We start from the raw sequence: 144,179 nt of genomic DNA, 5'->3' as shown, positions 1-144,179 counted from the left end.
AAATTGACCCCAGCCCAAAATCAGGAATTACCCAAATATGGGGTCAATTTGTAATTTCAGAAAAAATGATTGGAGTAAGTTGCAATTTGCTAGAACTTTATCAACCTAATTTTGCCCATCTAGCAAATCAACCGCCGTCATACAGCCAACTCCACCGCCGGAAACACGCAACCCACAATTATCAACGCCGTCGGAATCCACCGTCGGCGCTCCGGCTTCCCTTTAGGCGAATCACGCCACTCGACATCAGTAATAATATGAGCACACGCAATCCGCCCATTTCACCTAATGGATGCCGGAAAAGAAGCGAAGGGGTTGGTGGTTGGTGGTCGACGACGGCCGATGAAATTGGCGGTAGTGAAAAAAAAACGGTGCAGCAGGCTCGACCTGATGGCCGCCGCCCCAAATTTCAGATTTGGAATTCTCAGATGTATACCTTAAACCTTACCTTTAATCCAAATAGATTAGACAGATAAACTAATCCGAATTTTCAACCATAAAGGTTGGACCAAAGAAATCGTAAACAACAAAACTAATATCTGTCATATTCACAACTAGTCATAAGCGGAACAATTGAATAAATCCACGTAATTGAATTAAACTTCAGAATTCAGATTTTAATGAAACCCTAATTTCAAAACAAAACTAATGCGATAAAGCAGATTTCATAACATTCACATAAGAAATTCAATTACAAATTGGCAATTCGAAATTAAAAAACTAATTTCAGAACATACTGTATATCACATAAATATCTGGCCGAAACTTTGAAAATTAAATCCATGAAAACATAGATTTTTCATGGTAACAACTTGACGAGAACTTTAACACATAAAATTATCGATGATTCAAAACATGGTGGCTCTGATACCACTTGTTAGAAATTTATCGTACATACATACGAATTCCCAAGAACCAACATGCTTGAATCAACGAGAATTAAACATAAACATAAACACGGAAGCGTACCTTACATCATGGAATCAAATCTTCGAATCTCCACTGGATTTGGGACAAATCTTCGAATCTCCACTGGATTTGGGACATGTCTTCCAAAGAATCCGCAGTTCCTTATTTTTTCTCTCTAACGATGGATTTTAGAAGAGACGGAATGATTGCGTTTCTTTGGGGACCACGACCCTTTATATAACTGTAGAGTCCAGTTATTTTATAATTGTGATTCAGCCCCATCAATAAATCACAACTAAGCCCTAATTGTCTCTACACATTAGGCCCATAATTATAGTTTAATACCCATAAGTCCAACCCAATAACCTTTATTAGATCACAATTAATTTGGACTTTATTTAAGATAGCCATACACATTTACGTCACATATGTGAGCCCACATAATTATTGAAATAATTCCAACACCCGAACCTTCCCACTCGTATCGTACGAATCTATTTCGGGTTTCCTATTTATAGTTTCAAACATTTTGAAGGCCGCAGCTTGACCGGCCGAAAATGCTGTCATGCAAGGAGATGCCTGTCCAAGAGACCTACAAAACATGAAATATATTAACAATAATGAACTTTTTTTTTTCTTTTTTTTTACTAATTGTTTAATTATCAATATTAATAAGGGCATATTACAAATAACCCATCAATGGGTACTTATTCATAAAGAGATTCAGATAAAAATCTCCTTTATCAATAAGTCCACACATGCTCCAAATTTTTGTAAAGGACTAAAATAACCTCTCATACTTTAATATGCTCCAATTTCATCATAAACTTAATTTAACTTCAATTTGACCCCAAATTTTACAAATTATTCAATTTTAAACTAAAACTTTTTGGTGAAAGAGATATGTCCCCTAAACCTATTGGTGAAAGAGATATGTCCCCTAAACCTAGAATAATAAACATGCTTGGTTGGGACTTTTGCATAAAAACCCCTATTAATAATAAAAAAAATAAAAAAATAAAAAAATAAAAAAAAAATAAAAAGAAAAAGATAAGTACTCACATGGAACCAGTTAGGACTGCAAAAATAACACTGAGCACATCACCACCTGTATAATCCTTCTCCAAGATCATCTTTGCACCAAACCAAATAGCCAAACCGTAACTGCTGAATATAATGAACATAACGCAACCCATTCCTAAACCGCTTGCCCACCCTTCACTAACACCCGACTTGTATGCTTTCACAAGGGACTTATCGTAATCCGCCACAGCTTTTTTTTCCCCAGTAAACGACGCAACCTGAAAAACAAACCAACAAACTATACAATTAATATTTTGTTAGATTAGAAAAAAAAAAGAAAAGAATGTATGAGAGAGAAAGTACGTACGGTTCGAATGGAGCCAATTGTCTGTTCGACGATATTAGCAGCCTTAGCATAAGCCTCTTGACCACTAGTAGCCATCTTCGATAAGGCAACAGCCATCAGAGAACCAGATATACCAAGCAAAGGAATAGATGTTAACATGACGAGCGTAAGTAGCCACCCTTTCGTAAATGCAATTACAAACCCTCCCAGAAATGTCGACACCAGCTGTAAACACTTCCCAACCTATAACCACCACAACAACAACGTGAAATTAATTAATTACACTTTATATATTTGATGGTAATAATTAAGGATTAATAATGAAGGAATACCTTCTCGCCCATGGCATCTTGAATTAGTACAGTATCCCCGGACATCCTCCCGACAACTTCTCCCGTATTAGTTTCCTTGTCGAAAAAAGCAACATCTTGTCTTAAAATTGTTTTCAAATAAAGACTCCTAATTCGAGAAGCCTGCCTTTCCCCGGTGATCATCCAGCAAGACACCTCTACAAAAGTGTTAATCAACAAACCAATTAATTCAAATTCAAATTTTTTATTTTTATTTTTTTCCTCACTAAATATTTTTTTTAATATAATTTCAATTGATGGATAGGTTAGGCGTACTTACGGAGAAATGCGGCAACACCACACCCGAGAGCCAAGTACACAAACTTAAGTGCTACCTACAATTGCAGTAGCCATAATAGATTTAGAGAAAATATATACAAGAATTAATGAGTTAGGTATATATATATATATATATATATATATATATATATATATATATATATATATATATATATATATATATTTTTTTAATTTTTACCTCTGAAACAACAGAAACAATATGTTTGATTTGGGTAGGGTCTTGATTTTGGCCAAAGGAATCGATGAGTTCACCGAAAAGGATAGCCATAAGAGGCATGCACAAACCATTGCCAAGGGCACCAATTGAACCAATAATCATCAAAAGTTTGTCTACAGAATCAGCAAATGAGAACAGTTTGTAAAACGGCACCGTTTTGCCGCCATTTTCATTTTTGCTTTTGCTGCTGCTTTTGCTTTCATCAGCAACCTTCACCACCTCTGTTCGATCCGAACCACTTTCTCTCTCCATTTTTACTTCAAACTCTGCCAGATAGATGTACGCTTCTGCTAACTGTTTTGGACAATACAAATTTTTTTACATGCATCTATTTCTCAAGTCAGCGTTTCATTTATTCATTCTAATAAATAAAAAAGAAAAAAGAAAAAAAACAGAGTAGTTGTTGAATAATTGATAGAGAAACACAACACTCAACACATATACTTGATCCAATGCAAAAGTAAATACGAAATAAACAAAAGCCAGACAGAGTTAGTGAAAATGAGAAGATTAATACTAATACACTATCTGGTTTAGTTTTAATTTGCAATTACAAGTAGATAAAGAAAAAAAAAAAAAAAAAAAAGCGGGAACATAACATAATATAATATAAAGAAGGGTAAATTACACCCACATCCATGAGGTATGCTTAAATAACTGTAAGGTCCCTCTGGTATCGATAATTACACTCACCCCCCTGAAACGTAGTTAGAAGCTCTAACGGGATAATGCATTGGATACATTATTCCGATAGAGTTCTAATGGACTATTACTTTTAGCTAGTGGTGGAGATAACATAAAGTTATGGGGAGTTATGGGATGACATGGCTCCCCCAATATTTCTTAAATCACCCATAACTCTTTGTTGTCTCTACCACTTCCTGAAACCAATAGTCCATTAGAACTCTATCGTAATAACGTATCAAATGCATTGTCTCATTAGAGTTTATAACTACGTTTCAAGGGGTAAGTGTAATTATCGATACCACATGGACCTTACAATTATTTAAGCATACCTCAGGGTTGTGGGTGTAATTTACCCTATAAAGAAAGATAAAAAAATCAGATACAAATGGATATAGCAGGTGATTATTTGATGGTAATGTTATGTTGATAGTGAGATTTGAAAAAAAAGGAGAAAATAACAAAAAAATAAGTAAGTTTGGGAAAGAAACAAAACCTGGTCCTTAGTTTGGACTTAGTTTAATGGATCTCTCCCGAGATCTTTTCGAAAGGGTAAGCAAATATATACTGAGCAGAATTAATGAATTACTGAGCAAATGCATATATATATATATATATATGAAAAATCTTTTCTTAATGAGCAAGTAACAGTGATTAAAATAGCATTTATTAATCTGTTTTTTCAAAATATTTGATCTGGAGTCAAAGCTAGATTTTCCAAAACTCTGTTATGCCATTTTTCACTTCTCTACTCAACTTATTTAAATCTTTTAATATTACCCTCTCATCTTATCTTATTGGTTGAAGTAAATTAGTAGGTACAATAGAACAGTGAAATGATTAATTAAGTAGACGTACTACTTTTCTCTTCTTTTTTTTTTTTCTAATGCCTCTTTTTTCCTTTCTAATCTTTATCTCTCTCTGTCCAAATACATGGGGGGTAAAATGCATATTATACTTGTATCGCATAAGTTGTTGTAAGAGTTATTGTAAGAGTTACACAAGTTGACTGTTACGTCTTATTTGTACAATAACTAAATTTTGAAAATATTTGGATAATAAAACTTATAAATTGTGTTTATTATTAAATATAAAAAGGTGGAGTATAGATCTTTAAAAAATAATCTTATAAACCTCTCATTTTGTTTTTAAGATCATTTTGAAAAAAATGACCAAACACTTTGAAAGAGTTTATAAACTCTTAAACATCTTATAAGCTGGTGTTTGCAAAAGCTTTTACAAATAGATTAAGAGCTTTTTTTTTTACCCTCATAATCTATTGTTTAGTGTTTGCAAAATGAACTTTTGTTTTTATTTCTCTTAAAATAAACAACTTCAAACTATAATTTGTTATGCACTCATGGCCGACCCTGTTTTTTTCCTATTTAAGTTTATATTCCAGTAAGTTTGCAAATACCTCCAACTTTTAAAAGAATCAGCTTAACTCACAATTGATAACTTCTGTTTTTAAATAAGCTTTTACGAACACCACCTAAAATTGTTCTTAACAACTTATAAGTTTAGTCAAACACCACTAAAAGGCTAATGGTAGAATATGCAAAGAGTTGGTTCAATTAAATACTATAAAATTTGATAACATATGAAAGTTCAATTTACTTGTTTAAAAACTCGAAGTTTTTTCTTTCTAAAACTGTAATTCTCCCGTTTTATGAAAATAAATAATTGAGACTTTTATCTTTTTATGCAAGAAAATGAACCTATGGAAGTTTCAACGTTGTTGCAAAGTTCTCTTTTAACACAATGAAAATTCAATGTTTAGAGAGAGAGAGAGATGTTCATAATAATGGTCGTGAAATTCATAAAAGTTAAAATACAATACAGGATTTTGAATGTTATGCAAGTAATAGTTTTATATTCATAGAGATACACTTATGGTCAGCTGTGTGTTTGAATTATTCCAGGTTTTCATATATAAATAAAGAGAAAAAGGAAGCGAATTCGAATATTGTTGGGAAAAATTGGTTAAAAATTGAGTCATGAACAATTTTTTATCAATGTTATTGTATGGTCTAATTGATTATATTAATCAATTTTGGATTAGATTAATATAAAACCAATTTTGTGGTGAATGAAAAATTACTAGTCCAAAGTATAAGGAAAGTGAGATTTTGAGTTATCCCACATTGGAAAAGTAGAGAAGTACTGAGCTGTATATATATCTAAATGTTGGGACAAAGGGTCACGCCCTTTGGGCATTCAACTTTGTTTGGTAGAAAGGCCTACATGTTATGTGTTTCAAATCGTGCCCACACGCACGCGGGCGCACCGCCGGCTCGCTCGTTCGTACGTACGAACTAATTGGATTTGGGCTTGGGCCCAAATCACGACATAAATTTTTTGGGCCAAAAACATTAGGTCATGGGCCGTCAACCCATCTTACTCGAAGCCCATCTCGAATGATCTGACTGGTTTGAATTGGTGTAAATAGACCCTGTATTTCCCAGAATTCCTCACTTCAATCCAAAATCAGCCTACTGCATATTAAACCTACCCTTCACAGATTATCTCGAAAAGTTCTACACAAAGTACAGTTCGTCGTACTTGGGATTTGGAGTGCTCCTATTCCAAGCCTTGCCAGTCAACTCGCCTCGGCAAATTTTCGTTCATAGCAGATTATCTCCAACAATCTTAAGACGAAATATTTACAATCTGCAAAATGGCCGAAGGAGACAACAACAACAACAACAACAACCTGCCGGAAAACCAAGATGTTCATCCACCAAGCCAAGGAGTGCAGCCACCAAATGTTCCTGTTCCTCCCCCAAACGCTGCTGTTCCACCTCCGGTTCTTCCTCCACTAACGTTTCGTCCAGCCCCATACCCTCCTGTCGTCGCTCATGGAGAAAAACCGGAGAAGTTCAAAGGTATCGACTTCAAACGTTGGCAACAGAAACTGCTCTTTTACCTCACTACTATCAACTTGGCTGTTTTCGTTACGGAAACACCTCCTGCTGTGCCTAATGCCAACGCTACCTTGGAAACGAGAGTTGCGTGGGATGCTTGGTTTCATTCCGACTTCTTGTGTCGGAACCACATCTTGAATGCTCTAGATGATTCACTATACAATGTGTATAGTGCTATCAAAACCGCTAAGGAACTGTGGGAGTCCTTAGAAAAGAAGTACAAAACCGAAGATGCCGGGTTGAAGAAATTCATCGTCGGGAAGTTTTTGGACTTCAAAATGGTGGACACCAAGACTCTTATGAGCCAAGTCCAAGAATTGCAACTCATCATGCATGATATTCATGCCGAATGAATGAGGTTGAGTGAATCCTTTCAAGTTGCTGCAATGATCGAGAAGCTACCACCGCTTTGGAAGGATTTCAAGAATTATCTCAAGCACAAACGCAAGGAAATGGGACTTGAAGATCTTATCGTGAGGCTAAGGATTGAAGAAGATAATCGAAAGACCGAGTCCAAAACCGGCAATCAGCAAATGGAGGCTAAAGCACACCTTATGGAACCAAACATGCAGGTTAGCAAGAAAAGGAAGGCTCAAGGAAGTGCTAGTGGCGGTGGAAATGGATGCAACAACGGCAAAGGAAAATGGAAGCCAAAGAAGTTCAAGTTCAATGGAACGTGTCACAATTGCGGCAAGCCAAATCACATGGCAAATGATTGTCGTCAACCCAAGAGGCAAGCTAACATGGTCGAAGACAAAAGTGTTCCTATCGACATGTCTGATCTCAACTTGTGTGCCGTAGTCTTTGAAGCTAACTTGGTCGACAATCCCAAGGAATGGTGGCTCGATACGGGTGCAACTCGCCACATATGCTCCAACAAGGAGTCGTTCTCCTCGTACACTCCAATCAATGGTCAAAAGGTGTTCATGGGAAACTCTGCAACCTCGGACATTGTAGGCATAGGAAAGGTTGTTTCGAAGCTCACCTCCGGGAAGGAGCTCACTTTGACTAATGTACTGCACGTTCCGGATATCCGTAAAAATTTAATTTCCGGAACGCTGCTCACTAAGGCTGGTTTTAAGTTAGTTCTTGAGGCTGAGAAATTAATTCTCACCAAGAATGGTTGTTTTATAGGGAAAGGCTATGTTGATAACGGCCTTGTTAAGATGAATATAATGACGCTTGTTCACAAGTTTGATGATAATAAAATTACTAATTCTATGTACTTGATAGAGTGTTCTAAATTATGGCATGTTAGATTAGGACATGTGAATTTTAAAACACTTAAAAAGTTAGTAGACTTAGAACTACTACCTCATCTTAAATTCGATTCTCAAAAGAAATGTGAAACTTGTGTAGAAGCAAAAATGACCAAATTGTCATTTAATTATGTTGAAAGAATAACGGAACCTCTGGATTTAATTCACAGTGATATTTGTGATTTAAAATTTGTGCAAACTAGAGGAGGAAAGAAATATTTTATTACATTTATTGACGATTGCACTAAATATTGTTATGTGTTTTTGCTAAGGAGCAAAGACGAGGCCTTGGAAGCTTTTAAAAGCTATAAAGTTGAAGTGGAAAATCAACTTGGAAGAAAAATCAAAATGATTCGAAGTGATAGAGGTGGAGAGTATGGTGCTCCGTTTGATGAATTTTGTTCTCAAACCGGCATTATTCATCAAACTACGACACCTTACTCACCCCTATCAAATGGTGTTGCTGAACGCAAAAATCGGACTTTTAAAGAAATGATGAATGCAATGTTAATAAACTCGGGTTTACCTCAGAATTTGTGGGGGGAAGCACTTCTCTCAGCCAATCACATTCTTAATAAGATTCCGCACCGAGAAAAGAAAGAAACCCCTTATGAATTATGGAAAGGTCACAAGCCGTCCTATATATATTTAAAAGTGTGGGGGTGTTTGGTTAAGGTACAAGTACCTAAACCAAAACAAATAAAAATTGGGCCTAAAACTGTTGATTGCATCTTTATTGGCTACGCAAACAACAGTAGTGCATATCGATGTTTAATACACAAGTCTGATGTTTTTGATATGAATGAAGGCACAATCATTGAATCAAGAAATGTTGCATTTTTTAGGATAGATTTCCCTATAAAGAAAAATTAGCAACGAGTTCTAACAAAAGAACATATGAAACTGCTAATGGTGGGTTTCAAAGTGATGAAGAACCTAGACGAAGTACTAGGGCAAAAATTGCTAAGTCCTTTGGACCGGAATTCCTAACATATACTATGGAAAATGATCCAAGGACCATAAAAGAAGCTTTATACACTCCCGAAGCGCCGCTTTGGAAAGAAGCAATCAATAGTGAAATTGATTCGATTACGCAAAATCATACGTGGGTATTGGTTGATCTACCTCCGGGAAATAAACCATTGGGCTGTAAATGGATTCTCAAAAGAAAGTACAAAGCCGATGGCTCGATTGATAAATACAAGGCAAGATTAGTAGTCAAAGGATTTAGACAAAAGGAAGGTCTATATTTCTTTGATACTTATTCGCCTGTAACGAGAATCACATCAATTAGAGTACTTCTAGCAATTGCTGCCTTGCACAATCTAGAAGTTCACCAAATGGACGTTAAGACAGGCTTTTTAAATGGTGAATTAGAAGAAGAAATATACATGGAACAACCCGAAGGGTTTGTTGCTCATGGACAAGAGTCCAAAGTATGTAAACTTGTGAAGTCACTTTATGGACTAAAACAAGCTCCCAAGCAATGGCATGAAAATTTTGATAGAACAATACTAGCAAATGGGTTTAAAATAAATGAATGTGATAAATGTGTATACATTAAAAACACACCAAATGAATTTGTGCTTATATGTCTCTATGTGGATGACATGTTAATTATGGGCAGTAATCACGAGGTAATCGTGAAAACTAAGAAAATGTTATCGACATTAACTCCACTACGGAAGGTTCAAAGCTATATGCTACCTATCTCGATGCAATACTATTCGTGGGAACTCTAGAGAGAATCGACGCCCTCGTTTTCATTCATGTGGGGGATTGTTGGGAAAAATTGGTTAAAAATTGAGTCATGAACAATTTTTTATCAATGTTATTGTATGGTCTAATTGATTATATTAATCAATTTTGGATTAGATTAATATAAAACCAATTTTGTGGTGAATGAAAAATTACTAGTCCAAAATATAAGGAAAGTGGGATTTTGAGTTATCCCACATTGGAAAAATAGAGAAGTATTGAGCTGTATATATATCTAAATGTTGGGACAAAGGGTTACGCCCTTTGGGCATTCAACTTTGTTTGAGAGAAAAGGCCTACATGTTATGTGTTTCAAATCGTGCCCACACGCGCGCGCCGCCAGCTCGGCTCGGCTCGTACGTAATGACAAATAGTGTTATTTAAAATTGCCTTTCCTTGAGAGTATTCACGTTGAGGCGTTGAGTGTTTATCTTTATTAAACTAAGCCCAAAGTCGGGCTGGATGACAACATCGCAAATTGTATTTGCGAAGCCCAAAGTTGGGCTGGATGACAAAGCCAATTTTAAATTTCATATTTGAGATAATCCCTCCTGAATTGCAGAATACATAAATTATCACAATTTGTAGTTACGAAAAATCAATTTTAAAATAGGGTTTAATACATTTTGCACCCTTGATGTATAGTCTACGTAACACTCACCCCCTAAAATATCATTTGTAATATTTACCTCCTTCAATATCAAATATTTTATATTTTAAAATTAAAACATAATAAACAATAACAATCTAATAATTATTGGATTATAAAATTTGAAAAGTAACGAAAATTAAATTATAAAAAAAAAATAGTTCTTATTGTATAGTAATTAATGAAAATATATTTTAAGAAATTAATGAACTAAAATAAATTTAAATACTTAAGATTACTATTACTTATGTGTTGATTTCTTAAAATTTATCGATATGAATATTTTTGATTAATTTGTCCAATAACAATTAGATGTTATTTATTAAATATGTAACAAACTTTACAAGATAATATTTTTAAATGTTAAAACATTGCATTTTTCAACCGATATTTTTAGTTGTATAGTTTAATTATTCTTTTAGTTATTATTTTAAATAAAAAAAAATAAAATTTTAAGGTATTAGGATTTAAAATACAAATTGAATTGAGCTTAAGGGGGTAAGTGTTACAGAGGGTATACATTAGGGGTGTAAACTGTATTTAACCCTTTAAAATATGTAACTATGCATATCCCGCTAATTTAGATTGGGGCAATTTGCTATATGTCCTTCTATAAGAGATTATACGTATATAAATCCATCTAATAATTTCCATTTTCCAGCTAATTAATTATTTATAATGTGTCAAAAACACCCCTAATAATATATGGAAACAAAAATTCCCAATTAATATTCCACTTTGTGGAACTTTTAATCCCATATTTTTATCTCCCAAAAAATATGAAATTAATGGCCTAACTCCCAAATCTGACGTATCCCCAACTCTGAAATTTTCCCATCCGAAAAACCTATTTCAGCAATACCAAACCCTAGAAAAAAGTCATCACGTTTGTCACTGGTAGAGGAGTCCTTCAATCATTTCCAGTTTTCAAATTTCCGTTTGTTGTTTGGTTCGTGAAACCATATTGATTGTTTTTTTTTTCTATTTCGAGATTGTTTTTTGTTTGAAGACATCTTTTGTTGTTTGCGTTTTCTACAATGGCTGAAATACGTATTAGTTTCGGTAAGCAACACTCGTATTAAACTACAGGAACATATTAATATTGATATTGTGTTAGTTTGATTATTCGGATTTTTAACCATTTTTTTAGAGGATGATGACTTTGAATCCCCAAAATCAGGTATAAATTTCTGAATTTGCATTTTGCTATTTATGAGTCTGCATTTTGCTATTTCGATTTTGAATTTTCGTCTCTTTGAAGTCTCCAGATTTTGGATATTTTATGTAGTCTATTGAATTTAGGTAACCTAAGGAATGAAATATTTTATTTTATATTTAGTTGAAGTCTAAAACTTTTAGTTCTAAAGACTAAAGTCTATTTTTTTGTATTTTCTTTTGTAGCATGAAGATTGCATTTATGTGTTTTTTTTCACTTGCAAAAAGGATGTGGATTCCAAAAAAAAAAAAAAAAAAAAAAAAACCATTTATTGAAAATTCTAGTTTGCATTTAATTGTGGTTTACATTTAGGTATGGATTAAAGGATGTGCATTTACTGAAAAATAATAGGGCCAAACAAAAAAAAAATTATATTTTGAAAAATTTGGTTTGTAGAACCTATAATCTCAAAATATTAGGCAACCATAGTTTTAAAAAAAATAAGATTTAGTGTGCATAACCTTTAATCCCAATATTCAGGTTTGCATTTAGTTTTTTATTGTTCTTTTGAGAATGCTGATTTTTTTTATGTTCATTAACTTTCAAAATGCAGCAATTCGAATGGAAAATAAATTAAAATACAAGTTGCAGAAAATGAAAATAGCAAACTGGTAAAATAACAAACTAATAATAATAACAAACTATATTTTAAAACTTGCACATTGAATTTCTTTAGATTAAAGGTTTGATTATTGCTAGTTTGAGTTTGCATTTTGTTATTCTAAGTTTGCATTTTGCTATATTGAGTTTGCAGCCAACCATGGTTTAAAAAAATGGTATGCATAACCTTTTACCCCAAAATTTTCGTTTGCATTTATTTTTTTATTGTTTCTTTTGAGAATGCTGGAATGTTTTTCATATTTATTAATTTTCAAAATACCGCCTTTTGAATGAAAATAAAATGTAAGTTGAACAAAAATTGCAAATAACAAACTGGTAAAAACAAGAACAAATATTCATCAAAAAAAAAAAAAAAAAAAAACAAGAACAAATATAACAAATTGTATTTTGAATGTGCACTATGAATTTCTTGAGATTAAAGGTTTGATTGTTGCTAGTTTGAGTTTGCATTTTGTTATTCTGAGTTTACATTTTGCTATTCGAGTTTGCAGTTCTTAGTTTACATTAGTTGTTCGTAACTTAAAATCATTATTTTTTTTCCCTTTTTTATTGAACGTTGAACAAGTAAAAAAACAGAAAGAGTCATTATCCAAGAACGGAAAAATAAGGGGAAGACAATAACAACTGAACCTGCAATCGGAGCACTAACGGGATAAGAAATAGAACAAACAGTTCCAAATTGTAGATTGTAACTTACTGTTGCAAATTGTAGATTATTATTGCTGATTGTAACTTGTTGTTGTAAATTGTATTTAACATTTTGTTGTTGTCGCATGCAATTTGCATTTTTGATGTTACAACTTGGAAACAAAATTATTTGGTGGATAAAATATTTGAGCATTCAAAAATAATATCAAACAAATATGCAAATAAATGTCTCTGATGAAATCATACTAAAAATATAACAAGTAAATACCATATTACAATAATTTTGTGACATTAAATATGCGTTTCCAAATTTTTTTTTTTGTTTGACGTTTACTGTTTGTTAAACCAAATCAATTAGAAAAATGTAGAAAGAAATTAAAAGTACAATAAAAAATAAAAAAGGAAAGAGTAGGGGAGAGAGAGATACATGTGTACGTGTGTGTGAGAGAGAGATAGAGAGAAATATGCGTAGAGTGAAAGATAGATAGAAAGATATGCGTAGAGAAGAGAGACAAGTAAAAGTGGACAAGATTGGGACATATGACAATCGATCCTTGTGATGCATTGACTAACGTACTACCACTAGCGCAGTTCAAGTTCTGTCAAGAGAAAGTACAAGTATGTCATGCAGAAAGGAGGCATTTCTTGGCATCTACGTTAGAGACAGGTGAATAAGCTTCAGGAGTGGGACCTGAGATCAGGGCCGACTCTCGGTTATTGGGGGCCCTAGGCGAAATAACAAAACGGGGACCTTTATTTTTCAAAAGAGATTTATTTAAAATTTATTTTTCGTGTTTTAATAGATGAAAATGTATTGATTTTTCTACAACTCTTTGAGATTCACTATCTTATTCTATTTTTTTTTGTTTTTAGATCCAAACAAATATTTTATCCACTCGACATAATATATGAAAAAATTATGAGCAATGACCAAAAATGGTAGAACATGGTAAATAGCAAGTTGAAAGTCAACGTAATAGAAACTTTATTCACCCAATAATCACCTGCAATAAACAGAAAGAAAAAAAAAATCATTTTAGCAATTTATTTGATATATAGCTTCGAATTAATATTTTCAAATAATAGAAAATATAGAAACTAAAAAAACTCATAGAACAAGAAGGCTAGCACAAGAGAAAATCAGAAAATTTCGAGATTTGATTTTTAAGGCTTCATATTTAAATTTACAGTCATTAATTTAGCGAGATAATGTGAAAAAGGCTATGTTTCATCAATTATTCCTTTTTTTTCTTACGTGGGATAAGTCCAATGTGGACTTTGAAATACTAAATGGAGTGAGGCCCCATTTTCTTTTATCACAATTCACAACCCCTTTCAATTTATTATATATATATATATATATATATATATATATATATATATATATATATATATATATATATATATATATATATATATATATATATAACATAAATAATAATAATATATAATAAACAATTACTTGGTGGGGCCCCTAGGCAAAGGCCCAACCTGCCTATATGCATGAGCCAGCCCTGCCTGAGATGGTGTTTGGTGTTTGGTGTGAGAGACAATAATTTATCCAACTATAATGATATTATATTCTATTACCAGACAACATGACCCAAATAAAGACTCTCTCTTTCACAGACAAGAAACAAAATCATATATATACGTTAATTATAGTAATATTCAATAAACGTTGTATAGATATTAGACATACATGAAGGGTATCTCACCTGGGGTTACGAGCGAAAAAAAGTCAATAACGCAAAAGCGGAAGAAAACAATTTGAAGTTGAAAAATGGCTTGGCGCGGCCGCGCGAGATTTAGCCTATTTTTGGCGCGGCCGTGCCAACTGTAGAATTTGGGCATAAAGTTTCGGCGATTCTCGCGCGGCCGTGTGAGAATTGTATTGATTCTCGCGCGGCCGTGTGAAAACACGCTGGGAGAAATTTTGGACTTTTAATCACACCAAGGAAACTAACACACTAATCCGGTGAAAACTAGTCGAAGGTTCTTCTATTCCTTTACTTTCGTAGGTACTATGCACGAAAATTGTGTGTTTCTGGCATTATGCAATAATTTCATGGAAAAAAATACGAAATTAATGCTTGTATTTCGTGAACAAAAACACGAAATATAAGGCATTAATTTCGTATTTTTTCCCCACGAAATTATTGCAAAATTTCAGTTTTTTATTTTATTTTAAGATTTGTTTTATTTATTATTATTTAGATTGGCGTTAATAGTGTCTTATTTAACAGATGGCAGACAAAGGCAAATGAAAGGCAATTATGCGAGCAGTTTGTGATGAGGCCGAGCATCAAGAGCGCGAGTGCGAGCGCGAGCGCATGACTATGTCTACATGACGTAGGTGAGAGGCTGAGAGAGCTGGTAAAGCCAGATCATCGGTTGCACATCCCGATGTCGAGTCTTCCCATGCTATGGAGGAGGAGGAGGATGCGGCGGATCTCATTCACTAGACAGAGGTTGTAGCTCGTGGAAGTCGTGGAGGCCGAACAGGGGGTCGTGAAGCTCGTGGTGGTCGAAGTCATACTAGAGTCAATCCGTATGTGCTAGATGATCCATTTCCCGGTGGCCCGCGGGATCCGTCTTTGATACCGAGTTTCAAGTCGCACGTAGCGGCATATATTTGGAGGGCAGAAGTAAGTTAATTACTTGTTTTAATTTTAATATTATAATTTTTGTATCTTATATTAAAATGTTTTTATAGTTGATTAACTAATACGTTTTCTAAATAAATGATTGCAGGAACATCCGGTTGGATGAGTGGAGTCCCGTATCAACTCCCTGAACCATTTCAACTACGAGAAGATAGGAGATGCCCTGGACTAGTTAGATATAGATGTCACTGCAGACAAGCATATACTGCGGATGACCGGTTTGTATCCCTTAGCCCGTTGTTTCCTACCGCGCATAGATGGTCCGCTGTTGTTTGCATTCGTGGAGCGGTGGTAGCCGGAGACGAACAGCTTCCATATGCCATGGGGAGAGATGACTATCACTCTCCACGATGTCCGGATGATTCTAGGTGCCAATGTGGAGGGACGGGTGGTCGCGCCTAGGTACCACGAGACCATCGAGCGGACAAACTGCGTGTATTTACTGTCCGAGATATTAAACCTCGATTTTGAGGAGATTGACGAGTCATGGAAGCATGGGGACCCCACATGGAGGATGATACATGGACAGTTGTTGATGCCCGACACGCCCATGAGACGCCGAGTTCAGATATATCTGGTGTTTCTCTTCCCCGACAAGACATGTGACCGGGTGAAGGCGTGGTATATGCACGTGCTCGAGGATTCAGTACTTGATCAGGTCGGCACATATTCGTGGGGTTCGGCCTGTTTGGCCAACCTATACATGGAGCTGGGTATATGCAGTCGAGCACAGTCGAGGAGCTTGGCGGGTTGCACCACCCTTCTTCAGGTAAATTTTAATATATTTTTTGTATTTATTTTTTTCATAATGTTTTTAAATTTATATATTCTCTATTGTTTATTTCACTAAATATCTTTAAATAAAATATTGCAGTGCTGGATATACGAGTATTTCCCGAGATTCCAGTCGCCGGAGGAGAGCGAGCGGTACCGTGAGTTTCAGCCTAGATGCAAGAGGTGGAACGCGCCGCCAAAAGCGGGCACGCTCGAGCATATTTGAGGTTTACTCGACAATATGACAATGGATGATATAAGTTTTTTATATTTATTTATTTATATTTTTTTTAAATATAAATTTTTCGATTTATGTGTTTATATTTTTTTTAAATATGGAATTTTTCGATTTTATGTAATTGTAGTTTTTTTAAATATGCATTTTGCGATTTTATGTCATTTTAGTTTGTTTAAATATGAATTTTTTGATTTATGTATTTATATTTTTTTCTGTTTAGGTCGAGTGGCTACCGTATGGTCGGGATATACACGAGAGTATCCCTCGTACGTTGTATCATGGTACGATCTAGTACATGTGGGTCGTAGAGCTGTATATGCCTGATCGGTGCGTCCGACAGTTCGGATGGGTTCAGGATATTCCACGCGGCTTGATTCCATCGATGGAGTCATGTTTACGCGGTCCCAAATGAGGTGCAATGTACAAAGTCAACTACCCATTTCCGGGTGGTATGTGGGACATGGTCCAGGCTCATTCCATTTGTGCCAACGTATACAAGACGGCATAATGGTACACCTATCGGACTCATCTGAAGATCACCAACCCCGACGTAGGCCCGGCTCAACTGCATCGAGAGAATGTGAGGCCACCACATCAGCCGGCCTATAACCACATAGTACCTGCATTGTACTCGATCACCAGGAGCACTGGACAGGACTGGATGTAGCAGTTTGCCGATCTACGTGCCGACCTTGGAGATATTATGCAGCCCGTCGCCCGATATATTGGCATCGACGACGACGACGACGATCATGAGGTGCAGCCCGCGAGGAGAGCGAGGCGGTAGTTTATAGATTTTTTTGCCAGTTATGTATTTTTATGAACTGTTTAATTTTAAAGTTTTTTTTATTATTATTAGGACTATGCAATTTGTTTGATATTTTTATTATTGTTAGGAACTATTTAATTTAATATTTTTTTTATTATTATTAGGAACTAATTATTTTACTAATTTTTTTTATTATTATTACGAACTATTTAATTTACTAGTTTTTTGTATTTTAATTTACTAGTTTTATGATTTGAATTTAGAAACTACGTACAAATGAAGCAATTAAAGTACATATTTAAACATTCCAAAACAACCTTACAAATTTAATCATAGGTTAAACATAAAAATGCAAAACACAACATTACAAATTTAAATATTCCAAAACATAAATTAAACATTAAAATGCAAAACTAAAAAAAAATACAAATGTAAACATAAGTTAAACTTTCAAATACACGGCAGATGGTTATGATTACCATTACTCACACTCAATCGCCATAATCCATCATCCGTTGATTTTTTGCCAATTAACCTGAGCGGACAAGAACGTTTCTTCAATAGTACGTGTCGTCTAAATTGATATCTTGCACACGTTAAACATGATATTTTTATGTTTTACAATGATTAATCAGTCGATGATTATAACTAATTGCTGTCTCTTTTGCCCACATAATTAACGCTTCTCTACTATCACACACAATACCACGTTCAAAGAAGTGACTATGATCGTGAGATTGTTCTCTTAGTTCCTGCATAAATATTTGAAATTAAAAGACAATATTTAAGGGATTTCGTATGAAACAACACGAAATGTAAGCTACAATTTCGTGTAAAAACATACGAAATAAGAACTTTAATTTCGTAGGTAATTACTACGAAATTGTCATAAAACGTAATTAAATGTAAAATTCGTACCAAAACCTACGAAACAAACAACAAAACGATTTTAAGACATATTTCGTATAGTATTACACGAAATGAAAGAATAGATTTCGTGTGAAATAACACGAAATGTCTAAAAATGTTGGAAATGAACAAAAAACGTGTATTTTCACCTCAAAATCGAAGCCGTTTTCATTCGTGTTGATAATACTTGTGCTCAAACTGATATTTGTCGAAAAATTATTGGATTTGAAGAATTTCAAAAATTAAAGGTTGAGAGTGTTTGAGAGGAGGTTTGGATAAGATTTGGAAAAGAAAAAAAAAGAATTATTTTGCACTGCGAGTGGTAAAAACCGCACTGATAATAGCAAGCCCCATCCTTTATTAGTGAGAGACACATCCTTTTTTTATTCTTAAATTTACCCTCCCACTATTCACTACACATTATCCACTGGACTGGTTTGATGTATTTTTTAATTTTTTATCTTTTAATTTTAATTTTCGTTTATTTATTTATTTCTTCTTTAAAAAATAATAATTTAAAAAAAAATTAATTTTTTTCTGTAAATATTCTTTTTGTATATTTTTTTAGTTTTCAGTTAAAACAACTATATGCCAATAAAACAACTATTATTAAAAATAACTATTGTTAAAACAATTGGTATTAAAACAATGATACATTAGTTTCACAAATTTATTAAATTAATTATATATTATATTATTTCCATTGTAAAATTAACTAATTATTTAATCAAAACATCTCCAACTACTATTTTTTAAATCAACTATTTATTCAAACCAACTAAAAAGTAATGAAAACAACAATATTGTTGTGCGAAAACAACTATATTGAATCAACTAAGAATTATTGAAATCAACAAAAACAAAAGCAAAAAAAACACACCAAAACTCCAACAAAACGACTATTATTGAAACCAACTATAACCGTAATGAAAACAACTATATCTTTTTGAGTAACACGAACACAATTTCAACAAACGAGCCTCCCAAACAATACCTCCTCGAGGTCAATCTATTCCATTATACCGGTGGTGGAGGCGGTCTTCCGACGAGGATTGCAGGAATGCTTCCAAAAATTGAAGAACAAAAAAAAAGAAAAAAAATACCAGCAGGTCTGCTCATCCCTCGGAAAGGAAGAGGGGAGACCGGAAAGGCCGCTGTCCGTCCTAGATTTGGCGGTGTCGCCTTGTCGTTGTCGAGTTATGGTGCCGGCTTCGTCCTCTACTTGCCCCCCGCCTCCGCCGCCGTCGAATTCCCAATTCGAGAAAGAAGATAAGGGGGTCTTCCTCGTCGTTGTTGAGATGTAGTGCCGCCTTCGTCACCTTCACCGCCGCCGCCGTCGCAACCGATACTACTGAATTTCAGGTCCAGAGAAGAAAAGAAAAGGTGATGGGGATTAGAGAACGGCGGTTTGTTGCAGACAATGTGGCTAGGGTTTGTAAATATAAGATTTGGTAATTAAGGATAATATAGGTAAAACACTTAATTGTATTAATATTAATTTAATTAAATAATTAAGGGTGCTATCACTAATAATGAAAATGAGATTATATATGCCTTAATATAAGTAAATGAATTGGGGGTTTTCAGTTCACTAATCATCCCAACAAAAAAGGAACGCAAAGAAAAGAGCAACCGGAAGGGAAACAAAAATATGCCAAATTTTGAGTTGACAAATTTGCCCCAGGTTTAGGTTTAGGTTATAAGCTATAGGTTAAAATATCTTCATTTTTTATATAAGATTTATATCGATAGTTTTGTTTTACTTTTGTTAACAAAAAAAGTTGAAATAAAAACCAAATAAATATAATCGATTTGGAAAGTTTTAACAAATTCCTATATTCCATATTTAAATAGCCCTAAAACAAAGAATACAATTAAATTATAAATAGACTAACTCATCACCATGACACCGAATTCTTTTGAAAGTCAAGAACATAGTGAAATGGATTTTATGTATGACATATCGGAATTTAGGTAAATTTTTGGTAGTATCAAATATCAATAGTAACAAAATATTTTATTTGATTTATAATGTTAACTTGCATGGAAATTAAATGACACGGTAATTCAACAAAAATAGATTCCTAAAACCTCCATAATTAATTAATATTTCCTTCTAATAGTGCACAAAACGAATTATTAGTACAAAAGACCCACCAACTCCAATTAAAACAAATCTCTATGAAGTAATATCAAATATGTGGATAAAATGAATTGATGACATTTTGTTTATGAATTATTTTAATCAATGAAATGTCTACATAGAACGAAATTGAGGACATATCACATAATGAAATTGCCAAATGTCAATCAATTGAGGTTGAAATTTAACTTTTATATATTATACATATATAAGATTAATATTTATTTTTTCATAACATAAATTTTAATCAATTAACTTATTAAACCATATCTAAATAATTACTAGCGTTCCTTCTCTTTTTTTACTTAACAGGAGAAATAGCGTTCCTTAATAATCAAACACCTAAAGAAAGTTGCATTGTAGGCATGAACCGAAATTAAATAAACCGATCATTAAATAAGATTATGTAGTATTTCTTGAAGGACTAGAATAAAACCATAACAAAACAAACTAAAGAAACTAGTCTAAATCGTACTACTGCATTATTCAAATACTCGAAAGAAACCCTAAAAATATTAGGGACTGTGGAAAATTTCATGTTGGATCCAAGAGGTCATTATTGACTTGTTAGCTGCAACATTACTGGACGGCAATATCGATTTCGTGCTTCTATCTTCCAAATCAAAGATATGGAGTTCCCTGTCGAGATTCTTGTCGAGATTCCTATCATCTTCGTTTGTATAGTAAATGGAATTTGGTTTTGTTCCTATAGAAGGACAACAATATCCAGCACCATTTAGACTAACAAAAATTGTCCGATTGCCAATGTTTTGTAACTCAATGCACTTCATTGGATTTGTATCAATCCGAAAAACAGCAAAGTTCATTCCCTCGTAAGAATCATTTACGAAAGGGTATATTTTTTGAACCATCAAGAGCTCACCTCCACAAGATTGTGTTGACTCAATCAACCATATTTCATATAAACGTGACGAATGAGGAATAATCCAAGGCTCTATCATTGGTAGCTCGATAAACTTCATAGTGTTACCCACAAAGTGGATAGTAACAAATTTATCCGGATCCATGTAGCCGTAAGTAGTACCTTGAAAAGATACAATCGCTTCTAGATTATCAAAACCAACACGACCATTATCTTGTTCTTGTTCCTCTTGTTGTTCTAGTGTCCGTGTCACATATTCTTCGTCTCCAATCTTGCAAAAAGATTGCTCCAAACCATTGAACAAAATGTGACAATCAGGTTCCGTGGGCGGTTTGGTCAAGATACATTGGTTATTGGATTGAAAAGACAACAATCACCATAATCATTATCATCAACGAGTTCCACTAAAATCAACCATCCATAAGAAGAACCGAGTACCTTCTTGCCGTCCAAGACCGGAAAACTACCTAACGTGCAACTCCGTTTCTCCGAAGGATTGTAGATTAAATGTTTTTCCACCGACTTCCCATGAGTTATCATAAGCAAAGGAGTTTCGCTCGCCCCGTTTATGCCCTTGGTTTCCATAGTAAATGAATTGGCTGCTATTATAAAGATTCATGAGTTTTTAAATAGACAAGGTAAAAGTAGAAGGAGAACAACAAATCCCGAATTCAATTAATAATACATCTTCTTTTCTCTTCAAACTATTAATAACATGCAAATCTAGATAAATTAATAAATTGCCAAGGTAGAGAGGTTTATAGTAAAGTATTCAGAATTTGTTTGATGAATCAATACATACACGTACGTCTATTTAAGTATCCACATCGTCAAACAAAAATTTAACAAATAAACAAAAAAAAAAAGAATAAAAAAATTGAGGGGCTTACAGAATTCCTTCGAAACAGCAGTGCAACGAAAAAGAGAGAGAGATTTGAGGATAAATTTGAATGACAATAGAAAGATGCGAATGTGCATATATATATATATATATATATATATATATATTAAGTATATATATATAGGGATAAGCCCTTTTTCTTTACTGCCTTTTCTTTTCCACTTTTTTTTGGCCATTTAATGATAAAACTGCGTCGTTTCAATCTGTCGGTCCAATCACGTGTTACAATTCTTTTCTTTTTCCTTTATTTCTCAAGCTGCTCGACCACGACCTGCGTGCTTGAATTTATTTTTCTTTCACCTTTTCTTATATTCTGCTTCTTGCGGAACGACGACGTTTAGAAGCATGACCTCAAATCTGGCCAACCATTGTTGACCACCGCCGTTGCCTCCGCCGTAACCGCCGCCGCCGTCGCCGCCTTGGTGGGTCCCAATCCTTGATTTCTTTTCTTTTATTTTATGCTTTCGTTTTCCTTTGTCTTTGGGCCGCCTACAATTATTGACGGCGAGGGAATCTCCATGGCTACAATCATCACATTATTCCTTTATCCTTTGCTTCTATCCTCCAACAAGTTCCGAGGTTCCCCCATCGTCTGCTGCGTGTACTTCTTATCTCCTGAATTGCTGCTTTTGAGATGACAGCACCACATGTGGATATGGCTTGCACAAATTTTACCTCTTTACCAAATCCCTCTTCCTCTCCATTTCTCGCTGCAATTCCTCTCTATTTGAATCTCGTTCTTTTTCCCCTTTCTCTTCTCCTCCTTCTGCCGCCGCACCGCCACCGCTGCTGACCGCCGCTTTCATTGATTTCGACGGCCCTCTTCCAACCATACATATGAGGCTGCAACTTTCTTTTCCCCTGCCCCTGCCCCTGCCCCATCTCTCTTCGGAGATCGCTCACCCTTTACCCCTTTGTTGAGGTACCAATCCATGAATTTATAAACATATGATTGATGATAAACATGAATGTTATTTAAGTTTGTTTACTTATATATGTTATATTTGATTTGTTTACAGAAATTTGTGGTTGATCATGAATCTGCATCTATAGACTATATGTCTGTTTGTTAGAATTTCAGAATTTTAATATGTGGAGCTTTGTTGGACGTGGTTGGTAAACGCGCTCAGACTGAAATCGAAGACCTTCAGATTTCCGTTCTCATCCAGGAGAAGATTCTCCGGCTTCAAATCGCGGTGGGAGATGCCGCGGAGGTGGCAGTAGCTGACGGCGGAGATCAGCTGCTGGAAGTACTTGGAGATCAGCTGCTGGAAGTACTTCCGACTGAGATCCACGCTGAACCGGCCCTTGACCACCTTCGCGAACAGCTCGCCGCCCTTGACGAATTCCAGAACGAAATAAATCTTCGTCCTGGTTGCGAGAACCTCGAACAATTTGACGATGTAAGGGTGGCGCAGCCGGCTCATGGTCGAAATCTCGCGTTTGATGTGCACCATTAGATTAACATTGTTGTTGAGCTTGCTCTTGCTCACCACTTTCACGTCGACGCTCCGGCCGTTGGAAATATCCCTATAGCGTGGTACGCTTTCGCGAACGCGCCGCAGCCTAGAAGCTTCCCGATCTCGTACTTTCTGAACAACGCATTCTCCGCCGATAAAGCCATGTTTGCGGCAGAAGACGGCGGCGACGAGGGACCGGAAACCGAAAACTCGTCGTTTCCCGGCATCAGTGCGCAATAATTCAGAGACCGGAAAAAACAAATTTCGATTTTTTTTTTGTGGTGAAGATTAGGTTTTAGAAAAGGGATTGGTTGTAAGGTTCTATTCTACAGCTAATAATAGTTGGGCGGGGGATGAATTGTGTGCGACATTGCAGTAAGTGGGGGAGAAAGAGTATGAATGGATATCGGACCACTATTTAGTCTTGCTTGAGAAAATATCGGGTAACAAGTTTCAAACTTCTGCCTACTTTTATCAATAACAATATTTTTGTTCGTTGTTTTTCATTCATATCTTGCCTTCATTGAACAAAGAAGTAAATTTTCTTTATTGTTAACGGTTTTGACTCTTATTGAATTGTTCAAATGTATAAAGGCGTATGTTGATCAGCATATATAAATTGAATTTCTTTTCGTAGGACATTTCAGCATATTTTTTTGTCTTTAGCTCTCCTCGTCCAGATATTTAATTGGTAAATATGCTTGCTTAGTTACCTCTTATTGTTAATCGATGCAGAAATTATTGAATTTGCTCGACCGGCTGTTACTGGCAATTGCTTACCTACACGGCTACACTCCAACTTTATTCAAACCAAATTTGGTGTGAGGGAGGACTGCTTGGCAAGTTTTCATCTACTTTCGTCTTTTCGAATGTAAAATTAAAGTAATCATACTGACGGTTGTTTATTCGCTCTCCGTAGTGGCAGATGGTAGATCATCAATGCAGAATTTTGGGTTGTTCTTTCTTTAAGGCTGTTTATAGCCTGTGTTTGCATTTTTCGTGATGCGCAGAAGGTGGTGAAGGATTCGTCGAGAGATTCTAATGGAGTTCGCCGGAATGCTTTGGTGCTATCCGGAAGCAAAAGACCGTCGTCGGAGTCTTTTCGGAGCAGTGATGATCGTCGATTTTGCAATGCCAAAGGGTGATTGTTGCTTTCACCTTTCTACTGGTATTTGATTTCAATTTACTTTCTAGCTTGTGCATTTGTATAAGTGGAAATTAGCAAATTTTTTTTTTATGATTTGTTGATTCAGAATGACAGTGGGTGTGAGTGCACGGAGCTACGGGTACAACAGCCGTTTAGATGGTAATAGTTAATTTCGTAAAATAGATGCTCTCTCGTGTTAGCTTTTTTCGTCTCTTTTTAATCAATAAATTTCATGGTGTATTTAAACTTTATTGCTGTAGATTGAAGATATCTTCGCCTGAAACTAATACGCAAGAGAATGTCAAAGCATATAGAGCTCGAAAACGAGAGGCGTAAAAAGATGGAACTACACGACAACGCATCAAGAGCTACACCACCTTCTAGAAGGGCTGCTGAAACACAACCGATAGGTTCAACGATTAAAAATTCTTATGCTTCTTGGAATTCAAATGCAGCGAAAACGAGATCCCCCGAAAGACTTCAGAAATATTCTGGTGGATTTTCTGACAACCCCATGAATTCTATTGGTCAACTGCCTCATGTACCATCAATTAGACCGATAGATGCTTCAAGAGAAGAGCATTTGTCGATGAGGGATGCCTTGGAATCTTCTAGGCCAGATTTACCTATATTCACCACTTCGAGAGGTTTTCTGGATAATGGCAAGATGGTCACCGATCTTCCTCCAACAACAGGTGGCATGTGCAGACCTATTTACCAGGTAAAAATCTATTTTATCTCATATTTCGTTTACCTCGACTCCTCTGTTTTTGTTTACCTCTGTTTTGGTGATTTTTTCCTTATTTTAAGATCATGCATTGTTGAGGCAGGGGAAAGCGATGAGGCAACTACAACTTAGAAAATTGAGGCGTGTGCCAAACAAGCAAATGTGCAGCAAACCTCTGTAGCTGAATTTATGGTTTGTGTTTCGTTTGTAAAAAAAAAAAATACTATAGTGTTCTTGATAATTAATTGCATTTACTATTGTCCCATTCTGATTTCTGATTTTGGGTTCTTGAAGTTTGCCCACTCTGTCATAAGCTGAGGTAGCAAGAAAACTGTATACCTCTTTGAGTAAAACAGTGTGCAAGATTGATTTGTGTGCTCTGTAAATGTTTTACTGGTGTTGCATATAATTTTTTTACAGAGTGATGCAATTAGGAACACCCTTTATCAATGCGAATATTAATATAGATATTTGATGACTCATTTTGCATGATTGCTCGTTAGTGTTGCTCTAAGGAAAATATACAAATTAAACCTTGAAGGTATTCACAGCTTTATGTATGTCGACACTTGTAATCCGATCTTTCTCGTATTTCATACCTCTTGGTAAAATTGAAACCAATAATTTGATTGTATGTCGCATAATTTTTTGAATCGTCTATCATGTTCGTGGCGTACGTTTAAGTTCTGTTTTTAGGTTTGTACTGTTTCCGAGTAACATTGTTTTTAGGTTTGTACTGTTTCCGAGTAACAGTTTGAAAAATTACAGATTTGATCCTTAAACAAGAAATGCACACCAAATGGGGGTCAATTTGTAATTTCTGGTAATCCACTGAAACAGTTTTGAAAATTGCAGAATTGCCGCAATACTTACTCCATCTTCCCATCCATTCCACCCAAATAGCAAATTTAACACCAAAGTAGATCTCTCTTGTAATATTCGAAATATCAACCACCAACGCATATGCTTCGACTCAACTATAATTGCGCATGACTCATTTACGAAAATTCGCAACACCGAGTTTAAAATCTTATGATTTACGATTCAAATCTTACGATTCAATTATTCATACCTAAGTCAATTCAAATGTTAAAATAAATCTTAAATATCGACAAAACGATCAAATTTTACGATTTACGATTTAAGAAAACAATAATTTATTATATTATTTATAATTAATGTGTTATAATTACTACTAATGGTCCCTATATTATATACCATTTTTAGTTTTAGTCCTAAAACCGGAAATGCCCCCAAGTGGAGATCAATTTGTAATTTCCGAAAATCCACCTCCCTAGCTGAAGCAGTTCTGAAAAATGCATAATCACCCCTATAGTTACTCAATCTTCCTGACCGCTCCACCCAAATTGCAAATTTGACCTCAAAGTAGATCTCTCTTTCAATATCCAAAATATCCGCCACATTTATGAAATTCGCAACATCGAGCATAAAATCGTATGGTTTACGATTCAAATCTTACGATTCAATTCATTCATATCTATGTTGATTCAAATGTTAAAATAAATCTTAAATATCAACAAATCGATTAAATTCTACAATTTTTGGTCCCCATATTATTATATTTTTTTTTTAATTCTGGTCCTTAAACTATAAATGCACCCCAAGTGGGGGTCGATTTGTAATTTTTGGAATTCCACCTCCCTGATTGTAACACCTCTATATTTACTTCATCTTATCAGCCGCTCCAGCCCGATTGCAAATTTATCCCCAAAGCTGATCTCTCTTGCAATATCCGAAATATCTGCCACCAACGCAGTATGCTTCTACTCCTCCGCTATAATCGCGTGTGACTCATTTATGCAAATTCGCAATACCGTGTTTAAAATCTTATGATTTACAATCCAAATCTTATGATTCAATTTGTCCATACCTAAGTCGATTCAAATGTTAAAATAAATTTTAAATATCAACAAAACGATCAAAGTTTACGATTTACGATTTAAGAAAACTTTAATTTATTATATTATTTTTATGATAATTACAGTTTTGGTCCCTATATTATATACATTTTTTTAATTTTTGTCCTTAAACCAGAAATGCCCCCAAGTGGAGGTTAATTTGTAATTTCCGAAAATCCACCTCCCTGGCTTAAATAGTTGTGAAGACTGCAGAATCACCCTATACTTACTCCATCTTCCGCTCCACCTAAATTACAAATTTGGACCCAAAGTGGATCTTTCTTTCACTATCCAAAATATGCGCCACATTTACGAAAATTTGCAACAACGAGCATAAAATCCTATGATTTACGATTCAAATCTTACGATTCAATTCAATCATATCTATGTCGATTAAAATGTTAAAATAAATCTTAAATATCAACAAATCGATCAAATTTTACGATTTTTGGTCCCTATATTATTAAACATTTTTTTTAAAATTTGGTCCGTAAAAAAGAAATGCACCCCAAGTGGGGGTCAATTTGTAATTTTTGGAAATCCACCTTCCTGGCTGAAACAATTTTGAAAATTGCAGAATCACCCATATACTTACTCCATCTTCGCAGCCGCTCCACCTAAATTGCAAATTTAACCCCTAAGTAGAACTCTCTTGCAATATCCGAAATATCCGCCACCAAGGCAGTATGTTTCTACTCCTCCTCAGCTATAATCGCTTGTGACTCATTTACGAAATTTCGCAATACTGAGTTTAAAATATTATGATTTACGATTCAAATCTTACGATTCAATCCCTTCATACCCAAGTCGATTCAAAAGTTAAAATAAATCTTAAATATCAACAAAACGATCAAATTACGATTTAAGATATAAGAAAACTTTAATTTATTATATTAATTTTAATAAACTTGTGATGATTACAGTTTTGATCCCTATATTATATACTATTTATAATTTTGGTCCTTAAACCGGAAATGCTCCCCAAGTGGAGGTTAACTTGTAATTTCCGAAAATCCACCTCCCTTGCTGAAATAGTTGTGAAGATTGCAGAATCAACCCTATACTTACTCCATCTTCCTAACCGCTACACCCAAATTGCATATTTGACTCCAAAGAGTGGATCTCTCTTTCACTATCCAAAATATCCGTCACATTTACTAAAATTCGCAATAACGAGCATACAATCTTATGATTTACGATTCAATTCATTCATATCTATGTCGATTCAAATGTTCAAATAAATCTTAACTATCAACAAATTGATCAAATTTTACGATTTTTGGTCCCTATATTATTAAAACTTTTTTTTTTTAATTTTGATCCTTAAACCAAAAATGAACCCCAAGTGGGGGTCAATTTGTAATTTTTGGAAGTCCACCTCCCTCGCTGAAACAATTTAGAAAATTGCGGAATCACTTATATACTTACTCCATCTTCCCAGCCGCACTACCCAAATTGCAAATTTGACCCCAAATTGGATCTCTCTTGCAATATCCGCCACCAACGAAGTATGCTTCGACTCCTCCTCAGTTATAATCGTGTGTGACTCATTTACAAAAATCCGCAATACCGAGTTTAAAATCTTATGATTTACGATTCAAATCTTACGATTCAGTCTGTTCATACTTAAGTCGATTCAAAAGTTAAAATAAATTTTAAATATCAACAAAATGATCAGATTTTACGAATTACAATTTAAGAAAATTTTAATATATTATATCATTTATAATAAACTTGCGATAATTACATATTTGATCCCTATATTATATTCCATTTATAATTTTGGTCCTTAAACCGGAAATGCCCCCAAGTGGAGGTTAATTTGTAATTTCCGAAAATCCACCTCCCTGGCTGAAATAGTTGTGAAGATTGCAGAATCAACCCTATACTTACTCCATCTTCCTAACCCCTACACCCAAATTGCATATTTGACTCCAAAGAGTGGATCTCTCTTTCACTATCCAAAATATCCGTCACATCTACTAAAATTCGCAATAACGAGCATACAATCTTATGATTTACGATTCAAATCTTAAGATTCAATTCATTCATATCTATGTCGATTCAAATGTTCAAATAAATCTTAACAATCAACAAATTGATCAAATTTTACTATTTTTGGTCCATATATTACATACAATTTTTTTTTTAAATTTGTGTCCTTAAACAAGAAATGCACCCCAAGTGGGGGTCAATTTGTAATTTCTGGAAATCTACTTCCTTGACTGAAACAGTTTTGGAAATTGCAGAATCACCGCTATACTTATTCCATTTTCCCAGTCGTTTCACCCAAATAGCAAATTTAACACCAAAGTGGATCTCTCTTGCAATATCCGAAATATCTGCCACCAACGCAATATGCTTCGACTCCTCAACTATAATCGCGGGTGACTCATTTACGCAAATTCGCAATACCGAGTTTAAAATCTTGTGATTTACGATTCAAATCTTACGATTCAATTATTCATACTTAAGTCGATTCAAATGTTAAAATAAATCTTAAATATCGACAAAATGATCAAATTTTACGATTTCCGATTTAAGAAAACAATAATTTATTATATTATATATAATTAACGTGTTATAATTACTACTTTGGTCCCTATATTATATCCCATTTTTAGTTTTGTTCCTAAAACCGAAAATGCCCCCAAGTGGAGGTTAATTGGTAATTTCCGAAAATCCACCTCCCTAGCTGAAGCAGTTATGAAAATCGCATAATCACCCCTATACTTACTCAATCTTCCTAACCGCTCCAACCAAATTGGAAATTTGACCCCAAAGTGGATCGCTCTTTCAATATCCAAAATATCCGCCACATTTATGAAAATTCGCAATACCGAGCATAAAATCGTATGATTTACGATTCAAATCTTACGATTCAATTCATTCATATCTATGTTGATTCAAATGTTAAAATACATCTTTAATATCAACAAATCGATCAAATTTTACGATTTTTGGTCCCTATATTATTATACCTATTTTTAATTTTGGTCCTCAAACCAGAGTCAATTTGTAATTTTTGGAAATCCACCTCCCTGGCCGAAACATTTTTTAAAATTACAGAATCACCGCTATACTTACTCCATCCTCCCAGCCTCTCCACCCAAATTGCATATTTAACCCCAACGTGGATCTCTCTTGCAATATCTTAAATATCCGCCACCAACGCAATATGTTTCAAGTCCTCCTCAGCTATAATCGTGTGTGACTCATTTACGAAAATTCGCATTCCCGAGTTTAGAATCTTATGATTTACGATTCAAATCTTACGATTCAATTTATTCATACCTAAGTCGATTCAAATATTAAATAAATCTTAAATATCGACAAAACGATCAAATTGTACAATTTACAATTGAAGAAAACTTTAATTTATTATATTATATATAATAAACATGTTATAATTACAGATTTGGTCCATATATTATATACCATTTTTAATATCGGTCTTTCAACCGGAAATGCCCCTAAGTGGAGGTCAATTTGTAATTTCCGAAAATCCACCTCCCTTGATGAAACAGTTGTGAAGATTGCACAATCAACCCTATACTTACTCCATCTCCCTAGCTGCTCCACCCAAATTGCAAATTTGACCCCAAAGAGTGGATCTCTCTTTCAATATCCAAAATATCCGCCACATTTACGAAAATTCGCAATAACGAGCATACAATCTTATGATTTATGATTCAATTCATGCTTATCTATGCCGATTCAAATGTTAAAATAAATCTTAAATATCAACTAATCGATCAAATTTTACGATTTTTGGTCCCTATGTATTACATACATTTTTTTTTAATTTGGTCCTTAAACAAGAAATCCACCCCAAGTTGGGGTCAATTTGTAATTTCTGTAAATCCACCTCCCTGGCCGAAACAGTTTTGAAAATTGCAGAATCACCCATATACTTACTCCATATTCCCAGCCGCTCCGCCCAAATTGCAAATTTAACCCCAAAGTGGATCTCTCTTGCAATATCCGAAATATCCGCCACCAACGCAGTTTGCTTCTAATCCTCCTAGCTATACTCGTGCGTGACTCATTTACGAAAATTCGCAATACCGAGCATAAAATCTTATGGTTTACGATTCAAGTCGTACGATTCAATTCATTCATATCTATGTCGCTTCAAATGTTAAAATAAATCTTAAATATAAACTAATCGATTAAATTTTCTGATTTTTAGCCCCTATATTACATACATTTTTTTTGGTCTTTAAACAAGAAATGCACCACAGGTGGGGGTCAATTAGTAATTTCTGGAAATCCACTTCACTGTCTGAAACAATTTTAAAAATTGCAGAATCACCTCTATACTTACTCCATCTTCCAAGCCGTTCCACCCAAATTGCAAATTTAACACCAAAGTGGATCTCTCTTGCAATATCCGAAATATCTGCCACCAACACAGTATGCTTCGACTCCTCGACTATAATCGCGTGTGACTCATTTATGAAAATTCGCAATACCGAGTTTAAAATCTTTTGATTTACAATTAAAATCTTACGATTCAATTATTCATACCTAAGTCGATTCATATGTTAAAATAAATCTTAAATATCGACAAAACGATCGAATTTTACGATTTACGATTTAAGAAAACAATAATTTATTATATTATTTATAACAAACATGTTATAATTACTATTTTGGTCCCTATATTATATACCATTTTAAAGTCTTTAAACCGGAAATGCACCCCAAGTGGAAATCAAGTTGTAATTTCCGAAAATCCACATCCCTGGCTGAAACAGTTGGGAAGATTGAAGAATCACCCCTATGCTTACTCCATATTCCTAGCCGCTCCACCCTAATTACAAATTTGACCCCAAAGTGGATCTCTCTTTCAATATCCAAAATATTCGCCACATTTATTATCACAAGTTTATCATAAATAATATAATACCTTTAAAGTTTTCATAAATCGTAAATCGTAAAATTTGATCGATTTGTTGATATTTAAGGCAACAAATCCACCTCCCGTCCGACACAGTTTTGAAAATTGCAGAATCACCCCTATACTTACTCCATCTTCCCTGCCGCTCCACCCAAATTTTACCTAATCGTAAAAAAAAGATAAAAAAAAAGGCAGCCTAAAAATCGATTTATGAAAGTATATCGAAAATACATAATACGATAAGTTTTTGTATTCACCCGAGGCACCCGGCACCGCGCATTGCGCGGTGCTCTACACTAGTATAAATATATATATGTTGGACTTATTATACGGTCAATATATATAATAAAAAAAAAAGGAAGGAAACGTAATTAGATGCAAACTCTAATTAGTAATTACGAAACACGGAAACCCAATCTTAATAAAAATAAGAAAAAGACTCATACATAAATCGGAAAATTTTAAGGAAACCTCCCAAAAATAATTAGATAAAATCCCCTTAGCTAATATTCCACCCATGTGATAATTTCATAATTCTAAAACTATCCATAATTGTCTATTGTACTCTTTCAACACCATAATCATATTTTTAATTTTTCATTCCGCCTCTTTCACGTTTCCAGCTTTTCTCTCTTCTCTGTTTTCTCTCCTTTGTTTTCTTCTCTTTTTTTTTCTCGGTTTTCTCTGGCAATCTTCTCCCCGCCGCTGCCGGAAGATGGAGAAAGAAAGAACAGGAAGCACTCGTCGTCAGCGTGTGGAGGAGAAACACTCTTCTTTCTCAACAGCCTGTTCCACCCCGTCGGCGTGTGGAGGAAGAAAAAGAGAAACATGCTGTTGAGAAAGAAGACGAAGCACTCATCGTCGGAGAAGAATCAACGGAAATTGTTGATGAAGGTATTTGTTTGTGTGGACATTGAAATGTTAATTTGTGATTTTTTGTATGAATTATTTATTTTATTATTGTTAAGGATTGGTTGAATTGAGTGGTGCGACGGTGTGGTGACGATGGGGAGGCAGATTTAGGTTTTTTGGTTCATCGGGCGGAGGACAACGCGTGTAGAGAAATTCGCGCAGACTGGACCTCTTAATCGACTATGTACATGTTCAATAGTTTAATACTCGACTATGCTCTGGTAGTCGATTAAGGTGGATCTTCTCCAATTTTTTTGTATTTTTTTTTTTTTTTTTTTTTAATTTTTTTTTGTATTTTTAGTTCATTGATTCCAATTGTATAAATCATTTATAATGTTTGTATATTTTTTGTTTTTGTAATATATAGTTCATTTTGCATATTTTCGCGGTTGTGATTTGTATTTTTAGTAGCAAAATTTTAATCGACTATGTTTCACATCATAGTCGATTAATATGCTTCCTTGACTCCAATTTTTTTTTTTTTTTTTTGGATTTTTTGTTTATTAGTTTTCAATTGTATAAATTGATGCTACTCCAAAATGTTGGGTCAGCCCAATGATCTTGAAGCCCACAAGTCTCCTAAGTCCGGCAATCTTCAAGCCCAATATCGGGAATGCCGAGAGTCCTTGCCACGTGTCCGAGGTAGTCGAAGGGATCGCTCCACTCGTTAACCTACAAAACAGTTAAAAACACTAGGTGACACGCCGGGGGTGGCCCGACGATAGTCCTCCGACGCTCAAGTGAGAAAACTATCACAATATAAACAATTAATGTTATTTAATTGCCTAAATAGTGCGTAACCAATGTGGGACAAAAACATTAGATTTCTTCCCATAGTTTCTTTTGAAGTTCTTAATTAAGTGCCTTTGTGTTGGGCTTTTCCTTTGAATGAGTCTCATGGGCTTTTTGGGTTAAAACCCAATTAGGCACATCATAAATCAATTATAATATTTGTATATTATTTGTTTTTGTAAAATATGATTGAATTTGCATTTTTGTAGACGTGATTTGTTATTTTTAGTAGTCGGTTCCTTAATCGACTATAATTCATCATAGTCGATTTAATATGCTTCATAGTCGATTAATATACCTGATAGAGAAAAATAGTTAAAAAAACGAAAAAAATGAATTTAAAAAAAAATAATAAAAATAAATAATAATAATAATAATAATAATAATAATAATAAATAATAATAATAATAATAATAATAATAATAATAATAATAAATAATAATAATAATAATAATAATAATAATAATAATAATAATAATAATAATAATAATAATAATAATAATAATAATAATAATAATAATAATAATAATAATAATAATAATTCGGTTTTTCTGAGAGAATATTTTGTATTTCCTACCTGTTGCCTTATCGGCTATAATATAAGGGGAAATGAGGGATACCCCCTAGTTTTGAAAATATATTGGGATATGTTCTATGAATTTTTCTTTTCTAATCGAAAAACCTAAATTCTAACCTTAATTTGACAGACCCACTGGACAAATTGAAATACATGTTTTACCCTCTAGTGTGGTCCTTTAGTGTGTGTACTGTGTGCTAATATAAATACATACAAGGAAGCCCTACTCTCTCTCTCTCTCTCTCTCTCTCTCTCTCTCTCTCTCTTATATATATATATATATATATATATATATATATATATATATATATATATATATATATATATATATATATATATATATATATATATATATATATATATATATATATATATGCTTCGTAGTTTGAGTTGAACTAGGGGTGTAAATGAGTCGAGTCGGCTCGCGAGCTTCCGGAGCTTGCTCAAAAAAAGCTCGTACTTGAGCTCGAAAAATCGAGCTTGAGCTAACGAGCCCGAGCTTTTCGACGAGCCGAGTTCGAGCTTCATTTCAGTTGTGCGTTAGCTCGCAAGCCGGCTCGCGAGCTGTACCTTTTTTTATATTTTTTAATACATATTAATTATATATAATAATGGATATTATTAATAATAAATAAAAAAGAATAATATTACTGTTCTAATTGAATGAAAATTTGGTTGTGAGCTCGGCTCGTTTGGTATACGAGCTCGAGCTCGAGCTCAAAATTATAGGCTCGTCGAGCTCGAGCTCGAGCTTGAGCCTTGTATAGTTGTAATCTAACTCGCATGTTCCATTTTGCTCTTTAACTTGTATTCTTTTCGCGTGCTCGACGTCAATCGCCACCTTGAATCACCGGTCCAAATCAAATAGACTCGATGATGCCAAAAACATGATGGATGAAGGTTTGATTGTTTTAAATTCGTTTTAAATCTCTTTCTACTTCCGTTTGATGAATTTTTTTCTACGTTATTGTTCTAGTTTCTTCGCTTTCTTTGGTTGAGGGAGGCTCAAATCAGATCTACTATTTTGTTATATAAAAAAAAATCAGATCTACTATGTTTTTTAAGATCTGTGAACAATTAATATTAAAATCTTTTTGTTTGGATTAATTTGATTTTTTATTTTGTTTGATTCTTATGTTCATTTTTTTTTATAAATCATGTCTTTTATTTTTTGTATTTATTTGAAGATGATCCGAAATGCCTCAAGTGTGAGAGCTCTGTTTGTCTGTAGTAGAAACTTAATCAGTAATGGTTACTTAGATGGGCGATTTGGGTCAGGTGAATATACAATTATATGTAGTCATATACAGTCATATATGTAGTCATGTATAGTCATGGATACATATAACTATACATGACTATAGAACTTGTAGTATACTATAGTCATTTGTAGTCGATTACAGTACAATAAATTTATCAAAAAAAAAAAAAAAAAAAAAAATCATGTTTTTTTGTATTTTTCATGTAATCTAACTCGCATGTTCCATTTTGCTAGCTCTTTAACTTGATTTTTTTTGTCACCGGTTTTGCTTTGTATAACATTATGAGATGCAAATAATAAGGCGCAGAGAAGTGCCACGTGAAGTTGCATTCATGCTACAGTACTCCAGACTTAATTATGCCACTTATATAACTATAGATAATTGTAGATAACTATAGTCACGTGTAGTAACATATAGTTATATGTATGCTATGTGTTTTTTAATGTATAGTAATGCGTGTTCATGTGTTGAAGATTATATGCACGTGATTGTATTTGTTTTTTTGGGTTAGTTGATTTATAATATCAAGATTAAAATTCTGAATTTTGTTGTTGGTGTAGATTAATTTTGGGGTAAAAAGACATTACATGATTACAGATAAATATACATGACTGTGGTATACTATAGTTAGGTGTAGTATACTATAGTGATGTATAGTCAATTTCAGTAAAGTAAATTTATCAAAAAAAAATTAAAAAATAAAGAAAAGTAAAAATAAATAAAAATTAAAGAAAATTAAAAAAATTAAAAAATTAAAAAAATTAAAAAAAATCAAAAAAAAATTAAAAAAATTAAAAAATTAAAAAAATTAAAAAATACAAAAGAGGGTATGTATTAAAAATAATAATAAAATAAATTATTTTTTTATTTAAAATATCTATAAAAACAATAAAAGCAGGCCCAAAACTGCTAAATGTTGTTGGGCAATATGTTGAATGCAGGGGCGAAAATACTGAATGCAGTTGGGCGCAAATTGCACTTAAGGGCAAAATAGTATTTTTGCCTCTCTATGGGCTATCATAAAGGAAAAAATTTAAAGGTGGACCTATTCCTATATATTTTTCATACAAGGGTGTATGTCCAAATTGGCTCATAATATAATATCATTTTTCTCTTACGGTTGCCATTCATGTGTGTTTTTCATATAAGCTAATGACGGTGATAGATTTTTGTTTTTTTCTTAATGAATTATATATTTTGACGTTTGTAAATTTTAACTTTTCAATTGTTATATAACTCTTGAAAAAACATGGAAGCTAATAAAATAACTTTTTATGTCTGTTTTTCCTTTTATTTTCCCTTTTAAATGTTGAATATAAGTTTATTTATTTATTTATTTATTCAACCCTTGATACGTTTTAGTTCCTCCAGCATAATGATTCTAACATATCCAATTAGTGTTCTATTATTTATTACTTTCTTTTTTTGTTATTCAAAGCATACATAAGATTTTCATTTTTATTAATGGTGTATTAACAATGGTTTCTTGTGATAGATTATAAGCAATGGATTGGAATGATATTCCTGAAGAGCTTCTAGATTTGATACTATCAAACGTACTGGGTAAAAACAGGTATAATTTCAGCCTAGTATGTCAATCTTGGAACATAGTTGTAAAAGTTTGTTGTACGTTTCTCCAATGATGGATGGTTGCTTATGATGTCCTCGGATGCTCAAACCCTTTTTCTCTTCGATCCTTTCAACAATCAAACGATTGAACTACCCCCCATCCCGAGTCATTGCACATACAATACAATATGTTATTTCCACCCGCCAACTTCCCCAGATTGTCTAATTATTGGAATTATGTGTAAGACTCCTCATCGTGAGGGGATACTAGCAGTTCTTAAGTCTTAACTATGGAGAGGATAGATGGAAGAGTAAACTTTACAAGGCAAAAATCATAATTTTAAGATATCCTTTTTTTTGTCCTCCAGTTTTGCATGATGGGAGAATATACTTTTTAGGTGTTGAAGGAAATGTGGCATGGTTTGACATGAGCGATGGTATATGGTCCTTTGATACCATCACGAGATGTTTCAAAAACCCTCGGCTTCGTAGGAATATTAAAGAACACTTCTTGATTAAACCTAAGAATGAGGAAACAATTTTTGGTGTATTTATTGTGCATGGTGAAAGAAAGGTCAGGGTGTTTGAGCTCACTGATAAGCTTCGGTGGAAATTAGTGAACGATTTACGTGACATGGTGTTTTATGTTAGCAAAACGTCGTATTTTGGATACAAAACTGACGACAAAAACAATGCGAACAAGATTTTCTTTCCCAAGCTCCATGGTGATAAGATTGTCTTCTACTCAATGAATACACAAAAGTATCACTCTTTTGAGGGTGATTATTCGAGCAACGATTCCTTTGACTTTAGAAGATTTAGACTTAGCAACTTGGATTATACCAACACTCTGTCCACAACTTTCAAGAGGATTGACTTCAAGAGAGTTGACTTGGTGTCCAAAATTGGATAAAACAACAACTTAGTTTCATGTTCATTTTTAACTTAGTAAATTTTATGTTTTTTTTGTCAAATTTTCTGCTTTATGTAGGCACGTTCATTTCCACTTCACTCAAGATCGCTAGCTCTCTAATTGGTTGAAATTTGGAATGTGATCTTTTTGGCTATGTTTGGTAAGCTTTTGGGCTTCCATTTCCATTTTATTCTGGAGAAAGATGTTTTGGGGGAAGAATTTGAAAATAAAATAAAGTTTGTTTGTATTTTGAGGAGAAAATTTGTACTGTAGCAAGTCAAATCATGTCTAGAAGGTGTTGGAAAAAAGTATTTTGAAAGAAGAATTTGAAGGATAAAGTGATTTTAGTTTGTATTTTAGTGAAAACAATTTTCACTGTAGCAGTCAAATCATGTCTGTTGGATTGAGAAAATTTGAATTCTTTTTGGGGAAATTTTTTGAAAATATTTTAGAAAGATAATTTTATTTTGGGGAAAGAACGAAAAGAATTTGAAAACGTAAATGAGTTCTCTCATTTCTAAGATACATTACATATGTTTTGGGTGAGAGTTGGACAAAAATGAGAGAATCAAACATTGACATCCAAGGTAAATGCGATCTCTCATTTCTAAGATAGTGTTATAGTGTTATATTTGTGCTGCTTCTTAATTATGTGACGATAAAGATCAGTCTGTTCCATAATGTAATCCAATTTTTTTTTTATGTACATTAGACTATTATTGTCACTTTTTATTTAGTTATGTAATTTGCTTATCATGATACAATAGTCATGTTACCGTGAACTGACTGAACTCGTAGGAATTCACATGTCACAAATCATTAACTTAATAAGTAGATGTACATCATATGCTATATCAACATAAGTAAAAAAAAAAAATCAAACAAACGATAATGTACCCAAAAAGAAATAAATAGACAAATTAAATAGCTATGTACACGGGGAATTTTTTTTGGGATGTCAATCTGAACTTGAATGCGAAGGGATTTCCGCCATTTTTTGGGATGAAAAGTTGTCGTCGGTTTTGAGGAAAGTTCCAATAAGGTTTCCAATGGTGGTAGCGTTGGCAAGGTTGGTGTAGTTGACAGGGAGGTGAGAAATCTTGACCCAGAAAGCATCGCAGGTTTTGTCTTTGTTAGCAATAAGTTGGAGGGTTGGATGTACTGGTAAAAGAGATTTTGGGGTAAGGTTTTGCAAATAATTAAGTTCACTCCAATAGGGATGTTTTGCGGTTAACCTTTATCTGAACTTGTTGAGGTGGGTACGATGATCAATATGTTGAGTTTATTGTAAATAGTACCCCTATTGGAAATCTCAAACGGCTAGTTCGTGTGGCTCACTCGCAGTTTGTACGAGGATGATGAAATTTTAAATCCCAATCCCGTTCAATACTATTAAATCCCGGTATATCGGTATCCCTAAATATTTTGAGAATTCAGAATTGAGATCGGGAAATCCCATATTTTGCCAAAAAAGGTATGAAATATTGCATTTTTTTCCCCTATTATTATTTTATACACTAAACCAACTTGAATATATTATATACATACTATTGTTCTTGCACTGTTTATTTTTAGAACCAAACTCAAACAAATAAAATTTAAAAAATTTAAAAATAAGTTGAAACGATATATTATATTGTATTCCTCATCTCCTTGACACTATATATAAAGTATAGATGGCAATCTCCGGCGTTGACTTTTCGAAATTTTTTTTCTTTCTTTCTTTCGGATTTTTTCGCCGGGTTCCGGCGGTCTCCGGCGTTGACTTTTTTTAGTATTTTTTTTAAAGGTTTTTTTTTTTTACTTTTTTTTTTCTTTTTCTTTTTTTGTTTTTTTTTTTTTTTTTTTTTATGTCCGCCGCTAAACGTTGACCGTAATTGTGCTGTCACTGACAGTAAATTAACGTAATTATACTGTCAATGACAGTTAATTAACGTAATTGTACTGCCGTTGACAATACATTTATGTAATTATTCTGCCGTTGACAGTAAATTAACGTAATATTATTGTTTTTTTTATTTTTGTTATTTTTTTCTTATTTTTTTTGATTTGTTGACAAGTCAACGTAATTATATTACTGTCGTTGACAGTAAAATAACTGTAAACACAATAATATTACTGTCAACAACATCAATATTATTATTTGTTTGGGTTTTTTGTTTTGTTTGAGTTATTCATGGAGTAACGTAATAATATTACTGTCTATTATTGTAATATTACTGTAAACAATTTAATATTACTGTGGTTGACGGTAATATTACTGATGTTATAGTAATAATTGTTGTCAACCACATCAATATTATTATTTTGTTTGTATTTTTTTGTTTGTTTGAGTTATTCACAAAGTAACGTAATAATATTACTGTCTAGTAGATTTTAGCAAGTAGCTAGGATAATTAGCTAGGATCCCCAAATTGAACTCAATTTATTTGTTTAGAATTGCAGTGTGATATTATTGGGTTTTTTTTTTTTTTTTTGAGAAAGATATTATTGGGTAAAATGTACGGTTTCATCATTGAACAACAATTGGTGATAAAATCTAATGGGATTTTTGTGCATAAGTCCCCAACCAAACATCTTTATTATTGTAGGTTTAGGGGTTGTATCTCTTTCACCAATAAGTCCATCCCTTTAATATTTAGGGCAAATGGCAAATAGGCCTATGAGGCCATGACAAGGACACTTAATTAAAAGAGGGACATCCAACTTTTTTGTCTTTCAAATAAATCAAGCTCATTCAAACTTATTTGCAGATAAGGAAAATCCTTTTATTATATATACCAAAAGTACCCCCAATTCAACTCCAATTTCATGATTTACACCTCAATTTAGCCAAATTTCATCAATTAACCATTTTTAACCCTAATTTCAATTTTGACCCCAATTTTGACCCGCCACACCGGAGACCGACGGTAAGCCTCCTTTGACCGCGGGTCTCCGGCGTTGACTTTTTTTGTTTTTTTTTAAATTTGTTTTTTCTTAAAAAAAATATTTTAATTAATATTACTGTCTTGACTACTAAATTAGTGTCTCCAACAGTTATTTTGGGTGGAATTTTAGTGGATCAAGTGTATGATAAACAAGATTGATTACGCAGTTAACTGATTTTACTTGCTAGAGGAATACTCCCTCCGTTCCTAAATAACTGTCTTTTTTCACTTTTCACAAAGATTAAGAAATTCAATTAATGTAGCTTGATTTTAGAAAAATCACATAAAAATGACTAAAACAACCTTTATCATTTAATGATTTATAAGAGAGAATTAATGTTTAGAGATGCATTAATAAGGTTAAAACAGTAAAAATGTATTTAATGCAGTATTGGAAATCTAAAGTGACAGATAATATGGAACAAAAATATTTTTAAAAAGAGACAGTTATTTTGGAACAAATTGAGTAATATTTTCAAGTTTTATGTCTTTTAGTGGTGGTCCATCCCACGAATATATTTCTTTAAATATCAAATCTATTTCATCGTATGTATCAATTATACTCACAAAACTTGCAACATTTTCCTTAAACATTCAATCAAATCCTATTGGTTAATCATGTAATCTTGTATTTGCTCTATGTATAGATAAAATATTTTCAAACATTTCCAAAATAAAATCATATTTGTTAAATTCCGCAAAAGCTTCTCCAGAACATGATCTAATTCAAACATGATTTAGTAAATATATCTCTTTACAATACAAACAAATATCATTTCATCCTTCAAAATACAATTTTCAAACACCTTTGGACGCGTTTAATGTATATTATCTATTTTCAAAATACAAACAAGCATTATTTTTTTCAAACTTCTTTCCCAAAATAAAATTGAAATATAAACTAAAAGGCTTAACAAAATTTCCGGAAGATTTTCATGATCTTCCAAGAAACAAATTTCAACAAAAAGTAAACATATGTCTTTGCATACAACATATGTAGACACGGCTATGGCCGGTTCGGGCCGGTTCACTCCGGTTCACGGTTCATTTTTTCCGGAACCGGAACTGGCCCGTACTACACCCGGTTCGGCGGGCCGGGTCGGCCCGCTGGTTCACTCCGGTTCCGGGCCTATCCGGGTCGGCCCAAAAATTTATATATATATATATATATTTTTTTTTGAAAATACTTGATGGATAAATAAATTAAAAGAATTACTTTAAAATATGAAAAAGACAAAAGAAAATAAATAAAATGACTTGAACTTAATTTTATAGGGAAAAATGGGGTGTGAGGGTATTCATCGAAAAAATGGGGGGGGGGGGGGGGGGGGGGGGAGATAATTCAAAAAAAAGCAAATAACGGCCGGTTCACTGGGCCGGTTCAAGTTTTTAAAGATTTTTCAGCTTTTTTTTAGTTTTTCTTTTTTTTTTAATTTCGGGTGAACCGCCGGGCCAGGCCGGCGGTTCACGGCTCACCTATTTGAAGAACCGGGCCCGGCCCGAGGGGCACGGGCCGGTTCACGATTCCGGGACCGGTTCACCGGTCAACTGGCCGGTTCGGTTCGTCAACGGGCCAGTTCCGGGACATAAAGAATCCAATTTAGCGGAAAACAAGTCACTTAACTCGGTAGAAAAAATATAAAGCCATGGAATTAAAAGTCAGGTCATAATATTCAAGATTTCTCGAAATTACTATATATCATCACTCCACAACGTTAGAAACACCGCTTGGACAATTTGGTACGCACCCTTGTCTGACCCAATCGGTCTATTATCTGCGATCCTTAAATGCCCTTTGTCACCCAAGGTTTCGCTAAAGGCGCATCTTACCTTCCAATACTGTATTCCGTAGCACGTCCTACCAGTAAACCTGCATGATTACAGAAGTGGCTCCCTGTCGAAAAATTTCCATCCAGAATTTCCTGCCATTTATAGTTATTTATTAGAAAATATAACTAATTAATTAAAGAAAGAAATGAAGTAAAGCAAAACTCACCCCTCCATAATCAATCATTCGATCATCACAATTTATGATCCCACACTAATAGGCTGAACAGCGAGTCTCTTGCACATCTCAGTATTGGTGAGCTTCTTCATTACTTCATACGATTCAATTCTCATATGAGGCTTATGCATATGAAATATACAAATATATACATTTTTAATTTAGATATTGGTATAAAAGAAACAGTAAAGAAAAAAAAAATACCTTTGGTCATCTACAACGACAGTAGAGTTTCCCAGTATATGGGTAATTATTCTGGTACGATATCCCCTTTGGTAGTATGAACTTATAAGCTTCCACTAAGCAAGGACCTCCCGGTATGGACTTCTGGGCCGAATAGTTCGTCTTATTACAATCCAACATTTCTTGGACTGAGAGAAGGTTGCATTCACCCGTTTTGAACAATAGAAGAAATTATAATATTTCTATGACCGCATGGGCCACGCAATATACCAAACAAAATAAATAATAATAATAATAATAATAATTTAAAAATAATGGGCAATTCTGCAATTTATTGTATTAAATAAAAAACTAAAAAATAAAAAATATTATACCCACTATAAGGTCCCTGCTGTCTTATCGGTGGTACACCCTCGTTCTCACGGAATTCAAAAAAGAGAAAATAACGGCCGGTTCACTGGGCCAGTTCAAGTTTTTAAACCTTTTTCAGCTTTTTTTTTTTTTTCTTATTTTTTTAAATTTCGGGTGAACCGCCGGGCCGGCCCGGCGGTTCACGGCTCATCTATTTGAAGAACCGGGCCCGCCCCGAGGGGCACGGGCCGATTCACGATTCCGGGACCGGTTCACCAGTCAACGGGCCGATTCAGTTCGCAACGGGCCAGTTCCGGGACATAAAGCATCTAATTTAGCGGAAAACAAGTCATTTAACTAGGCAGCAAAAATATAAAGCCATGGAATTAAAAGTCAGGTCATAATATTCAAGATTTCTTGAAATTACTATATATCATCACTCCACAACGTTGGAAAGACCGCTTGGACAATTTGGTACGCACCCTTGTCTGACCCAATCGGTCTATTATCTGCGATCCTTAAATGCCCTTTGTCACCCAAGGTTTCGCCAAAGGCGCATCTTACCTTCCAATACTGTATTCCGTAGCACGTCCTACCAGTAAACCTATATGATTACAGAAGTGGCTCCCTGTCAAAAAATTTCCATCAAGAATTTCCTACCATTTATAGTTATTTATTAGAAAATATAACTAATTAATTAAAGAAAGAAATGAAGTAAAGCAAAACTCACCCCTCCATAATCTATCATTCGATCATCACAATTTATGATCCCCACACTAATAGGCTGAACAACGAGTCTCTTGCACATCTCAGTATTGGTGAGCTTCTTCATTACTTCATACGATTTAATTCTCATATGAGGCGTATGCATATGAAATATACAAATATATAAATTTTTAATTTAGATATTGGTATAAAAGAAACAGTAAAGAAAAAAAAATACCTTTGGTCGTCTACAACGACAGTAGAGTTTCCTAGTATATGGGTAATCATTCTGGTACGATATCCTCTTTCGTAGTATGTACTTATAAGCTTCCACTAAGCAAGGACCTCCCGGTATGGACTTCTGGGCCGAATAGTTCGCCTTATTACAATCCAACATTTCTTGGACTGAGAGAAGGTTGCATTCACCTGTTTTGAACAATAGAAGAAATTATAATGCTTCTATGACCGCATGGGCCACGCAATCTACCAAACAAAATAAAAAATAATAATAATAATAATTTATATATATTGGGCAATTCTGCAATTTATTGTATTAAATAAAAAACTAAAAAATAAAAAATATTATACCCACTATAAGGTCCCTGCTGTCTTATCGGTGGTACAACCTCGTTCTCACTCCAATCAATATAAAAATTGTTGTAATCTAAAGTTTGTTCAGATCTAGAACCCCTGCATATGTGGTGTTTATTTTGTTAAGAATACGAGTTTATTGCAACTAAAACCCCCATGTTATATCAAATCGGTAAAACAAATTGTTAAGGTAATAATTGATTTACCCGTCTAGTATACGCTGAGGAGTTTTCGACTCAATATTCTGAATTTTGGCATCAATCCCCTTGTACATATTGTTGACCTCAGCATGGTTGAAGTTTAGCGTTAAAGGTATTTTAGTCAATTTATATATTTCGATAATCCATAAATATCTATTGGTCTAATTTGACAAAAATGAACATAAAACTCAAATTGAATTAACATAAGACTGTATACTCTTATTTTGGAAACTACACAATGAATCTTTTATTTCCTCTTTTATCTTGTTTTTCTTTTTACCTCTTTCCTCATTAGGCTTATGAATTCTTCCCTTTCCCGGTTCTCTGACTGCATAATTAAAAAAAAAAAAAAAAAAAAAAGAGGATTTAGAGAATAATTGTTAACTCATAAAAAAACTCATAGCTAGAAATACGCTTCTTACCGAAGTAGAAGCTAAGATATCTAATGCTTCACTAAGTTCCCGAAGTTTTGCTTGTTTAGTGAGGGCTTTTGCTTTGGCTCGTTTTGTTTTTCTTAAACTGGGAACAAGAATTTCCAGCCCATCAAATTCATCACCAGTGGGGTCAGTGGATTCTTGTTCTTGTTTCACCGCCAATTCGTCTTCCTCCGATCCTTTTCCAATTTCAGAAGAAGAATAAATATCATCAAATAGTTAGTACAGTTAAAACATCATGAAATTGTTGGAATAAATTGAATAAATGTGAATTCAATATTGGAATTAGTGGCAATTCAATATTGGAAGAAGTGGGCATTCATGTTGGAATAAGTGGGGGGATTGAATGTTGGAATAAATGGATATTTGAAGCACCATTGTCTAGATGTATAGACAATTGTCTTTTGATTTTAAGTATTAAATTAGAATTAAAAGAGTTGTTAGTCTATGAGTTATTTTGTAATTTATTAGTAGATTAATGTACTCCTCACTATAAATATGGAGTGCTAGAGATCATTGTAAGCAAGACAAGAAAAACAAAAAGAGAAGTAATTTTTCCATCCACAAAACACTTGTATTTTACTTTCTCTACTCAAAAATATTATTTTTTCAAGTCTTCACAAAATCTAAAATCCAAATTCGGGATTAATCATTTTTATCCTATCCTGGTGCCTATAAATTGGCATCAGAGCCATCTTAAAAATGTCCACCAACCTTGCTTCTCTAATACCTCGTTTCAATGGAGAAAAAATCGATTATTGGAGTAATCTTATGAAGCTTTGTCTTGAATCTCAAGACATTTGGAGCGTTGTTGAAGACGGTGTTCAGACTCCCGAAAATGAGGATCAATTGACGAATGCACAAAGGCAATCTTTGAGAACCGAAAGGCAAAAAGATCGAAAAGCTCTTTTCCAAATATATCAAGCCATCGAAGTTCCCGTCTATGAAAGACTAACCAAGGCGAGTAGTTCCATGGAGGCATGGGAAATTCTACAAACAACATATGCCGGGAAAAATGAAGTAAAGAAGGTTCGTTTGCAATCTTTGAGGGCTGAATTCGAAAAATTGGAGATGAAAGAAAACGAAAAAATTGTTGAATATTTTACAAGAATCACCTCTCTTGTAAATCAAATGGCGACAAATGGCGAAGTCATGGAAACCCAAAGGGTTGTCGAAAAAATTATGCGAAGCTAATTTTTCCCACTAAGATTGGGATCTCCAGTCAGCATGGTTGGGTTACCACTAAGATTGTCCTTAATTGATGGGTTTTAATCCCATTCCCCTAGATATGCATTGTAGTTGATCTCTTGGTAAACCTTTAGTCAACGGATCCGCTAAGTTGTCTTTAGACTTTACATAGTCTATAGAAATTATTCCATTTGAGATCAATTGCCTTATGGTATTATGTCGGCGACGAATGTGTCTAGACTTACCATTATACATGCTGCTTTGTGCCCTTCCAATTGCTGATTGACTATCGCAATGAATCAATATTGCCGGCACTGGTTTATTCCAACACGGAATATCTTCTAGGAAATTACGAAGCCATTCTGCTTCTTCTCCAGTTTTATCTAAAGCTATGAACTCCGATTCCATTGTGGATCGAGCTATACATGTTTGCTTTGTAGATTTCCATGACACAGCAGCTCCACCTATAGTGAAAACATAACCACTTGTGGATTTAGAATCTTTAGTATCGGATATCCAATTCGCATCACTGTAGCCTTCTAGTACAGATGGATATCTTGTATAATGCAAACCAAAATCTAGAGTATATTTCAAGTATCTAAGTACTCTAGTTAATGCATTCCAATGGTCATTTCCAGGATTGCTTGTAAATCTACTTAATTTACTAACCGAATGAGCAATATCCGGACGAGTGCAGTTCATGACGTACATTAGACTGCCTATGATTTGAGAATATTTCAATTGATCCACTGGTTCTCCACGATTCTTGGCTAAGTGAATTTTCAAATCGATTGGGGTCGTAGCAGGTGGACTATCAAACATTTTAAATTTTCGTAGTATTTTCTCAATATAATGAGATTGAGTAAGAACTAGTCCATTGTCATTTTTGATAATTTTTACTCCCAAAATTACATCGGCTAGACCCATATCTTTCATGTCAAAATGTGTCGATAACATTTTCTTAGTTTTCACGATTACCTCGTGATTACTGCCCATAATTAACATGTCATCCACATAGAGTCATATAAGCACAAATTCATTTGGTGTGTTTTTAATGTATACACATTTATCACACTCATTTATTTTAAACCCATTTGCTAGTATTGTTCTATCAAATTTTTCATGCCATTGCTTGGGAGCTTGTTTTAGTCCATAAAGTGACTTCACAAGTTTACATACTTTGGACTCTTGTCCATGAGCAACAAACCCTTCGGGTTGTTCCATGTATATTTCTTCTTCTAATTCACCATTTAAAGAGGCTGTCTTAACATCCATTTGGTGAACTTCTAGATTGTGCAAGGCAGCAATTGCTAGAAGTACTCTAACTGATGTGATTCTCGTTACGGGTGAATAAGTATCAAAGAAATCTAGACCTTCCTTTTGTCTAAATCCTTTGACTACTAATCTTGCATTGTATTTATCAATCGAGCCATCGGCTTTATACTTTCTTTTGAGAATCCATTTACAGCCCAATGGTTTATTTCCCGAAGGTAGATCAACCAATACCCACGTATGATTTTGCATAATCGAATCAATTTCACTATTGATTGCTTCTTTCCAAAGCGGCGCTTCGGGAGTGGATAAAGCTTCTTTTATGGTCCTTGGATCATTTTCCATAGTATATTTTAGGAATTTCGGTCCAAAGGACTTAGCAATTTTTGCCCTAGTACTTCGTCTAGGTTCTTCATCACTTTGAAACCCACCATTAGCAGTTTCATATGTTCTTTTGTTAGAACTCGTTGCTATTTTTCTTTATAGGGAAATCTATCTTAAAAAAATGCAACATTTCTTGATTCAATGATTGTGCCTTCATTCATATCAAGAACATCAGACTTGTGTATTAAACATCGATATGCACTACTGTTGTTTGCGTAGCCAATAAAGATGCAATCAACAGTTTTAGGCCCAATTTTTATTTGTTTTGGTTTAGGTACTTGTACCTTAACCAAACACCCCCACACTTTTAGATATTTATAGGATGGCTTATGACCTTTCCATAATTCATAAGGGGTTTCTTTCTTTTCTCGGTGCGGAATCTTATTAAGAATGTGATTGGCTGAGAGAAGTGCTTCCCCCCACAACTTCTGAGGTAAACCCGAGTTTATTAACATTGCATTCATCATTTCTTTAAGAGTCCGATTTTTGCGTTCAGCAACACCATTTGATTGAGGTGAGTAAGGTGCCGTAGTTTGATGAATAATGCCGGTTTGAGAACAAAATTCATCAAACGGAGCACCATACTCTCCACCTCTATCACTTCGAATCATTTTGATTTTTCTTCCAAGTTGATTTTCCACTTCAACTTTATAGCTTTTAAAAGCTTCCAAGGCCTCGTCTTTGCTCCTTAGCAAAAACACATAACAATATTTAGTGCAATCGTCAATAAATGTAATAAAATATTTCTTTCCTCCTCTAGTTTGCACAATTTTTAAATCACAAATATCACTGTGAATTAAATCCAGAGGTTCCGTTATTCTTTCAACAGAATTAAATGACAATTTGGTCATTTTTGCTTCTACACAAGTTTCACATTTCTTTTGAGAATCGAATTTAAGATGAGGTAGTAGTTCTAAGTCTACTAACTTTTTAAGTGTTTTAAAATTCACATGTCCTAATCTAACATGCCATAATTTAGAACACTCTATCAAGTACATAGAATTAGTAATTTTATTATTATCAAGCTTGTGAACAAGCGTCATTACATTCATCTTAACAAGGCCGTTATCAACATAGTCTTTCCCTATAAAACAACCATTCTTTTGTGAGAATTAATTTCTCAGCCTCAAGAACTAACTTAAAACCAGCCTTAGTGAGCAACGTTCTGGAAATTATTTTTTTACGGATGTCCGGAACGTGCAGTACATTAATCAAAGTGAGCTCCTTCCCGGAGGTGAGCTTCAAAACAACCTTTCCTATGCCTACAATGTCCGAGGTTGCAGAGTTTCCCATGAACACCTTTTGACCATTGATTGGAGTGTAGGAGGAGAACGACTCCTTGTTGGAGCATATGTGGCGAGTTGCACCCGTATCGAGCCACCATTCCTTGGGATTGTCGACCAAGTTAGCTTCAAAGACTACGGCACACAAGTTGAGATCGGACATGTCGATAGGAACACTTTTGTCTTCGACCATGTTAGCTTGCCTCTTGGGTTGACGACAATCCTTTGCCATGTGATTTGGCTTGCCGTAATTTTGATACGTTCCATTGAACTTGAACTTCTTTGGCTTCCATTTTCCTTTGCAGTTGTTGCTTCCATTTCCACCGCCACTAGCACTTCCTTGAGCCTTCCTTTTCTTGCTAACCTACATGTTTGGTTCCATAAGGTGTGCTTTAGCCTCCATTTGCTGCTTGCCGGTTTTGAACTCGGTCTTTCGATTATCTTCTTCAATCCTTAGCCTCACGATAAGATCTTCAAGCCCCATTTCCTTGCGTTTGTGCTTGAGGTAATTCTTGAAATCCTTCCAAAGCGGTGGTAGCTTCTCTATCATTGCAGCAACTTGAAAGGATTCACTCAACCTCATTCCTTCGGCATGAATATCATGCATGATGAGTTGCAATTCTTGGACTTGGCTTATAAGAGTCTTGGTGTCCACCATTTTGAAGTCCAAAAACTTCCCGACGATGAATTTCTTCAACCCGGCATCTTCGGTTTTGTACTTCTTTTCTAAGGACTCCCACAGTTCCTTAGCGGTTTTGATAGCACTATACACATTGTATAGTGAATCATCTAGAGCATTCAAAATGTGGTTCCGACACAAGAAGTCGGAATGAAACCAAGCATCCCACGCAACTCTCGTTTCCAAGGTAGCGTTGGCATTAGGCACAGCAGGAGGTGTTTCCGTAACGAAAACAGCCAAGTTGATAGTAGTGAGCTAAAAGAGCAGTTTCTGTTGCCAACGTTTGAAGTCGATACCTTTGAACTTCTCCGGTTTTTCTCCATGAGCGACGACAGGAGGGTATGGGGCTGGACGAAACTTGGTTTTCCGGCAGGTTGTTGTTGTTGTCTCCTTCGGCCATTTTGCAGATTGTAAATATTTCGTCTTAAGATTGTTGGAGATAATCTGCTATGAACGAAAATTTTCCGAGGCGAGTTGACTCTGTCCTTAAGACGAAATTTCCCCGCAACGGTGCTAACGGATTAAATGGAAATCGTCTCCCAAGATACAACGGCAAGGCTTGGAATAGGAGCACTCCAAATCCCAAGTACGACAAACTGTACTTTGTGTAGAACTTTTCGAGAGAATCTGTGAATGGTAGGCTTAATATGCAGTAGGCTGATTTTGGATTGAAGTGAGGAATTCTGGAAAATACAGGGTCTGTTTATAAGGTTCGAAGTGGTTGCACCATTTCGAGTTGAGCCGAATGGTTTGCTAATATTTTTGGCCCAAAAAGTTAATGTGTTGATTTGGGCCCCGGCCCAATTCCCAATCCCATTTGTTCGTTCGAACGAGCGAGCAGACGGCGGCGGCGCGCGTGTGGGCACGATTTGAAACACATAACATGTAGGCCTTTTTCCCAAACAAAGTTGAATGCCCAAAGGGCGTGACCCTTTGTCTCAACATTTAGATATATATACAGCTCAGTACTTCTCTACTTTTCCAATGTGGGATAACTCAAAATCTCACTTTCCTTATATTTTGGACTAGTAATTTTTCATTCACCACAAAATTGGTTTTATATTAATCTAATCCAAAATTGATTAATATAATCAATTAGACCATACAATAACATTGATAAAAAATTGTTCATGACTCAATTTTTAACCAATTTTTCTCAACAATATTCGAATTCGCTTCCTTTTTCTCTTTATTTATATATGAAAACCTGGAATAATTCAAACACACAGCTGACCACAAGTGTATCTCTATGAATATAAAACTATTACTTGCATAACATTCAAAATCCTGTATTGTATTTTAACTTTTATGAATTTCACGACCATTATTATGAACATCTCTCTCTCTCTCTCTAAACATTGAATTCTCATTGTGTTGAAAGACAACTTTGCAACAACGTTGAAACTTCCATAGGTTCATTTTCTTGCATAAAAAGATAAAAGTCTCAATTATTTATTTTCATAAAACGGGAGAATTACAGTTTTAGAAAAAAAAAAAACTTCGAATTTTTAAACAAGTAAATTGAACTTTCATATGTTATCAAATTTTATAGTATTTAATTGAACCAACTCTTTGCATATCCTACCATTAGCCTTTTAGTGGTGTTTGACTAAACTTATAAGTTGTTAAGAACAATTTTAGGTGGTGTTCGTAAAAGCTTATTTAAAAACAGAAGTTATCAATTGTGAGTTAAGCTGATTCTTTTAAAAGTTGGAGGTATTTGCAAACTTACTGGAATATAAACTTAAATAGGAAAAAAACAGGGTCGGCCATGAGTGCATAACAAATTATAGTTTGAAGTTGTTTATTTTAAGAGAAATAAAAACAAAATGATCTTAAAAACAAAATGAGAGGTTTATAAGATTATTTTTTAAAGATCTATACTCCACCTTTTTATATTTAATAATAAACACAATTTTTAAGTTTTATTATCCAAATATTTTCAAAATTTAGTTATTGTACAAATAAGACGTAACAACTTGTGTAACTCTTACAATAACTCTTACAACAACTTATGCGATACAAGTATAATATGCATTTTACCCCCCATGTATTTGGACAGAGAGAGATAAAGATTAGAAAGGAAAAAAGAGGCATTAGAAAAAAAAAAAGAAGAGAAAAGTAGTACGTCTACTTAATTAATCATTTCACTGTTCTATTGTACCTACTAATTTACTTCAACCAATAAGATAAGATGAGAGGGTAATATTAAAAGATTTAAATAAGTTGAGTAGAGAAGTGAAAAATGGCATAACAGAGTTTTGGAAAATCTAGCTTTGACTCCAGATCAAATATTTTGAAAAAACAGATTAATAAATGCTATTTTAATCACTGTTACTTGCTCATTAAGAAAAGATTTTTCATATATATATATATATGCATTTATATAAAACTAAACCAGATAGTGTATTAGTATTAATCTTCTCATTTTCACTAACTCTGTCTGGCTTTTGTTTATTTCGTATTTACTTTTGCATTGGATCAAGTATATGTGTTGAGTGTTGTGTTTCTCTATCAATTATTCAACAACTACTCTGTTTTTTTTCTTTTTTCTTTTTTATTTATTAGAATGAATAAATGAAACGCTGACTTGAGAAATAGATGCATGTAAAAAAATTTGTATTGTCCAAAACAGTTAGCAGAAGCGTACATCTATCTGGCAGAGTTTGAAGTAAAAATGGAGAGAGAAAGTGGTTCGGATCGAACAGAGGTGGTGAAGGTTGCTGATGAAAGCAAAAGCAGCAGCAAAAGCAAAAATGAAAATGGCGGCAAAACGGTGCCGTTTTACAAACTGTTCTCATTTGCTGATTCAGTAGACAAACTTTTGATGATTATTGGTTCAATTGGTGCCCTTGGTAATGGTTTGTGCATGCCTCTTATGGCTATCCTCTTCGGTGAACTCATCGATTCCTTCGGCCAAAATCAAGACCCTACCCAAATCAAACAAATTGTTTCTGTTGTTTCTAAGGTTAAAAATCAATAATTTAAAAAAAAATAATAATAATAATTATAGTATATATTTTCTCTAACTCTATTATGGCTACTGACTGCAATTGTAGGTAGCACTTAAGTTTGTTTACTTGGCTCTCGGGTGTGGTGTTGCCGCATTTCTCCGTAAGTACGCCTAACCAGTCTTTATTGAGGGAAAAAAAGATAAAAATTGGAATTTGAATTAATTGGTTTTGTTGATCAACACTAATTTTGTAGAGGTGTCTTGTTGGATGATCACTGGGGAAAGGCAGGCTTCTCGAATTAGGAGTCTTTATTTGAAAACAATTTTAAGACAAGATGTTGCTTTTTTCGACAAGGAAACTAATACGGGAGAAGTTGTCGGGAGGATGTCCGGCGATACTGTACTAATTCAAGATGCCATGGGCGAGAAGGTATTCATTCATTATTAATCCTTAATTATTACCATCAAATATATAAAGTGTAATTAATTAATTAATTTTGTGTGCATGTATATGTTGTTGTGGTGGTGGTTATAGGTTGGGAAGTGTTTACAGCTGGTGTCGACATTCTTGGGAGGATTTATAATTGCATTTACGAAAGGGTGGCTACTTACGCTCGTCATGTTAACATCTATTCCTTTGCTTGCTATATCTGGTGGTCTGATGGCTGCTGCCTTATCGAAGATGGCTACTAGTGGTCAAGAGGCTTATGCTAAGGCGGCTAATATCGTTGAACAGACAATTGGCTCCATTCGAACCGTACGTACTTTCTCTCTCATACATTCTTTTCTTTTTTTTTTCTAATCTAACAAAATATTAATTGTATAGTTTGTTGGTTTGTTTTTCAGGTTGCGTCGTTTACTGGGGAAAAAAAAGCTGTGGCGGATTACGATAAGTCCCTAGTGAAAGCATACAAGTCGGGTGTTAGCGAAGGGTGGGCAAGCGGTTTAGGAATGGGTTGCGTTATGTTCATTATATTCAGCAGTTACGGTTTGGCTATTTGGTTTGGTGCAAAGATGATCTTGGAGAAGGATTATACAGGTGGTGATGTGGTCAGTGTTATTGTTGCAGTCCTAACTGGTTCCATGTGAGTACTTATCTTTTTTTTTTTTTTTATTTTTTTTATTTTTATTTTATTATTATTAATAATGATAATTAAACAATTATTAAATAAAAAAAAAAAAAAGTTCATTCTTGTTAATATATTTCATGTTTTGTAGGTCTCTTGGACAGGCCTCTCCTTGCATGACAGCATTTGCCGCGGGTCAAGCTGCGGCCTTCAAAATGTTCGAAACTATAAGTAGGAAACCTGAAATAGATTCGTACGATACGAGTGGGAAGGTTCCGGAAGATATACGCGGGGACATAGAATTGCGAGACGTGCATTTTAGTTATCCAGCTAGACCCGACGAGCATATTTTCAGTGGCTTCTGTCTATCAATCCCGAGTGGTGTAACAGCCGCTTTGGTCGGACAGAGTGGGAGCGGCAAATCAACCGTCATAAGTTTGATTGAAAGATTTTACGACCCCCAGTCCGGTGAAGTTCGGATCGACGGAATCAATCTTAAAGATCTACAACTCAAATGGATAAGGTCGAAAATCGGGCTCGTAAGCCAAGAGCCTGTACTTTTCACGGGTAGCATTAAGGACAATATTGCATACGGAAAAGACGGTGCAACCGATGAAGAAATCAGGGCGGCAGCAGAAATGGCGAATGCCGCTAAATTCATCGATAAACTTCCGCACGGACTTGATACGAAAGTCGGGGAACACGGTACTCAGCTTTCTGGTGGACAGAAACAGAGAGTTGCCATAGCTAGAGCGATTCTGAAAGATCCTAGAATATTACTCTTGGATGAAGCTACAAGTGCGCTGGATTCTGAATCCGAGAGAGTTGTCCAAGACGCATTGGACAGGATCATGGTTAACAGAACAACCGTCGTTGTTGCACATCGCTTAACCACGGTTAGGAACGCCTCCATGATTGCTGTCATTCACCAAGGAAAAGTGGTTGAAAAAGGTATTTTATTTATTATAGATTTCACTCTTATCTTTTCCACCCAGACTAACTACAGTAGAATCTCGATAAATTAATAATCTCATTTAAATAATAGTTTCTCTCGGTCCCGACATGGTGAAAACGTGTTTAATTATTAACTCGATAATTTAATAATTCGCTAAATCAATAAAATTTCCCTGGTCCCGACTGTATTAATTTATAGAGGCGTAACTGTATATATAGTACATCAATTTTTCTTTTGTTTTTTTATTTAAAAAATTCAAATCATGTTACAAATTGGGGAAGGGCAAGATTCGAACCCTAGACATCTACTCTAATTATAGTACAGGCCTAGGTATCAACTTTCCTAATAAGGGTTGGTACTATACTATTTTACATCATACTAATTAGTTAGTATGTGCATGCAGGCACTCATTCTGAATTACTCGAGGACCCGGAAGGGGCATATTCTCTGTTGATACGCTTACAAGAAGAAAATAGAGACGAAGGGCATGATGACGGTCACGGAAAATTAGAAAAATCATCGGACATAACAATTATGGATTCGGGACGACATTCTTCAAGTAAAAAAATGTCGTTTGTGCGTTCAATCAGCCAAGGGTCGCCCGGGAAAGGAAACAGCTTTCACCGATCGTTGTCAAACAAGATTGTTGGAGTGGCACCGGATATTTCTGAATTAGAAAAGTCGGATAATGAAAAGCCTCCAAAAGTCCCTCTTCGTCGACTAGCCTATCTCAACAAACCCGAGGTGCCATTTCTAATGGGTGGAGCTCTATCTGCACTTGTCAACGGCGCAATAATGCCTACCTCCGGTATACTAATTGCCGGCGTCATCAAAACGTTCTTCGAAACTCCAGATAAACTACGTAAAGATTCCAAGTTTTGGGCGATAATATTTGTGGTTCTCGGAGTAATTTCGTTAATTGCGTATCCATCAAGAACGTATCTATTTGGGGTGGCGGGGAATAGGCTGATCAAGAGGATTAGATTGTTGTGCTTCGAGAAGGTGGTTAATATGGAGGTTGGTTGGTTCGACGAGTCTGAGCACTCGAGTGGGTTTATTGGGGCGAGGCTTTCCGCGGATGCTGCTTCGGTTCGTGCATTAGTTGGCGATGCACTTGCACAAATGGTTCAAGATTTGTCGTCTGCGGTTGTTGGATTGGCTATTGCTTTCGAAGCTTGTTGGCAGTTAGCTCTCATCGTCCTTGTTATGATACCTCTTATCGGATTGAACGGATTTGTTCAGATCAAGTTTATGAAAGGGTTCAGCGCCGATGCAAAGGTTCGTTCATCCAAACTCAAGAAAAAAAATATCTTTCTTTTGTCTTATATAGGTAACTTATAATTCTCAAGAGATTTTGACATTATTATTTTATTTTTATTTTTTTGGGATGTATCAGGCAATGTACGAGGAAGCAAGCCAAGTGGCTAATGATGCGGTTGGGAGTATAAGAACAGTTGCTTCGTTCTGCGCAGAAGAGAAGATAATGGAAATATACAAAAAGAAGTGTGAAGGTCCTATGAGGAATGGGATTAATCAAGGGTTGATTAGCGGGATCGGGTTTGGTGCATCCTTTGCACTGTTGTTTCTCGTCTATGGTGCTAGCTTTTACTTTGGAGCTCGCCTCGTTGAGGATGGAAAAACTACTTTTTCTGAAGTGTTCCGGGTATGTACATATATCAATACATCTATCTATGTCGAACATATATAAATATATGAACATATTGATGATGTTAATAAATGTTTGGAGAAATGTTTGCAGGTTTTCTTTGCTCTATCAATGGCAGCGATGGCAATCTCTCAATCAAGTGCTTTTGCACCAGATTCAACCAAAGCTAAGAGCGCTGCTGCTTCAATATTCGCCATTCTTGACAGAAAATCTAAGATCAATCCAAGTGATGAATCCGGGGAGAAATTACAAAGTGTAAAGGGAGAAATTGAACTAAAACACGTGAGCTTCAAGTATCCAACTAGGCCCAATGTCCAAATTCTACGCGACTTTTCCTTGAAAATTCATTGTGGCAAGGTATCGATGCTACTTTTATGTATTTCTTTAGCATCAACCATTTCTCTTTCGTCAATAATAATAATAATATCTGATGATGTTTGTTTTTAAATGTAGACGGTTGCTTTGGTTGGAGAGAGCGGATGTGGGAAATCAACAGTGATATCTTTATTGCAAAGATTTTATGATCCAGAATCGGGACATGTGACACTTGATGGAGTTGCAATTCAAAAATTCCAATTGAAATGGCTTAGGCAGCAGATGGGATTAGTCAGCCAAGAGCCGATCTTATTTAACGACACAATCCGAGCCAACATTGCTTACGGTAAAGAAGGAGACGTAACAGAGGCCGAAATCGTAGCTGCAGCCGAGCTAGCAAACGCCCATAAATTCATTAGTGGATTGCAGCAGGTCAAAAAAATTTACTATTTAAATTAATGATATAAATATGACTCCCTATATAAATAAAATCAGAATTAAAGGATTTGAATCAAACTATTAAATGGGGTTTTGCAGGGCTACGATACGGTGGTCGGAGAAAGAGGGGTGCAATTGTCGGGGGGACAAAAGCAAAGAGTGGCAATTGCAAGGGCTATAATGAAAAGTCCGAAAATACTATTGTTGGATGAGGCAACGAGCGCATTGGATGCTGAATCTGAGAGAATAGTACAAGATGCACTTGATAGAGCAACTATGAATCGGACAACGGTTGTGGTGGCTCATAGGTTGTCGACAATCAAAGCAGCTGATGTTATCGCTGTCGTTAAAAACGGAGCCATTGTCGAGAAAGGGAAGCACGACACGCTAATCAATATCAAAGATGGGTTTTATGCATCCTTACTCTCACTTCATGCAACCACTTCAACATGAGAAATGCATTACGCATTTGTTTATTTTTGTACGAATTCATTTAGTTTGCCACCTTTTTTGTGTCAAGTTATTTGTAGTTATAACTATACCGTTGCTTCTTGATAGTAAAATTATTTGTGCTATACTCCATCATATATCCTCTGCTGTCTTGCAAATATGATTTATCCTCCACTTTTAATTTTTTTCTCAATCATGTCACCAAAATAGCTATTATACATTTATTTATGTATGTTGTCAAATTAGTTTAATGAATTGGAAACGTAAATTCATTAAGAGGATTAATATCTGTTCACAATCATTTGCATGTATTCTGTTTTTTTTTTAGAAGTAATTAAGAGGATCAATATCTATCTTGTTGTTTTATTTTAATACTAGGAAGGTGGACGTGCGTTGCATGTCTCGATGTTAATTTTTCTATATATTTTTGTGGTGCTTGAATTTGTTATTGACATTATATGTAGAGTTTTTGTGATGATAATTTTTTCATTTAAATTGAACAATTTCATTTAACATTGAAATTTATAAGTATGATATCTTTTGTCATAATAATTCACGGCTCAATTACTATAATTGTCTTGTGATGTCAATAATTTTAGGGGAAATATGCAATACTCCCCTCATTTAGCAAATATTTTGAATTTAACCTAATTGATTTTAAACACTTTTTTCATTACCCAAATTCCAATCTAAATTAGTGAGACCCCCTTATTAGATATGATAAGACCAAAGTGCCCCTATGTGTTAGGGTTTTAATTCTATTTCCTCACTCTCTGTATCCCCTCACGTTCACTCTCTCTCTCTCTCTCTCTCTCTCTCTCTCTCTCTCTCTCTCTCTCTCTCTCTCTCTCTCTCTCTCTCTCATATTTTCTATTTTCTCTCTCTTTTTCTTCTTCTTCTTCGCAGATCTGTAAATCGTCGCCGCTCGCCTTTGAGATTTATATTTGTAATTAGGGTTGTAAGTCATTCTGCAAATAGGGTTCTACAACATGCTAGGGTTACTATGGGTATGTGATTAGAGTTCTAATTAGTAAATTGACGATTTGTTAGACAAACACTTTAAATCGAACAATTAATCAGTACAACATTCTAATTAGTAACTTGACAATTTGTAAGATAAATACTTTAAATCGAACAATTAAGCAGTACAATATGCTAGGGTTACTATGGTTCTATGATTAGGTTCTAACTAGTAACTTGACAATTTGTAAGATAAACACTTTAATTTGAACAATTAATCAGTACAACATGCTAGGGTTACTATGGGTCTGTGATTAGGGTTCTAATTAGTAACTTGATAATTTGTAAGACAAACACTTTAAATCGAACAATTAATCAGTACAACATGCTTGGGTTACTATGGTTATGTGATAACGGTTCTAATTAGTAACTTGACAATTTGTAAGATGAACACTTTTTAATTTCTATGGATTTGTTTGTAATTATATTTCTAAGTAAAATTGAATTGTTTGGGATCATGGAATTATTTAAAATTAATAAAATAATCCATACACAATTCTAGGTTTCCTATGGATTTATTTGTAATTAGGGTTATGCGGATTCGTAATTAGGGTTCTAGTTAAATTCTAGGCAAATTGATTTTTGTTTTTTTTTTTTTTTTTATAAACAATCTGCTTTCTCGTGTTGAGTGAGGTATCAAATCGCTGAAGGGTGTTTGTTTTTGGAAGATTCAAAAGCATATATCTTCTCGTTAAGTTAACTAGTAGATCACCCGTGCGATGCACGGGGATCAGCTCTAAGATTAAAGTGTATTAATAGCTAAAACACATCGAGGAGGTGAATCGAATATCTCTATGAATGAAAAGAGGATGCTAATGCTATATATGGGGGTAATTTAAAAAAAAAAGTTTTAAATAAAATAATCATACAAAAACTTTGAATAATTGATATATAATACGATATAATCCTAAAATTTTGAATAGCTGATATATAACACGATATAGCCCGAAACTTAAAAAAAAAATCCATTCCATTTGATTGAAGTTCTGAGTTAGACAAAAAAAAATGATAAAATAAAATATAAAATACGAAAATTTGGGCTAAAAAAATAATAAGAGACATTATCTGACTCAAATGGTACAATCATCTCGTCCAATACACTCAAATCTTTAATATGAAACTTAATTATCAAAGTAGTATTTCATAACTCATGCATTGACATGGCCTACAACTCATCTAATACCTTGCAAGTAACATTCACATTTTTCATTGTATACACATTATTGAAACATAAATTAAAATATAAGAAAATAAATACGATTTATACTAAATTACCTTTATTAAAGAAAAAAACCCATTGCGATCGACAATAAGATTAGCATAAATTGCAAATAAACCTAACACGAAAAAAATAATTATACATGTAAATAATAGAAAAAACAAATGTGTATCTGAATCATAATATACAATTTTTCTGATTATCTTCATAGTCGCTGAAAAACTTATTTGCAGGCAACATTGCAAGTAACATAGGTCGTCGTTTCCGACTTGATAAATATTTGTATGCCACATATACTCTTAACTCTCAACATTGCAATGTAAGTAACATTATTCGCCGCTCCGACTTGATGAATATCTTTATGCCACCTCTACTCTTAACTCTCGACATAGCGATGTATAAAAGTCCATATAACACTAACAATAATTGTAAGACTAATACTAATACAAACACTTACACTAACACTAACACTAACGCTAACACTAACGCTAATACTAACACTAATACTAATACTAATACTAATACTAAACTATTACTAACAGAAATACTAATACTAATACTAATATTAATACTAATACTAATACTAATACTAATACTAACTAATACTAATACTAATACTAATACTAATACTAATACTAATACTAACACTAATACTAATACTAATGCTAATATTAATACTTTACTAATACTAAGACTAACAGTAATATTAATACTAATGCTAAAACTAATACTAATACTAACACTAACACTAACACTAACACTAACACTAACACTAACTTTAACACTAACATTAATTGTAATACAAATACTAAAACTAATACTAATATTAACTAATACTAATACTAATACTAATAATACTATTACTAATAATTTTACTAATATTAATACTAATATTAATACTAATATTAATACTAATACTAATACTAATAGTAATACTAATAATAATACTAATACTAACACTAATAATAATACTAACACTGATACTAACACTAATATTAACACTAACACTAACATTAATACCAAAACTAAAACTGACACTAACATTAACATTGATACTGATACTGATAGTAACACTGATACTGATAGTAATACTAATACTAACATTGATACTGATATTAATACTGACACTGATACTAATAGTATTACTAATACTGATACTGATACTAATATAGTATTACTAATATTGATACTAATAATAATATTGATACTCATATTAATATTAATACTGATATAAATATTGTTGTTGATATTGATATTAATCCTAATACTAATATTGATACTATTACTAATACTAATAGTAATAGAAATATGAATACTGATATTGGTACTGATATTAATTTTTAAACTGATTATGACACTGATACTGATTTATACATTGATTATGATACTGATAATGCTACTGATATTGGTGCTAATACTCATACTAATCAATACTAATATTAATACTAATACTAATATGCTAATACTAATATTAATCCTAGTACAAATACTAATACTAATATGCTAATACTAATATTAATCCTAATACTAAAATTAATACTAATACAAATACAAATAATAATACTAATACTAAAACTAATACTAATACAAATACTAATACTAATAATAATACTAATACTAATACTAATACTAATACTAATACTAATACTAATACTAATACTAATACTAATACTAATACTAATACTAATACTAATACTCATACTCATACTCATATCATACTCATACTCATACTCATACTCATACTAATACTAATACTAATACTAATACTAATACTAATACTAATACTAATACTAATACTAATACTAATACTAATACTAATACTAATACTAATACTAATACTAATACTAATACTAATACGAATACTAATACTAATACTAATACTAATACTAATACTAATACCAATACTAATACCAATACTAATACTAATACTAATACTAAACTAATACTAATACTAATACTAATACTAATACTAATACTAATACTAATACTAATACTAATACTAATACTAATACTAATACTAATACTAATACTAATACTAATACTGATACTAATACTGATACTAATACTGATACTGATACTAATACTAATACTATAACTAATACTAATACTAATACATACTCATACTCATACTGATACTTGTACTGATACTGATTTTTATACTAATACTGATACTAATACTGATACTAATACTAATACTAATACTAATACTATAACTAATACTAATACTAATACATACTCATACTCATACTCATACTAATATTGATACTGATACTTGTACTGATACTGATTTTTATAATAATACTGATACTAATGTTATTGTTAATATTGATATTGATACTGATTTTTATACTAATACTTATTTTTATATTTATATTGATATTGATATTGATATTGATCTGATTATGATACTGATACTGATATTTATACTGACACTGATACTAATACTAATGTTAATACTAATATTGATATTGATACTGATTTTTATACTAATACTTACTTTTATATCTATATTCATATTGATACTGATCTGATTCTGATACTGATACTGATATTGATACTAATATTAATGCTAATGCTAATATTGATACTCATACTGCTTTTTATATTGATAGTAATACTAATACGTATTTTAATATTGATACTAATATTAATACTTATACTAACATTAATACTAATACTAATAGTGATACTGATTTTTGTACTGATACTTATATTAATTTTGATACTGATATTGATACTATACTCATACTCAGTGGCGGAACCAGGTATATATAGTTGGGGGGTCGGAATTTTAGATGGTATACTAAAAGTTTGTAGGGGCGTGACTTGCTCGACGGTACTTACTGTAGTTGATTTTTTCTAAGGATATTATATATGTAGATAATTACGTGAATGTGTGATATTGTTAAAAAAAAAAAATCAAATATTGATTAGAAATATAGAATCAATAATCAAATTTAAAAGAAAACTCAGTTGATAAAATATAAATATTATTTCTTAAGGTGGCTAATACATAATAACATATAATTAAAATAATATATTAGTAATTAGTAGGAAATAAGCAAAATCATCGGGGGTCATGGGCCCCTGGCTGCCCACTTCTAGTTCCACCGGTGCTAATACTAATACTAATATTAAACTAATACTAATACTAATAATATTAATACTAATACTAATACTTAAAAGTTGTACCTATGTTTCATTAATTTATTCGAATATATTTTTTTTAGGAATGAGAAATCAACCAAACAGTATTACGTAAAATGTGGGAAAATTTATTGTTGGACAATTACATGGAACATATTACAATAATGCCATATTAGTTAGAGGGACTCAGTGGTATCTAATGAAAATTTATTGTTGGACAATTACATGGAACATATTATAATAATGTCATATTAATTACATTTTTAGAGGGAGTAATTGGTAAGAATAATGATTTTACGTGGATTATAATATGACAGACCATTAAATTCATCCATAGTCTTAAATATTTTCTAAATTGAATAAAGATTGGATGGAATATATTTAAACATAAGTAGAAAATTTTGTTAAATTGTGTTAATTACGAAAACTTTAATCATATAGTAATTGAAATACATAATATTGATTTAATACATGCATTTATGTATAAATATACAATTATCCATGTTACTTAGATAGATGAACTTTTAGTTTATTAATGATAAAATAACACTTTTTCATTATTTCATTAATTATAAAAAACAAAAGGGAAGAACGGACATAATAGCAGCGAGCGAAACAAATAAAATCTTAAATATATGATCTTATATAATGTACTAATGTTTCTGTTGTTTTAATATGAACATGTAGTTGATTGATGAGATTTAAGTTATTTTACAATAAACATTCATATTAACAAATAAAATGAAACAAATACAATCGTACATGGATGAATTGTATATGTGCATACATTAAAAAACTTCAATGAACAAAAAAAAATCAATCATATTTAAAACGTAGAAAAATATGAATTGCATATTTTCTTTGTATGGATTGCCGCAAACGAATATTTATTCCCCGCATAAATCACATGTGATTCACACAATTCTTCGAACCTATTGTAAACTCCATCCTCAAACTCGAGTGAGTTTTTATTGAAGAACTTCGACCTTGAACTTCAAAGTGAACTATTTTACTTCTAATTAATCTAGTTGCCTCAACAAAATGTTTGTTTTGTTAATATGCTACAAATATAAACAATAAACAAAACAAAAATCAATAATATAATACATAATATATAGATGCAAATATATTAAAAAATGCCAATGGAGAGAGAGAGAGAGAGAGAGAGAGAGAGAGAGAGAGAGAGAGAGAGAGAGAGAGAGAGAGAGATATTTTGAATAAACTTCTAGGTGGCAGGTGTATGATAGTGCCATAGTTTATGTTCGCCTAGTGTTATGGAGATAAAATCTCAAAAATCCGATAAATAAGTTCAGATAAATGTACTTGACCCATAAAACGCACAATAGAAATTCCATATAGTCTCTTATTTTGGATGAATCAAAGACGTCAAATTTCCTATCTTTGGAAAAAATAATCTCATATGCAATACAACCAAACAATAGAAAAGATTGAATTCAAAAAATATAAATCTATCACGGTATTTGATTAATGACAATTTTCCCTAGTCTTATGACATCTGCAAAACAAAAACAAAAACAAAAACAGACATAGTAATAAATACTTATTGCAAAGTACGCTTAGAGTGGATTGAACATACACATAAGACATTACGTACCGAAGACTTTGGAATCGTGATTATAAGCTGCAACCAAAACAATAACAGCGATAAGTAAAATATGAAAACGCAGACAATATAAAACTTAAAACATGTAAATAGAGGTACAACATGTGAATATGAAACACGCATACATTGTTATAAAGTGTCGCTCGAGTAGATGTAAATGCTGGTAAAAATTATATAGATGTAAGGTGTTTATATAGTTTTCAAAATATACACGTTCAAATTTCAAAAATTTGATTTGGGCGGCAATATCAAATAAAGTTTCCTAAAAATTAATTATTCATGATTGGGTCTAAATACGATGAGCATTCTTTCCATATTCAAAACATGTGTAGAATATGTAACATCGAATGAATATATATTTTTACATATAAAATTAATATTTTTACCATAACTGGACATAATTAATATGAAAAGAAATATTATAAAATAATTGAATAAGGAAATATAATTTGAGTAGATTTGATGCATTTGTTTTTAGCATTGATTTGATGCCTTCGTTTTTGGCAATTCGTGTTATTCTTACACCGAAATTATTGCTCGCAAAAAAAAAAACTAATAATTGCTTTGATTGCAATTATGATTTGATTTCAAAGTCAGCATATATATTGCCATTTACGATTTGCTAACTAAAGGGAAGTTAGGATAAATTGTAAAAGGAAAGTTGTTGGATTTAAATTAGATATTGCATTGTGCATTTATGTCACTACCAAATTCTCACAAACTTAAAATCAGTATATACACAATCAAAATATTTTTATAAATAAATGAATATCAAATATATATATATATATATATATATATATATATATATATATATATATATATATATATATATATATATATATATATATATATATATATATATATATATATATATATATGTATATATATATATATATATGTATATATATATATATATATGTATTAATACAATCATCGTCTTAATATAATAATGTATTAATAAAAAAAGTATAAATTAATCAAGTATAATTGTTTGAACGTATAATAGAAATACGCAATGTCAAATTATTATTAACAAAAAATATTGTATATTTTTATTAAATAGTACAATGTAAAAATAAAATATTTTTGCTAATATATTTTTTTTATTGAATGGATATTATATTGCAAAATATTAAGAAAAAAAAACTGCATTCTTTTATTTTAATATTTTAATATTAAAAAAAATCCTGAAAATTATTTGAATTTCGTAAAAAAAATTGAGTATCCTGAATTTGTTCAATAAATATATTTTGAAATATTGAAAATATAAACTCGAATTTTTTTTCGAATTTATATAATATTAAATTAGTAAATAACATACATGTGGTAATTGTTTAAATGAGTGTATAAATGTTAAATAGGAAATAACTTAAATACATACCAAAATAAAATTGACAACTCACCAATTGAAGAATCCACCTCATCAATTGAACTCCAACTAAGCAATTTTGATAAATGACATCATCATTTGCCACATGTCAATCATTGAGGACATAGATTCTCTTTTTATATTATATATAGATTATATTTTTTTTCGTATTTTAATTTTTATTTCAAAAGCATATATTTTCTCGTGTTGAGTGAGTATTAACGTTTTAGATCTTCTGTTTGCCATTTGAGTTAGGGGTCTTTACAAATATCAATGGGTACTTATTTATAAAGAGATTTAGAAAAAAAACTCATTTACCAATAAGTCCATACATGGTCCAGATTTTTGTAAATGACTAAAATAACCCCTCATACTTTAATATGCTCCAATTTCATCCTTAACTTTATTTAACCTCAATTTGACCCCAAATTTCACAAATTATTCAATTTTGACCCCAAACTTTTTTTTTTCAAAATTTTTTTTTTCAAAAACTTTTTTTTTTCCCGCCGGATTCCGGCGTTGACTTTTCAATTTTTTTTTTCTTCCGGATTTTTTCGCCGATTTCCGGCGTTGACTTTTTCGATTTTTTTTTTCTTCTTTTCTTTCTTTCTGTAACCTTTTTTTCTGGTTTAAACAACAATATTGCTGTGATTGACAGTAATATTAACTATATTACTGTTAAACACAGTAAAATTAAACTAAACTACGGTTTAACACAGTAATATTGCTATATTAATCTCTAGCACAGTAATATTAACACAACAAAACTCATTATTATTGTGTAATAGAGTAATATTACTATGTTGACCGTTCAACAAATGTAAACATAATAAAAAACCAAAAGAATTAATATTACTGTGAGTGACATTAATATTACTATAACAACAGTAATATTACCGTCAACCACAGTAATATTACAATAATAGACAGTAATATTATTACGTTACTCCATGAATAACACAAACAAACAAAAAATCCAAACAAAATAATAATATTGATTTGGTTGACAGCAATATTATTACTATAACAACAGTAATATTGTCGTCAACCACAGTAATATTATTGTGTTTACAGTAATATTACAATAATAGACAATAATATTATTACGTTACTCCGTGAATAACTCAAACAAAACAAAAAACCCAAAAAAATAATAATATTGATGTTGTTGACAGTAATATTATTGTGTTTACAGTTATTTTACTGTCAACGACAATAATATAATTACGTTGACTTGTCAACAAATCAAACAAAATAAAAAAAAAACAACAAAAAATAAAAAATAATAATATTACATTAATTTACTGTCAACGGCAGCACAATTACATAAATGTATAAATTGAATTACGTTAATTAACTGTCATTGAAAGTATAATTACGTTAATTTACTGTCAGTGACAGCACAATTACGGTCAACGTTTAGCGGCGGACGTAAAAAAAAAAAAAACAAACCAAATTAAAAAAAAATACAAAAAAAAATAAACTTAAAAAAACACTAAAAAAAGTCAACGCCGGAGACCGCCAGAAACCGGCGAAAAAATCCGAAAGAAAAAAAAAATTTGAAAAGTCAACGCCGGAATCCGGCGGCAAAAAAAAATTTTGAAAAAAAAAAAGTTTTTGGTCAAAATTGAATAATTTGTGAAATTTGGGGTCAAATTGAGATTAAATTAAGTTAAGGATGAAATTGGAGCATATTAAAGTATGTTTCAAAAAAAAGTCAAAATTGAAATTTTGTGTTTAAAATTGGATTTTTGTGGACAAAATTTACTAAATTGGGGTTACAATTAAAAATTTGGTATAAATGGTTGAGGGTAATATTGGCATATACATAAATGTTTCCTTTATTTATAATAAATATTAAAGAGATGGGTTTATTGGTGAAAGAGATATAGCCCTAAACCTAGAATAATAAACATGCTTGGTTGGGGACTTATTCACAAAAATCCCATTAGATTTTAGCAAGTAGCTACGGATGTTTTGGATATAAGAGAATAGTTGAAGGGTCAAGTGGTAAACCCTAAAAAAGATAAAATCGGATCCATCCCAGTTATAAGCAGAACGCTGAACGCCTAACATCTCTCTAATTTGCCATGGCTAGCTTCTTCGTTTCCTCGTCCAAGGTCTTAATTTTATATCCAACTAGTAATTGTACCCATGCGATGCACGGGACAACAAATTGCATGTTTTGATGTTGTAATTATATACACAAACATTTGATGTATTCGTATGATGAAATTTTTTATTACAATTATTCATTAATAATTCATCAGTGGTAAACTAAGTATACTTACTACACAAAACAAAAAATAAAAAATAAGCAAATTTAATCGACAACATATCATCGGAAAAGGTTATCTCTGCATCTTGCATCGTAACTAAGCCCTTCTCCTAACCTTCCATATATTTGTGTCAAGATCAACTTCAGCCAGTTTACGAAACTTCTGGAAATTGCATCATAGCCACAACGGGGGTCAAACTGTAATTATTGAAAAAACTTTTCCCTGCTGTTAGAACTTTCGTAAATTGCAGCAACACCCACAATCTTTATCTATCTTAATTCACATCCGACCGCCTGCAACTTAAAATTCTTAATTTTACGAAGCTTCTTACCCTATTTCATTTATTATTTGTGAATTCACCAATTGAAGCATTATGAAAAGGAAAGTCTGTGTTGAATTGGGTATTAAGTCTTTCGATATCGACCTTCCGGAGGACGTCTCCGAACCTGACTTGATTAGCAAAGTCCACGAATTGATAAAAAAGATGAAAGGGTGCAATACAAACACATGAGAAAAATACAGATGCAAACAAAATGTACAGAGGGAGTGAAAAAAAGGTGAAAGGTAGAATCCTTACCGTATCTTCTGGTTTCACTTTGCAAAATAGCTTAGCTAAATATGAATGGGTTGAGAAGTTGAGAGGGCGGATATAAATATGAAGAGAAAACATAAGCGTGTTGAAGTGGGAGAGAGAAGTTGAAAGTGTTGGAAGTCTTTGGGAATCCCAAAAATCGGAACAAAAAAAATTGAGATGGAAAATAAATAAAAAATTACAAAAAATATGCTGGAGATAAAATAATATTAAAAATGTGATAAAAATCGAAAACAAATAAAAAATTAAAAAAATATATGCTGGAGATAAAATAATACAAAAAATATGCTGGAGATAAAATAAAAAAAATTACAAAAAAACAAAAAAAAGAGATTTTAATATTTAGAAGATTTAATCAGTTGTGCATTAGAGATTTTAGGGCTGAAAATTAAGAGTGAAAGTTACAAAAAAACGAAAAAGAGATTTTAATAATTAGAAGATTTAATTAGTTGTGCATTAGAGATTTTAGGGAATTAGTTGTGCATTAGAGATTTTAGGGGTGAAAATTATGAGGGATGGAAATTAAAAAACACAATTACAAATAATATGCAGGATAATTAGGAGCGAAAGTTACAAAATAAGAAAAAGAGATTTTAATAATTAGAAGATTTAATTAATTACAAATATGCCATTAGGATTTTTTTAGGGTTGTCCAGCGTTTCTTTCTTTTATATATAAGATTTTATTCATATTTACAGGTCTGTATATCAATTACTGATTGTTTTCGTGTAATAATTTTTTGTTTGGATTATATTTTGTACGAAACTTTAGGCTTCTCCTAGCAAGATCGCTCTTTGCAACCGGCTGCTGAAAACGCCGCCGACGACGACGAATACCAAAAGTAGTCTTACTTTTTGCACCATTCCCTCGAGAGTGAGACCCCCTCGCCCTCTGTATGAATGCACTCGCGCTCTTTTTGATGAGTGGTGTAAAAAAAATGAAAAAGTATATTCTTCTGAAGAAGAAAAAGAGCATATATAGATTCAACATATTTCGTATCTCCTGCGAAAGAATTAATAAGAACAACTCGGATCCTCGTATGACTCACAGAGCGGGTCTCACTCCGTTCGTTGATATGACCATGGAAGAGTTCGCCTCAAAATACATGGCGTTCGGACTTCGGTTTCCGTCTGCCAAAACCTAATATGCCTGCTGGTATGACAATAATTTTATTTTTTCCTTTTGTTTTAGATGTTTACCCTATTGGTAAGGCTAAGTACCAACTCTCTTTAGGACAACCTGGAGTGGTGACAAGCATTTTAAATCCCTGGACGAGTGGAAGAAATTTATCAACGAGATTGCCGAGTCAAAAAATCTGGTAACTAGAACTTGTTCATTTCTTCTTGATTTGGTTATTTGGTAAACATTTTTCTTTGTTTTTGTGATTGTGATTTTCCATCCAGGTAGTGGTATTTTTCAATAAGCCGTGGTACAGTAGAGGATGGTGTAACCAACTAGCGAAGATTGCAATGAAGATGCCCAATGTTATATTCATCAAGTTGAATGCTCATGATCTCAAGGCTGTTGCTTATAAATACTCAATTTTGGATATGCCCACACTTGTCTTCTTTAAAGAAGGGATTGAAGTCGATAGGTATGTTAGTGCTACGATCAAAGATCTGCAGTTCAAAATTGACCAACATGTTCGTTGAACCTGTTTGTTTCAACAAGTATTTATATCTTCTGCTGGTGCATGTCTCTTGTTCGTATATATTGTGTTTTCCGTAGACTTTCAAGGTTCACTTTTCTATTTCTAATTATTATGTATCATTTTGATATGATTATGTGATTCTACAATGGAGCTAATATGTTGTTGTAAACAGGTTAATGATAATATCTTTTGAGTGGCCTTGTGTATCTTATTATTCTTGAGATTTTTTTTTTCTTTTTTTTTTTTTTTTCTTAGAGCTTGGGATTGTTAACATTTTATTTACATTAGCTGGACTTATTTATCTTATTTTCCTTGGGATTGTAACATAAGCTTTTATTGGAATGTCTACATACCTGTTGTAATTTTAAATTTTATGTTTCCCTTCATTTTGATGGGTTTGGATATTGATATTCATGTAGTCATTTAATTAGATATACATGTTTATTTGCTTTATATTTTTTGCTTTAGATTTAAGAGACATTTTTTTCTTAGTTGGGAGAAAATGTGTGCGTATCACATTCATTGAGCTCGAAAGACCGTCTGCCCAACAAACACCGTAGTACAAATTATCACCAATTGTTGTTCAATGATGAAACCGCACATTTTACCCAATAATATCACACTGCAATTCTAAACAAATAAATTGAGTCCCAATTGGGTTAAATTTTTATTAGTTAATAAATGGAGTCAACAATGACAACCATATCCAAAGCATGAAGTCCATATCCAATGTACCAAGAGTGGAGAATATTAATGTGTCCAGTTATATTTGGAAAGAAGTGCCTCCACGCCGCCGAAGCTGCCAATTTCAACGATAAACGGCAGAGAAGAGAGAATTGGAAGTCGGCGATGACCAATCGCAATGACAGAGAAGAAACTAATTAAGGCTTCGTTAAGATGCAAAATGGGGGAGATAATATGTATATATACCTGGCACAATTGTAACTACAAATGGACTTTGAGGGCAATAGGGTAATAGCACTTCACGGTTTTAAGGGGAAAAAAATCGGATTACCCGATCACACCTCCCACGGTGAGATCTGCTATCATGTAATTGGTGGATCTGAACCCGGGCCCAGGATCTATCCGGATCCAGCTGTAATGAACCAAATCAAAGATCCGCCCAGATAAGAAGATCAATCTGCCCGGATCAGCCCAACCAAAATGGATTTTGTAGTGGATAATTAAGTAAATTTTTGTAGTGGATTTTTGTGAATTTACTAGTGCTTTATGCTAATTTATAGTGGACTATGCGATTTTTCTAGTGGATTTTGATAAATTTTGTAGGTGATTTTCGATGTTTTTTAGTGGATTTCATAAGGTTTTAATGAATTTTGATTGAAATTATATTTTTGTTGAATGAATTCTACTGCCAAGTTTTTGCCTCATATTTCTTTATTTGACAAGAGACGAAGTGGTGCCGTGGAGGTGGCTAGATTGGTCGATGTTAGAGTAACTTTACGTGTCGTCAGCCTTGTTGGTGGTGGTGTTGCACTTTTTCGTAGACAAAATAGTGGATTTACGTTTTTATTGTTTGTTATTTTTTGAGTTGTGTTGATTACGTATATTTTTAGTGGATTTCGAAAAGTATGTTGTGGATTATGTTAATTTTACAGGGAATTTTACGGTAATTGTATAGTAGTTTTCGATAAATTTATAGTGGTTTTTGAATAGTGATTTCTACGTTGATTTAATAGTAGTTTTCGATAAATTTATAGTGGATTTCGATGAGTATGTAGTGGATTTCATTTTTTCGGTAAACCTATTGGAAAAGAAACCATTAAACAAAAAAATGGAGAAAAAAAAAACAGAAAAAGCAATATTTTTTGAATCGAAATTAAAAGAAAAAAAGATTTTTGTGCATAAGTCCCCAACCAAACATCTTTATTATTATAGGTTTCGGGGTTGTGTCTCTTTCACCAATAAGCCCATCCCTTTAATATTTATGGCAAATGGCAAATAGGCCTATGAGGCCATGACAATGACACTTAATTAAAAGAGGGACATCCAACTTTTTTGTCTTTCAAATAAATCCAGCTCATTCAAACTTATTTGCAGATAAGAAAAATCATTTTATATATACCAAAAGTACCCCCAATTCATTGAAACCCAATTCAACTCCAATTTCATGATTTACACCTCAATTTAGCCAAATTTCATCAATTAAACATTTTTAACCCTAATTTCAATTTTGACCCCAATTTTGACCCGCCACACCGGAGACCGCCGGTCTCCGGCGTTGAATTTTTTTTTTTTTTTTTTTTTTTTTTAAATTTGTTTTTTATTAAAAAAAAATATTTTAATTAATATTACTTTCTTGGCTACTAAATTAGTGTCTCCAACAGTTATTTTGGGTGGAATTTTAGTGGATCAAATGTATGATAAACAAGATTGATTACGCAGTTAACTGATTTTACTTGCTAGAGGAATACTCCATCCGTTCCTAAATAACTGTCTTTTTTCACTTTTCACAAAGATTAAGAAATTCAATTAATGTAGCTTGATTTTAGAAAAATCACATAAAAATGACTAAAACAACCTTTTATCATTTAATGATTTATAAGAGAGAATTAATGTTTAGAGATGCATTAATAAGGATATAACAGTAAAAATGTATTTAATGCAGTATTGAAAATCTAAAGTGACAGATAATATGGAACAAAAATATTTTAAAAAAGAGAGTTATTTTGGAAGAGATGGAGTAATATTTTCAAGTTTTATGTCTTTTAGTGGTGGTCCATCCCACGAATATATTTCTTTAAATATCAAATCTATTTCATCGTATGTATCAATTTTACTCACAAAACTTGCAACATTTTCCTTAAACATTCAATCAAATCCTATTGGTTAATCATGTAATCTTGTATTTGCTCTATGTATAGATAAAATATTTTCAAACATTTCCAAAATAAAATCATATTTGTTAAATTCCGCAAAAACTTCTCCAGAACATGATCTAATTCAAACATGATTTAGTAAATATATCTCTTTACAATACAAACAAATATCATTTCATCCTTCAAAATACAATTTTCAAACACCTTTGGACGCGTTTAATGTATATTATCTATTTTCAAAATACAAACAAGCATTATTTTTTTCAAACTTCTTTCCCAAAATAAAATTGAAATATAAACTAAAAGGCTTAACAAAATTTCCGGAAGATTTTCATGATCTTCCAAGAAACAAATTTCAACAAAAAGTAAACATATGTCTTTGCATACAACATATGTAGACACGGCCATGGGCCGGTTCGGGCCGGTTCACTCCGGTTCACGGTTCATTTTTTCCGGAACCGGAACCGGCCCGTACTACACCCGGTTCGGCGGGCCGGGTCGGCCCGCTGGTTCACTCCGGTTCCGGGCCTATCCGGGCCGGTTTCGGGTCGGCCCAAAAATTTATATATATATATATATATTTTTTTTTTTTTTGAAAATACTTAATGGATAAATAAATTAAAAGAATTACTTTTAAATATGAAAAAGACAAAAGAAAATAAATAAAATGACTTGAACTTAATTTTATAGGGAAAAATGGGGTGTGAGGGTATTTATCGAAAAATGGGGGGGGGGGGGGGGGGGGGGGGGGGGGAGGATAATTCAAAAAAGAGCAAATAACGGCCAGTTCACTGGGCCGGTTCAAGTTTTTAAAGCTTTTTCAGCTTTTTTTTATTTTTCTTTTTTTTTTTAATTTTGGGTGAACCGCCGGGCCGGGCCGGCGGTTCACGGCTCACCTATTTGAAGAACCGGGCCCGGCCCGAGGGGCACGGGCCGGTTCACGATTCCGGGACCGGTTCACCGGTCAACGGGCCGGTTCGGTTCGTCAACGGGCCAGTTCCGGGACATAAAGAATCCAATTTAGCGGAAAACATGTCACTTAACTCGGTAGCAAAAATATAAAGCCATGGAATTAAAACTCAGGTCATAATATTTAAGATTTGTCGAAATTACTATATATCATCACTCCACAACGTTGGAAACACCGCTTGGACAATTTGGTACGCACCCTTGTCTGACCCAATCGGTCTATTATCTGCGATCCTTAAATGCCCTTTGTCACCCAAGGTTTCGCTAAAGGCGCATCTTACCTTCCAATACTGTATTCCGTAGCACGTCCTACCAGTAAACCTGCATTATTACAGAAGTGGCTCCCTGTCAAAAAATTTCCATCCAGAATTTCCTGTCATTTATAGTTATTTATTAGAAAATATAACTAATTAATTAAAGAAAGAAATGAAGTAAAGCAAAACTCACCCCTCCATAATCGATCATTCGATCATCACAATTTATGCTCCCCACACTAATAGGCTGAACAGCGAGTCTCTTGCACAGCTCAGTATTGGTGCTTCTTCATTACTTCATACGATTTAATTCTCATATGAGGCTTATGCATATGAAATATACAAATATATACATTTTTAATTTAGCTATTGGTATAAAAGAAACAGTAAAGAAAAAAAAAAAATACCTTTGGTCGTCTACAACGACAGTAGAATTTCCCAGTATATGGGTAATCATTCTGATACGATATCCCCTTTCGTAGTATGTACTTATAAGCTTCCACTAAGCAAGGACCTCCCGGTATGGACTTCTGGGCCAAATAGTTCGCCTTATTACAATCCAACATTTCTTGGACTGAGAGAAGGTTGCATTCACCCGTTTTGAACAATAGAAGAAATTATAATGCTTCTATGACCGCATGGGCCACGCAATCTACCAAACAAAATAAATAATAATAATAATAATAATAATAATAATAATTAATAAATAATGGGCAATTCTGCAATTTATTGTATTAAATAAAAAACTAAAAATAAAAAATATTATACCCACTATAAGGGTAAAACATGTAGTTCAACCTTAATCGATCAAACCTTAATCGACTATCAGAGCATACTCGATTAGCTTAATCGACTATGATGAAGCATAGTCGATTAAGAATCTGCTACTAAAAATAACAAATTACAACTGCAAAAAAATACAAAATCAACTATATTTAACAAAAACAAAAAATATTCAAACATTATGATTGGTTAATACAATTGGAATCAATAAACAAAAAATTCATAAAAATAAATAAATAAATTGGAGTCGATCAACCTTAATCGACTACCAAAGCATAGTCGATCAACCTTAATCGACTACCAAAGCATAGTCGATTAGCTTAATCGATTATAGAACATGTACATACCGATTAAGGTTCCAGTCTGCGTGAATTTCTCTACACGCGCCGTCCTCCGCCTGATCCACAAAAAAACCCTAAATCTGCCTCCTCATCGTCAGTCATCACCACACCCCCGCTACACCACACTATTCAACTAATCCCTAACAAGAATAAACTAAATAAAATATATAATTCATACAAATTAGCATTTCAATGTCCACAAAAAAAAAAAAACAGGAACGATTTTAAGGTATTTGCCAATCATTGTAGTTCACTCCATAAACAATTCTGAATGTATGACAAAACCAACACTAAAAAAATACTAAAAATAAAACAAACAAACAAAAATAAAAAAACAAACCACCACCTCCAAGTACAGATTCGTCACCATCCTTCATGCGGCGGCGGGAGGCAGCGGCAAACACTCTTCCACCACCACCGCCGTCTGTCGCCGTCAAACATTCTTCCAGAGTCGCTGTCTGATCTCCTTCGTCAACGACGTCTTCCTTTTCCTCCGAATTTCAGTCGAGAAGAGAAGAGAGAAGAGAGAAGATGAGAGAAGGAGAAGAAAAAAACGGCAAATGAAATGGGTTAGGGTTCTGAAACGTGAAAATGAGATTTAATATCAATAAGGGTGGTTTGTGAATTATTAGCTAATGGGGTTTTCTCTAATTATTTTTTAGAGAGGGTGTTTCCTTAACTATATTTTATAGATGGGGGATTTTCTCTAATTTTCCCTTTATTATATTGAAGAATTGAAATTTTCTTTTCGATTGTTGTAGAGGTGTGAACGAGCCGAGCTCGAGCTCGAGTCCATGTTGCCGAGTTCCAGCTCATCGAGTCAAAATTTTTTGGCTCGAGCTCGAGCTCGGGCTCATTTACTTTTTTTTTTTTTTTTTTATTAAAATTATTTATTTTTTTATTAAAATTATTTATTTTTTTATTAAAATTTATTTATAGGAAAATAAAAAAAAAAATTATAAAATAAATAATGAACTCTAGTTATATTTTTTTTAATTTTTATATTATTATTATTATTATAATATAATATGTTTGTAAAAATAAAATGTTCAATATAAAAATATAAATAGAATGTTCAAAAATATGTTCGAAATCGAGCTCGGGCTCATTTACTTTTTTTTTTTTTTATTAAAATTATTTATTTTTTTATTAAAATTTATTTATAGGAAAATAAAAAAAAATTATAAAATAAATAATGAACTCTAGTTATATTTTTTTTAATTTTTATATTATTATTATTATAATATAATATGTTTGTAAAAATAAAATGTTCAATATAAAAATATAAATAGAATGTTCAAAAATATGTTTGTAAAAATATAAATAGAATGTGTTGACAGTGGGATTCGAACCCACGCCCTTTCGGACCAGAACCTTAATCTGGCGCCTTAGACCAACTCGGCCATATCAACTTTGTGAACTAAAATTCTATTTTGAGTATTCAATACAATGTATCACCTACTAGTTTAATTAATTATATTTAGCAGAAATGTGGGACACCCCTAGTTTTGAAAATATATAGGGATAGGTCCTATGGATTTTTCTTCCCTAGTCAAAAACCCAAATTCTAATCTTAATTTGATAGACCCCCTAATCAAAAAAAAAATATCCGTTTTGCTCTTTTAGTTACAATTTAAAACCTTACCTCCTAACATTTTATCCCAATCCCTTCCACATTTTTTTCCAGCCGTCATTTCTCCCCTCTCCCACTCTCTCTACCGACACACCATTTCAATTTAGAATGTACATAAAATTTATTAAGTTAACGGTCTAGTAAATGCAATATTGGGAGAATAGACCGAATATTGTTATATAGTAGACGCGTAGATGTGAATGTGTGCAAATTGGTAGTTAACAAATAACAATTACATATTTATGACGATGTGTTAGCAAGTAAAGTCATGGTGACAAGATCAGGTAGTCTGTCGGTAAGTATCTTGCACCTAGGACCTATTTTGTCATGAATTCGCGTCGCCCGATGGGTAGTTGGAGAACCAATAACTATCATCTTTTAATATAAAAAAAGAAAAGTTTTTATTCTAAGCTGCCCCACCAACGAAACCCAAGAAAGCAACGTTCCATCTATTCCATTGATTAAGGTTTTTGACTTTCCTCTCAATATGATTTTTATTTTGTTCTGTGTGTATGAAATATATTTAGTTAAAGTTTGCTTCTTTTATAAGTTGAGTGCTTGAATTCTTCGTTAAATGCACTTTCCATATTTAAATTGTGCCGCAGCACGACATTATTTTATTTTATTTTATTTTATTCTCTTATTGAGATTGAAACAAAGCCTTTTTGTTTTGGGGGATTGAAACGGGGGTAGGGTTATTTCCAATGAAAAATCGAATTCAGGATTCCTATTTGCATCATGAAATATTAATTCAAGTAAAACTCTTTATTACTTTTCCAAAAGGTACCCATTAAAAGTTCAGTAAAAAAAAATTGAATCTTTAAATGATTCTCATACAAAAACTAAATTCATGTAACTTATATAGACTACACTTTTATTTTTATTTTAATACTGAGATTGAAACAGGGCTCTTTTATTAGGGAATTGAAAGAGGGTTCTGTTTTTAGGGAATTGAAATATGTCTTTTTATGTTTTATTGCATTCGGTCAGTTTTGTAAAAATGATGTATTTGTTTTGCATCGTTAAATAGTAATATTGAGATATTTGTAATTTGGAACGAGTTTTATGCGTATATTTGGAGATGTAACTCTAAAAGAGTTGAATTTATGCTATTTTTATTTAAAGTCGATAAATCTTTACTATGTTGTGCTACCCTCTATGAATGTATCTAAAAAAAATCGGGGGTGCCGCCCCCGAACCCTTGTATATTTTATTGTTTCGAATTCCTGGATCCGCCATTGATTATCGTTATCTCTTTCTTTCATATCTGATCAGCCATGATGAGAATAAAGACCCGAGGAACGCTAGAGTCAAACAGGAGCTTCAAAAACTCGCCCCGAAACTCGTAAGTGTTTGACTTCTGATAAACGAAACTTTTAATTGGTGAACTTTATTTTATTTTTTTATTTTTATGTTGTTGATTAATAGATGATTTTGTAATTTATTTCAGGTGGAAACTGCGATGTTTTGAATTCTCTGTTAACAGAAATTTATCATCTGAAGAAGGAAAACTCCGTCAAATATTCGCGTAAAAATGATAAAGTGAGGCCATTTGAGAGTGGTGGTGAAGCTTCTCTAGAGTTTTTCTCCCTCAAGACAGATTGCAGCCTGTTTGTGGTATGTTTTTCAGCATAATGCGATTTGATTTTATTTTTCCTTTTTTTTAAATAATATTTTACTCAAGCCGAGCTCATATGAATGAATGATGAAGCTATAAGTGAGTAATTTAACTTAGTTGGTTAATTGTGCTTACCATGTATACTAGTTTATCTGTTCTTGTTTTCTATTGGATTCGTTTAGCTTTACAGTTAATTTGAGAGCTTTAATTTTCTTTACGGCAAAGAAAAGTTGTTTTCTAACATTGATGCCTATTTTTGATATGCAGTATGGTTCGCACTCAAAGAAGCGGCCAAACAATCTCGTACTTGGACGAACCTACGACCACCACATTTATGATCTTGTAGAGCTCGGCATTGAAAATTTTAAAAGCATGCAGTCTTTCTCGTATGACAAGAAATTTGCTCCTCAAATGGGGTCAAAACCCTTCTTTGCTTTCATCGGAGAAGCTTTCGAGACAGTAGACGAGCTGAAACATTTAAAGGAAATTTTACTCGATCTATTCCGTGGGGAGGTTTGTCTCAATCAAATCATTCATTTCTCTTTTCTTGCTTGTGCTATTTTCATTGACAATGTTTTAAGGATTTATTAATCTTAGGTTATCACAAACTTGAACCTGGCTGGCCTAGATCGTGTTTATGTGTGCACAGCTTTGTCGGCGAATAAAATATTATTTTCTCACTGTGCGATGCGTCTGAAAAAGTCAGGCACTTCAGTACCGAAAATGGAGCTGATCGAGGTTGGCCCATCTATGGACATGGTTGTTCGTAGGCATCGTAACCCTGATGACAGCCTAAGAAGAGAAGCAATGAAAACACCACACGAGTTAATTAAGAAAAAGGTCTCGATCAATTGTTGGAATATTTTATTCGCAAATTTATTACAACAGAACAATCATTTTTTTTCTTCTTTCTGATGATTGGTTTATTATATATCAGGAGAAAAATGTTGTCAAGGATGCTGTACAAGGCAAACTTGGGAAGATTTATATGCCGGATCAGCAGGTATAGAAAATTTATCCGGAGTTATATTTTATTTTGGTTTTATATCTCATTATGCAATGTTTTGATTTACGAACGAATTTGTGGATGTAGGTTGGTGTAGTACCGCTTGCTAACAAAGCAAAGGGAGTGAAGAGAGAACGACGTGAAGCTAAGATGAAGGGCGAGGGCCACTAACCTTCACCGAAGAAGCAAAAGCAGGATATTATTAATGCTGATGAGTAGTTCTGTTGTAAAATCGATATATTTTGATTAATGGATGGGTACGTGAGTTTAGTTCTGTAAAATCAGTTTTTAGCGAGACATGATTCGTTTACTTTAGGATAATCTTAGCCATCTCGATAGAGCGAGTGATATATCTACGCCAATCTGATTTTATGCCATTTTGGTGGTGTTCAGCCTTGCTCGATTTTTTTGATTTGTTTTAGTTCTTTTCAACACATTATTCTAGATTAAAGATGATTTTCTGAATTAAGCTCCATCAGTGAAATCTTTTCAGAGTACATATAAACTGGTAATCACATCAAAGAAAGTAGGGACATATTTATGTTTGAGAAAGACCATCACTTAAACTAGGGGTGTTCACTCGGCCTGTAAACCAACCAAACTGAATAAAAAATTTAAAACGTGACCAAACATAAGAACATAAGAATTCGATTTGGTATTCAGTAAAGATTTTCTGGAATTCCGGCGTTCAGTATGATATACTGTATTTGATGCAAGGTATATTATACTGTATTCAATGCTGAAATATTATATATATATATATATATATATATATATATATATATATATATATATATATATTTAAATTCTTTAATTTTATAAGAAATTATAAAATACTTTTAGATCGGTATTGTTTCCATTATTTACAAATTAATATATTGATAATCATTCTTTTTCGTTTTTGGGGCCAATTATTGAAATTCGAATGTTAAATTCAAGAATTAATTAGTTTAAATATACATATTTTTTTACATTTTATAAATATTACAATATATTCAGTTTTACTGGTACCGAACCGAAAAAATCAAATTTAACCAAAATTTCAGTTTACGGAATTAGAGATAGGTCTAACTATACATCAACACTGCAAAAACACTCCGACTAAAAACAATTAAAAAAAAAAAAAAAAGGTTTGCAGGTACTACCGATAACCTGAACAACATTCTTTGATGCCGTGGACTTTATAGAACTGTAATGTGTAATGTGTAATGTATTTGCTGTATATCGTAATGCGCTAAATGCTGTCTACTCCGTATAAAATTAAACCTCATCCAAGAAAGAAATAACTGACGTTTAACTCTGTTAAGCAGTCTCTGAAGAAGTCGACAAAATAATCCATCATCTTTTAAAATCAGATCCAACGAAGGACTTGAGCCTCCGCAGTAAACCAATGCAATGCTGATGAGAGGAAGAAGAGGCGGCAGAATTGAGGGTGACATATCTTTGGCAGGGAGATTCCCATTTCGCCTCTAGATAAGAAAATGATCTCCATGGAGGAAAGGGCATCGAATTTTGCTCGAGTGAATATTTAGCAGCTTCAGCCATTATTTGAAGAAGCTGTTTCAGCTTAGTCAGGGTACCCACGTATATTGCAGGCAGAGAACTTAGGACTACGTTGTAGCTCTTCACAGCTCTCGCTATTTGGAAATGACTTCGGAAGTCAATGTCAATAATATACCTTTCGGAACCTCCACTTTTATTTTCATGTGCTATCACATCTATGAACTCGTGTTCGCCTACATTTCCAGGGAAAACAAATAGTTGGTAAGCATTATAGTTATATTCACATTATAGGTTCGGAACTACCATGTAAAGCATCCAACTTGGAAAATTGAAAAATGTTTGAAAACACATGAAAAAATGAATGTAAATATATACCTCCAGGAAGTTTGCCAAAGACCTGCCACTTTGATTTACAGAGAGCTGCATCGTATCCCGAAGAATGCAGAAGCTTGACCAGAGAATAAATGATGCAGCTAGAATTAATGCACACATCTGGTTTCTCTATTTGGCTTGTTTCCGATATTGAGAGAATAAGTGATTTGACAACCATTGTCAAGTCCCTTTCATACTGATCAACTGGCTGCTTATACATCTGCAAATTTCATATCAGTTAGAATGAATTTTCATCTTAAAATGGTCCCGGGAAAAGAATTATTTATAGCTCTTTTTTTTTTTTTTTAATTTATAGCTTACATGTTCTTTCACTTTAGGGTTCACAAAACACGCAACATATTCTTTTGTGATCATATCAAATATTAACCGTTTTAGGCATACCAGAAACACAGAGGTATGAAAACGGATAATAAATAAAGGAATTTTGGATTGATTGGATCAGGAATCGAAATCTGGATTCGGTATGGATAAAATAATTCCTATGTTATACTATTCAAGTCTCGACGACGGGTTTATTTGAAAGATCATATATTGTTATTCATAATATTAATACGATTCGATATCATCGAGAGGTAATTAATTGAATTTACAGACGAAAGATTTATCATCTCTAGGGGATTAAATCCCGAGTTATTGCCAAGTAAAAAAACCGATAAGATTATGGAAGTCAATATTCTTGCATTTATTGCTACTGCACTATTCATTCTAGTTCCTACCGCCTTTCTACTTATCATTTACGTAAAAACAGTTAGTCAAAATGATTAATTCAATTGAATTTCAAGATGGACAATTATTTCAAAACCAATATGCTTTATCGAATATCCATAGGTTTTGAAAATGAGAATGATAATTAATACCAATAAGAAGAAAAAATGAATAGAATTTAATAAAAAGAGAATGCGCTTAATAAATAGATCATATAACCACAATGGTATACCTCTCTTCAAAACCATTTGGGAAACCAAGGTCACGAAACGTCAAATATCAGTGCGAAAAACTTCATTTGGAATATACAAGGTAATACTTAATAGTAATACTAATAAAAGAAAAATCAAAGTCAAATGTCAACTATGCAAAAACAATCACACTGTTATTAAATACTTTTACAGACACGACTATGTGGAAGCCTAATGTGATGCCATAACATGAAATTTTTTGTAGCTTTATCCGAAAGCAGGTCACATGGATTGTCCGAGATCTTATTAGAACATGCCTATACTAGGCATGATGCCTATTTATACAGGAAACACAAACAATTTATGCACATCACGCACTGATAATACTCTTTTAAAAACCCCTCGTAGAAATTTAAATTAAAAAAGTCGTCATGGTTGCAAAGCTTAAAGGAAATCTACTATATTTTTAGTTAATTCACTCAATATAATTATTAGTGCTGAATAGAATGCACAAGCCTAAACGTATTTAGATTGAGGATCAAAATCAGAGGATACTAGCGAATAGGCTTAGAAATGGAAAATTGTATGCTCTTGAAAAAACTAGAACATAAATGGTTTGTGCAATTAAATCTCGTTCAGCTTTTTCAAATTTAGGGCAACGAATGAGATATCCTCAGTCAGAAACTTTCAGATGAACCATCTCCCATCGTCTTCAAATACGGGGAGACTAATAAAATTAATTTGGTGGACATCCTAGTTCGGATTGAAGGATTTGGTTTTGAGGGAATTAATTGAGGAATAATTTCGAATAACTTCATATAAAGTGGATGTCGAATCCACCAAAATGGTTGAAAAAATAGTTTGAAGTTATCACTAAGGATTTGAAATTCATTGTAAACAAATTCATCCAAATAAGCGTAATCGGTTCATTATTATAGATTTTTGAAGTTTAGCTTCAAATATTTCAATCTAAAGCAAACATGATGAAAGAACTTGTTCATGTGTCTTATTGGACATAGTCTTTTTCAAAGCAGATATCACAGAATTGAACCTTTAACAAATAAAGTTAATACATCTAGACATCTGGTTTTTGACCGAAAAAACTCCAAGACCCTCACAGTGTTTTCGGAGTCGAATCTTTTGCATGTCAAACAGTAACATCAAAAGTACCTCCTTACACGGTTTTCTCAAAGAAATTGTGTACCCCATGCTAGGTTAGAGTGTTCATCTAGTTTCATTTTACCCTCGGTTTTAATGCAGCAAAGAAGGTTCCCATTTGTTCATCCACCAAAATAAAATCTTTTTTTACCAATTATCTTTATCCATAATTTTATTATAACAGACAACATTTATATTGCTAATTTTCTCTTAAAGATCCTAGAGCCGTAATTACTTTTCGGGTAGAGAGGTCGAGACTTTCGTTGCCCCCTCGTTCCTCTCACAAACAAAATTGCTAAACACATCTCTCACACTCACCGCATCAATCAAATCGCAATTGCCATTATAACGATTACAATCTATCGGTCCAGGCCGATTATTAAAATCAACCACTCCCCGTAAAAATAGTTGGTACATCTCAAAAGGAACTAGAAGAAACTGCGTTATTCATTGCTAAAAATAAAAAAAAAATTAAAAACTCTCCGGGAAGTACATATTTAAAGTTTCAATTTTCAAAATTAAGGATCATTCCGGTAAAGAAAGAAATTAATTCCTCGCACTTGGATACCAATTGTTTAGGCTTGTGTTTAATTTCCTCAAATTCACATACACCCACACACATAAGAGACAAATTGCTCAGTTCAATAAATACTAACCGAAATCCTGTCGGCGAGATAAGCGAGGTCGGAGTAACCAGAGTCGTAGTCGCTGCTACAGCAGGAATCAGATCCAGCACTTCCGATTTCAAGGAAATCGCTCACCATAGCAGCCAAATCGTGCTCACTTCCAGTGCTACGACATGAAAACTCGACGACGCCGCTGCCGCGCCGGTGCAACCAATTGTTGCCAACTAAGTTCATTCCTCCGCCGCCGATCGCCACCGGCGTTAGGTTACGCATCTCTGCAGCTGAAATATTACTGAGTAAAATGCAGGTAGTTATCGTATTGATTCGAGATTTTTGATTCAGTTTCGGATGATCAAGGTTTGGGGGGAAAAGTGGAAAGATAGGAAAAGGTGAAATATGACGGGGGTTTACGCGTTATTATTTATTTGACCAAGGTACAAAAGCACCGCACACTCTTGGACGTTTATACCCCTGTGTAGTCTAGACTTGAGAACAAGTCATACGGTATAATATAATAATTTTTTTTTCTTATAATTTAAATCGGGTAATTTACATTCACCTCTGATGTATGGTCAATTTACGAATAAACCCCTCTTGTTTGAATAATTATATATATTCCTCGACTATGATTTTTTCTTACACCTCCACCCTTATGGTGTCAAATTCAACATAACCATCTAGATTTCGTGAAATGTGCTCTAGTTTGTATTCGTTTTGTATAAAAATACAGTTTCTGTTGCACCACAATTCGATATATACAAGCTTAAAAACACATATTATGATCATCTTGCTTCAAAATGTGGAGTTCGAATAGGATAAAACGTGTACAAAAGTGATATAATCTATATAATCTCGAAAATTCTACTAAATTTGGAACCGTAAGGGTGCACGTGTAAAAAAATTTATACTTAAAGGGGTGGTTGTAATTATCCAAACAAGAGGGTTTTTTTTGTAATTTAACTATACATCAGGGGTGATTGTAATTTACCCTTTAAATCGTGTTGCAAATCAGCCCCGTGTCACGGCCCGCTAGTTTTGACCCAACCCCTTGCCGATTTCCCTTGGGTTGGGGAGGTTAAAGAGTCCAAGACTTAGCCCGAATAGGGTTAGGCCCAAGTTGGCTCAAATGTATAGTGGTAGGTAGAGACATTTTAGGGATTCTTTGGTAGGTAGAGGTAGGTGGTGGTAGGTAGAGACATTTAGGGGATTCTTTGGAGTGTCCCACTCCCAACCGTTAGATCATATCGATCTCCACCGTCTATTGAGGAGGTGGTCTTGTATAAATAGAGGTAGGGTCCTCATTTGTAAGCATCCAACAATAGATCCAACAAATCTAACAAAATCCAGAGCACTCAAGCAATAAAGTATTTTTCCTACCAACTCTTTTGTCTTCTTAATTTCTTCATTTCCATCACTTAGGATTCGCAACACAATTCGGGAGAGGCTGACTTAGCTATCGCGAGGGGCGAGAAGGAGCTAAGGCCGCACGGTTCTTTGTTAAGGGAACAAGTCCGTGACACCCGGCTCTCCTATTGAGAGTTGAGAGTTGTTTCTTTTTAGAATACTTTTCCGTTTATAAGTTGATAGAGTGGTGTTATTTCCACCACCAAATTATCTCAATTCACCACCAAAGATTATAAAATGTTATAAATACCCCTCAAATTTGTAATCCACCACCCTTCCTTATATTCACATAATCCTCGTGTGTTCTAAGTTATTTCTATTTTATTTTATTTTATTAATTTTTTAATTTTTTTATTAATTTTTTTATTAATTTTTACAATGAAATATTTATTACAAGATATTCAAACTTCCATATCAGATGACCAACAGATTATGTAATTTTTTTAAGGAAACAAAATTATATTAAGCCAAACCAACCAATTTCGGAATAAGTTCAGAACCTTCCATACAAGCAATCTTATTTTATTTCTCAAAAAAGTGAATTCCCGCTTTTTTTTACCTTCGAAAATGTTTTTCTCTGACGAAAGTATTATTTCATTTAAGCTGGAGAGGGCGAGATTCCAGTGAAAAAGGTGGGATTTTTTTAATAAGTATTTTAATTAGTTTAGTGGTAGATGCATGGTTTATAAATTTGTAAAGAGTATAGGTTAATGAAGAAGAAAAGTGTAAAATTGAAAATAAATTTAATTTGGTGGTGAAATAAGATATTTTGAGGGTGGAAATAGCACATCTCAGTTTTACCTTCAAAAAAGGACAATAATTATTATTTACCTAAAATCTCATAATTTAATATATATATATATAGTTCATTTGTTGATTAAATAAATTCCTTTAACCTTTTTAATAATTAAATTAGAGATTTTAAAATCTTAATTCTCGCCTAATACGGTGTTGACAATTGTTGATGATCGTTACCTAATCGATGACGATGGGGCATGCAGTGTGGGGTTGGTTGGGCGAAGGGTGGAGGAAGGGCAGTGGAGGTGGTGGTAAAGAATGAAGGGATGAGATTAATTTTTGAAAATTGGATAAAAGTTCCTGAAAAATATTTAATATTGCTTAAAAGGCATAACATATTTCTGTTTTAGCTTAAAGCCTCTAACTGGATTTTAGTACCTTAGAGAGCTTACTTAGAGAACTTATTTCATGAAATGCTTACCTATTTACAATCATCTATGGCCCAACTCATGTAGCCGAACTCCACAATACATATAGAGCGTCGAGAGCTTACTCAGAAAGCGTAAAAGCATTCCATGAATTTTTACATATTTACAATTATCCGTCCCGTAACTCCTATAGACAAACACTACATCACGTAGAAAGCTAATGCAGAGAGTTTACGTTTACCTATTCACAATCATTTCTTCTCCAGCTCCTGTAGTCAAACAAAATGAACACTCAAGTTCTATAGCCTTTTTCTCAAGAGAAAGAGTAACCATAGGCAAACTCGCACAAAGAACCTCCGTGACAAGGTAAGATGGCGGTGGAGGGGGGAAGACGGTGGTCGCAAAAATGGTACATCAAAGTTGTCGAAGCTATGATTGAATCTTAAATGAAAGGGTAATTTTGTCCATTCAAAGTAGAGGACTTTTAGTGAAATGCTAAAATCCCTTGAAAGGGTATTATCGTTCATGGGTATATAACAAAATACTAAAATCCCTTGTCATTCTATAGTAAATTTAATGTGGTCTTTGTTCCTACCTTTCTAAATTGATAAAATTATTGTAGCCTTTAGATTTTTAATTATCGATCCGCGTTTGCATAATCTCTTATCATATTGAAGTCATCTACAAATAAGATGCTAGAATAATATATGAAGGGGCCGTTTAAACAATTGATTGAAGATTAACCTCACAAGTCATTGGTGAACTTAAATTTGAAGTAGAACAACTGAAATTCCATTGTTTGGAAGTGTTTCAAAGCTTATTCCAAACTTTTGTTCTTGAAAAGATATTCTGGTGAATAATTTGAGAATAAAATTAATCTTTGTGTATATTTTGGTAGGAAATAAAAAATTTGTGGCACTTAAGTTATGTCCAAAGCTATTAAAAAAATATAGATGTATTTGAAAATAAAATGGTATTGGACATTTACAATACGAGGGGTATAACAGTCCTTAATGCTTCATAAAAAAAGGTCAGTGCTCAAAACGAAAATAAGTGACAATTTGACATATAGATGGCGGAGGCAATAAATGTTAGTCAAAATTTCAAATCCTAAAACTGTACGCGGGGAGCCATCACGTTTCAGTCAACATTGGATGGGTTGACTATGGCTCTTAGAAGTCTACGTCTCGAATTATACCCAAGTAATCATAAATCCAATTCAAAATAGGGGACGGCTATAAACAAATATCGGTTTTTTCTTTTAATTTAATATCACCAACAGAAACAATTAGAATATAAATAAGTAATGATGTTAATATCCTTAATAAATTAATACTATACAAATTTTGTATGTGGTATTGATTTTCATTAATGACAATAATGTCATTACCTATTTATTATTTTTTTTTCTTTATATGTTGGTGGCATTGAAGCGATAAAAAAAATGGTATTTATTTTGGCCACACTCCCTTTAAAATATAGGGCGAATGACAAAAAGGCCCATCACATGGGACTTAAATGCATTTTGGTCCACAAAAAAAACAGTCTCTCAATTAAACTCATCCCCATGTCTTTAGTCTAAAATACCCTCAATAATATAATTTTTATCAATTCCACCCAATATGCTCTAACTTCCTTAATATCACACATTGACCCCGGATTTAAACAAATATATCACATTAATCCCCAAAACTTTTTTTTTTAGAAAATAATTTTTTTTCTGAAATATTTTTTTTTTCTGGTCAGATTACGGCATTGACTTTTTTTTTTTTTAAAACTTTTTTTTTTCCTGAAATTTTTTTCCGGCCGGTCAACCACCGTTGACCGCCGGTCTCCGGCGTTGACTTTTTTTTTTTTTTTCTTAGAAAAAAAATATTTTAATTAATATTACTGTTTTGGCTACTAAATTACTGTCTCAGACAATAATATTACTATTTGGGACAGTAATATTATGAATATTATTTTTCCGAACAGTAATATTATTAATATTATTGTCTAATACAATTAAATTACTGTTGGAGACAGTAATTTAGCATCCAAGGCAGTAATATTAATTAAAATATTTTTTTTAAGAAAAAAAATAAAAAAGATAAAAAAAAAAAAGTCAATTAACAGTTAAATTATTGTCTCCGACAGTTAAATAACTGCTGGAGACAGTAATTTAGCAACAAATACAGTAATATTAATTAAAAATTTTTTTTTTTAAGAATAAAAAAGTCAATTAACAGTTAAATCACTGTCTCCAACAGTTAAATAACTGTTGGAGACAGTAATTTAGCAACGAATACAGTAATATTAATTAAAATATTTTTGTAGGAAAAAAAAAATCAATTAACGGTTAAATTACTGTCTCCGACAATTAAATAACTGCCGGAGACAGTAATTTAGCAGTCAAGACAGTAATATTAATTAAAAAAAATTACGAAAAAACAAAATTATAAAAAAAAAAAAAAAAAAAGTCAACGCCGTAATCTGGCCGGAAAAAAGATATTTCAGAAAAAAAATTATTTTCTGAAAAAAAAAAGTTTTGGGGGTTAATGTGATATATTTGTTTAAATCTGTGGTCAATGTGTAATATTAAAGAAGTTAGAGCATAATGGGTGGAATTGATAAGAATTAGGGTCAAAATTGGGGTCAAAATTGAAATTAGGGTTAAAATTGGTTAATTGATGAAATTGGGCTAAATTGGGGTGTAAATCATGAAATTGGAGTTGAATTGGGTTTCAATGAATTGGGGGTAATTTTGGTATATATAAAAGGATTTTCCTTATTTGCAAATAAGTTTGAATGTGCTGGATTTATTTGAAAGACAAAAAAGTTGGATGTCCCTCTTTTAATTAAGTGCCCTTGTCGTGGGCCTATTTGCTATTACCCCTAATATATATATATATATATATATATATATATATATATATATATATATATATATATATATATATATATATATATATATATATATATATATATATATATATATATATATATATACGTCTAGGCTGGCTATATAATTGCGAGGTTTTGAGGCAGTGCTCTCAATATTTTTAGGGAAAAAGATACAAAATAAAAAAAATACTTGTATATTTTCTTAGAGTAAAGAATGGAATTGCTGACTTAAGATATTGAGAAAAAATGCAAAAAGTTTGGGAAGAAAATATTGTGGATATCTGATAAATTTTAAATTTTGTTATAAATTCATATAGGGAGCCGCTAAAATTAATATCAATTTTTTTTTTCACTTCAATACCACGAAAATAAAAATTAGATAATAAATAGGTAATGACATAAATATTCTTAATGAAAATTAATACCACAAAGCATTAAAAATCTCATTTTTCTTTCTTCAATACCAAACACATAAACCCCTCAAAGCCTTCTCCTTGAAAAACCCCTCAACCTTCTCCTTCTTCTTCCAGCTCACCGGGGCTCCGACCACCCAAGCCACCGACGTAAAAAAGAAAAGGATTTTTTTTTGAATAAATAAATAAAAGTAATAATAATCAAAATAAATAAGATAAAAGAAACCCTAATTAGGGTTTGAAAGGGTAAAGGGTATAAGCTAATTATTTGGGTTTATATTAAATGAAACTTACAACTAATGGGTTTTACTCAAAAACATAAAAATATTTAGACATATCCCACATTATATAAGCTAGTGAGGGAGCTATCTCAAATAATGAAATAACCCCTTAAATATAAACTACCTTTCTATAACTAGATTTTTGGCCCTACGATGCACATGATTCAAGTAAAATTAATACAAAAGTAAAGATCAATTTAAACGATAAAATTGAAGTTTCAATTTATTTTGATGTTTTGCTATGTGTATTGATGATAATCCTCATCTATAAGCCATATTTATTAATTTAACTTTATATTTTTTTATGTCAAATGGCTGTATATTTATATTATCTCAGTTAAGGCAGAAGTTTGACGAATCTTCTTCGTTATCACCCATTACAAGCCCAACAAATTAACTATAAATCAATGATGCCATTAAATCTCAAAAGTTTATCGAACTTACTTTTATTAATAAAATAAGAACCAAATAATTTTCCCATTAAATAATTTTCTAAACAATTAAATCATTTTCCCATTAAATTAATATTAAGTAAAATGACAATTTTAGTGAGAAAAAATACGTAGATTTGGGGCCAAAAAGTTTGGATACGTAACGCATTTGTTAAACTTTATTATATTAAATAAGATCAAACAATAAAATAAATGACAATTATAACTATTAAATGAGTGGGAAAAATTTCCTAAAGTTTACCAGGAGCAACCTTACTTTTATTAATAAGATATTTATACCAGAACTCGGAATTCGATTTCTACTCTCATTGCAAGGGTTACAAAGGTTTAGTAATGGTGCTGCTAATTGTTTATAGAGCTATTAATGGAAGAAAAAGACGAAGAAGAGGAGGAAGAAGAGCGAAGAAGTGGAAGAGAAACGGAAGTGAATTTTTTTTGAAAGAATTAGGGATTGTGATTTTGAAAAGACAAAAAAAAAGAAAGGAAAAAAAAAAAAAGCCCTTCCAAATCGCATATGCAACGGAAATGGGTCTAATTTCTGCCATTTTCGCCTGAAAATTCAAAAAAATGATAATATGACACAACTTATTAAGTTCAGGTGGGATATTGGAGTTTTTTTTTTTTTGAGGTGGTATTCCCTAACAAACGGGCAAATTGTAGTTGGTTTAATGCTATTTATCCTAACAAATATTTAGTTTTCGCATGACCTTTGAATGCATCTACTTTTTAATTCTAAATTTCATATTTTATATGAACTAGAATAAAATTTTGAAGAAGCCATTGTAATTAGTTTTTCTACTGCAAATAGAGATCAAAGGCGATATTTATAATTAACTAATTAATTAGTTATATGAATTACATTACTATCACTGTTAGTAATTTAACAAAGCTAGTTCATAAGCATTGTACCCTTTATTTTCAAATTATAAGTGCCGTTTAATATTTCAATACTCGTATATATTAAGAAAAGCTAGTACTCATCTATGGATCTTAGAAATAAAACTTACCTAAATAGCATTTGACCCCCTATGGTTACAAGTTTTTGCACATGACTCCCTTGTTCAGCACATGCATAACCTCCTTACGGTTGATACTGTTGGAATTATTTCAATAATTATGTGGGCTCACATATGTGACATAAATGTGTATGGCTATCTAAAAGAAAGTCCAAATTAATTGTGATCTAATAAAGATTATTGGGTTGGACTTATGGGTATTAGACTATAATTATGGGCCTAATGTGTAGAGACAATTAGGGTTTAATTGTGATTTATTGATGGGGCTGAATCACAATTATAATATAACTGGACTCTACAGTTATATAAAGGGTCGTGGTCCCCAAAGAAACGCAATCATTCCGTCTCTTCTAAAATCCATCGTTAGAGAGATAATTAAGGAACTGCGGATTCTTTGGAAGACCTGTCCCAAATCCAGTGGAGATTCGAAGATTCGATTCCGTTATGTAAGGTACGCTTCCGTGTTTATGTTTATGTTTAATTCTCGTTGATTCAAGCATGTTGGTTCTTGGGAATTCGTATGTATGTACGATAAATTTTCTAACAAGTGGTATCAGAGCCACCATGTATTAATCATCGGGGATTTAGGTGTAATATGAGATATGATTTTATGGATTTAATTATGTAAATTGTTATCGAAATCTGAATCCATAATTGTGTTATGTAATCCTGAATTAAGATGTAAGAATTTTGGTCTGACATTGAATCTGAAATTAGGGTTCGTATTGAATCTTAAATGCGTATTAATTTCTGAATTGCATATCTGATTCTGTCTCTTTATGCGAACCGAATCTGAATTACAATTCAATTATTTGAAATTGTTCTATTGTTATTGATTGATTCCGTTTTTGATGTAATGGTTTATGGTTAAGTCAATTCTCATGAATTAAATTAAGATTAAGAATTAAGAATGAAGGAATCAAATCTGAAATTCAATCGATGGTGAGGGTGGCAGCTGTTTAGGTCTTCCCGGCTGAGCCACCCCTAAGGATCCACCACGGTCCATCATCCACCTCCGACCACCACCAGTCAACCCCAAATTCAGTCAACATGCCGTCGCGATTCAGCTAAGGAGTTGACGGCTCTTCGGTTTCTCGGCCGCCACTCCTCGTCGACGACAAGGGTAAATCCGCCGACCATCGTCCTCGCAACTCCGGAGGCGGATAGAAGGATTCGTGCCATGTCTTTCGCAATTTCAGGCGGCGCGATTCGCCGAAGGAAGCATATTGGATCGCCGGCGGTGGACTCCGCCGCGTAGACATGAGCCGGAATTTGGTATTTTCCGGCGACGGTGGTGGACTGGGTGTTGATTGGCTGTAAAGTCTAAAGGAGATTTAGGTGGTGAGTGGTGACTGGTGACGGCGGATGAATGGGGGTGAATTCAGGTTAAAGAGTTTTTGGGAAATTGCAATTGGGTCCCAGATTTAGGGTTTCTGTAATTTGTCCCCAAATTTAAGTTTGAGATATTTAGCAATATTTCAATTTGGCCCATTTTTTTTGGTTATTCCTGATTTTGAGCCGGGGTCAATTTGAAATAATGAAAAATCTGTATAACAGCCCTCAAGCTTTCGAAAACTGCATTTCAGTCCCCATTTTTAAGTTTCTCCCAAAACAGTCATATATTTTTCGAAAATATATTATAAATCTCAAATTAAGTATTTCTGAATCTTAGGTCCCTTTTCTCTCAAAGGCTTTTCTTTTAAAATTTCAATTCAGTCCTTTAAGTTGAAAGATTTTCTGGTTTTGTGGCAAAGGCAATTTTTAAGGAATAAAAAGTTAGTTTAAGGTCTTGGGGGCGTTTAAAATATTTCAATTATTTTGAGGGACCGAACTAATATGTGAATTCTTTTAAATTCACTTAAGGTTTTGTTTGGTCATTAAAGTGAAATTCATTTGGAATTTCAAATTCGGTTTTATAAGGATTAATTTGGGGAATTTCAGATGATAAAGTTTATGCCGTTTAGACTTAAATTTTTGAGTAATGGGTCAAAATTAAGGATACAAATTAATTTTTTAATAAGCTTCTGATCCATTGTCATTTCATCGTTATTGAGTCAAAATATGGATAATGGTTATTATTAACCAAATAAGGATTGACTTTTTCGATATTTGACTCAAGGCTTTAATTTTAAGTCTAATTATAAGTTTATTAATTTAGTTCTAATCCATATAAGGTTAGATTTATTGGTTAAAATTTATTTTGGCCTCTAAATCTAAATAAAGTTGAATTGTGAGTCCCACATAATCTTTAGCTCAAATTCAAAATAAAGATGGATTTGATGTTTTTCAATTCATACTCATGTTTAAGAATAACCATATTACTGAGTTTGATTCGAAAACAATATAGTGAGGCAACCTTAGTGTTGCATACAGACTGTTAGCGCTCAGGTGATATCTTTAGAGCCTTAGCGTTCAACAACGACTTTAAATTTTTGAATAATTTTTTGGGTACATCTAATGACTTGTTATTAAGTTTGTCTGACATTTAAAAGAACTAATTGAAGCATGAAGCCACCCTCGTGACCTCTCTGCGTAGGTTAGCTTATTGAGATTGTCAAGATGATTGTGTGTATGTGAATTCATGCGAATATTAACTATACCCCTCGGTATGTTGATATTTGGCGGAACCACATATGCATATGTGGTAATAAATATGTGATGGTTGTTGAGCTCCATGTGAATGATAGTTACATCCCTCGATGAACTTATTATTTGACAGGATTTACTATCAATGTTTGATTACTACAACAAGAGTGCCACTTACAGTTAATATTATTGTCCTCTCGGCTTGATATTAATGTTGTGCTAGGCATCTTGAGATGTATTCCATAATTATTTAAAGTTTTCAAAGTCAAACTTTGGATTATAATGTGCGCATATTGATTTTATTTACGTTCTCTATTTAATTTATTTATCTGCTTACACATTATCTGCCTATAACACATTTGTGCTTAGTTGCACAAATATTATTATTATTATTATTATTTGTTATGGTGCATAGATCTTAATTTTTTATCTTGGGTAGAACAATAGAAGAACCTAGAGTATATCATCGTTCTAATGCTAAAATTTAAGATCATTAGGTGCATCTATTTTAAATAATTTTCGGGGGCATAAGGTTTAATTTGGGCTACGTACTAGAAGGTTCCTTAAAGATAGTACGGATACGTTTTAGTTTAAAACGATAAAGCTAGAACAAATTAGATTTTGACATCTATTGTTTTAATAAGGTATAAAGAAAAGGAACATAAATGAGCACATTAAGTAATAGTCTAATCTCATTTTCAGTTATAGCACTTCGGTTAGTGTGGTTCCGCTGACTTAAAAGTGGATATGGTTTAATTTATTTTTCTCCATGAACGGTCAATATAAGGTTTTTTGTAAAACATAAAGAATAAAATTGTGACCGTACACAAGAAAAATAAATAATTAAGGGAGAAAAGACTAAGTGCTAATTTGACTAGTACAGCTTAAGATAAATATTTATAATTGCAGTTTACATCTCAGGTACGTTGAATTACGTAATTATGCTTGTTTCTCACTTTAATATGTTCTAATATATTTTTTTGACTTTGTACCTAGACACATTTAGTGAATAGATCCTGGGTTACACTATTCACGTAAGTGTGTATATAAAGGGTTATTTACATAACCAATATTCAATTGATGTTGAAAGATACATCTATAAAGGTTATGTAAGATACTTGGGATTGATGCTGTAAGAACTCTTAGGTTTTCTTTTGAATTTGAAATAGACATTTGGTACCATCATTAGATGGATTTAAATTTTCTCTTGAACAAATTCGGTAAACTTGTTCATTTGGAAATATTAAGCTTGGTCTATTTTATAATTCAAAATTTAACTTATAATTTTAGAAAAGTCTCTTCCAGTATAATCTTGCATAAGCAATTTAAATGGTACAAAATTTAAGAAAAGAACATTCAAGGACATTCAAAGAAGTATGATAAGTCATTATTCTTCGCTAAGGTACACTTAGGAGAAACATTAAGGGCTGCAATATATTATTTTTAAAAGGGGAAGTTTAAAATCTTTTAAGGATGTTGAGTTTGAGGGGAGAAATTTAGATTAGAGACATTGTCTTTAAAGAGGAATCAATTCGATTTCTAATACTTCTTTTGACAATGTACATGTTTTTATACTAGTCATTGTTTGAAAAGTAGATTTAGAGTTTTGATAAGACAATGTTGAACAATTCCTAATCAAGCTTTGGTAATAGTCACTTGAGAGCAAACTCAACAACCTTAAGAGAATAAGGCATTAAAGATGAGTTGAAATTTAGAATGACAAGACATTAGGATCTTATCGAAATGCCATAAGGTGTGAATTTCTTTGGTTACAAATAATTGAGACCAAATGTAATTCAAATGGGCAATATTGAAAGATATATGGTACGTTTAGTCATTTAAAGATTTCACTCATATCGACTCTATTAAGAAATTTATGGACAAAAGGAATATGTTTCTCAAATGGTAACATTTATGGAACAATAAAGTGCAACCATACAATCTTAATATTTAAAGATTTGAAGGATATTGATTGTGAACTAAAGTAGTCCATTAATGAAATTAAAACTCCCGTTAATGATGTTACAATCCTAAGTTAATTATCTCATATGCACTTTGAGATAAACAAAGTTAATGATTGTACATACCCAAGGATCAGTGGGAGATAATCTCACAACAAAGGAGACTTGTTTAGTCTCATTTCAGTGCCCAATAAATATTTTTAAAGTAAAAGAATGTACGCATTCGGTTAAGGCGTGCATAAAGTTAGGCAGATATTTGAATAACCCTATAAAGTGGATCACTTAGCAAAGCAGCCAAATGGGTTATATAGTAATTATAGGGAATATAAGTTATAAATATATGCTCATTTATCAAAATCAGATATTTTGGGAGATCGTGTGGTTTATTTCTGATTTTGAGTTTTATGATGTGTATAAAGTATAGATCCATTTTGGTTAATGTAGACCTAAGCGATTGAGCTATTTCGACATAGGTGTTAAGCAAACACTTTAAGCTCTTTTCACGTTGGTTAAAACTTTATGGTAATTTTTGGAATCTTATTTTGGAATATAGCTATAAACTTTTGTCACTTGGCTGCACATTTTGTTTTGTATTAAAGTTATACGATGACAATATTTAACAGCTATAATTTCGAACAACAACAAAAGCTTGTGAAAGTTCTTTGTTGTTAAAGGTACAAAGTGAACAGTATATAGAGCATATTAAGATAAACTCCACAATTGCGGATCCGCTTACTAAAGGATTAACACATAAGGTATTCATGAGCATTGCTCATGTAAGTGTTATGTCATTTAAGGATATTATGGTTCAGTGGGAGTTTGTATTTATGTGTATATATAAACACATTTTGGTAGCTCTATGATATGTTTGGACACAAAGTTGTGTATTAAGTTTTCTGCAGAAATAAAGTATTTGGTTGCGCTTTGTACAATTATGTTAAGGTTTGGTCTCAATAAAGTTTAAAGTAGGACCAGTTGGAAATAGGCATGTTAAGATCACATTACATGTAATTTCCATGCTACACACCATGATTTGATCTATGTCGTTTGGCTATATTGGTATATGTGATTACTGTTGGGTTTAAACACGCTCAATGTGACGAAAGCCTCTTTAGTCCTATATTAGTATGGTCAATGGACAAGATTGTAAGGAATACCTTTTATAATGATAGCAATATTAGAGCTCATAAGGTATACACATTTATAAGGTATATAGCATATGTGGCCCAAGTGGGAGATTGTTGGAATTATTTCAATAATTATGTGGGCTCACATATGTGACATAAATGTGTATGGCTATCTAAAAGAAAGTCCAAATTAATTGTGATCTAATAAAGATTATTGGGTTGGACTTATGGGTATTAGACTATAATTATGGGCCTAATGTGTAGAGACAATTAGGGTTTAATTGTGATTTATTGATGGGGCTGAATCACAATTATAATATAACTGGACTCTACAGTTATATAAAGGGTCGTGGTCCCCAAAGAAACGCAATCATTCCGTCTCTTCTAAAATCCATCGTTAGAGAGATAATTAAGGAACTGCGGATTCTTTGGAAGACCTGTCCCAAATCCAGTGGAGATTCGAAGATTCGATTCCGTTATGTAAGGTACGCTTCCGTGTTTATGTTTATGTTTAATTCTCGTTGATTCAAGCATGTTGGTTCTTGGGAATTCGTATGTATGTACGATAAATTTTCTAACAGATACTTGATAGGGGTAGCTTCCGTTAGTTTTTACGTCAAAATTAACTGTCATTGTCAAACATCAAAATCCTATATTTTGCAGATGATCCCCTCGTGCCTACATTTTCCCTTTAAATTTTGTAGATAACCACCATGAAGTTTGACACGTGCGGTTAAGTTTAACGGAAAAACCAGCGGACACTACAGCTATGAATTATTTCGTATTTTTAAAAAATAATCTAATGCACTATATATTAGAAAATGATAGATAATATCTAAAAAAATACTTTTAAAGTGACAATTAGTTGGAAATAGAGCCTAACAAAAAACCGAAGATTTTATTGACTGATTCAAACATTCAAGGGATCATACACAAGTAATGAAATTACTTGTAATAATATTGATAGGAGAGTGCGTACTCATTACATAAGAAAACCACAGTTATTACTTAATTATTACGACATACTTATTTTGAAAGCAATCCTATTTTATTTGAATGCATATAGATATATATGCGCAATGGCATTCTCATGATGAATATGTAAGATTCATTAGCCATTCCCGATCCAGGTGAGCGATTGGAGGTGGCGAACAACTTCGATGTCGAGCTGGAATCCCTTAACGAGAGCTTCAGGGAGCACTGGAGGATCAGATCCAAACACGGACTTAGATAAAGTGACGACACCTGGATTTTGGCTGTTAAGACTAGCTATTGCAGCTGCGGTTTCGTTTCCGAGGTTGTACTGGAAATGAATGAGACCCTTTGGGAACACAAATACATCTCCTGGATTCAATATCTTTGCAAATAGCCTGTTTTTGTCACCTGGATTCGAAGGGTTCGATGAAATGAAGCCCGCATAAAGAGTGCCTTCAGTACATAGAAGAATTTCAGATGCGTGTGGATGCGAGTGCGGTGGGTTTACTCCCCCAACTGCAAAGTCGATTCGTACTAAAGAAATTCCGAGTGTGTTGAGACCAGCTAGCTGATTGATAAAAACAAGACTCACTTTTGTCCCGTATTGACTTATTATTTCCCCGGGTTTGTTCAGACCCGTATGGTAGAAGTCGTCTGCTGTCACTGTTTTCGGGTCCTTGCATATCTTCCCATTCACGAGCACTGCCATGAATGCATTGCATTAAATACATTGGATTTAATTCGAATAAAAAAAAACACGAGGAAATAATTGTGAATTGATTAATTACCAGCAGCATCGGTATCCTTGACAGCTACGCAGAAATCCTGCAATGGGTTGGGATCGTAGGCATCTGCTAATAAAGAAGCAAAAACAGAAAGAACTGCAAGGAATAACAAATTAATTCCAGACATTTTCATGTTAACAAAGTACGTACTATAGGTATGTATTTTTAGAGGTAATTTATATTGTGATATGAAGAAAACGAAAAGGGGTATGTATTTATAGCTGAAAATTAATCCTCAATTATGTTTGTTCAGCAGACTATTTTAGACCATGAGATATATATGTATCTTGGTCATCACTCAATTATTCTGAAAATGATTTAAATTAAAGTTGTATTTTTTGTCATTTAATTAAAATGAGGAGTAAGTTTTATATACTTTGATAACATATGGTAGAGAATGCCTACTTTGCCACCTATATATTGTCCGGATATAATCATATGGGAAACTGAACAATACTTATATATCGTAATTAATTGTAATTATAATCGTAATTGTAGTTGTAATTGAAATTGTAGCAATTTTGAGTTTGGCTTCTGATTTTTCATACAGTGCTCTCTGAAACGATTTTGTGTTTTGAAAAAAAGTCATTGAGATCTATTTTTATATGAAGTAGGAACAACATAAAGTACATCTGATACATTTTTTTTTTAAATACAAATAGGCTTAGAATATAATATTTTTAGTTAAAAGTCTCTCAGTCATCAAATGATATATAACACTTGGTGAATATAACACTACGGGTTCAATTATGGCCCATGGGGTGTTTTAGAAACATAATTATGAAATAAATTAAAAAGGACACATGTCAAAGAAAGAGCGACCCGGTGAAAATCACCAAGTGTAGCATCGTATTCCCCGTATAAAGTGTTGATGGCCCCGTTTTTTCACCTTCTTTGTTGAGTTAATGGATTCATATCAATTCATCTCATCTAATTATGCCCTCAAACAAACAAAAACAAGATCTCATCTCTAACATTTTGAATAGGGGTGTAGATCGGACGAAACGAATCGGAAAAAATATATTTGCAAATTCTCCAATTTTTTCGTAAGTTAAAAATGTGTTTCAATTTCCGTTCCAAAAAATTTGGAGTTCAAAAATCTGCTAGGATTTCGGGATGCCCGGAATCGGCGGAATTTTAGAAATTCTAGAAGTTGCAGTAATTTATAAATTATAATCTATGTTACAAATTCGGATATAATGAAATATTTCACAATTTTTGTTTTCTATTTCCTTCAAGCAAAATGTAAGAAAATCCAAAAAAGAATTCAACAAAATCAGGATTCGCAATTCCAAATTCCTTTACAAAATATATCAGAAAAACTGGGATAAAAATACGATTTCAAATTCAAATATTTTCAAATCGAATTTAGCGTTTGGAAATTCCATTCCGATTTCCACCATTAATTTCGAACGACTTTCATTTGATTTTCCCCTTCCGGTAATTTGGCATTTCAAAATAGACAAGAAACCTACTAATCACTCGCCTTAGGGGGAAAATTGAGAAAAAATTAAAAAAATAAAAATTAAGATCCACTGTGTGATCAGCCATTTTATTGGATTTATCATTTATGTAATTATTATATTGGAAACTAATAATGTGGTCGTTATGAGGGCCCCGCTGTATTATTGAAAACTTGATAATGTGTTCGGGCCTATGTGGTACGGACACGGGAGCGCGGAAAAACTCTATTTTTCAAAAAGTTAGATACGAGAACATGGGGACGCGTAAATAATAAAAATATAGGGATAGATTCATAATTTCTAAAAAATATTATAATGTTTAATATCATTCCACAATACATTCGGGGTATATAAATTTATTTTAGTATGGAATTAAACATCTACAGAAATATTAAAACACCACTAGAAGTGAAAAGAAGACATAATATTTTGATTTATTTTGTGTGGAAACGTGTTTCTAATTTTTTATTATTATCAGAAAGGTCCCCGAAACTTTTAAATATTTATAAAAACGGCCCCGAAATGTTTTCGACAGGTGTTATGGAGTTTCGGTTTTCGAAACGTGGAAACACGTGTCGGTTGATGTTTCCGTGCATCATAGGTTCGGGGACATGTGGCTCTACGATTTATTTGATGTTACATAAGGTAAAATATACATCCAGTGAATATCGTTAATCTGCAATCACACATGCTTATGTGTATATATGTTCTTTAGAAAGTTATTTCACCCTATCAAAGATTAAAAATCACCCGATATTTTATCGAGTGATGTAGCATCTCAATGTCCGAGCTCCACACTCCACAATCATATTAAGATGGGACTCTATACTTCTAACATTTTTTTTCACAGCTTTTCAAAATTGAACTTCGGTCCATGACACCACTCTCTCTTGTTCCACCCATGCACTAGGCCGCCCCTTACAAGGCATACCACCCAAGGTTGTAAAAAGTGGTAATCGGGTTGGAGGCGGTTAGGGACCGACTCACGATTAATCGGTGCGGTGGCAATTAATTCGTGTTAAATCGAAAATAAATCGGTTTTTAAAATTTAATATAATATATTTCAAGATATTATTTATAAATACTTAAAACATATATCAAAAGATATTGAAACATAGTTATATCTCCATCATGTATATATCCTAATAACATAATAAAAGATTATAATAATAATAAAATATCATAATACATAAATATCTTTATAAAATATAAATAAAAAGGAATTTTTTTGAATCTACATTTATTCTTGAACATTCTTGGCATACATCATTAGTTCTATAATAATAACATTTAACATAAACAAAATAAAGCATAAACTCATATATTTTTTTTTTATTAAAATCCCAACTTTTATTTTGAATTATAAAAAAAAAAAAAAAAAAAAAAAAAAAAAACCGATTTTTGACCGATTTTTGCCACCGAAGTTTGACCCGCCCTAAAGGTTTGACCGCCTCAGACCGCCTAAAATGGCCTCACAAGCAAAAAACCGATTTTTCAAACCTTTACACTAAAATCGTAAAGGTTTTGGACCGCCTCGGCTGATTTTTAGAACAATTTTACCACCAGAGAAAATTGAAGAATATAATTTGCTCATATTTTGAAATTCTTCCAACTTTTTTTCCAAAATGAAAAAAAATGTGTGGTAAACTTTTCAAATTTGACCTATTCTTTTAGGAATTAAAAAAAATATTTAATCAGTTACAACATCAAATGTCTTCATGTAATACAAGCAAATATAAATTATTTTTTTCAAAATACTTTAGATATAATTTGACTTCAACATTTATCAAATCGAAATAAAGACCAGATGCACCACTAAGATAAGATGGTGGGGACCCACACATCATTCTATCACATGTTAGTTATTTCCAATTAATTAATACATCAATCCAATAAGATGGCGGCTTATAAACTAGTCCAAAAATTCCCCCATTTTGAAATTGCATTGAGATCAACATTGTATCCAAATTCATAAGCCAAATCCAAAATGAATACAAAATTACAATTACTTCATATATTTGTCATCAAGTTCGATTCATATTCATATTTTTATTTTCCATTTTTTTTCCTTGATAAATAGGTGGAAAAGTAGGCCTTGTGTACCATGTATATACATGCATACACGTACGTGAACTACTATAAATACATTACCTCGTTTCCTTTGCAGCATATTATCACAAGTACAACTACCTCTCAAAATAAATGCAAAATATATATAAACAAGGTATTATAATTTGTTTATAATCACATGAAAATGTCTGGAATTAATTTGTTATTCCTCGCAGTTCTTTCCGTTTTTGCTTCTTTATTAGCGGATGCCTACGATCCCAACCCGCTGCAGGATTTCTGCGTAGCTGTCAACGATTCCGATGCTGCTGGTAATTAATCAATTCACAGTTATTTCCTCGTTTTTTTTTTAATTCGAATTAAATTAAATATAATTATGACTCTATATATATGATAATGCAATGCATGCATGGCAGTGCTTGTGAATGGGAAGATATGCAAGGACCCGAAAACAGTGACAGCAGACGACTTCTACCATACGGGTCTGAACAAACCCGGGGAAATAATAAGTCAATACGGGACAAAAGTGAGTCTTGTTTTTATCAATCAGCTAGCTGGTCTCAACACACTCGGAATTTCTTTAGTACGAATCGACTTTGCAGTTGGGGGAGTAAACCCACCGCACTCGCATCCACACGCATCCGAAGTTCTTCTATGTACGGAAGGCACTCTTTATGCGGGCTTCATTTCATCGAACCCTTCGAATCCAGGTGACAAAAACAGGCTATTTGCAAAGATATTGAATCCAGGAGATGTATTCGTGTTCCCAAAGGGTCTGATTCATTTCCAGTACAACCTCGGAAACGAAACGGCAGCTGCAATAGCTAGTCTTAACAGCCAAAATCCAGGTGTCGTCACTTTATCTAAATCCGTGTTTGGATCTGATCCTCCAGTGATGCCTGAAGCTCTCGTTAAGGGATTCCAGCTCGACATCGAAGTTGTTCGCCAGCTCCAATCGCTCACCTGGATCGGAAATGGCTAATATAATTAATATTAATTCTAGTGCCTATATATATTACAAATAATTTGTTAAATAACAGCCTTCAGAATTGTTGCTCTACTAAAATATGTGTGTTTCGTCATAATAAATGCCGTACGTTTTTTTCTAATAGTCTGTATATCATTCGATAAAGTTGTCTTTGTTTTGTTTGATTCGTCAAACATACTCCCTTCGTTTCAAATTTGTTTGTCGCTTTGCAGAAATTGATTCATTCTATATAGCGCTTTTAGAATTATAATCTATATACTCCCTCCGTTCCTAAATATGTGTCGTTTTTCACCTTGACACAAATCTTAAGAATCTCAATAAATATGTATTGATTTTAAGAAAATATGTATTAATGGACCAAAATACCCTTGTGTATTAATTAATGTAGGAAGAGTGATATAAAGTTAATAAGGGTAAAATTGAAAAATAAGAAATTAATGCAGCATTGGAATTGTAAAGTGACAGATAATATACAAAAGAAGTTCTCAAAAAAGACAGATATTATGAAACAGAAGGAGTAATTTAATACACATTAATTTTATCCCCGGTCCTTACAATATTAGTGAAACAATATATTTTAAAAACATTGATTCTTTCAAACATTTTAGTCATATTATATATTTACGTCCTAGATCCATCTATACATGATAGACTACTTTTGTAATTGAAGCCTTAAATTACATGACTTTTATTTTTTACAATTAACTTTATGAAATTTGATGTTGCACAGAAATGTAATTATTTATTTAATTATTTAATGAAGTAAATAAACATTTTATCCAATATTTTAAAAAATATACTATGTAATAAGGACAATAAAGAAATGTAGAAAAAACTTTGAACTAATCCTTCTCACAATGACATCATTAGAAACGTATCCAAGTTATTGTGGGATACACAGTATGGTAATTAACCATGAACATGTCAATAGTTAACTACTACACGAGAAAAATAAAATGAAGACCATTTCCACAGGAAAACCAAATAACGTTACCAGGCAATGTTGGAGACTTTTCAACTCTTTCTAAGATAATTATAATTGTAAGAGAAACGTAGTTGACTATTTCAATTTGTATTCACTATAAATAGGCACCATTCTTATATATGCAATCTCATAATTAACTCAAACCAATTAAGCAATATAATCTCACTGAATATTAACTATGAAGATGACTCTTGTCTCCCTCACAGTTGTATTTGTTCTTGCATCTTTTGCTACATTGGGATATGCATCCGATCCCAGTCCTCTCCAAGATTTCTGCGTTGCTGTTAAGGATGCCGACGCTGCTGGTAATTAACTACACTTTCCAATCAATTATGTTTATATTATTAATTGCGTTACATGATATTTATATATGTTTTTTTTGCATGCATGTAGTTTTTGTGAATGGGAAGATTTGCAAGAACCCTGAACTGGTTGTGGCCGAAGATTTCATTTACCGGGGACTGAATAAACCCGGAAATACGTCAAATCCAATTGGATCAAGGGTCACTCCTGTCAATGTCAACCAACTACCTGGGCTGAACACTTTGGGCATTTCTGCTGTACGTATAGACTATGCACCAAACGGTCTGAACCCACCCCACACTCACCCACGTGCCACCGAGATTCTTGTGGTGTTGGAAGGCACTCTTTATGTTGGCTTTGTCACTTCAAATCCAGCTAATCCCGCCATTAAAAACAAGCTCTTCGCTAAGTATTTGTACCCTGGGGACGTTTTTGTCTTTCCAGAGGGTTTGATACATTTCCAATTTAATGTGGGAAAGACCAACGCGGTTGCCTTTGCTGGTCTGAGCAGCCAAAATCCAGGTGTCATTACTGTTGCGAACGCGGTGTTTGGTTCGGATCCACCAATTAATCCAGCCGTTCTGACAAAGGCATTCCAGGTCGAGAAGAACGTGATCGACTATCTTCAAGCACAGTTCTGGTGGAACATTGATTAAATACAAAGTTGATCATCATATATAAGAATCTTGTTAATCAAACTAATAAATCAAATTGTCTTAAATAAAACAATAGTAGTGTTTATGTAGTCTGTGTACTTCATTTGTCTGAATAAATGATACTGAGATTTAATTATAGTTTATGTATGATTATTTTTATCCACTTGTAACTCACCTAGGGTTAGTTTATTGTTACAACGTTATGGTATCTTTATTCACTTGCAACTCACCTAGAGTTAGTTTATTGTTACAACGTTATGGTATTTTTGTTGAAATGTGAGCTTTATTGTTACAACGTTATGGTATTTAAATGTCTCAGACAGTTAAATTACTGTTGGAGACATCAATTTAGCAGTCAAGACAATAATATTAATTAAAATAATTTTTATAAGAAAAAACAAGATTTCAGAAAAAAAAACAGGTCAATTTAAAGTTAAATTACTGTTTCTGACAGTTAAATAACTGATGGAGACAGTAATTTTACCAGCCAAGAGAGTAATATTAATTAAAATATTTTTTTTAAGAAAAAAAATTCAATTAACAGTTAAATTGTTGTCTTCCACAGTTAAATAACCGCTGGAGACAATAATTTAGCACCCAAAACAGTAATATTAATTAAAATATTTTTTTTTATGAAAAAAAAGGTCATTTAACAGTTAAATTACTGTCTCCGACAGTTAAATAACTGTTGGAGACAGTAATTTAGCAGTCAAGACAATAATATTAATTAAAATACTTTTTTTAGAAAAAAAAAAATCAACGCCGGAGACACGGCTCTCAACGGTGGTTGACCTACCAGAAAAAAAATTCAGAAAAAAAAAAGTTTTCAAAAAGAAAAAAAAATGTCAACGCGCCGGTCTCCGGTGGTGGCGGGTCAAAATTGGGGTTAAAATTAAAATTAGGGTCAAAATTAGTTAATTGGTCAAATTGGGGTAAATTGAGGTGTAAATCATGAAATTGGAGTTGAATTGAGTTACAAGGAATTGGGGGTAATTTTGCTATATATAAAAGGGTTTTCCTTATTTGCAAATAAGTTTGAATTAGCTGGAAATATTTGAAAGACAAAAAAGTTGGATGTCACTTTTTTAATTAAGTACCCCTGTCATGAGCCTTTTTGAGATTAATCCTTATAACAAATATCAATTAAAAAATTCAATGATGGATGTTTGTCATATAGCCCCTAATTAAGATCACCCTTATATCTCTATTTACAGTAGGAAAACTAATTAAAATGGCTTATCCAAAATTTTATTCTAGTTCATATAAAATCTGAAATTTAAAAAAGCTAGATGCATTGATACGCGTTTTCCTCACGTATAAATTACGGTAAGTATACAGTATCGCATTTTGCAGAACAGTGGTTCCGGATACGCGTTTTCCTCTCGTATAAATTACCGCAAGTATACAATAACGCATTTTGCAGAACAGTGGTTCCGGATATCGATCTACATGGACCTATAGATTCGCATGTTGAGTAATGTAATTATATTATCGTTATATAATCTAGCCGATCGTAAATAATTGGAATGGTGATAAACCCTAGTTTAATACCATGCAAGATCGTAAACATGCAAATATAGGATGTACGTAAATAGAATAGCGACAACTCAACACGGGAGGGCTTCGATTTAAAAGGGACTTCAAGGGCAAAATCCACCTATGTATAATAAAAAACGATCTATAAATCCGTTATCTAAAATCACATCCCTATTTGTTAACCCAGACGCTAAAGTACTTTAACCCCCGTCTCCAGTGTAGTTAGAGTCTACCCACAGGTCCGACGTCTCCGTTCCGAACCTGCTATTAAGAGAGCATTTATGTCAAGTCCTTAAGGGCTACCCGAAGTGCATCACGTCTCCGTTTCCACACCCTGAGCTATATTTTCCTAACTTCAAACAAGAAATCCTCTCTCGAGTTCATTCCTATTTAATATCAATCCGAGAGCTGATCAAACAATCATAATCATTTAATACAAGAAAACATAAACGAAATCAAAACACGATAAATAGATAACAGAAATGACGATCTAAATCAATATATACAAGGTTTCATTACCCTAGAAGAAAATGTTCTTAGTTCATAACAAACATAGAGTCAAAAGAATGTACACAAGAAATGAAGAACAAAACGTAAAGAAATTGCGTAAGAAAAACCCAAGTCGAAACCCTCGTTGAAGATTCGCGCGAAGAACTGTCGAAGACCAAAGAAAGTCGAAGAAGAAGTAGAAGAGTGAGGGCTTGCTTCTATTTATAGTAAGGCAAAGCTTTTTGAGGAAGCTTTGCCTTTTAAGATATTTTTTACACATCCCGAGGCCATATCGCGATATGGGAATCAGTATCGGGCGATATGATAAAAACCCAAGCTCTCTGTTTCGTTTCTCCCCATATCGCGATACAGGATGGCATATCGCGCGATATGGCCAAAATGCAAGCTTTCTGTTTCATTTCTTCCCATATCGCGATACCGGATGGCATATCGCGATATGGTGACTGTCTGAACTTGAAACTCTGTTTTGACCCTTTTTTTAGCCCGAATTTGACAATTTTGCATTTCACAAAAGTTGTAGACCTTGAAGTTGGGTTTCTAAATCCACTTGAATCAGCGCAATCGGAGGTCCTAAGAGAGAGTTATGCTTGAAATACCAAGCACTGCCAAAACCCACGAGAATGCACTTTTGCACGTTTTGATTTGATTCTCGGCTTCGCTTCCAAAATCGTTTCAAATCGGCAAAAATAGCTTCTCTTTACCTAAAATATAAAAAAAAAAAAACAAAAAAGATATAACATTATACAAATAAAGCCGAAAACTCGGACTAACTAAGACCAAAACTCGAAGATTTGATAAGTAAAAATCGTGCAAAACGAACACTTATCATACATTCAAAGGTCATGCGAAAACAAAACATATTTGTTACGGTAAATATGCTAACCACCTAAAATTTGCCCGTTTTTCTGAATTGCCATCTCAACAAAAAACACTTCCAATCTCACTTGAACTTAATAAATTGTACCACGCTAACATATTTTTTTGAATTTTCAGGCGAAAATGACTAATTAGACCCACGTGATGTTACATGCAATTTGGAAGGATTTTTTTTTTAATCTTTTCAAAAATGACTCTTGTCTCCCTCGCAGTTATATTTGTTCTTGCATCTTTGGCTACATTGGGATATGCATCCGATCCCAGTCCTCTCCAAGATTTCTGTGTTGCTGTTAAGGATGCCGACGCTGCTGGTAATTAACTACACTTTCCAATCAATTATGTTTATATTATTATAATTTCCTTTACATGAGATATATATATTTTTTTTTGCATGCATGTAGTTTTTGTGAATGGGAAGATTTGCAAGAACCCTGACCTGGTTGTGGCCGAAGATTTCATTTATCGGGGACTGAATAAACCCGGAAATACGTCAAATCCAATTGGATCAAGGGTCACTCCTGTCAATGTCAACCAACTACCTGGGCTGAACACTTTGGGCATTTCTGCTGTACGAATAGACTATGCACCAAACGGTCTAAACCCACCCCACACTCACCCACGTGCCACCGAGATTCTTGGGGTGTTGGAAGGCACTCTTTATGTTGGCTTTGTCACTTCAAACCCAGCTAATCCCGCTATTAAAAACAAGCTTTTCACTAAGTATTTGTACCCTGGGGACGTTTTCGTCTTTCCAGAGGGTTTGATACATTTCCAATTTAATGTGGGAAAGACCAACGCGGTTGCCTTTGCTGCTCTGAGCAGCCAAAATCCAGGTGTCATTACTGTTGCGAACGCGGTGTTTGGTTCGGATCCACCAATTAATCCAGCCGTTCTGACAAAAGCATTCCAGGTCGAGAAGAACGTGATCGACTATCTTCAAGCACAGTTCTGGTGGAACATTGATTAAATACAAAGTTGATCATCATATACAAGAATAGAAGTGTTTACTGTTTAATTAAGCTAATAAATTATATTGTCTGAAATAAAAGAATAGAAGTGTTTACTGTTTATGTACTCTGTGTGTGTACTTCATTTGTCACAATAAATGATATTGAGATTCAATTATAATTTGTATGATTATATTTATCCACTTGCACAACTCTCCTGGAGCTAGTTAGTTTATTTTGTATATATATATATATATATATATATATATATATATATATATATATATATATATATATATATATATATATATATATATATATATGAAAATGTAAGTAATATCACAAAAGGGGTGGAGTTTTGTGTAAGGTCTAACTATTACAAAAACTCCACTCGTTCCAGTTTAATCATTATGGATGTTCACAAAAGTATATATAATTAATATCATAATTTTCGCTGTTATGTGGCGCCGGAAAAAGAAGAGATAAATTTTTAATTTCACCGAAATTATGCCAACATGGCACACAATGTAGAGATATCTTGAAGATAGAGGAGGAAATTGCACCGTGGCATTCAATTTGACTTCAAATGTGCTATTTTTATTTTTAGCATTTTTCCATGTGCGATGATGCATGAGATAGCATTTTAAAAGTGAAAATAATGATTAGTTTAATACATGATAATAATATATATATAATAAAATATATTACTGATATCGGTAACAACATTAATATTTTATAAAAAAAATAATAATACAAATTGATTCCCAAAAAAAATATATAAACTTAATAGTCATAATATGAAATTGATCATTAAATAAATGAAGCAAAGAAGAATTAGAGAATAAACTGGAAAATATGAGATAAAAATAATAATAACAATTAAAAAGATATAAATGTAGTATATTATGATTGTGCTAGTTGAGATTTGGTGTGAAAGTAATTAGAAACAAAATGGCAAAATATACACATATATACAAAAAATATTATATTTTTACAAATATGCGATTAGGATTTCTTAGGTTACCCAATATTTCTTTCTTTTATATATATATATATATATATATATATATATATATATATATATCAGTTGGCTTCAAATTACTGTGCTAAAAACCATAAAAATAATGAAAACCTTAATTCAATCCCAAATATAAAGAAAATATATGAATTAAGAACTTGAAGTAAATGTGTTTGGATCCAACAATAAATAAAGTAAAATAATATAAACAAATATTTTTCTTTGTAAACAAATATTCACAAAATTTTCAGGGTATTGAAGGTCAAAAGTATAAACTAAACCACCCTTAAAAAAAATATTGTTTCTAGATCGTTTACGAGTATGTGTTGATTATTAGACTGATGAACAAGTAGCTAGAAGAATTCTTCAAGACATGCAAGTTATTAAACGAGACTGATTCGGTAAAACAAGTCTTATCACCGGAAAAAAAAAAGAGAGAAAATCGACAATGTTTAGTAAGATATTCTTAACTGCTCCTCTTTGCTTAATCAAAGAAGATTATGTGTGGATGTTTCAAACCTATACTCACTTTGACTATATATTATATCCAAATCCTAATTAAATCATTGAAAATGAACCCATGTCACATTAAACAAATGAAGATAATTAAGAGAATTATTTAATCTTCATAAGTACTGCGTCACTAATTAACAACTACGCAAGAAACAATGACCATTTCTGGGAGATCGAATATATATATATATATATATATATATATATATATATATATATATATATATATATATATATATATATATATATATACTTTTCAACTGTTGTAAAATAATTACAATTATAAGAGAAACGATTCGCACCATAATTTCTATAAATAAGCATCATTTTTGTACTAATCTCATCATTTCGGGGGCTAAACAAGCCTGGAAACACGTCAAATCCACTAGGATCAAGAGTCACTCCTGTTAACGTAAACCAACTTCCTGGCCTCAACACTCTGGGCATTTCTGCTGCTCGTATAGACTATGCACCTTTAAACCCGCCCTACACTTATTCACGTGCCATTGAGATTCTAGTTGTGTCATAAGGCACTCTTTATGTTGGCTTTGTTACTTCAAATCCAGCTAACCCCGTCTTGAAAAACAAGCTCTTTGCAAAGTATTTGTATCCTGGGGACATGTTTGTCTTTCGAGAGGGTTTGATACATTTCCAATTTAATGTGGGAAAGAACAATGCTGTAGCATTTGCTGATCTGAGTAGCCAAAATTCAGGTGTCATTACTGTTGCGAACGTAGTATTTGGTTCGAATCCACAAATTAATCCAGCTGTCCTGATTAAGGGGTTCCAAGTTGAGAAGAACGTGATTGACCATCTTGAAGCACAATTTTGGACGAACACCGACTAAACACACGTAACTGACATATAAGAATCTTGTGTAGCTAATAAATAATATTATCTTAAATAAATTCATAGTACTCATGTGGTATACTTTGTACTTCCTTTGTCTTAATTAATAAATAATATGATTGTTTAAGTGTGTGATCCTTTCATCTAGCTTAGTTAAAACTTTATCCCTAATTGTCCATTGTCAATGAACCAATCTGAAGCTAAGTAATTAAACTTAACACAAGAGAGCACACGGTTGAACAAATCAATATCTAGTCGAAATCCTCATGAAATGAACAACCTTGCATTGTGATGGTGGACATTTTGGGAAAGCTTGGGCTTGGGCCTAAGCAACCCAAATCTTCATGGACCCATATATGCGATTAGGGATTCGTGGATCGCGATCTCGATCCGTGACTTTTTGGTCACTCTATGTAATTTGGCCCTACATCGCGATATGGATTCTGCGTCAATTTAAAATACTATTGTGATCCTCTTTCAACCCGAATTCGACAAATATGCAGTTCGGAAAAGTGGTAGCCCTGGAACTTGGCATTCCAACCCCACTTGAATCAGAGTAATCGAAGGTTGTATACAAGAGTTATAAAAAAAATACCAAACACTGCAACAATCCACTTGAATACACTTCGCAAATGTTTGGTTTGATGTTTGACTTCGTTTCCAAAATAGTTTCGAATCGGCAAAAATAGCTTATGTTCAGCTAAAACTGAAATAGAACAAGAAATACGTACATATAAAGTCTAAAACTCAGACGAACAAAGACGAGAACTTGAAGATTCCATAAGTAAAAATCGTGCAAAACGAACACTTATCACACCCTCAAACTTAGATCTTTACTCGTTCTGAGTAAATAAAAAAAAATACATCCTAAAAAGAAATAAAAATGAGATAAAACAATAAAATAAAAATAGACCACTTACATAGGTAATCACGATTGCATTTCATTGAACCAGACTTCAGGCTTGTTACGACGTCAAATTTTTTGGTTGTTCTTTATAGGCCCTTTTACACGTCAAATAGTGTATGCGTTCGTTGAAAGACTGACGTTTAATCTCATGCTATGACTGACGGTCGTGTTCATCGCCTACTCATCCAGTGCATCGCGCCCACTGAACAAGTGCATCTTTACTCTCAAATGCAATCGAAATTATGAAAAATTGACTATTATGAAAATTTAACTGAAATCATGTAACTCGAGTGTTTCCGTATGTTCATTAACATTTATGTATACTTCATGTTTTCAGATAAATATAGTAAACAAAATATTAAAGCAAAGAAAAAAAAAGTTCGCTTAAATTCACACGGGCACCTTCTCAAGTCTCGTGTATATTCACATGACCGGTACTCACAAAGGTGCTCATGTGAATTCACATGAAAACACACACACAAAAAAAACAAATATATATTCATTTGTTTTTACAAACTCAAGAAAAAAAATTATGTTTTAGTGTGATATTACACGACCAGAGAAAAACACGAGATATTTATTTCTGTATTTTTGTAGAGAAAAACATCAAAGGGTAATGGTATGGTCCCTAAAATGGAGTCATTAGGGCCAGAGATGTATCCATATGAGCCATTGGTGACTGGTCATCTACCTCTTGTAAATTCTAATTTTATTTGAAAAAATTCCATTGTATTTGTGATAACTAGTATTCATTTTTCTCTTGAACTTATCTTCTTCGTCTCTTCCTTGTGTTTGTTAATCTCTTTCTTGTGTTTGTTAATCTTGCGAAGTAAACTTGGAATAATTTGGCCTGATCTTTCACGCATTGGAGGATCAATCCAACACAAAGTAGTTGCATCCTCCAAGTTCCTAAAAATTTTCGACCTAAAAAATTATAAAAAAATAAATTTCGAAACAAAGAAAAAAATAGGTATTCAAATAGGAAAATTTACCCTGTAGTTGAGGCAAGTTGAGTATCTTCTTGATGAATTCAAGTCGGTCCATGAAGTTCTTGAGATTGGCCTTCTTAAACAGTAGCAATTGACATCCATTTTTGAGAAATAAGAAAGGGAACAAAAAAAACAAGGTAAAAAGTTGAGGCATAGGGATAAGAAATATATGAAATAAAAATTGGGAAAACATGGAGCCAAAAAAACGAGGGAAATAAGTTGGGTAGGGTTGGATGTGAAGTGAATAGACGTTTCTATCCTCAAGTCATGTCACTCAGGCGCAGGGGATACTGGCTAAAATCAAACGAAAATTGGAAAATTGGGACACCGTGCAACAAATTATTGAGTTCAAGTACAATTTTGCCCATTTTTTTAGTCCAGGGGGTAAGGTGCAAAACGGACAATAGTTTGGACGGCAAAGTGAACCCTTTTAAATATGTAGAAATTGCACTTCTTGGTGTACCAATGAAAATAGAGTTTATGGGGATTATGTGTACATTCAGAGATTTTAATTGCTACATTCTTCTACATAAACAAATTCGATTGTTGAACTTAATAGCTTCTCATTGATATTGTTGTTGTTGGTTGTATTTGAGAATGCATTTTTTGTCAGAAATTTTGTGTATAAATGATTTTTTTTGTTTTTTTTTTCCCTTTCTTTTCCACCTTCGACGATCGAATTTCCAAAGGTCATTTGCAAAATGTGGGTTGTTGGCTCAATTTTATTCGTCCCCAAATTTTGTAAGGGTAGTACGGGGATTTCTTGAAAATATACTGCAACCGGCAGAAAAATTGGCTTCCAGGGATGATATTAAATGAAATTAAAACTACAGGGGAACGTTTGTTTTTTACTCGAAAGATGAGGGACTAAAATGAAATATCCAGCAAACTTTGAAGTCTTCTCTACCGACTGACTGGGTGTAAAATCAATAAATTATTTACGGTAACAAACACTCTCTCTCCCCTTTTCTCCCTCCATTCGTGTAAAATAATGGGCAGGAAATTCTTCGTAGGCGGCAACTGGAAATGCGTATGTCTCTCGCTTTTCTAATCTTCCAGTAATTATCACTAATTTTTTTGTTGTTGAATTTATTGTACGAGTCTGATGAAATTTCGTTCAATAGTATATTAATTCATTCTTGTTTAGGGTTAATAATGAATCGTATGTATGTATATATATCAAACCCTAGTTACAAGATCAAGAAAGTGACGAGCGTGATAGTGATTCTTGTTTTCTTGTAATTAGTTTAATTTTGCTGTATCATGAAATTTGATTAGTTTTTTAGCTAGAGAGTACTAGGTTAACTAAGAATAGTTGTTTGAGATAGTTGCCAGTTTAATTTTGTTTCGGTGCTGAGTTTATTTATTTTTCCATGTATTCGATTAATTCACCCCTTGTATTTTTACAACTTGGAATTCGACATTTTCATCGTTTCTTGGATACGATGTCATTTATTTCAGCTTGTTCTTGGATGACCTTTTAACTGTATTTCATCAGACCCAATATAATCTTGGGGAATATCAGAAATTGATCAATAAATTTTGAAAAAAAGTTGGCATTTGTGTGATACGAAACAATCTTATGACGGGTTGGTAATAAAATCACGTTTATACCCATAACACCCTTTTCTCCCTTTATTTTTTACTTTTTTCCTCTGTGCAAGACTTACGAGCAGTTGTGTCATAGACTTGCTGTGTAGAATTAATTTTGAGAATTTACTGTTGTATGTATGGCCGTCGGTCGAGCATTGCAGAATGGAACGACTGAGGAGGTAAAGAAGATTGTGACCACTCTAAACGAAGCTGAAGTGCCTTCAGAAGATGATGTAGGTGAGTATTTCGGATCTTAATTTCAATAAGGTTACTTGTTGTGACGGAGCACTCATTTTATGTAGATGATTTTTTTTACGGGTCTTTTGTTTATCACCTAAGTTTGCCTCGTGTTTTTTATTTTTTCCGGCAGAGGTTGTTGTAAGCCCTCCATTTGTGTTTCTTCCAATTGTGAAGACTTTATTGCGCTCTGATTTCTCTATTGCTGCACAAAACTGTTGGGTGAGGAAAGGTGGTGCTTTTACTGGCGAGATTAGGTACGTACTTAAGGTGCATTCACCTTCTTATTTCATGATATCTGCCTCAACATCGACGCGTTAACCTTCTTTTTTGGATGCTAATTACAGTCTGAGCTGTTCTTACAATCGGGCTCTGTGTTTTCAATAGCTACTCTTACAGCCCTATTAGGTTTTCTATATATTCGTAGTAGCTATTGTCGAAAGATTTACTTTCACTAATGTGGGGTACTGGAGTTTACTTTACTAAGAGTTTTTTTAATGTAGATGCACACTAACTAAGAATTTTTTTGAACAGTCTTGATTTTGATTTGTAGGGGAAAAAATCTTTACTTTACAAAAATACCCCTGTGTAGATTTCCACCTTCTCTTTCTAATTTCATTAATCTATCATTACTGTTGGGGGTAAAGTTGAAAAAAAAAAAAAAAAATTATGCATTGAAACTCCAAAGTGACACTTATTATGTGCTTTGTAGATACCGATATTATGTTATCTAGCTTTATTGTTTGTCTTTTGATAATTAATTGGTTCTCTTACTGGTTTGCAGTGTGGAGATGCTACTGAATTTGGGTGTTCCTTGGGTTATCCTAGGTCACTCTGAAAGAAGACTCGTATTAAACGAATCGAATGATGTAACCCCACTACAACCGATGTTTTTTTTTCTTATAAATAATCAACGACTAACAGACAGTTTATATTGTTGTGGAGTTAGTTTGTTGGGGATAAGGTTGCTTATGCAGTTGATCAAGGCTTGAATGTGATAGCCTGTGTCGGTGAGACACTGGAGCAGCGAGAATCGGGATCTACAATGGCTGTTGTTGCTTCACAGACCAAATCAATCGCAGGTATATACATATTTCACGATATTTATTTATTAATTTTATTTAAAAAGATCAAGTGCGGTGGTGTTTTTTAATTTGTTGAATTTGGTTAACTAGCACCGTAATAATGTAGTTGTCGACATTGATTTGTAGAGAGAGTGTCAAGCTGGTCGAATATTGTTTTGGCTTACGAGCCCGTTTGGGCCATTGGGACAGGCAAAGTTGCAACTCCATCACAAGCTCAGCAAGTAACTTCCCTGCAATTATTTGTTTTCTTTACCTTTTTTTTTAATCATTTTTTATATTAAAATGATATGCTCGATAGTCAAAGTTTATCGAGTAAGGCTCACACTTAACTTACAAATCCTTCGCCACCTGGATTTGTCATCTTTATCTACAAATTATGTGTATTATTCGGAAAGGTTGTCGCTAAATAATCGTTAATTTCACAGCTTTCGCTCTAAATTATTGGATTTATTTTTAGTCAGTTAAAGATTTAAGATAACAATTTCGTGCAGGTTCATTTGGAATTGAGGAAATGGCTTAATGACAATGCTGGTGCACAAGTTGCTGCATCTACGAGAATTATTTACGGAGGTATGTAGTTTGACTGTGTTCTATCTATTGCATTTGTAAATGTCAAAGAGGATGCCATAGTGTTTTGCTAGGACTTGGAAAAATGCTTGAATTTGCCCTCGAAATTTGCTGGGGGTAATAATGCAATACTATGCCTAAAAGAATAAATTGGAATTAATTCCAATCTTATGCTACACCTCTTCTATATGTAGGAGACTAGGTTCCTAGTGGGGTCTTAATTCTTCTACTTTAAATTTTATCTTTATTGATATAGGGTCAATTACGAACAACCCCTTAAAGTGGTAAAGCTAAATTATTGAGAAAAAACCCCCAAAATTCAGGGTGTTATTTCGTAAGTTGACCTTACCCAAGTGGTCTTCATAAATAAACCCTGGAGATACTATTTTATTTAATTATAAATAAATATCTTCTATTTAATATAATACAAGTGAAAACATTTATGATAAATATCAACTATGCTGGGTGTTTTACCAATTTCATAAAGAAGGCACAATAATGAAAACATATTATTTCTAGAGAAATTAGGCATTGTAATTATAGTGTTGATGAAGGCCGGTCAAAGGCCATAAACTGAAAATTGCACAACCATTGCATTGACAATTAATATTCACATAAATTTATCTGCCCTTATTAAACACTTGATAAATTTCTTTGTTTTAGTTGCTATGTCGCATAGTAAGGGACAAAACCGTCATATTGATATTTTTTACGGACTTAGCCTGCTACAATCTAGGTAGAAATGTATCTATAATGTATAAGTATAAACCTATATTTTTAATATTTACATGTTTCCCCATGTTCGCGTGTCCTTTTTTATGATTATATATTTACAAACCCATAATTGTATGTAATGAATAGAAGAACCCAAATATTCCATAATATTTTCCGACCAGAATTATTTTTACATACGTCCTTTGTAAACTGAAAGGTTCCGTAAATGGAGCAAACTGCAAAGAGTTGGCTATGCAGCCTGATGTGGATGGCTTTTTGGTTGGTGGAGCATCTTTAAAGGTATATTGCTTTAATTTGTCGTCTGTCACATTTTTTGAATATTCGACTTTCGTATTTAATTTAATCCTTTTTTTTTTCCGATTCAGCCGGAGTTCGTTGATATCATCAAGTCAGCAACTGTGAAGAAGAGTACCCAGACTTGAAAATTTGGATAATTACATGTTTGAATTTAGACAGTGTAACGAATATTAGGAATCAACAATACTTGTGTACTGAATGGTTTGTGTAGTTAATCTAGTATTCCTGCCTTTTAACTTATTTTATATTTCACATATGTGGTTAGAGTTTGTGAAAGCTCTATGGTACATAGGTGGTGTTTGCAAAAGCTTACTTAAAAGCAAGAGTTTGTGATTCTGAGTTAAGGGGATATTAAATTTTTATTTGTAAAAGTTGGGGGTGTTTGTAAATATGCCGGAAAATTTACTGAAATAGAAAGAACAAGTTTTAGGGGTGCTTTTAAAAAAAATAGTTTAAAGCAACTTATTTTTAGAGAAGGAAAAGAAAAAAATGATTTTACAAACATCTAAAAACAGATTATGAGCAAAAAAAAAAAACTCCGAAGTTGTTTCAAAAAGCTTTTGCAAACACCGCCATAGGACTAGTAGGTATTTTCTTATGAAATTGGTTGTTAAATAAATGAATCAATTAATAAAGAAAATAATAATAATAATAAAAAAATTATTACAAAATACGTAGAGGAAAAAAATAGAATATATATTTTTAAGATGCCATTACAAAGAACGGTGAATAATAAAAAAAGACGCAAATCGTTGCACTGAGATAAGAATGAAAAAAATAAAGAAAAGATATAATAAAAAAAAGTTAGTAGAGAAAAAAAAATTACTAAAAATTTCTTAGCGTTTCTTAGGGTTGCCCTAGCCGTTCTTTCTTAAAATTAATAATATTTATTGTAGCAAAAATACCATTAAGTCAAATCAATCAAATCCCCAAAAAATATCTCTATCAAAACAAATTCCCAAACATCTATCTTCTAATTATTAACTAAACAATTAAATTAATTCATTAAAAAACTATAATATTTATATTGCAAACTCATACTCTAAAAACGCCATCGCCGCCGCGTCACCGCCTATGACTTCGTACACTATGAGGCTTATGACTCTGTGAACTGCAAATAGCAAACTGAAAATTATATTATTGAATTGCAAACAACAAAATACCCACGAATTTGCATTATTGAATTGCAAACAAAAAACTACCTATTACTTCGTCAAATGCAAACAGCGAACTGAAGAAAAAGAATAAGCAGAACTGGTTCCGGAAGTGGTAAGTTGGTGCAAGGTCGTAGGATCAAATCCTGACAGCCGTAGTGTGGGAATTTCAACTCCAATGAGGGTTGGTTCCTTATGGGCACCAAGTCCGGGTCCGCTACCTTAACGGGCCGTTGAGTTACCATGATTTACGTTCCTCCATCAATCCTTGTCGGGCCAAGGGATGGAGGCCCTGGGGGCGAGGGATTTCGCCTTTTTTTTGTGCAAGCAAACTGAAAAAAAAAATCAGCATCACTAAATACATCAAAAAAATTGTTTGTGGAACACGTTGCAAACAACAAAAACATTGAACAAAGTGTTTGTAAAAATGTAACTTAAGAAATACCTTACAAATTGTAAACCAGAGGAATCGAATATCAACACCAAACGCAATTTTTCAAAATACAAACGAAGTTAAACCAACCTCCCAACGAAAATTACTACCAACAAAAGATGGGAAGGTTCCACATACGGAAGACACAATGCGAATTTTGGCTAGGGTTTTGGATTTCTGATTTTTTTTTTTTTTTTTGGCAGGGGGAGGGGATGTTTGTTGTCCTCTTTAATTCTTCACCGAGAAATCATCTCATAATCTAAAAGATCCCTTTTTTCATTCTCTATAATATTTCTTCATAAAAAAATTAAGAAAAAGAAAAAAAAATATAGAGAGAGAGAGAGAGAGAGAGAGAGAGAGAGAGAGAGAGAGATGCGAGATTAAATATATGGTGAGATAGACGTGAGATTGGAGAGAGATGAAGTGTTATATAAAATTTGTTTTCTTATTAATTAAGGATATGTATGTCTATATACTAATTATTTATTTTTGTTCAAATGACATATGCCTATATTTATCTAGCAATTAGGATCTGCAGCTATATAAGTTCAAAATAAAGGGTGTCTAGCAAATTTCCGCTTTAATTTATTATGAATGTACATACAATGAATGTAAAATAATAGGTTGGTTGCAAGTATAAAGATGATCAATGGTTGTGATCTATGTTATTTATTATCTTGCTGTTAGGGTGGTCTCTTCGTCGAGTGATCAACTTTCCACGAGACATTTATGAAGACTAGTTTGTTCGATTACTGTTATTAAGTTCTTTTTTTCTTTTTTCCTTTTGGGTAAATAAGTTTCATCTAATCGGTAGTAAGGAAATTCAAACTTAGGTCGATTAATACAAACACACGTACTCCAACTGCTAAGTCATCTCTTGTGCGATTTATTAAGTTCAATTGACTATATAAGACGTGGTAAATAAGTCATAAAGTTTAAACGTTAGTAAACATTAATTCGACAATATTCGTACTTTTAAACTTACCACCAAAGTTGAAATACACAATAAAATGTTGTTAATTGATCAAAATAGTAGTAGCACTGCGATTAACTTTGTAGAAGTTGCTAGAAAAAATAAACCAATTTTATCCTTCAAATCATATATTGATTTTGGTAAGATCTTTTGGAGATAATAAATTATATATAATATTAGATTTTAGCAGATGTTTTGATGTTATGGCATTGCATAACATGGTCTATTTGAAAGAGAGGAACTCGAAAATATTTCAAGGAAAATATTTATCAAGCGAATCAATGGTAGAATCCATCAAAATCAAAACTTGGTCGTTGATAAAAGCATTGCAACTACATTCATCCTCGTACGGCATTTCAGATTGGTTTATCGCCCCACTATTGTTTAAATTTTGCTAATATCTCTCGAAAGTCTTAATGTAGCCAACACCATGTAATATGTATTCTGGAAAGTGTGGGAGTGTATATTGTACAATCGCACATCTTGCGCTTGTTTAATATAATCGTCTTTTTCCGGAAAAAAAACAAAAAGAATAGATTCATCCTAACGAGTCAACATCTTACTACCTAAACAATTGATTAGTCATTAGACAATTAATTCAATCTCATTTAATCTAAATGAACTAGATATAGGAAATTGAATAAGGCCGAAGTGATCTAAGAGTAGGGCTCATTTGAGATACCTTCCTCGGCCCCTAGTAAATTAGAGAAAAACCCAAGCTAAAATTATACTTATGGATACCCCATGGATCGACAAAGTACTTAACATTACGTCTAATTGAATAGAACTGGCGACCTCCCATTAAAACAGAGTATTGAAATCTCTCTTATAACGCGCAATTCCCAACAACATAGCTACTCAAACACGCAACAAATATGTGAATGTTATCTTCTCATACATTCTTCGTTTCTGCAAAACTTTTGAAACCGCCCATCTTCACCCAAATCTGCTCCCAAACCTCCAATGATGTCTAATTTGTACAACCTCTACAACAAAAAAAATGGTGAAAACAATAAAAGCAAACATACAATTTGGGTGTTTTCTTTACAAATCTATCAATTTACAGTGACTAGGTTTAGTCACCGTCTGTCATATAAGATCTTTGTAGTATTTTATTGTTCTAAAACCAAAAAAACACTGATTCTCTGTACATGCGGTTGAAAAATGGCGAACGAACACAACGACATCAATATCTGAATGTAACAACATAACATGAATCACTTAAAACTACCTGAAAACATACATTAACACTGCTCACGCTGGCCGCATATAGAAATGTCAAATATGCAAATACAACTACATGTTACAACGGACATAACATCAAAATCCTTCACTTCTGAGTATCTATGCCCCAACGAAACAACGCCATGCAAAAATTCGCTATGAACAACAAACAGCGGTGTCGCGATCATATCCTCTACACGATAATTCAAAAAAAAACTCGACATGAAATAATTACGACGGAGGAAATGACTTTCTTCCAGATTTTTCTCCAAATGTTCCTTCAATAAGGTACGCGTGTTACGTTGCGCAAGCGGAAATAATGCGCTTGTGAAAGACAAACAACCAAAATGAAATAATACGTTTACCTTACGTGGATTTTGTATTTATATTTTATTATATTTGTGTTTTAATTGGTATAGTTTGTATTTTATGTGTAAAGCCATAAATAGGTGTTCATGAAGGAAAAATCATAAAAATTAAGGAAAAAATGGCAATTTCGAGCTTTGTAGTTCGAAGTTATTTTTGCAATTTCGGCAATTGTTGATTCGTTTAGAATAGAGCTTGTAAATTTTGTTGAAATAGCATCTACCGTAATAAAATGAGTTATATATCTGCAAATATAATTACAATGTTAAATGGGTAGTTTACTAGTACTGCAGCAACCTTTATCCAATTTGTTCGGAAATGTTTAGTTATTTTTTGTACGTATCAAATTAAAGTCAATATAATATTGTACTACCCAAAATATGTTTAGATTTAATTATATTTGTGTTACAATTGGTATAGTTTGTATTTTATAAGTGCAAATCCATAATTATGTGTCCATAAAGGAAAAACCATAAAAAAGAAAGAAAAAGAAAATGCAATTTCGGGCTTTGTAGTTGGAAGTTATTTTTGCTTTTATTATTCCCCTATAAAAGAAAATGTAATTTTCGTGATGTTCCATATCGGCAATTGTTGATTCGTTTATAATAGAGCTTGCAATTTTTTTTCGAAATAGCATCTATCGTAATAAAATGAGTATCTGCAAATATAGGGTAAATTACAATCAACCCCCTGAGGTATGATCAAATTACAAAATAATCTCTCTTGTTTGGATAATTACAACCACCACTCAACTATAAATCTTTTTACACGTCCACCCATGCAGTTTCAAATTTCGTGGAATTTTCGAGATTATATGGATTATTATCACTTTTGTACTCGTTTTATCCTATTCGAACTCCACATTTTAAAGCAAGATGATCATAATATATGTTTTTAATCTAGTATAAACCAGATTGTGGTGCATCAGAAACTGTTTTGTGTACAAACTAGAGCACATTTCACGAAATCTAAATGATTATGTTGAATTTGACACTATAAGGGTACAAATGTAATTATCCAAACATGAGGGATTTTTTCATAAATTGACCATACCTCAGGGATGGTTGTAAATTACCCGCAAATATAAGTCCAATTTCAAATGGGGTACGTACTATAGTACTGCAGCTACTTTTATCCAATTTGTCCGGAAACTTTTGTTATCTTTTGTACGTAGCAAAATTAAAGTCAATATAATATTGTACTACCCTAAATTTTCTGAGTGTACTACTCCTCTAATTAAATGATCACAACTACCTTAGCCTTTCCATCTTATCTCGTGGCCTCGTACAATTAACCCAACCTCAATCTTCATCCTATCCCAGCAATATATAACATAACATAACATAACATTCACCGGAGAAAAGTATAACTCGCGGAGATGAACGACGGAGGCCACATGCACGGCATGGCGGCGCCGCCGCCATTAGGAGGAGGCAATTATTCGTCCAACGGCACAACAACGATGACGATGCACCGCCGCCACATGATGATGCACATGACGTTTTTCTGGGGGAAGAACGCCGAGATCTTGTTCAACGGATGGCCGGGCTACGACCATCTGGGCATGTACGTATTAGCACTGGCGGTGGTCTTTTTCCTCGCCCTCACCGTCGAATGGCTCTCCCACTGCAACATCCTCCGGCCGGAAACCGCCTCCAACCGGCGGGGGGCGGCGGCGGCGATTGGGGTGATGCAGACGGTGTTATATGCAGTGAGGATTGGGTTGGCGTACCTTGTTATGCTCGCCGTCATGTCTTTCAACGCCGGTGTGTTTCTTGTTGCTATTGCCGGACACGGTGTCGGATTTTTCTTGTTTGGGAGTAGGGCTTTTAACAAACAGAATCATTCTTCCGGCAAAACTTCTGATCTTCCGCCGATGAACTGTTGATGTAGCTTTTGAAATTGTTCTCATAGGTCTGATGATTTGTCTTTCAAATGTAAGATTTTGTTGATCGTTCCCTATTTACTCTTTGGATCAATAGAATAGAAAGATTTTGTAATTTATTTTGTGATATTTCTGTACGCGCTACTGATCAAGGAATTATTCGTATTTCAATTACTCCATATCCCAATTTTTTCACCTAATGTAGGTGTTTTTACCTTCCCAATTTATATCTAAAATTACGAAGATTTGGTTTTAGTCTATCATCGTGGTCAAACCATATATCACTATATTATCAAATTCTATATTTTCACCAAATTTTTCGGTGAAAATTTTTGTAACTCCTTCCGCTTCCACTATTTTACCATTTTTTTTTTCACAAAATCCTATTTTTCTTATCAAATATAGAAATTAAAATAGAATTATCTGTAATTAATACCATTTTATAATTAACATATAAAATTATTATATTAACTAATTTCATGTGATTACGAATTTATAAACATATATATAGAAAATATATTATTGTTAATTAATGAACTAGTGTTCAAAAGATTAATTATTATTATTATTATTATTATTATTATTATTATTATTATTATTATTATTATTATTATTATTATTATTATTATTATTATTATTATTATTATTATTATTAAATAAATATAAATATGTTTGGCTCTTATAAGTTATATGTTTAAACAATAAATATGTTTATTATCAAAACCAACAAAACATAACATTATATCGGAACATAAAAAATTACAAGACAAATTATATAAATCAAATACATATAAACTACTTAGCAGCCTCTTTTTTTTCCTAGCCAAATTTTTCTTTTATTGATTCAAAGGGGTCTCGTTAAAACCTTGTTTGGCCTAACAAGGAAAGAGTACCCCTTATTTTCTCAGATTAATAGTCTTGACTATCATAGTTCGAATTAGAGAAATGTCCATCGCCAGTAGGTTTGCCATAGTTGCATTTTCTGTTGTTGTTTGGAGATTCCGGGGCATAAACATCTTCATCACTTGGTCCACTTCCCTCTGCACTAAAATTCAAATTCCTAGCAGCTTCTGACATGCTTTCCCTATTAATGATGGCTTGTTTCTTATCACTCTAGAGTTGTTTACTAAAGGGTGTGAGAATACTCAAATCCACTCTCATAACCTCCATATCTTGTTCAGAAGCCTTTAATTTTAGTTTTTTTTTTCTTTAGTGTCTATTTTTTTCTGCTTAAGGCTCGCCAATAAATCCGAACGCGCTTCTCTTCGCCTCTCCATATCTAAGTACTCTGCATACTGTTTTTGCATGAGATCTTGGCTCTTTCCAGCATAGTTCATCATCTCCGGCATGCCACATGGGATCCTTTTTCTTTTGTGAGTCTTTTTTTTTTGTTTTCGCTCCTTTCATTCCCCTTGGTCTGTCCTGTGGGTCACTATGTCCAAGAGGAGATGATGAATTATCTCCAAGAGGAAATGAAGTACCGTATCCAATGGGAGATGTTGTACTCGGCTGAATAGGTTCAGCCTATTTCATGTGAAATTTTAATATTTTTCAAGCATATGATCAAATTTAAATGGTTGACTTTTGGGTTCTTTGGTGATATATAGTTCTTTGTCCTCCGCAAGCTGTAAAGGTTAGTAATAAAAATATTTAATGGGAATAAATTATAATGAATTATTAAGTATTAATAAGACATATACTTACCATCAGTGGCGGAGCCAGGATTTGACTTACGGGTGGGCTAAACTTTACGGGGGGTTCGGTGGCAGTGCCCCCAATTTTTTTTTAGAAGCGATTCGTAAAATACATAACAAAACAAGTAAACATAATACTCAAAATGTAATTATTATAGCTCTTTAAACTACAATTGGATGGGCTAAAAATGAATTGAGTTGGCTAATTATATTAAATAATATTAAAATAACATTAAAAGAAATTGAGTGAGGGTGGGCTTCAGCCCACCCAACACTATACATAGCTCCGCCCCTGCTTACCATGCTTTCAGCATTGCCACCACTCTGATTTCGAATTGTAACTTGAATAAGCGTTGTCGGAACAATGTGTATGAATAAGCTATTTTGTCGAACCGAGAAGAGTATGTCTTGCAATGATTTATGTGGTAACTTGCAACTAGTAATATAAGTTAATGATGGTGGATGTATTACATATCACGCCATTACACATCAAACAATGAATTACGAAGCAAGACCATCTCACTATATTTCAAGCCAATCATCTTCATCATCTTCATCCACCAATGAATCTGATCTTGAAGATTCTTCAAACGAGTTTGATATTCAAACTCGAAACACTAATTATATATGGAATCATACCATTCAACAACATCGAATGATACAACAATATTATTTATCGCAATCTCAGGATCATGTTACCTGGGGTGGGGCTGTTGTTGGCCATGCATATACGGATGGTGAAAGGGAAGCTGGCGCAGTTCTACAAAAAATGACTACTTTGGCGAAAATCCCACATACGACACACAATTCCCCAGGTGATTCTGAATGAGTAGTGATTTGTTTTAATAAATTAGAAGGGCTTTAAAAAGAACACTCAACTTCATGGAGGAAATCGTACGACAGTACATGACGACAAATTTTACGTCTTATCACAAAATGTGTGCATCTATCCAATTTCTTGGTTACGGTATTTCTGCTGATTCATTTAATCAATATTTTCGGATTGCTCAGTCAACTCTAATCAGATTGGTTAAAAAATTACCGTCATATCGTCAAGATATTTGGTGAGATTTATCTGAGAAATCCAAATGCGGAAGACATTGAAAAGTTGTTACAATTTGCAGAATCTCGTAGTTTTCCTTGGATGTTGGGGAGCCTAGATTGCATGCACTGGGAGTGGTAAATTTGCCCAACAGCTCATGCGGGGGCCTACCGTGGACGCAACAAAAAATGCATTATCATATTTGAAGTAGTAGCGTCGCATGATACTTAGATATGACATGCATTCTTCAGCTTCCCATGTACACATAACGATGTTAATGTCCTACAAAATTCAAATCTATTTCAAGCATTAACCAATGGTACATCTATACCAGTTAATTATTCGATCAAAGGTAGGAATTATAATGTCGGTTATTATCTAGCTGACGGTATTTATCCTAAATGGTCACCTTCAGTACAACCCACTAGTGTACCCAAATGTGCCAAAGAAACTTATTTCTTACAGAAACATGAATCGTATCGCAAAGATGTAGAACAAGCATTTGGAGTTCTTCAAGCTCGGTTTGCAATTATTAGAGGAGCGGCTCGATTCTGGAAGAAAAAAGACTTACATGATGTCATGTTTGCATGCATTATTATGCACAATATGATAGTTGAGGAGGAACGTAATGGATATCTAAACGCTATCCTTGACTATGAAAGTTCACCCACTATCCCTCTAGATGAACTTTCAAGAGGTATAAATAATATGAAATATGTTAGTTTTCTTGGTCGACATCGAAATCTGATAAATCAAGGAGAACATAAAGAACTAAGAAGAGTAGCACATATGTGGAATGAACATGACCAACTAGATGATGTTGAAGATGATGATAGTAATGATGATGATAATAATAGTGAATGAGACACTGTGCTAATAAGGGGTACTCTTTCCTGCTAGGCCAAACAAGGCTTTAATGAGGCCCCTTTGACCTTCAAAATTATCAATGAAATAATTTGTTTTGGCAAAAAAAAAAAATGTTGTAACGTTTTATTTTTTTATTTTTTTTTTATTTTTTTTTATTGTAATATTTTTATGCATTTAGTTATAAAGTTATTGTTTATGTGTGGTTTTACTATATGCATAATAATTTACGTTGATTTTCATTCATGTTTCAATAGTTTTATAAAATTTAATATAATTTTAAGATTATATAATCAATAAAATTTACTACGTATAATCGGATCTATAGTCAATATTTTTAAAATTAAAACAGACTAAAATTATAATGAACATTAAATTTATAATTTTGTGATATATTTGGTGAAATACCGTGTGAGACCAAACCAAATGCTATTCTCTATAAATTGGAAAATGGTGAAATATTATTATTTTATTATTTAGTGTAAAATTTGATGGAATTAATGGGAGACCAAATACATTATTTCTTCACCAAAAGTAGTGAAATTATAGAATGGTGTGCTAAGCATGGGAGATAAACACAATTTTTCACCACAAAAAATAGGATTTTTTGGTAAAAAAATAGTGATTAGGTTGGAAGATGTTGAGTTTCTTTCTTTTTTCTTTTTTCCTTTTTTTTTTTTTATCTTTTATTTTTGGTAAAAAGAAAAACATACTTTTATCAGACAATATCTTCCAAACCTTTCTTTACAGGGGATAATTGCTTAATGTCCCTATAACTATAAGGATAAGCTCATTTTGTTATTTTGCTAAAAGTTCATGTGCACTCCCCTGTAATAGCTGCTCTGTCGAAGGAGTAGTCTTGTAATTTGATTGATTTACCTGTAGGAAATATGACTATTGTATTCTCTGAAATGATTGAATGATAAAATCATCTTTTTCTTCTCAAAAATAAAAATAAAAATAAGTATGAATCGAACCCCTTTTCTTTTATTAGGGAGATACCCATTATGCGTTATTCCCAAATTTACCCTCTCTCTGTCTTTTATCCATTACCCACTCCTTTGCGTTTTTCATTTTTTACAATTTATATTTTGCGTTTATTTATTTTATTATTATTATTATTATTATTATTATTATTATTATTATTATTATTATTATTATTATTATTATTATTATTATTATTATTATTATTATTATTATTATTATTATTATTATTATTATTATTATTATTATTATTATTATTTTTATTATTATTATTATTATTATTATTATTATTATTATTATTATTATTATTATTATTATTATTATTATTATTATTATTATTATTATTATTATTATTATTATTATTATTATTATTATTATTATTATTATTATTATTATTATTATTATTATTATTATTATCATTATTATTATTATTATTATTATTATTATTATTATTATTATTATTATTATTATTATTATTATTATTATTATTATTATTATTATTATTATTATTATTATTATTATTATTATTATTATTATTATTATTATTATTATTATTATTATTATTATTATTATTATTATTATTATAATTATTTTCAGAATACCCTTTTTGCTTTTTTTCATAATCAAGTGCAAAATTTCCGAAATCAACCATAGTTTAGTTTTCTTTCTTTTTTTAATTCAGTTTTTTGATGTTTTATTTTTTCAAAATAATTTTTTTTGTTTTTTTTTTTCTCGAAAATCAACTATAAGAAAATTGTAAAACAATTACAAAAAATAGTTTTTTTTTTCAAAATAGTAGGTTTACTAAAAATAAAAGTCACTACAAATTAATGAAAATCAACTACAAAATATCGAAATCAACTAAAAATTTGTCGAACTGAACTATAAAATCGTTGAAACAAACTATAATAAATCGAAAACAACTACAAGTTATCAAAATCAACTACAAAATAAAAAAACCCCAATTTAAGATAAACTACTATAATCAACTATAATTCGTTCCGTGTCTATACATTTCAATTGCAGATCCGTGGAAATTATGGATCTCCTCCGGCCAAGGGTTGGATCTGAAAGGCTGGGCGCGCGGGGGTGGGGTGGGGGGGGGGGGGGGGGGGGTGGGCATAGTCGGTGGGAGGCGAAATAGGCGTCACCTAGGGCCCTCGAATTTTTACGAAAATTTGGGGCCCCCAAATTATTTTATTTACACTTTATATATATTAGTACTTATTTTTAAAAAAATATTATATATAATATTTTGGAACATCGGTTCTAAAATAAATTTAAGTTAAATGATCAATAGATATTTTTTCAATTTTCTCAACTTTGGGGCCCCTAAATATTAAATTTATAATGTCTTAATTACTTATTTTTATTCTAAAATAAGAATAAATATTCATTAGTGTATTCAAGTTTATAAATATTTATGAAGTCTATTTGCTATAAAGATTATACGTCACGGGAGGAAGTGAACCAGAAAATCATATTCTTAATTTGAATTTTGTTCTACATTTTTAGCTACTTTATATTCATATATTTCAAAAAATATTTCGGGGGCACCGCCCTCGAACCCCCATAATCTTTTATTTCATGATTTTTAGAAAATATTATTTATATTTTTTTAATACATTCAATTTCTAACACCCATTAATAAAATAAAGATGATTTATCAAATAGGGGCCCCTGTTTTAAGTTGTTCTTTAAACCTCGCCTACAGCCCCCGGATTCTCAGGAATGGGCCTGTGAGTGGGGGGTGGGGGGTGGGGGGGCGGATAGGGTGGGGGGTGGGGGTTGGGGGTTTGAAGGTGTGTTGAGGAAGGTGGTGAGGATCTATGTTGCGGCTTTCGGGGCGGCAGAAATGCCGAAAACTGCGAGGACAATGAAGTTGATGATGGATTTGGCGTTACGGGTGTCGCCGGGGGTGAGGGCCTGCGTAGACGCCGGTACGGCAGGAAACGAGGCTATATATTTCGACGGAGCTAGGAATCGATTTTCTATGCTTGGACGATGCTGCAAGGACTGAATCGGGCCTCACTGATTGGTTTCCCTCTCGATAATCCAGCTCCACCTGAACCTATACGCATGGCTTGTGTAGACGAATTCACCAAACCCTTTATCGGCTCTGATTTTTGACCCAAGCTTAGTGTTTCGAATCGGAACAGAACATTTGTTGCAGTATATATATTTGGTCGTGTTGTAATTGTTGGCGCCAGATTTCTGTTAGTGAAGATTGAAGAAATCCGCCATACGTGGAAATTAAAGATTGGCAAAGATTTGTTTTTCATGTTTATTTTGGAATTAATTAGAGTCCTATTTTTGTAATATTGTTATTAGGACTTAGATTTATTTCCATGTATTATATTCTAGTTAGGTATCTTTTGTACTTATCTAGAATAGAAGTAGAAATCGACTAGGATTCTATTACCTAGTTAATCGATTTCTTAGGGCCCAAGTTAGGTTTAGGGTGGTGGATTTCGTGCCTATATAAGGCCCTCAACCTCATATGAGTCCCATGGAGCTTTAATAAGAAAAATCCCAGCATAAAGGCTTTGAAGGGTGCAGCCCGTGCTGCAGCCCCGTCGGCACATCAGGTGTGGCAACATAACAGGTTTCTTCTACCAGGCCATAAAGAAGATCGGCGTTTCGGGAGAAGTGCTTAAAAGATCTCGGGAGAGGTCGATCCGCCGTTTGAAGGGAGTTCAACATTGGAGGAAGTCCAAGAGTGCGGAGGAGGAATTGCTTTGATTATCAACAAGTTCGAGTCGTGTGCAAGAACGGCGTATCACATAAAGAGAGAGTCTTTAGTGTTTTATTAAGTCCTATTAATGTACACTTAAATCTGAACTAGTTTTGCAAGTCCTCGTGGATGTAGGGTACATTTGTATCCGAACCACATTAAATTCTTGTGTTCTTTATTCTGCTTTTAGTAGATTTATTACTGTGACAACACAAGAATTCTGTTACCACACCTAATGTCGTAACACATAGTCTGTCTCAAGGTAGTCAAAATCGGGATTTTAAGTGAAATCGGAGTGGGGTAGTAAAATCGGAAACGTAAAATCGGATCGTAAAATCGTAAGATTTTACATGCATTGTAAAATAAATATATTTAGTATTTACTACTTAGAAAACATCCGTAACACAAATAAAATAAGTCATAATATACATAAAATGTCCTAAAAAATATAAAACATCCCAACATTAATTAAACATAGTCTAACATAAGATAGCTGAAACTGACACTCACAACCGCTGGATGTTTTTTTAGCAGAAGAGAAGTAATTTCTTCTCGTCATGATACATTGTTATTTTAGGGCAGGGCTGAGCTTTATATATTCTGGATTATTTGGTAATTGGCTAAACAAATTTAGTTAAAAAACTGAATTTATGAGGCCAAAATCCAAAATTTCAGCCCAATTGTTGACAAAAACCAAAATCGCCAAAATCGCACTAAAATCGCGTTTTTAACGATTTTAACGATTTTGAACGCGATTTCACACGATTTTAAGGCACCTGCGATTTTAGTGCGATCTTACTCCTTTACAGTGTCTAAAATCTTAAAGTCTTACGATTTTAAGATTTAGATCTAGATTTTAACTACATTACTCTGTCTCAACAGATGAGTGGATTTTGACAGGCATTTAAATTCAACAGTAATCATACATGTTACATGTAAGTGTGTGTAACTCCCGAATTATTAACTTTTATGTATTTAATGTAAGAATGATGATGAACTAATTTTGTGAAATTATTATTTTGTTAAATATGTATATTAAAATGTATTAATACAAATATTATGCAAACTTAAACCAGTTATCAAGTAACATTGATAAGCCTCGATTCGATTGTTTTATCAAACGAACTCAAACACAATTTTAACAACCCGATAAAAACACTGACAACCGTGAAGAACAATGCGTCTGATTTCACTCGATTCATTACATACCGATATAATTGAAAAATGAAAATGAAAGTTTCTGGTTGTAGCCACCTAAATTTATGTATTATGTTTACAAGATAAGGTTAATTTATATATATATATATATATATATATATATATATATATATATATATATATATATATATATATATATATATATATATATATATATATATATATATATTGTACCTACTCTTATCCTAGCTTTCATAATTTATGCCAAGGGCTTAGTGGAACACCATCATCTCAGCAGTTCCTTGCAAATGAGTTCTACATGTTTGTTTAAGTTACTAATTATGTTAGTAAAAATTGATTAGTGCAATGGTTAAGTCCCTTAAATATATTTGTTGAGACAATGTATCACTTATTTACAAGTATCATTAGACATAGTGGAATCCCATGCAGTTAGTCAATTTTGATAAATGATAAGACAAAGTGGAATCCTATAAAAGGGTTTCCATATTCAATTACATGAATCACAAACAAACACAATAACTTATAGAAGAGGGAGTTGGAGCAAAATGGCAAGTTTGTGGCATAGACTTGTACTTTTACTGGTACTTTTTTTGCTAGCTACAAATGTAGCATCTAAGAAGAAAGGAGACGACGACGAGGACCAACCACGTTCGCCTCCTTATATTTACACGTCATCTCCACCGTCTTCATATATATACAAATCTCCTCCACCACCTCCTTACGCTTACAAATCACCTCCACCACCTTCACCATCTCCACCACCTCCTTATATAAACTGGTTTCCTGCACCACCTTCACCATCTCCACCTCCTATGTATGTTTACAGAGCACCGCCACCACCTTCACCTTCTCCACCACCACCATCCCCATCACCTCCACCTCTTTATGTTTACAAGTCTCCTCCCCCGCCATTTTCATCTCCACCACCTCCTTATGTTTATCAATCTCCTCCGCCACCTTTACCTTCTCCACCATCTTCCTATGTTTATAAGTCTCCTCCACCGCCATCTTCATCTCCACCATCTCTGTATGTATACAATTCTCCTCCACCACCTTCACCTTCTCCACCGCCTCCTTATGTATATCAATCTCCACCACCACCGTCACCATCTCCACCACCTCCTTATATGTACAAATCTCCACCACCGCCATCCCCGTCCCCACCACCTCCTTATATTTACAAATCACCTCCACCACCGTCTCCATCACCACCACCTCCTTATATCTACCAATCTCCACCACCACCTTCACCATCTCCACCGCCTCCTTATGTCTACAAGTCACATCCACCGCCATCACCTTCTTCACCACCTCCTAATGTATACAATTCTCCTCCACCACCTTCACCTTCTCCTCCACCGCCTTATATCTATCAATCTCCACCACCACCTTCACAATCCCCACCACCTCCTTATATTTACAAGTCACCTCCACCGCCTTTACCTTCTCCACCACCTCCTTATGTATATAATTCTCCTCCACCACCTTATATCTACCAATCTCCACCACCATCTTCACCATCTCCACCATCTCCTTATATATACAAGTCTCCCCCACCACCTTCACCATCTCCACCACCACCATCTCCATCCCCACCACCTCCTTATATTTATAAATCACCTCCACCACCTTCACCATCCTCACCACCTCCTTATGTATACAAATCACCTCCACCACCATCTTCATCTCCACCACCTCCTTATGTTTACAAATCACCTCCACCACCGTCTTCCTCTCCACCACCTCCTTATGTTTACAAATCACCTCCACCACCGTCTCCATCTCCACCACCTCCTTATGTATACAAATCACCTCCACCACCATCTCCATCTCCACCACCTCCTTATGTTTACAAATCACCTCCACCACCGTCTCCATCTCCACCACCTCCTTATGTTTACAAATCACCTCCACCACCCTCTCCGTCACCTCCACCTCCTTATGTTTACAAATCACCTCCACCACCGTCTCCATCTCCACCACCTCCTTATGTTTACAAATCACCTCCACTACTCTCTCCGTCACCTCCACCTCCTTATGTTTACAAATCACCTCCACCACCGTCTCCATCTCCACCACCTCCTTATGTTTACAAATCACCTCCACCACCCTCTCCGTCACCTCCACCACCTTCACCATCCCCACCACCTCCTTATGTTTATAAATCACCTTAACCCCCTTATATTTACAAATCACATCCACCACCTTCACCATCTCAACCACCTCTTTATGTATAAAAATCTCTTCACTGATATACATCTCCGCCATGCACCATTGTCTCCTTCACTTTGTCCGACATAGTACAATCACGACTCCTTTGCAAGAACTAGTCATATTCACAGTTCAAGTCACTACCTTATTCTACTATTACATCAGCAAGCCTATTTCCCTTTTATCTTATGCAGTTGTGCTTCCTATAATCCTCATTGATGTTGATTGTTTCCAGAGTATTGGTCAGACATGGAGAAAAAGTCGTTTTCGAGTTTGTAATTTTTTTAAATGTTATTTTATTTGTATAATATCATATATATTTTGTTCCATTATATATGTAACAATTTCTTCTTTTATTATGCTTATGTTTAATTAGTTTTATGACCCTCATTTAATTCACATATTGGAGCATAAATCAATATTCACAACACAATATTGTGTGGATTCCACATATTTAATTATATGTATGCTAGTAAGTGTACTTCAAATTGGATATCAAACCCTTAACATATAAGTGTTATGTTATATTTATACAAGACAAGTTTAAATATATATGTATATCAACTTGTACGTGTGGTTGCACTATTTAAGCAAATTAAGGAAAAATTGTTGGATACATTTGTTCTCTCTCAATCCCAATGAACTGAACAACTTGTTCACATTCATTGACTTTTTGAAGTTTATTAATTAGTTAATTTTAAATGGTTAATTAGTGGAAAATCCCATTACCTAATTACCAGTTCATAATTAGTAAGAATATGTCTATCTATATATGTATATGTAGAAAGGGTTTTCCTTGAATCATTTACATGAATAATCACAAAACAGAAAAGCTTATAGCAGAGGAGTTGAGACAAAATTAATGGCAACTAATTTGTGGAATATTCGATTAGCCTTTGTCCTAATTATAGCTTTTGTATTAGCTACAAATATTGTAGCAGCTCCACCTCGTTATGTATACAAGTCTCCTCCACCACCTCGGTATGTACACAAGTCTCCTCCACGACCATCTCCATCACATCCCCCGCCTTATGTGTACAAGTCTCCTCCGCCACGTTCACCATGTACGCCACCTCCACCGCCTGCATCGCCACCACCTCCCTATGTACACCATTCTCCTCCACCACCACCACCATCACCATCACCATCTCCACCCCCTCCTTATGTAAACCAGTCTCCTCCACCACCTTTACTGTCACCACCTCCACCACCACAGCCGTCTCCACCACCCCCTTCCCCTGAACCTTCGCCTCCCCCACCACCTCCACCATCTCCACCACCTCCGCCACCTCCACCACCTCCACCATCTCCACCACCTCCACCGTATCCATCACGTTCACCACCTACACCATCTTCAATACCTCCACCATATCCGTCACGTTCACAACTCTCCCCCATTATGTATATTGCAAATCTGCCAACAAAAAGATCCATCATCAAAATTTAATTTTTGTATCAGTAAAAACAGAAGCACCGGCCAAGAACGGAGGTCGGTGATTTTCTAGAAGGTGGTTCGTTGTTTCGGAGTTATTAACAGCGGCCTTTGCAATCCAGAAAACCGTTTGCTGTTAGTTGCTGCTATAAAATTACAAATTGTTTGTGTTTTGTTTCATGTTTTTCCTTTCCTTTTCACTTGTCATGTTTGTTTGCTGCTGTTCAAAATAAATATTAATTTTTGTGTTTGTTTGTTGAGTTGTGTTTAGGGGTCGTTTTTCCTACGAAAGGTCAGTACACGAAAATAAATGAAGAAAAAAGCCAAGAAGGTGTAAAGTTTAAAGGTCAAAAAAAAATCTATGCTTCCATGTCTATTAAATTTTTATATTAAAGTTTACCTATTTTAAAGGATACTATGTACTAATTAATTATTATCAAATACATAATATTACCACTTACAATGATATTTTTGTCCATGCAAAATTGGAATAAACATCTAAGATTCATATTTCTGCAGATAGTACAGAGTACTGATATACATATAGATAGATATAGAATAGAGTATAGATAGACTTGTTATCTATGTATGATAGATTAGATAAAAGTTCGTTGAATCTTTGAACAATAATCCCATCTATGAAAGTAGTCCTAGGGCAACGACTGCACAGGCTTGTGCATATTATAACTAGGGTATATACCAACAATAGAATCTTTACCAAAAAGTCTTCAGTTGGAATCGAATCATCTACCGGATGTGAGCATTCTATCCGGAAGGTCGATCCCTTCTTCGTTCCTCTTTCGCACATATGCATCGCCTTTGTTCATCTTCCATGCATTTTCATCTTCAGTGAATCCTGAATGCAAATTTTTATTTTTCAATTATAATTTTATTTTAAAAGAATTAATGAAGGACTAAAAATGGAATACGATTTAAATTGGAATATTTTCTTGAGAAATTCGACTTTCAGTTCCATATATATACTAGTAATTTAACCCGTGCGATGCACGGGATCGAAATATAATTATTACAATATATAAATTATAAAATTGAGGTTTCAAAATTAGAATAGTTTATTTAAATGACAACGATAGTAAAAGGTAAAACAAAAAATCCCCTTCTAAAGAAAGATGCTTGGTCTTCAAATAAAATTAGAATAAACAACTCTTGTTCTTGCTATTTTTTCCATAAAAAGAAACATGTGGACCCGACATTGTAATTAATCCACGGGGATTGTCGTTGCACCGGCACCTGCCCTTTTGCCACTCTCGCATGTCCCCCTAAAACACACAACTATTTTACCCTTTACTTTCTTGGAGTTGAGTGTAACTTCCTTGCATAGAACCCTAAGAATTTTTTTACTAAATAAGAGCAATAATCAAACGTTTATCAAACATCACTTGATGAAAAAAAAAAACTAAACATCACTTGATTAAGAAAAAAAAAATCCTTACCCATCGAGACCAGATACATTGACAGCTTCAGCATGAGCAACACCAATTAATAAGAGGGTAAATTTATTGTGGAGCAACGGTCTCGAAAAGCTCATGCACTGTTACAAAAACAAATATGCACACTTAATGAATTTCACCAGATGTCTCTCAGAGACAACAATCAAAACAATTAACTTGCCTCAGTAACAAAACCATTTTTTCATTCGACATTAGTTTCAAACTCAAGATGTCTCCATGGAACAACAACAAAAACTGAGTAAATTAAAAAAAATATATAGAGATTACCAAATAGTGAGAACTTATTGGACACTCTAATTATTTTTTAATGAATTCTTATGTTTCTGACAAATTCGAAATTACAGAGTAGACTCATACACGTCATAAATAAAGTGATTTTAATCCCAAAAAAAAAAAATCTCATTATTCAACCTAATTCTTGTGGATGTAATTCATTATACATACAGTTTGTGTAATAGGATTTACTCTCCAAATATCACAATTATAAAAAGTGGGATTATTCCATGTTCTTCGTGAATGAAATATTTATAATAATGTACTAATATATAGTAGCTTTAACTTAATCATGTTGAGATATTAGATCCATAATACCTTTAAATTGATCGGCAACTTATTGAGAAAACATTTTCTACCGATATTATTGTCTCATCTTCTTCATCATATGTCTGCAACAAATATCACATGCACACCTACAAAAACATGGACAATCAATTCAATTTGAAAATCCCAAGGAAAAAAACCCAGATCTTTGCAAAATAATAGATTATATTTCAATAACATCGGTCCACTACTGGCTAATGAAAACAGATGTTTGTGTCAAACTATTTAAACTTTAAACCTATCCTAAAATATCATTAAATAAATTCAAATATTTAGGCAAAAAAACGGATAATTGAAATATTCAAACTGTTCAAAAAGATCCTAGATTTTTAACTCATTAATTCACAATAAAATTAAGAGAACCGAAACATTTATGCCTACAAAAATGGCCTAGGGCTATAAGGAGAACCTGAAATTAAAACACACGCACGTTATTATACAAAGAACATAAAGATAATTTCATGAGGAAATTTTATGTTAGTCATCGGAAACTATAATGTCAAATTATATTTACATTTTGAATACTCGAAACATAAATACGAAAAAAAATTAATAAACTAATAAGTACATATATTTTCCTATTAAAAGAACTAATAAGTACAATATCACCTTCTCATCAATAAAAATCATTTCTGTATTATCTTTTGAATTCCATTATCTGGTAAGAATCATAGACGTATCACCCCAATCAATATTTACAAAAATGATCGAGGGATATAAGGAGAACCTGAAATTAAAACACATGCACTTTATTATACAAAGAACATAAAGATAATTTGATGAAGAAAATTTATATTCTCCCGTCAAAATATCAAAAATTATATTTACATTTTGAATACTCGAAACGTAAATATGGAAAAAATAAACATAATAAACCAATAAGTACATATATTTTTCTATATATATAAAACAATTAAAAAAAAAATAAAAAAATAAAAAACCCTAACAAGTGCACCATCAACTTCTCATCAATAAAAAATTATTTCGATGCTAGCATCTCTTTTGCATTCCACTTGTCTGGTAAGAACATAGACGTATCATCCGAATTAATATTTCCAGTTAGTGCTTTTGCCCGGAACAATTTCATGAATCAAGGACGACCTCGAAGCCATGTCTGCTATTATGAATGAAAAAACAAAAATATTGTATTAAAAAAAATGAATTATCCACTAAATCTATAGATACAAAATTAACTTAATGAACAAATTTACTTCTTTCAAAATAACCCGACGAATGGAGATGATTTTTGACGTGGAAAAAAATACCTACACAAAAGTGGGAGAAAGATACATCTTCAGATTTCATAATTAATCTTGGTAATTAATTGAGTGAATAAAATAATAATAGGAGCCAATAATTAATTGCATAGATTTGGGAGAAAAAATAGGAGTCAATAATTAAATATTATTAGAATTAATTGAGTAAATAAAGCATTAATTATTAAAATAGGTGTAACTATTTTTATCAATAATTAATTGCAGATTCGAGGCAAAAAAAAATAGGAAAAAATAATTAGATATTATTAAAATTAATTATATTAAATAAAATTAATTAAATAATCACAATTAAAACCATCATATGAGCGGGATAAAGCCCCACGGTTTACCAGAGCAACCTTACTTTTATTAATAGGGGTCATTACAAATAAGCCCATCAATTGGTACTTATTCATAAAGAGATCCAGACAAAAAACCCATTTACCAATAAGTCCACACATGGTCCAATTTTTTGTAAGAGACTAAAATAGCCCCTCATACTTTAATATGCTCCAATTTCATCCTTAACTTAAATTAACCTCAATTTGACCCCAAATTTCACAAATTATTCAATTTTGACCCAAAACTTTTTTTTTTCAAATAAAATAAATTTTGGCGCCGAATTCCGGCGTTAACTTTTCAATTTTTTTTTTTTTTTTGTTTCTTCTGTAACATTTTTTTTTCGTTTAAACAGCAATATTGCTGTGATTGACAGTATTAACTATATTACTGTTAAACATAGTAAAATTAACTAAACTACAGTTTAACACAGTAATATTGCTATATTAATCTCTAGCACAATAATATTAACACAACAAAACTCATTATTATTGTGTAATAGAGTAATATTACTATGTTGACCGTTTAACAAGTGTAAACATAATAAAAAGCCAAGAGAATTAATATTATTGTGAGTGACAGTAATATTACTATAACAACAGTAATATTACAATAATAGACAGTAATATTATTACGTTACTCAGTGCATAACTCAAACAAACAAAAAAATCCAAATAAAATAATAATATTGATGTGGTTGACAGCAATTTACTATAACAACAGTAATATTACCGTCAACCACAGTAATATTATTGTGTTTACAGTAATATTACAATAATAGACAGCAATATTATTACTTTACTCCGTGAATAACTCAAACAAAACAAAATACCCAAAAAAATAATAATATTGATGTTGTTGACAGTAATATTATTGTGTTTACAGTTATTTTACTGTCAACGACAGTAATATAATTACGTTGACTTTTCAACAAATCAAACAAAATAAAAAAAATAACAAAAAATAAAAAAATAATAATATTACGTTAATTTACTTTCAACGGCAAAACAATTACATAAATGTATTGTCAACGACAGTACAATTACGTTAATTAACTGTCATTGACAGTATAATTACGTTAATTTACTGTCAGTGACAGCACAATTACGGTCAACGTTTAGTGGCGGACGTAAAAAAAAAAAAAAAAAAAAAAAAAAAAAAAAAAGAAAAACACTAAAAAAAGTCAACGCCGGAAACCGGCGGAAAAATCCGGAAGAAAAAAAAACAGTCAACGTGGGAGACCGGCGAAAAAATCCGGAAGGAAAAAAAAATCAAAAAGTCAACGCTGGAGATCGGCAGCAAAACAAATATTTTTTCAAAAAAAAGTCAAAATTGAATTTTTGTGGTCAAAATTGGATTTTTGTGGACAAAATTGATTAAATTGGGGTTACAATTAAGAATTGGGTATAGAGGGTTGGGGGTAATATTGGCATATACATGAATGTTTCCTTTATTTATAATAAATATTAAAGGGATGGGCTTATTGTTGAAAGAGATATAGCCCCTAAACTTTAGAATAATAAAGATGCTTTGTTGGAGATTTATGCACAAAAACCCCTTATTAATAAGATATGGGATAAATTATGGGTTGTGATTATATGACATTTATATATTGATGATGGTTGAATGACTATATATATATATATATGCAAACACATAAAAATCACAAAATATCTTAAAATGTACTTTTGAACAATATACAATATTAATAACAACCAACAATATTAATAACAACCAATGCACCAAAAGGAAGGGGAAAAACGAAGACACCAGGATGTATATACCTTTGAAGTATGAGAAACATAAAAATGGTTCAAGATCAAGGATCCTATAGTGGATAAGGTGTGGAATTATGAGATGGCATGATACTACTACTTCGATGAAGTTATCTCTATCATTCTGCCTGAACCAAATTATGTTTATTTTTTGGTTCCATTTAATTTAATGAAACAAAACTGCAGGTGGGGTATAAAACATTATTTTTCATATGATTTGCCGAAAGTTGAAGGAGTAAAGACATTTTATTTTTGTGTACAACAATAAATAGGTGTAACTATTATTATTTATTAGGGATAATTAGCAAGAACCCCCATCTTGGAAAATGAGTTAAGAAAACACCTTTTCCCACCCAAGTGATATTTTCATAATTCCAAAACTACCCTTAATTGTCTACTATACTCTTTCAAAACCCTAACTTTTTTCTCTTTTCGGTCTCTTCTCTGCTTTTTTTTTTTTCTCTCTTTTATACTTTTTCTCTCATTCTCTCTTATCGGAAGATAAAGAACCAACCACCAACATCACCGCCAGAACAACGATGTCAATTCCGTTGAAGCCGTCGTCGTCGTTGCCGTTGCCGTCTCCGTCGCCGTCGCCGTCGTTGCAGATCTTACCAAAAGCCATAAAGTTGATGATGATTTTGATAGCGATTCTGAGTTCGAATGCCACGGTTATAGCATATGAACTAATTATCCTTAAGTATCCTTAAAACCTTGTCTATCTAAAAGGGCATTTTTGTACGAACAAAAAAGGGAAGAAACTCACCTATTATTTACACTTTTATAGATACTAGACAGATGCGTGTGTGTGTGTGTGTATATATATATATATATATCATATGACCAATTTTGATAAGTTTATTAATTATTATGAATTTTGAAATAAATTGTACCACCAAATGAATTGTCCAAACTCCTGGCAGCTTTTTGTACTACTGATTTGGGGTGGTGTTTATGCTATTTTGGACTAACGATTTGGGACTAGAATCTTCAGTGAAATTATGAACATAGTTGTGAGCTTTCAAATGATCAATTTGGATTAACGTGCAACCCG

The 144,179-nt window shown here is 33.0% G+C and overlaps 13 protein-coding genes, 1 long non-coding RNA gene, 1 other non-coding gene and 2 pseudogenes across 15 annotated transcripts in view; 11 read left to right on the top strand and 6 right to left on the bottom strand.

Annotated features, from left to right (window-relative positions):
• LOC105956616 (ABC transporter B family member 11) overlaps positions 1–3,684 on the bottom strand; it is a 13,990-nt gene extending 10,306 nt beyond the window's left edge. Inside the window, exons 1-6 of the mRNA XM_088814409.1 lie at positions 3,116–3,684; positions 2,909–2,963; positions 2,611–2,786; positions 2,300–2,521; positions 1,972–2,210; positions 1,379–1,501 (exon numbers count right to left, since the gene is read on the bottom strand). Coding sequence (XP_088670535.1) covers positions 1,379–1,501; positions 1,972–2,210; positions 2,300–2,521; positions 2,611–2,786; positions 2,909–2,963; positions 3,116–3,397 — 1,097 coding nt within the window. The 5' untranslated portion in view covers positions 3,398–3,684. The remainder of the gene's footprint in view (positions 1–1,378; positions 1,502–1,971; positions 2,211–2,299; positions 2,522–2,610; positions 2,787–2,908; positions 2,964–3,115) is intronic.
• A 17,111-nt stretch (positions 3,685–20,795) lies between these two features.
• Positions 20,796–22,288, bottom strand: LOC148764996 (uncharacterized). Its single transcript, XR_016029765.1, has 2 exons — positions 22,177–22,288; positions 20,796–21,885 (listed from the first exon to the last, which is right to left on the bottom strand). It is a non-coding gene; the product is annotated as an uncharacterized LOC148764996 (long non-coding RNA).
• A 984-nt stretch (positions 22,289–23,272) lies between these two features.
• Positions 23,273–23,874, bottom strand: LOC105964299 (CBL-interacting serine/threonine-protein kinase 11 pseudogene; annotated as a pseudogene).
• Positions 23,875–23,949: 75 nt separating this feature from the next.
• Positions 23,950–25,960, top strand: LOC148764995 (uncharacterized). The gene is made up of 5 exons (XM_088813854.1): positions 23,950–24,090; positions 24,383–24,788; positions 24,901–24,953; positions 25,055–25,515; positions 25,625–25,960. Exons 4-5 carry the CDS (start codon positions 25,093–25,095, stop codon positions 25,700–25,702), a joined length of 501 nt encoding a protein of 166 aa, XP_088669980.1. The 5' UTR covers positions 23,950–24,090; positions 24,383–24,788; positions 24,901–24,953; positions 25,055–25,092; the 3' UTR covers positions 25,703–25,960.
• Positions 25,961–46,469: 20,509 nt separating this feature from the next.
• LOC148764994 (uncharacterized) lies at positions 46,470–46,961 on the top strand. The gene has a single exon (XM_088812647.1). The coding sequence runs from the start codon at positions 46,470–46,472 to the stop codon at positions 46,959–46,961; it is 492 nt and encodes a 163-aa protein (XP_088668773.1).
• Positions 46,962–52,960: 5,999 nt separating this feature from the next.
• Positions 52,961–58,552, top strand: LOC148764993 (ABC transporter B family member 11-like). The gene is made up of 11 exons (XM_088813153.1): positions 52,961–53,541; positions 53,633–53,687; positions 53,781–53,956; positions 54,062–54,283; positions 54,373–54,611; positions 54,745–55,544; positions 55,952–56,826; positions 56,945–57,211; positions 57,308–57,571; positions 57,668–57,961; positions 58,067–58,552. Exons 1-11 carry the CDS (start codon positions 53,251–53,253, stop codon positions 58,418–58,420), a joined length of 3,837 nt encoding a protein of 1,278 aa, XP_088669279.1. The 5' UTR covers positions 52,961–53,250; the 3' UTR covers positions 58,421–58,552.
• A 12,587-nt stretch (positions 58,553–71,139) lies between these two features.
• Positions 71,140–81,154, top strand: LOC105956619 (ribosome production factor 2 homolog). The gene is made up of 7 exons (XM_088812646.1): positions 71,140–71,264; positions 79,414–79,487; positions 79,589–79,755; positions 80,024–80,269; positions 80,354–80,596; positions 80,694–80,759; positions 80,850–81,154. The coding sequence occupies exons 1-7, from the start codon at positions 71,140–71,142 to the stop codon at positions 80,931–80,933; spliced, it is 1,005 nt and encodes a 334-aa protein (XP_088668772.1). The 3' UTR covers positions 80,934–81,154.
• On the bottom strand, positions 77,837–77,917 carry TRNAL-AAG (transfer RNA leucine (anticodon AAG)). The gene has a single exon. It is a non-coding gene; the product is annotated as a tRNA-Leu (tRNA).
• A 707-nt stretch (positions 81,155–81,861) lies between the features above and the next one.
• Positions 81,862–85,850, bottom strand: LOC105956617 (hypothetical protein). The gene is made up of 3 exons (XM_012980470.2): positions 85,369–85,850; positions 82,641–82,857; positions 81,862–82,498 (listed from the first exon to the last, which is right to left on the bottom strand). Exons 1-3 carry the CDS (start codon positions 85,609–85,611, stop codon positions 82,101–82,103), a joined length of 858 nt encoding a protein of 285 aa, XP_012835924.2. The 5' UTR covers positions 85,612–85,850; the 3' UTR covers positions 81,862–82,100.
• A 13,656-nt stretch (positions 85,851–99,506) lies between these two features.
• LOC105956538 (germin-like protein subfamily 1 member 17) lies at positions 99,507–100,641 on the bottom strand. The gene is made up of 2 exons (XM_012980384.2): positions 100,391–100,641; positions 99,507–100,304 (listed from the first exon to the last, which is right to left on the bottom strand). Exons 1-2 carry the CDS (start codon positions 100,518–100,520, stop codon positions 99,739–99,741), a joined length of 696 nt encoding a protein of 231 aa, XP_012835838.2. The 5' UTR covers positions 100,521–100,641; the 3' UTR covers positions 99,507–99,738.
• A 3,319-nt stretch (positions 100,642–103,960) lies between these two features.
• LOC105956486 (germin-like protein subfamily 1 member 8) lies at positions 103,961–105,026 on the top strand. The gene is made up of 2 exons (XM_012980340.2): positions 103,961–104,228; positions 104,334–105,026. Exons 1-2 carry the CDS (start codon positions 104,099–104,101, stop codon positions 104,897–104,899), a joined length of 696 nt encoding a protein of 231 aa, XP_012835794.2. The 5' UTR covers positions 103,961–104,098; the 3' UTR covers positions 104,900–105,026.
• A 1,008-nt stretch (positions 105,027–106,034) lies between these two features.
• On the top strand, positions 106,035–107,012 carry LOC105967754 (germin-like protein subfamily 1 member 13). The gene is made up of 2 exons (XM_012992368.2): positions 106,035–106,195; positions 106,284–107,012. Exons 1-2 carry the CDS (start codon positions 106,069–106,071, stop codon positions 106,847–106,849), a joined length of 693 nt encoding a protein of 230 aa, XP_012847822.2. The 5' UTR covers positions 106,035–106,068; the 3' UTR covers positions 106,850–107,012.
• Positions 107,013–109,953: 2,941 nt separating this feature from the next.
• On the top strand, positions 109,954–110,899 carry LOC148764991 (germin-like protein subfamily 1 member 13). The gene is made up of 2 exons (XM_088813590.1): positions 109,954–110,082; positions 110,173–110,899. The coding sequence occupies exons 1-2, from the start codon at positions 109,962–109,964 to the stop codon at positions 110,736–110,738; spliced, it is 687 nt and encodes a 228-aa protein (XP_088669716.1). The 5' UTR covers positions 109,954–109,961; the 3' UTR covers positions 110,739–110,899.
• Positions 110,900–111,717: 818 nt separating this feature from the next.
• LOC148764990 (germin-like protein subfamily 1 member 16) lies at positions 111,718–113,174 on the top strand (annotated as a pseudogene).
• A 2,675-nt stretch (positions 113,175–115,849) lies between these two features.
• LOC105956620 (triosephosphate isomerase, cytosolic) lies at positions 115,850–119,793 on the top strand. The gene is made up of 9 exons (XM_012980473.2): positions 115,850–116,024; positions 116,749–116,824; positions 116,958–117,081; positions 117,609–117,693; positions 117,774–117,906; positions 118,036–118,130; positions 118,401–118,479; positions 119,408–119,490; positions 119,577–119,793. The coding sequence occupies exons 1-9, from the start codon at positions 115,986–115,988 to the stop codon at positions 119,631–119,633; spliced, it is 771 nt and encodes a 256-aa protein (XP_012835927.1). The 5' UTR covers positions 115,850–115,985; the 3' UTR covers positions 119,634–119,793.
• A 4,993-nt stretch (positions 119,794–124,786) lies between these two features.
• On the top strand, positions 124,787–125,714 carry LOC105956539 (copper transporter 6). Its single transcript, XM_012980385.2, has one exon. The coding sequence runs from the start codon at positions 125,037–125,039 to the stop codon at positions 125,544–125,546; it is 510 nt and encodes a 169-aa protein (XP_012835839.2). The 5' UTR covers positions 124,787–125,036; the 3' UTR covers positions 125,547–125,714.
• Positions 125,715–134,585: 8,871 nt separating this feature from the next.
• On the top strand, positions 134,586–136,500 carry LOC148764989 (uncharacterized). The gene has a single exon (XM_088812644.1). The coding sequence runs from the start codon at positions 134,586–134,588 to the stop codon at positions 136,212–136,214; it is 1,629 nt and encodes a 542-aa protein (XP_088668770.1). The 3' UTR covers positions 136,215–136,500.
• The last annotated feature ends 7,679 nt before the right edge of the window (positions 136,501–144,179 follow it).

Source organism: Erythranthe guttata, chromosome 14 (genome assembly GCF_056151865.1).
Source record: "Erythranthe guttata isolate IM_541 chromosome 14, IM_541, whole genome shotgun sequence".
Lineage (NCBI taxonomy): Eukaryota > Viridiplantae > Streptophyta > Magnoliopsida > Lamiales > Phrymaceae > Erythranthe > Erythranthe guttata.
The sequence above is the reverse complement of the archived record's forward strand: the minus strand, read 5'-3'. Positions and strand labels throughout refer to the sequence as shown.

Coding starts and splice junctions, on each gene's coding strand:
- LOC148764995 (XM_088813854.1), top strand. CDS start 25,093: ATGTCAAAGCATATAGAGCTCGAAAACGAGAGGCGTAAAAAGATGGAA. Junction 25,516..25,624: donor TGTGCAGACCTATTTACCAG/GTAAAAATCTAT, acceptor TTGTTGAGGCAG/GGGAAAGCGATGAGGCAACT.
- LOC148764994 (XM_088812647.1), top strand. CDS start 46,470: ATGTCCACCAACCTTGCTTCTCTAATACCTCGTTTCAATGGAGAAAAA.
- LOC148764993 (XM_088813153.1), top strand. CDS start 53,251: ATGGAGAGAGAAAGTGGTTCGGATCGAACAGAGGTGGTGAAGGTTGCT. Junction 54,612..54,744: donor GCAGTCCTAACTGGTTCCAT/GTGAGTACTTAT, acceptor CATGTTTTGTAG/GTCTCTTGGACAGGCCTCTC. Junction 57,212..57,307: donor CTTTTTCTGAAGTGTTCCGG/GTATGTACATAT, acceptor AAATGTTTGCAG/GTTTTCTTTGCTCTATCAAT.
- LOC105956619 (XM_088812646.1), top strand. CDS start 71,140: ATGAAGATGCCCAATGTTATATTCATCAAGTTGAATGCTCATGATCTC. Junction 79,756..80,023: donor CAGATTGCAGCCTGTTTGTG/GTATGTTTTTCA, acceptor TTTGATATGCAG/TATGGTTCGCACTCAAAGAA. Junction 80,760..80,849: donor TTTATATGCCGGATCAGCAG/GTATAGAAAATT, acceptor TTGTGGATGTAG/GTTGGTGTAGTACCGCTTGC.
- LOC105956617 (XM_012980470.2), bottom strand. CDS start 85,611: ATGCGTAACCTAACGCCGGTGGCGATCGGCGGCGGAGGAATGAACTTA. Junction 82,858..85,368: donor ATCTCGCCGACAGGATTTCG/GTTAGTATTTAT, acceptor TGAAATTTGCAG/ATGTATAAGCAGCCAGTTGA. Junction 82,499..82,640: donor CTTTGGCAAACTTCCTGGAG/GTATATATTTAC, acceptor CTGGAAATGTAG/GCGAACACGAGTTCATAGAT.
- LOC105956538 (XM_012980384.2), bottom strand. CDS start 100,520: ATGAAAATGTCTGGAATTAATTTGTTATTCCTTGCAGTTCTTTCTGTT. Junction 100,305..100,390: donor CAAGGATACCGATGCTGCTG/GTAATTAATCAA, acceptor CATTCATGGCAG/TGCTCGTGAATGGGAAGATA.
- LOC105956486 (XM_012980340.2), top strand. CDS start 104,099: ATGAAAATGTCTGGAATTAATTTGTTATTCCTCGCAGTTCTTTCCGTT. Junction 104,229..104,333: donor CAACGATTCCGATGCTGCTG/GTAATTAATCAA, acceptor CATGCATGGCAG/TGCTTGTGAATGGGAAGATA.
- LOC105967754 (XM_012992368.2), top strand. CDS start 106,069: ATGAAGATGACTCTTGTCTCCCTCACAGTTGTATTTGTTCTTGCATCT. Junction 106,196..106,283: donor TAAGGATGCCGACGCTGCTG/GTAATTAACTAC, acceptor GCATGCATGTAG/TTTTTGTGAATGGGAAGATT.
- LOC148764991 (XM_088813590.1), top strand. CDS start 109,962: ATGACTCTTGTCTCCCTCGCAGTTATATTTGTTCTTGCATCTTTGGCT. Junction 110,083..110,172: donor TAAGGATGCCGACGCTGCTG/GTAATTAACTAC, acceptor GCATGCATGTAG/TTTTTGTGAATGGGAAGATT.
- LOC105956620 (XM_012980473.2), top strand. CDS start 115,986: ATGGGCAGGAAATTCTTCGTAGGCGGCAACTGGAAATGC. Junction 117,907..118,035: donor ACAGACCAAATCAATCGCAG/GTATATACATAT, acceptor ATTGATTTGTAG/AGAGAGTGTCAAGCTGGTCG. Junction 118,480..119,407: donor TACGAGAATTATTTACGGAG/GTATGTAGTTTG, acceptor GTAAACTGAAAG/GTTCCGTAAATGGAGCAAAC.
- LOC105956539 (XM_012980385.2), top strand. CDS start 125,037: ATGAACGACGGAGGCCACATGCACGGCATGGCGGCGCCGCCGCCATTA.
- LOC148764989 (XM_088812644.1), top strand. CDS start 134,586: ATGGCAAGTTTGTGGCATAGACTTGTACTTTTACTGGTACTTTTTTTG.